General features: G+C 35.6%; 7 protein-coding genes across 7 annotated transcripts; 1 reads left to right on the top strand and 6 right to left on the bottom strand.

The window, feature by feature from the left end:
• Nucleotides 1-56,521: 56,521 nt before the first annotated feature.
• On the top strand, nucleotides 56,522-57,094 carry LOC123557376 (caprin-2-like). The gene has a single exon (XM_045348813.2). It carries the CDS (start codon nucleotides 56,522-56,524, stop codon nucleotides 57,092-57,094), a length of 573 nt encoding a protein of 190 aa, XP_045204748.2.
• Nucleotides 57,095-68,201: 11,107 nt separating this feature from the next.
• LOC123557375 (multimerin-1-like) lies at nucleotides 68,202-73,996 on the bottom strand. Its single transcript, XM_045348812.2, has 3 exons — nucleotides 73,844-73,996; nucleotides 70,576-70,722; nucleotides 68,202-69,495 (listed from the first exon to the last, which is right to left on the bottom strand). Exons 1-3 carry the CDS (start codon nucleotides 73,860-73,862, stop codon nucleotides 68,972-68,974), a joined length of 690 nt encoding a protein of 229 aa, XP_045204747.1. The 5' UTR covers nucleotides 73,863-73,996; the 3' UTR covers nucleotides 68,202-68,971.
• A 13,706-nt stretch (nucleotides 73,997-87,702) lies between these two features.
• LOC128557341 (uncharacterized) lies at nucleotides 87,703-97,873 on the bottom strand. Its single transcript, XM_053544635.1, has 3 exons — nucleotides 97,591-97,873; nucleotides 96,695-97,418; nucleotides 87,703-87,859 (listed from the first exon to the last, which is right to left on the bottom strand). The coding sequence occupies exons 1-3, from the start codon at nucleotides 97,871-97,873 to the stop codon at nucleotides 87,703-87,705; spliced, it is 1,164 nt and encodes a 387-aa protein (XP_053400610.1).
• Nucleotides 97,874-97,881: 8 nt separating this feature from the next.
• LOC128557340 (uncharacterized) lies at nucleotides 97,882-99,336 on the bottom strand. The gene has a single exon (XM_053544634.1). It carries the CDS (start codon nucleotides 99,334-99,336, stop codon nucleotides 97,882-97,884), a length of 1,455 nt encoding a protein of 484 aa, XP_053400609.1.
• A 12,141-nt stretch (nucleotides 99,337-111,477) lies between these two features.
• LOC123559069 (heavy metal-binding protein HIP-like) lies at nucleotides 111,478-112,540 on the bottom strand. Its single transcript, XM_045350892.2, has one exon. It carries the CDS (start codon nucleotides 112,449-112,451, stop codon nucleotides 111,774-111,776), a length of 678 nt encoding a protein of 225 aa, XP_045206827.1. The 5' UTR covers nucleotides 112,452-112,540; the 3' UTR covers nucleotides 111,478-111,773.
• A 4,541-nt stretch (nucleotides 112,541-117,081) lies between these two features.
• Nucleotides 117,082-118,236, bottom strand: LOC123559068 (heavy metal-binding protein HIP-like). Its single transcript, XM_045350891.2, has one exon. It carries the CDS (start codon nucleotides 118,032-118,034, stop codon nucleotides 117,336-117,338), a length of 699 nt encoding a protein of 232 aa, XP_045206826.1. The 5' UTR covers nucleotides 118,035-118,236; the 3' UTR covers nucleotides 117,082-117,335.
• A 3,923-nt stretch (nucleotides 118,237-122,159) lies between these two features.
• Nucleotides 122,160-123,819, bottom strand: LOC123559067 (complement C1q tumor necrosis factor-related protein 3-like). The gene has a single exon (XM_045350890.2). The coding sequence runs from the start codon at nucleotides 123,796-123,798 to the stop codon at nucleotides 123,205-123,207; it is 594 nt and encodes a 197-aa protein (XP_045206825.2). The 5' UTR covers nucleotides 123,799-123,819; the 3' UTR covers nucleotides 122,160-123,204.
• Between the last annotated feature and the right edge of the window lie 20,360 nt (nucleotides 123,820-144,179).

Below are 144,179 nucleotides of genomic sequence, written 5' to 3'. Positions count from 1 at the left end.
TCATATCACCCTCTCAGGAATGCAATATTTATATAATATAAACGTCTAGAATAAAAAAAAATAACACCAATCACGAGAAATCAGTGCAAGATCCTCCATTCTGGCAAGGCCGGATACTGAATGGTCTAAGGCACGAAGAAAGAAACTGTACTAGAATTGTCCATTTTTAAATAGGATCAGTAACGATCTCTGGTAGCTTTACAATGTAATTGTAGTTATCACATGGATATATCCCAAGGAAAACATTTCCATGTTAGTCGTGGTCTCTAGATTTAGCTAAAACGGCTCAATCTCTGTTCTAAGTGCCATAGACTAGCCACTAGACTGATAATTAAGATATTTCTATGATTTTTTTCTTTTTTATGTTAATAGAGACAAAAGCCAGTCTATTCTAGAGATTTTCTAAGACGACTGATGTTAAATTTATGATATGATATTGGACATAGGATATAGACTGGCTCAGTTCACTACATAAAATCATAAAAATGGGAAAAAAAATATATCATAGTCTAGGAGCTAGTCTATAAGTGCCACTAAATAAAGTTTCCATTCTCCTTTAGTTTGAATAAAAAAAAAAAGCTTTTACTTAATAAAATGTATTACAACAAATTCTGAAAGAAAGGAAGAAATTAATATAGAAAAAAGAAATGACAATTTTTTCTTACGTTTAGTTGGCTCTTATCACTGAGTTTTTTCAAGGCAAAAAAAAAACTACGTAATAAGAACCTCAATGTGCGTTGTATTTAACCTTTAGTTGAAAATACGTTTTATAATTGTCAACCCCATAGTGACAATAAAATTTCCAATTTACATATTTTTAACCAGACGCATTAACTTTCTTACAAAAACGTTAACAAAACGTTTGAAGTTTTAAAGTTTAAATGCTGTGAACGTTTTTTGGATTTTTATTTTTATATGGCATTTGTGATTTTTAAATTTAATAATATCATTTAATTCAAGCAACTTCCTAAAACAAAAGAGCAAATGAAATTACAGATTTTTTTCCTTTTTCGTCAGAAAGGATCGTTTTTTGCCTTTTTTCAACGTGAAGATAATTATGTGGAAGAAATTAAGCTTCGTGGAGAGAAACACATCAATTTTTAGCAATCTTAAGTTATTCTATTTGCATGAGCAATTCTAGGAAGAAGAAGAAGTTTCAAGTTTCAAGTTTTATTTACGGTGATATGTTTATGACATGTCATTATTTTTTTAGGATTAAATTATCTTGAGCTATCAACATCTGATCTCGTGCGCACGACATCTTATCTTGAGCGATCAACATCTTATCTCGAGCGATCAACATATTATCTTGAGCGATCAACATCTTATTTCGTGCGCACGACATCTTATCTTGAGCGATCAACATCTTATCTCGTGCGCACGACATCTTATCTTGAGCGATCAACATCTTATCTCGAGCGATCAACATATTATCTCGAGCGATCAACATATTATCTTGAGCGATCAACATCTTATTTCGTGCGCACGACATCTTACTCGAGCGATTAACATATTATCTTAAGCGATCAACATTTTATCTTGACGATCAACATCTTATCTTGAGCGACAACTTCTTACTCGTGCGCACACCTTGGCGACAACATTTATTTTGAGCGCACATCTTATTTCGTGGCACACTTTATCTTGAGCGATCAACATCTTATCTCGAGCGATCAAAAATTTTACTTGACGACAACATTTTATCTCGAGCGATCAACATCTTATCTTGACGATAAACATATTATCTTGAGCGATCAACATATATCTTAGCGTAAACATCTTATTTCGTGTGCAGCATCTTATCTTGGCGATCAACATCTTTCTCAGCGATAAACATATTATCTTAGCGTCCATCTTATCTCGAGCGATCAACTTTATCTTAGCGATCAAGATATTTCTTGAGCGATCAACATCTTATCTTGAGTGATCAAATACATCTTGAGGGGTCCAAAAATTTATCTTGACGATCAACATCATCTCGTGCGCACGACATTTTATTTTGAGCGTTCAACTCTTATCTTACGATCAAAAATTTTATCTTGAGCGAAAACATCTTTTTTTCGACGATAAACATTTTTTCCCCTGGCGTCACTTTATCCGAGCGATCAACATCTTTTCTCGGTCTTCTATCAATATCTAAAAAGGACCTTTTGGGGTTGAATTCAAACTTATAAAAAAAAAGGCTGCCACCGTTTTTTTTTTTATTAAGATTAATATTTATAACCGTTCACATTTTGCGGGGTTAAAACTTTTAAATAGGGAAAAACTGAAAAAAAAAAGGCAGCAAAGAAATAAATTTAAGTCCTTAAACAAAAAAAATAGTAGTCGGCTTCGCTAGGAAAAACCCTGGGGGGGACAATTGATTCCCCGACCCCATTCGACTTTTTAATTTTTTTGCACTTCTCACTTCCAATTTCTTGACTTCTTACTTCCTACTTCTAACTCCACCTTTGACTTCTAATTTCCGCACTTCTGACTTCCAATTTCCCCACTTTCGACATCTGATTCCAACTTCCACACTTTTACTTCTGACTTTTGATTCTTTTTCCTTCTTCAAACTTTCCATTTTTTGACTTCTAACTTCCGCATTCTGACTTCCAGTTTGACTTCATACTTCCTACTTCCATCTCTCCTTCCCGCTTCCAAAAAAAAAAATTTGGCTCAAAAGGGGGAAATTGGAAGTCGGAGCGGGAAGTTAGAAGTCAAAGTGTGGAAGTCAGAAGTGCGATATTAGAAGAGGAAAGAAAGAAGTCAAAAAGTCGGAAGTTAAAAGGGGGGAAGGGAATCAAAGTCAAAGCGGGAATTAGAAGTCAGAAGTGCAAGTTAGAAGAGGGAAGTAAGAAGTCAAAAAATCGGAAGAAGAAGGTGGAAGGGGAAATCAGAAGTCGAAATCTGGAAGTTAAAGTGCAAAGTTAGAAGTCAAATGCGGAATTTAGAAGAAGGGAGTAAGAATCAAAAATGGGAAGTAAGAAGTGGGGAAAGTTTAAAATAAAAGCCCAAAAGTCGGGAATTTGGGAAGTCAGAATGTGGAAGTTAGAAGTCAGAGTGGGGGAATTTAGAAGTAGATGTAGGAAGCAAAAATTGGGAAGTGGAATGCAAAAGTTAGAAGTCAAAAAGTGGGAAGTAGGGAAAATCAATTGTCCCTCCAGGGCTTTTTCCATACTTCGCCCCATATTTAACGTTTTCCCCTTGTTTTCCCCTTTAATTCATACATGAAACTTTCTGCGCGAATTTTATCAGTCGAACTAAATTTTTTGCTGGTTTTAAATGCTATGCATCTTGGTTTTGTTCATTTTATTTTGAAATAGGATGACCAATTTTTATGCATTGCTTTCCCAATTGATGTGTAAACTTTTACTGTACTTGTGGGAAATTTAAATAAAGCAAATAGCGGGACCCTAATAACAACTTTTCCGTTTTTTTACTGATACCTAAATGCAACCAAAGGGCCTTTAAATATAAATAAGATGTCGACGCTCAGATAAGATGTTGATCGCACAAGATAAGATTGACGCTCAAAAACAATATGTTGATCGTCGAGATAAATGTTATCGTAAGATAAAAATTGTTTATCGCTCGAGATAAATGTTGACGCTCAAAAAAATTGTTTCGCTCGAGATAAGATGTTGGTCGCTCGATGTATGTTATCGCTCGGATAAGGTTTATCGCTCAAAATCATGTCGTGCGCACCAAAAAAGATGTTGATGCTCGATATAAAAGTTGATCGCCAAGATAAGATGTTGATCGCTCGAGATAAGAGTTTACGCTCAAATAATATGTTTATCGTCGAGATAAGATGTTGATCGTCAAGATATTGTTGATCGTCGAGAAAAATTTGGCTTCAAGATGATATGTTGATCGCTCGAGATAAGAGTTGCGCTCAAGATCATGCGGCGCACGAAAAAGATGTTGATCGTGATATAAGTTTACGCTCGAGATAAGATGTTGATCGCTCGAGTGATGTTGACGTCAAGATAATATGTTGATCGCCGAATAAGATGTTGATCGCCAAGATAAATGTCGTGCGCACGAAATAAAAATTTTATCGCTCGAGATAAATGTTACGCTCAAATAATTGTTGATCGCTCGAGATAAGATGTGATCGTGAGAAATATGTTTATCGCTCAAAACAAGATGTTTGATCCTCAAGATAATATGTTGATCGCTCAAAATAAGTGTTGATCGCTCAAGAGAATGTTGATCGTGGAATAAGTGTCGTGCGCACAGATAAGATGTTGTCGCTGGTAATATGTTATCGCTCAAGTAAAAGTTTATCGCTCGAGTAAATGTTGTCGCTCAAGATAAATGTTGCGATCGAGATAAGTGTTGATCGCTCAAGAAAGATTGTGCGCACGAGAAAAATGTTGATCGCCGAATAAAATGTCCCCTGCGCAGAGTAAGAATTTTTATCGCTCAAGTAAGGTCGTTCGCCGAGATAATTTAATCTTAAAAAAAAAAACATATGTCTAACATAACCCGTATTTATTCAACAAAATTTTCAGTTTGTATACATACAAAACAAAAAAAGAAGAAGAAATTTTACTCAAACTTTAGCGAAAGCTCCTCTCAAACATAAAAAATCAAATATTTAAAAGGGCAACTTACAACAAATAAGATCTAAACCCTTCAAAAAATAAACATTCAAAACGAGAGTAACAATTCATAAATTACAAAGCTTCAAAGCATTAATAACTATTTTTATATTCTATCATTTAAGAATTGTCTCTAATTTTCAAGGCACAATGTATATAACATGCGAGTTTATTTAGCACTTTTGCGTTAGTTGATGAGATCAGATGTACAAATTTTTGCATACTATGGTGCTGAAAATAATATTTAGAAATATAACGCTTTCTGATTGTTTTACATTTCGGACACACAATTATAAAAGGATATTCGTCTTCTATGTCATTATTTCCACATACTTTACAAGTTCTTTCAAATCTATCAATTCTATACCGACCATATCTACCTGTCTCAATACGAAGTCTATGAGCACAAAGCCTAAACTTGGTAATAATTGTCTATATAGTCGATTCTGCACAACACTTAAGTATTCCTCATAACCAAAATTTTCTTTAACATACTTATACCCAAACAGAATACTATTTTCATTCACACCATGTTTCCAGATCTATATAAAACTATCAACAAGACGCTGTTTAAAGTCAGTAGTAAATACATTTACGGTAACATTATATGGATTATCCCATACATAACCAAAACCGTTTGTAGTAAGCATATCTTTAACATTAGATAACCAGTTTATCTTGCCAATAAGGAGATCATTTTTCAACAAAAAAATACACATTTTGTAAAACAATGTTGTCAGTATTGATAAGTTTAAACCAATATTTAACTATACGGACAAATCTATTTATATACAATGGAAAGCGACCTAGTTCCCCATAAATTCCAACATTACTTGTAGAGATTTTTACATTTAACAGCTTTTTGCAAAATTTCAAATGTATTCTTTCTATTTCTTTACATTTAGTATATCCCCACACTTCTGAGGAATAATTTAAAATAGATGTTACAAAAGAATCAAATAGACTACACATCGTCTTAGGTGTAAAATTAAATTCCCTAGTATTACAGAATAAAGTGTTCATAGCTTTCAACGATTTCCCAACAAGCATCTGCATATTTTGAGTTAAAATGACCACAAGAATCAAATACTACACCTAAATAATTAAAACTGTTAACTATTTCGAGTCTTTTACCATCATACGACCACACTTCATTATTACGAACTTTTCCACGACGTCTGAAAACCATCACTTTTGTTTTGTCCGTATTCACTTGTAAACCCCAACGGTTACAATGTATACACAAGTCATTAAGGCTTTGTTGTAAATCATCAACATCATTAGAGGACAGAACTATATCATCTGCGTAAAGAAACATTATAAGAGTAACATCATCAAAGTTTACACCACTTCCGGGTCTAGACCCAATATATATAGTTCCAAGTCTTCTATAAACATAGACCATAGTAATGGTGAACAAATCTCGCCCTGCTTTAAGCCTACAATTGTTTCCATAAAATCTGAGTATTTATTACAATGTTTTACTCTAACTATTTGTAACATCTTCCCACTAATTCCTAGTTTGTACATTTTAAACCATAATGCATTTCGGTAGACACTGTCAAAACACTTTTTCATATCTATAAAGGTTGCGTACAAACGTTTGCCATTACTTAAGGAATTCTGAATTAAACCGAACAGGCTAAAGTTGGCATCAGTTGTTGAATATCCCTTTTTAAAACCATATTGCGAATCAGATATTATGTTATATTTAGAGCACCATTTTGACATTCTAGTATTTAATATGGATGTGAACAGTTTTGCAATCACACTCACTAACATTATCCCTCTGTAGTTATTCTTACCAGATTCGTCACCTTTCTTAAACACTGGGACTATTATTCCCTCCATCCATGATTTTGGAAAGTGGCTGCTTGAAAATATATTGTTAAACAGATCGACAAGATGTGAAGCTAGAATATCTCCAGCCTCTAAAAAGTATTCATTTATAAGTTCATCCGCAGAGCCAGCCTTTCTACGCTTCAACGATTTAATTGCTTGTCGCACCTCATCCACAGTGATAACAACATCTAGTTCATCGAATATTGGATCATCAGACAACAACTGTTCCCGACAAAAATCTTCACTTTCATTGTCATATGTAATATTTATTTCTTCCGATAAGTTCTTGAAATAATCGTAAAAATCATTTAAAGACACAGCATTTCATTTCCGTTGTTTTCTCTTTGAAAAATATTTCCAAAAGTCACAAGGCTTTTTTGATTTTAAACTTTCTATCTCTTTCATTTTTCTAATTTTGTACTTTTTACGTTTGCTGTTTATTAGTTTCTTATAGTCTCGCCTTTTTTGTAAATAAATTTATCTTGTTTACGTCACTTTTATTTACATTGAAAAATCGTAAAGCTTTAATATATAAACGTTTAGCTTCATGGCATGACGCATCAAACCATTCGGGGCTCCTTGCAGTAAATTGTGGCATACGATTTCCTACATTCAGTTCTTTTCGGAAAATTGGCTTGGCAACATCATTAATTATTTGCACAACATTCGAAACTAATTCATTCACTGCCTTATTATCAAGAATAGCATGACTTACAAATAAATCATTGAAATCTAAGGTTGATAACTTCTGATGTCCACTAATCATTTTTTATGAACAATGATAAATAAAATTTAAGACCATTTCATTTTTTGCAATTGTTTCAGTTAGAGCATTATTTCCATTGGTTGAAAATCTACCTAGCAGTTGCATGCTTTCCATTGGCAAACAGTTAGAAAAATGCAGGTCATAGTTATACTGTAATGTCTTTAAATTCAAGAAAGATTACAGAATTTGACTTATAATTCGGAGACAGTTTTTCTGACGACCCGAAAAAGCATTATGCATATCAATAAAAAACAATAACATACATTCTTGTAAGTTGTATACAATTTTTAACATTCCGGCATTATATATGTATAACAACCATCTGCTGTACTTTCCAAGGTGATAACATTCCCTCCCCCTCACCGGTTTGTATCCTCTCTTGGCCAATATTCCATAATTATATTAATGGACAAAAACAGTATAGATCTACATGTAGTTTTACACTCATACCGTGAAATCATATTTTTGTATCATGATGTTCCGATGTTTACTAACTGGTCCCTATGGGCAGTATTGAATTTTTTTACGAGTACCTGTAGAAAAGCTCAGATTTGAGCCATACCTTACCTTTAAAGGTACTAACTAGTCTATATACTATATTTTGAAGTTCTTTTACAGATGTTGCTAATATTCCATTCTATTGTTTCAGTCTCAATCAGACTAGTTATATATTTAAGTTACCCATTAACTTTATAATACACTATATTTTAAGCAACACAGTGTATTTTATTAAACAAGTATTTACCTTGACTGAGGTTATTAACCTATAGACCACTTATATCGCCACATTTAGTATTGATCACAATGTCACTGACATTATGCTATTTTAACCTTGTGGTACATTGCTCTTTTACCTCTCTCCAGGCACTAAGATGTCACTTATAAGAAGATTTTCAAAATGTCAACATCCAAGGGCATTTCAAGAATACTGTCTTCAACGATTCCAAATCTCACAAAACAAATGTTAATATCAAGATAAAAAGGGAATTGTCCGATTACAATAATTTCTTCCAATGTTTTCAGGGCCAATTCTCTGTTTTAAGTAAAAATCTGTAAGTGGTGGTAAATACTTGCCAGACGTAAGCAATTACTGCAAGTTTCCTGATTAAGGAATCCTGTTGCATCAAAAAATCTGAATATCAAATAAATGGACAACCTTATTACAGTTAAACTCGGATAATTCGTGCGAAGTCTTTCAAAAACTCCTCGTCAGGTCCCGACGTCCCTGTACAATGTTTATTGTTTGATGGCTTGTACTACTAATAAGCTTTGATAATGTGACAGTTGAGTCCAGTAAGTCCAGGTGTTTTCAAAGATAATCCGTCATACATCCATTATAAAGTGAATACTGGATTGACCTGTATTGGAAAATAAACAGTGTCGATTGTATAATTAAGGTCAACTGCCACATTATCAAAGTTTATTAGTACTAATAACTCATGTATTTTAATGAATACATGTATATGAATATGTATGATTAAAGGGGAAGATGCACACCACATGCAATCCCTGTTCAACTTTTATAAACGGCAATTCGCTGGTTGTATCGCTTCAACAACAGATAAAGTGCATTAAAATCAAGATCAAGGCAGTCTCAACTAACATAACTAGTCTTGTAAAAGCTGAACACCGGGTATATACATTTATGTATACTTAAAAGTAGTGACTAGCTTGACTATTCGAAGACTGCTCATGGCTATTGTGCTGATCCTGATGTCGTCGGCGTCCGCGGGTTCGCTGCAAGATAAGTTTTTCGTTTTCGTTTTGTTGCGCATTGTTTTAAACATCAAAGAACTTATACTGACGACAATAGATACATCAAATGAAATAATACAATTATGTTCCATTTAAAACCCTGATTTGAACTTTATTGGATTATATTTACTAAGAGAGTTTTCTTGCCAGGCCTGGTGTCTGCATTCGTATGGAAACACTCTTATTCTATAGGAGCGGCACGAGTAACTCCATCGGTGAGGTTGGTGCAGTGGATAGTTTTGCAAATTACGAAACCGGCGGAGCGGGTTGAATTCCCAGCCAGGGCCGGAATTTTCAGAGATATTGTGTCTCTCATCCACCCAGTTAAGACCTTATGTGTATCGGTACGTTTTACCAGACTTGTAAACGAACGTATGAGAGTAAACTCGTATATGAGCCAGGGAATAATTTCAATTGAAATTAATGGAAAAAACTAACCATCGACTAGAGTGTCGAGGGACCCTTGCATGATCGTAAGAGGCGACTAATAGGGTCTTAACATTTGGTTTTGCTGTAACTCTGTGATTCCAGCAGGTATGCAAATTTTGATTCCATACCTCATGTTTTTGTTTCGATGTAAATGAGATATGAAACCAAAATGTGTAGTCCTTTTTGGCGCCATAGACCTATACTGTGTTGGTGCGCCGTAAAACCCAAATAAAATTAAAATAAATAAAGAGTGTCGAGGGACACACGTTCGAGATCGGGTGAAAACATCTCGTATCTGTTGCGATTTTCGCCACTCGATGCTGTTTCAAGCTGGGAAGTTGTCGGTTACTAACGTAAAGATACTGTTGTACTGATTTTAATATTATTGATATTTTTATCATCATTATCATCATCATAATGATAATCAGCATCATCATTTTGGACTGGTCCGTTCTAGGATCAGTGGTAAGATTAACTGCCCTAGACTGTATAATCTAAATACTGTTGAAAACAGGGGCTCTGAATCCAACAAGCAAACATAATATTCATCAAAACCATTCTACAGGATGCCAAAATTTGAGACGTTTGCAGTAATAGGTGTAATATGATCACTACAGATTGTCAATAAATGGTGGTAATTTGTACCAAAGTATTTGGAAATCTGACTAAAGCGAGTTATGATCCGGGCACAAACATATATTACAACAAAATAACAAAACAAATCTAAGCCGAAAGCTGAGACCTTGATCTTGGATATAGCAACAATGATCTTGATCGCAACACACCTTCTATTCATGCTGATCATTTGTACCAAATAATTTGAAAATCTGACTATGCATTGGCAAGTTATGCCAAGGACAAGACCCTATATATATAACTACGCGAACGCACAGACTCCGCTATTTCACGGCGAGATTATAATAAAAGAAGGCCTATTACCTCACAGGCGGGCTCAGTGGGGTGAGGGTAACTAGAAAACAAGGAAATTCATTGATGCAAGCATCAAAGACGCCGCCAAGTGTTGTGTCTGAAGTACATTTATTGCAATATGAGAAATCATCTAATTATTAGTCTGGTTAGTCTGACTAGCACATAATACAGTATATGTTATAAACTGTTAAAAGCATGAAAAATAAGCATGCTAGAAAAGTATTACCATGCAATACAAATCCTCTACCTGCATTGGCATTGACATTGCGAGTAGGTGGTCCCTTTACATACACAATTAAAGAATTTATTTCACCCACTAAGGTCAGCACCTGTGAAAAGTTCTTATATACAGGAGTATGTGTATGAAGTTTCACAGAAATGCAGTTAGTTAGGAAATGAAGAAATGTTGAAAGATAATTATTTCAAAGTTGTGGTTCACAGAAACCATTATTTTTATTATCATATAATGTAATGAGTGTTTTGTATTCACTGATGAAGATGCATGGTCCTTAGTCACCTACATTATATATTTCAGAATGCAGATTATACAGTTTCCGTTGCCAAAACAACCAAAAATTTTGTCCAAGAAAAGAATGATATAACATGAATGATCTCAATATTACCCCTATTCACAAAAAGCAAATGTCATGAATCTTTCTTATATACTTTTGGAATATCATAGAATTAATTTTTTTTGACCAACGGTAAACTTGATTCAAATCTAATATTACATGAAATTTAGCAAGCATAATAACCCACTGCCAAAGTGTAGAAAATGTTTTAATGAAAATCCTTTTTTTTAAGTTAGACAGGAATGGACAGATACAAAAACAAACTATCTATACAAGCTAAAAAGAAAAGAAAAAAAAAGAAAAGCAGAAACAAGTAACAAGATATAATACAAACGGAGCAACTGACTAGTCATATAAAATTAATGAAAATATAAATTCAGTAAGGAGATCTATTTGGAAATCACTGATGTTTTGATAAGTTATGGTCCCATGGCTTTTGATATTTCGATCTAACCACATTTTAAAGAAGTATTAACTTGTCACTGACAAATTCAGCCAAGTGATGGCCCTTTATTGCACACCTTAGTTGACAGTGAATATCTGTAAACAATAAGTCTATGACACATAAGCAAAAAAAAGTCAAAGGTTAGAATCAAGATGAGTTTAGCACTTCCTACGTTCATTTAAACATATATATGCTTATTGATTCCTTTATTTAATTTGTTAATACGTTTTTTAAAGGAATTTTATGCAGGCAAAGTGTAATTTTCCGTATTTTTATTTTTTAATATTCTCTTCGAAGTTTACTGAAAGGTTATTGTAAAATGCATGAACGCTCCCGTGTCCGCAAATCACGCGTTGCAGTATGGTTTATCTGCGGTGTGTTCTATTTATAGAAAATTAGATAGGTAAGTAGGTCATGCTAAGGTCAGAAATAGAAAACTTGACTTACAGAGTAACCTCCCTTATCAATAAATCGGATCAACATTTTGACGAAATTGTAAATTAAAAAAATAGTTTCTGCTCTACAAATAAGGAGAGGAAAGACAGATAACATTGTTTTATATCACATAATACGTTGTATTACATACATTTCTTATGTTTTCTTTTTGCCACTTTTTGTTTATTCACTAAAATCTATCGTGCAATATCGAGGGTCCTTTTACAAACTATTCACTGTGTTTAGTTTATAATTCCAAAACTATTCATTACCATCTTTACAGGGTCCAAAATAAAAGTGTATCCCATATACTCGACACCGCCTCCTGGCGGCGTCGAATAAGTTTGTTTTCTTAAAATCTCATAGACATTAAGACTAACGACTCCGCCCATGACAAGTTGTACATAATTTGTCCCATGACATAGAAACTTCCTATTTGTCAACCAACTTGAAACAGCTCTGAATGACGAAATATAGCTACAAATGTATGTCGCCATCGGGTTCGAACCAGCGACCTGGGCATGTGGGTCTACATTTCAGCAAGTCGAGGTAACAGTAGAAGTAGCTGAAGTTGTAATCATATTATAGTGGTATTGGCAGTGGATGTAGAAATGATTAAAACAAAATTGAGCCACGTCATGGGAAAATTGGCATTTGGACATTTTCGTGAATTTCCGGAAAGTCTATATTTAGGCTGACCTGTGCATATATGCATCTGAATTAGGGTCAGAAAATTTCATATTCAGGTAGAGTAAGCTTTCTTTGAAATAACAGCGAACGGTGTGGGCCATGATCAGACTTCGCGGATGCGCAGGCTGATCTGGGCCCACACTGGTTGCAAAGCCTCGAAGATTCCCGAAGGCACATTTTCTCATGATGCGGCTCAAATAATTTTATGACATTATTGACGTCGACGACGGCGACGCTAACTTGTGATGGTGCTTATGACAGTCATTTAATGGTGTTGCGATGACAACCAATTCATTGAACATTTGCAGTATAAAACTCAATATGATACATATGTGCTTCTCATGTCAACCCCCATGTTGGACAAACACATTCGTAACACATTTTATCTGTTACGAATGCGATCGCATATGTACGAAATCTGTTACAAATGCGATCTGTTACGAATGTGGCCCTACAGTGCATGCATGTGTGCAACTGTGAATTTTTTTTTGAAATCTGGCCAGCGTGGCCAGCAGTTTCAGAGAGGAAGGTTTTCAAAGTTTTCCATATACTAGCCATAGCTGACACTTAGTAAGCTCCGCACCCCCACCCCAATCAGGCCAGCAGTATGAAAGTTTTCTATAAAGCAATAAAGGCAAAACTAGCTCTGCCACTGGCAGCTGTGGTTTTCAACGAAAAAAAAAAGATAATTGAAAAAATTGAGTAGAGAGACACTTAAGATACGTTGCTGTGAAATTATTCTGAAATTGGACCAGCACTTTCAAAATTTTTTAAAAAGTTTTCTATGTAGCCATATTGGCCAAACTAGCCCAACTCAAGCCCATTGGTGACCATGTTCTTTAACAAAACAGAATGACTTGAAATAATTTTGTAGAGGGTTAGCAAAGGAACATTTTTATGAAATTATTTGAAAGTTTAGCCAACTATTTCATAGGAGATATTTTTTTAATTTCCTTTTCGGTTGCCGTGATGATGTTCTTTAAAGAAAATGTTGACGACACACATCAAACAATGCTAAAAACTCACAATGAGCACTTCACGCTCAGGTAAGCTAAAAAATTTCAATACAAATTCAGATGCATGTACCAATTTTAACAATGCAAATGTAAAGTCAGATTCCAGTAAGGTTCCAAACTTAAGTTACATGAACGCCTAGCTGAAACAAACTAGCATTTTTAAGAACAAACAGGGCTTTCCTAAATATTTACAAGAGGGGCTACAGTAGCCCTAAGTTGCTCACCTGACCTCAACTGTTTGACCTTGAATATATGCATGACACAGTGGAATCATGAATGGTAACAACCGTGTTGTACAATCTAGTATCAACATTTGAACAAGTTTGGGGTAGGACCTTATGATGATGATACAGACCAAGTTTCACTAAGATCCATCAAGCAGTTCATAAGAAAAAGTAATTTAAAAATGTTTCTAGTTTTAGCTCAAGCAACCACTGGGAGGGACTATCAAGAGTTGTAAGAGAATTTTGCAATGATCTTCAAACTAAATTAAATGAAGTTCCATCAAATGGTTCATTAAAAGAAGTTAGAGGTACTTCTGTTTTACCTCTAGAAGCCATGAAAAGGGGATTAGCGAACAAATTTGGGAGAGGACATTATTATGATGCTACACAACAGGTTTGATGAAGATTCGTAAAGCAGTTCATGAGAAGTCATTTAAAGGTATTTCTATCTTTAGCTCTATCAAGCCCCTTAAAGAAGTCAAATGCCCCCATTTGACCAAACATTTGGGAGGACCTAACAATGATGCTTGAGTTATATTTTGATAAAGATCCATTAGATTGGTCCATGAGAAGAAGTCATCAAAAACTATTTCTATTCCTATCTCTAGCAGCCCCTAAAACGGGCTGAGTGCCCACGTTTGAATAAAATTGTAGAGGTCCTTATAATGATGCTACAGACTAAGCCTGATGAATTTACATCAAGAAAAAAGAATAAGAGAGAGAGGACCTTGCCAGGATGCTTATTAAAGACTAAATTTAGTTAATTCTGACCAATAGTTTCAGAGATTATGTAAAACTGTGGACAAATAGTGTTGAACATTAGAGACCGGACAATCAACCTATGCTAATAGCTCACCATGAACCTTTGGTGATTATTTCATAAAAAGGCGTATTTTGAACAACCTTGGTAGAGGACCACTAAACAATGTTACAAGCTAAATATTTAAGTCTTGGGTTATATGGTTTTAAAGAAAAAAGTTATTCTTAAAATAAGTGAATCCTAATTTTGACCCAAGGGGCATAATTTGAGCAAACTTGTTAGAGGATCACTAGACAATGCTACAAGCTCTGGTCCTTGTGGTTTTGGAGAAGAAGATTGTTCAAGTACTGTGGCAACCATGTTTCTGCATGGAATGGATTTTTTTGCACAAATTTTGGTAGAGGATCACGCAAAGCACAACCAGGCAAAACTTCATTTACTTCACCCAAATGGTTTCACAGGTGCTGTAGTTTGGTTGGATGGAAGGATGATGGACTGAGAGACGACGGATGGTGAGTGATCACAACAGTTCACTCTAAAAATATGACATTACGACATGGCTGTATTACAGGGGAGTATTAAGCCATTTTATTATTTTGATTTGCTTTCTGAAAGAAAAACACTAGTGATACTGGTAGACAGCTTGAAAAGAGAAGCGTCACATTAGAGGACAGCCTGAAGAGTGATAAGCTTGTCTTATAAATGTGTAGGATTAGAATATATGTCATTGGATAGTTCTGTGTATGTGTTTTATGCTGGTCTAAAATGCTAGTCTTTGAATCTGATTTGAACTATTTCATTGCTATTATCACGATCATCATCTTTTGAATCATCATCATCATAATTTATATCATGATGATTAAACAAACTAGACAGAAATAATTAGGATATATAATGAATAACAATAGAATTTATTTATTCTCACAACATCCCATAACAAATCTATTTTGTTATAATGATCTTTTTCTTCTAATGAAAACATCAATCATATGTCACGATGCATACTTAAGATATCTACAACTACAACGTAGAACATGTGACAAGTGTAAATGATAAATGTAACAGCGCAAGTCATATTCTTCATACACTACTGGTACAGGTACCTGTTTATAATAAAGTTGGTCCTAAGGAGGACAGTATGTTTTTCACAGCAACAAATGACCTTGTAATAACAGTAACATATGAAATGACGTAGTAGAAGGGATAGTGGCATGGTATTAAACAGACAATTAATTTTGGAATAACTAATTGGTTGGATGTTAAAACCATAAAAGTGGTTGGCTTTAAATAATACGATTAAATCAACTTAATAATAAGCTCTCCCAGACAGTTACTGAATTTGATCTAGTTGATTTGTGTTCAGATGGATGTTACATCCATGTGGCTTGCCGGTGCCTCTGCACTGGCTTAACATGTGGATCCCTGAAATAATACCAGGTGTACATGAGGTCTTTTCAACCACAAGAGATTTTTCAGTTACAATCTGACATGAACAGTGTCGCAAGAAATACAACCAAACAAACACGAAACAGTAAACAAAGATATGATTTTTTTTTCATCTGCTGAATTTGTGGATTTATTGCACACCCAGTTTCCTGAAATAATTTCTACATTTAGGATTTATGCATAGAAGATCTAAGAACTAAAGCATAAAAAATGAAAATGCTAATCTATTTTTTAATCTGTTATTGGACCTACGTGAGCAATTGATTGTTCATGAAGTTAAGTTTTAATTTAAGTCGGCAAGATATAAAACAAGAGCTTTTCAAACTGACTATAAAACTTACTGACATCATTGTGTACACTCATCATTTTCACCCAATGTTTTACTTTTTTTCTAAAAAAATACTTGCTAATAACTGACAAAACGTTGAAGTAAGTTGAAAATTCTTTGATGCTGTTGCCCTAGGCTGTTGATATCTGCCTGTTGTTTTCATAGTAATATCTTTCGTTTTGAAGGTTTCTGTCTAGGGGCAATGGTAGATGCCAATGTAAAAACAATGTCTGAGCCACTGACCCCGGGTACCGCTTTACATTTCTGAATGGCTAGGGATCAGAGATAGGTTTCTGCTGACAGTATATGTTTTCCAATCAATATCCTTAGGTTGAAGTCGCTTGCAGTCCATATGGCAGACTGGATGCATGTGTAATATACAGATACATTCTCAGGTGACACTGCTCTTTCGTGTTGCTGCTGGGTGGATGGTATGCTGATCCTACTAGCAGTTGTTGCTTGTCAGTACAGGAGAAAGAAGCTGCACAGAATGAAGGTTGAACATATCTGGTTCGGTGATAACTGTTTAGGCGGTAACGAGGCTCTGTCGAGTTATCGCAAAACATTTACCCGAGAGTCAGATATTTCTATCCGCATCTTCAGCTACTGATACATTCTTTTTCTTGCATACCGTATTCTGCAGAGTTAATAGAAAAAATAAAATAAACAAATGCTTTATTTTTTGAACTCTTTTTGTGTTATTACAGCGCATGAATTACGCATTCATTGATAAATTACAGCACGCGAGTCATCTATCACCACGTGGTGTAACAAGATTTTTTCCAGTACCGGCAAAACACGAGAGATTCCTGCATAGCATGCAAGAAGCGCATGTTTTCTTCTTTTTGATGATACATAAAATGTGTATTGAATTGGTTAGAAACTGTAGAAGGAGAAAAGTGCACAAACTACATGTAGTTATCATATTAAAAAAAACCAAAAAGGCCCAAACCTTAAGAAACAAATTAGACATGAAAGTACCGAAAATATACGCATTTCTACTTCATGGTGATGATTTTTACAAGCTTTATTTAACAGAATGGAAACTGTGGAGTGAGTGGAGTGCACACACTACATATGTAAATGTAGTTATAATATTTCAAAGTGAAATAAAAGTCGGAAATGAAAGTCCCGACAATATGCTCATGTTGGTGATTTAAACAAAATTTGACTTGTATTGGCTGGAGACTGTAGGAAGAGTAAAGTACTCCATTTATGTACGTAACTGACACACATTTGTATATCAAAGTCCAAAAAGGGGCAAACACTCAAGAAAAACAATCGGTTATGAAAAGCCGATAATATGACTTGCGCATGTTTGTGATGCATACCAAGTTTTATTTGACGTTCAAACACTATAGCCCCCCCCCCCCCCCCCCCCCCCCACCCCGAGTCTTTGAAATAACACCGGGAACATAAAAATTGTTATTACATACGTGTTTTCGATCCCCGTTTACTTACAATATGTACTTAAATGTCAACAGCTCTTCCATATTCACATTCAAGTTCTAATATTGGGTGCGTGAGGTCATTTAAATGTGTGTCGTCGCGTTAGAAAGTTCATTAACGGCGATTTTTTTTCAAATTTACTGTGGTTATACCAGAAATTTATCGTTTGATATATAATATTTATGAGTAGATGCGTCTGTAATAAAACGATTATTGGCTTTGCACTGAAAAATGTGCAATCATTCTCTAGCGGATTGACATTGTGCTATTGAAGTCGAGCAATATTTCCACCACAGAACCCGAACATATTTCTTGATACAAAGTTATATAATCTATAATATAATCTATGCTGGTCAGTTAAGAATAACGGATGTAGACATTATTGACAAGGTTCATACTAAGAACTGCCAAAATTCATCTATTAGTACATTCGACTTTTCCATATTGTATTTTTCTGTACCAAAGAAGTTTTTGTTCATGCTGACGACCGTAACATGTATTACTTATTGGCACATTTTCTGTGTAATAGCAAATCTTATAACTTTTTATTGAGAAATAAAAGTTATGCTTTATCTATGAAAATTGATCTTAAAGTAATCAAAATGACTAGTAAAAGCTAAGATGGTAAATAAGGTAAAGCAATTTGATACAAAGAAAACAAGTCACACACAGCAGTTATAGTAAGAAACTAGAAAATGCTTTTGTAAAAAAGCGCATGTCTCCCCCAATGCAAAGTCCTATAGACAAGAAGTCAATAGGGGTCAGGAGGGAAAGTCAAAGAGACACTGATGGTTGACTGCAATAGGGATCATCTACTTGGCATGTCCAATCATCCCGCTAAATTTCAACACTCTTGGCCTAGTGGTTCTCAAGTCACTGTTCAGGCTTCTGTGACCTTGACCTTTGATCAAGTGACCTCAAAATAAATAGGGGTCATCTACCCTGCATGTCCAATCATCCTATTAAGTTTCAACATTGTAGGTCAAGTGTTTCTCAAGTTATTTCCAAAAAATGATTTTACATGAACAGGCCACTGTGACCTTGACCTTTAATAGACTGACCCCAAAATCAATAGGGGTCATCTACTCTGCATGTTCAATCATCCTATGAAGTTTCAACTTTCTGGGTCAAGTGGTTCTCAAGTTATTGATCGGAACTGGTTATCAATGTTCAGGCCCCTGTGACCTTGACCTTTAACGGAGTGACCCCAAAAATAAATGGGGTTATTTACTCTGCATGAACAATCATCCTATGAAGTTTCAACATTCTGGGTCTAGAGGTTCTCAAGTTATTGATTGGAAATGGTTTTCCATGTTCAGGCCCCTGTGGCCTTGACCTTTAACAGAGTGACCCTAAAATCGTTAGGGGTCATCTACTCTGCATGACCAATCATCCTATGAAGTTTCATCATTCTGGGTCAAGTGGTTCTCAAGTAACTGACCGGAAATGGTTTTCAATGTTCAAGCCCCTGTAACCTTGACCTTTCACAGAGTGAAACCAAAATCGTTAGAGGTCATCTACTCTGCATGACCAATCATCCTATTAAGTTTCAACATTCTGGGTCAAGTGGTTCTCAAGCTACTGACCGGAAATCGTTTTCCATGTTCAGGCCCCTGTGACCTTGACCTTCAATAGGGTGACCCCAAAATCAATAGGGGTCATCTACTTTGCATGTACAATCATCCTATGAAGTTTCAACATTCTGGGTCAAGTAGTTCTCTAGTTATTTATCGGAAATGGTTTTCCATGTTCAGGTCCCTGTGACCTTGACCTTTGATGGAGTGACCCCAAAATCAATAGGAATCATCTACTCTTTATGACCAATCATCCTATGAAGTTTCAACATTCTGGGTCAAGTGGTTCTCAAGTTACTGACCGGAAATCGTTTTCAATGTTCAGGCCCCTGTGACCTTGATCTTTAATGGAGTGACCCCAAAATCGATAGGGGTCATCTATTTTGCATGTACAATCATCCTATGAAGTTTCAACATTCTGGGTCAAGTGGTTCTCTAGTAATTGATCGGAAATGGTTTTCCATGTTCAGGCCCCTGTGACCTTGACCTTTAATAGAGTGACCCCAAAATCAATAGGGGTCATCTACTCTTCATGACCAATCATCCTATGAAGTTTCAACATTCTGGGTCAAGTGGTTCTCAAGTTACTGACCGGAAATGGTTTTCAATGTTCGGGCCCCTGTGACCTTGACCTTTAATGGAGTAACCCCAAAATCGATAGGGGTCATCAATTTGCATGTACAATCATTCTATGAAGTTTCAACATTCTGGGTCAAGTGGTTCTCTAGTTACTGATCGGAAAGTGTTTTCCATGTTCGGGCCCCTGTGACCTTGACCTTTGGTGGAGTAACCCCAAAATCAATAGGGATCATTAACTCTTTATGACCAATTATCCAATGAAGTTTCAACATTCTGGGGCAAGTGGTTCTCTAGTTATTGATCGGAATTGGTTTTCAATGTTCGGGCCCCTGTGACCTTGACCTTTGACGGAGTGACCCCAAAAACAATAGGAGTCGTCTACTCCAGCAGCCCTACAACCCTATGAAGTTTGAAGGTTCTAGGTCAAATGGTTCTCCAGTTATTGCTCGGAAATGAAGTGTGACGTACGGACGGACGGACGGACGTTCTAACGAAACGGTCTTTATGTGACTCCCCCATTGTTCTCTCTATTGTTCTAACAGTCACATAAAAAGAAAAATAGTCACATAAACAGAACGGAATGAATGACATCAAAGAGAAAGTACCGATATGCAGTCACTTAACCATCATTTCGCGGGCACGGAAGGACGGACGGACGGACGGACAGGGCAAAAACAATATGTCTCCTGGGGGAGACATAATAATGTACTATCCATTTTGAATATGCTTAACGCACGCTGCGGAAATCATCCTTTGATCATGATACACATGGTAACACACAATTAAACGAAAACTCTGCTGATATATAACAAACCAGTTTATTTGTATACTTTTGGATGATGGACGATTTCAAAGTATTGTACAAATGTAGTTCTAAATAACTTTTGGATGAAGGATGATTTTGAAGACTGAGGCAATGTAACTGGTGCACGACGGAAGATAAATTACCACTTGTTAAACATGCATTATAGTACCCATTTACCGAATTGCGCGTTTTAGATGTGAAATGCGCGATTGAAATGGGTTAGTACATTTTCCCGTTCATGACCATGGTTATTATTGTATACCTGGGGGTAGGATATAACATTGGCAGTGTTTTTCCTTTCTGGTCTTGTGCCAGTACGTGGTTCGCACAGCACAAGGGAGAGAAGTAAGTAAATAATAAGCAAATTAACTTAATATTCTGACGACAAAGACCACGTTGACCTTAAACAGTGTTCCATTAATGCATGTCAATGTTTGTAAACACGATAAATATATTGTAAATAGAAGTGACATTTATTAATTTGTAGTGGACAACAAACAGCTTATCGGAGTTCAAGAATGTCAAAGCTCATTTAATTATATGACGGCGGTCAATTATTATCGTCTGAACAGTGTTCCTCTAAGCTAACTTGTTCTCTCCATGTGTCTGACCAGAGGCGGAGGACACTATCATGCTATCTCAAATAGCCACGGAGAATATGCTCCTATCATGGACACCAAGCTCATAATTTTTCGATTTATAGTCAATATTACTGAACACAATAGCCGGGCGCGTTTAACAAAAGAAATAGCATGTATTTTATAAAATATTTAGAATGTACACAATTAGGATAAAGTTTGATGTTCTTGTCTGGAAACTCCTTTATTTATTGATGTTATAAAGACAGTTAATGTCTTTCCAGCCTTTTATATTTCCAACATTTTGAATTTAAAGAGACACTTATGTAGGCAGTTATGACGACTAGGTGTTGCCGGCTAAACTGGCACTAAAGGCGAGGTAAAGACGTAAATTCTGGGCGAGTTAAGGGGAATCATGGTGTGCCCAGACAAAAAAGAGACTTTAATACTTATAATAAAGCAAACGCTGAATCTTACTGCACTTTGTTAATTCTGTATACAAACCAATCATGATTACGTAAATAATAAACGTGCTATAAATTCCAGTCAAATCCTAGCCTAGTGTTTGTTGAGCGGGTATTTCTTCTCTAAAACAACACGATAGATATGTCGGCGTTTTTTTCCCTGCAGAGGCCTCGGTTCGCTTATTATTTGGCATTAAGAAAAGCTGATTGAATATAGCTCTATAACAGTCTAGACTGAATGTTGAACCAAACACTCTCACAATATACTTATACTTGTTGACCTCTCCGACATTATTTTCATACATCTGTTCAAAACAAGGTGATCAATGAGATAAAAACGTCACGGGAAGGAAAGAGAAAACACGGATGTACCGCGTGAATCTAGTTACTACCAATCTATACTCAATTACAGGTAATTGATGATTAACTGATAAAGAGAGCATATTAGTCACTGTTTACATTCAGCTTTTCCACAAACAAACTCGAATGTAATATAATGGTACAATATAATAGTTTTATTGTTTATTAAAGTCTCATCAAAGTATACAAATCAATATTAAAGACATGATAAAATTCTATATATACATGTACTTTGCCACTCTTTAGTAGTTATAAAAGGCTACTAAAACATAATATAATACTATCACAGTTTTCAATAATTACAACACATTTAAAATAATAATTATTCAAATTAAAAGCCACTTTACATATATATACATATATGTATACATGCATGCATACATACTTATACATTTAAACCCGGAATTAGAATAAAAAGGGATTTTGTATGTAATAAATATTACACAAAATGTATTACATGTTACAGATAGTGAGGCCAAAGCTATATTATTTAAAAGGATTAAATATTATGCGTTTACAAAAGCAGAAAAAGTCACAACATGTAGCTGTGTTATATTTTATGTTTTTTTTGTCATTAATTATAAAGAAAATAAAGTAATAATGTTTCTTGAATAAACGATACGTATCTATGTTGATTTTAATGTCTTACAGAGAAAAGGACACCACAGAAGTTCATACATGTGTAAATAATTGATCGATTACATACATTTAGATATATCCGCGTAGTTATTGAGATAGATGTGTATTTAAATATCCAATAAATCTTTAAAATATTGTTGGAGCTTTTATTTAGAAAGCTAGAGGAATATAAAAAGAATGATTTTATATCCTTTCCGCAGCCTTAAAATACTAAAACGTATTAGCGTCTGATGGCCCTTTCACGCTTCCGTAGAAACAACATTTATTACACGAAACTTATTTTGAAAATATTTCTGGAATGTCTCGGTCTGCAGCTCTCAAATACGGTAATATCTTACATCTGAGGCATAAACTGACACTTTCAGACAACATCAAAAATGACATTTTGAGCGATTTGATGAGGTTCCAAAATTATCAATGTACCCTTGGTCCGTTATGGACCCCTGTGGGATTTGTGTTTATCCAGAGCTCAAATATTTTTCCATAGATTAAAAGCTGACATGCTGTACTAAAGCCCAGGTAATTTCAATTCGTAATAAAGTGCTGAAAATTGGCTCCCCAATAGCAAAAAAAAAAGAAAAAAGAAGTCCACGCGCATACATTTAGACGGGGTGACCCCTGTGCGTGACCCCTGACTATCTACGAATCAAAATGCGGCTTTCGTTTTCAAGTTTTGCATTTCTACTTTCATTTTATTTACTTCCGGAAATAGCTGAAGGTCGATTGACGTCATTTTCTGTGTTGTCAAAAACATATATATGCCTGGCGAGATTGCATAAATATGTGCTGGCCGTCCTAAGCCTTAGGTTATTCAATCAACAATATATATCGTGCTACAAACACAATACTGTTTTCATAGGTCAAATATGCAGAAATGCATAATTTCTATTATCTAAAAATAAATGCACCGAATAAAAACACGTTTTCAAGACGTCAGTCACGGTCTAATGTAACATAGCACATAAATAATCATCTGATTGAAGATTACCTCAGCAAATGGTGTCTGAAATAAAATGCAGAACCTAGTACTTCGTGCAGAATACAAACTCGCAATATATCCTATCAACCTAACCAGTCTTTTCTCCAATCTAGAACCTAAGATCTCTGTTCCAAAATTTGAAGAAGAAAAACGGTGTATCAAAGTTCCATGCATTTGTCCAAACAATATTACCACAAAATGACGGTGAATGCTAAAAGTAGCGGTGTCAATGTGTGGGTGGCCTGCTTCTCAGGGTAATGCTCTGATTACATTTGCAGTGTTTAATGGTTTCTGGGATCCTATTCCTGATTTTCTGCGCTTAAAATTCTTCTTAAATGCGCAACAAACCGTTTTCCTCAAAATAGATAGCTACATGTATCAAATACCACAATGTATAAAACAATAGTATTCAAGCGGAATATATTGAGAATGGTATAAGTTAAGGTTTATTTCCTTTTTTCCGTCTACTATTATCGCGGATTCAGAGGGCGGGGTGGTGGAAGCGCAATTTAGCATGAAACATTTTCTGCTCACCACATTCGCCCCCCCCCCACCTTCGCACATGACTAATCAAGATCATTGTTTACTACGGGCTTGTGATTGTTCTATATCCACCACTGAAACATGTCTGCTCATTCGCTTAGCCATGTTGGCTTTTTTAAGTGAAATTCAATAGCAAAAACAATCTCTCGTTTCCAATCGCACGTTATCATTCACTATTACAAATACCACAGTGGCGATATCCCTATGAAATTGAAAACTGAAAAGAAACATATTTTCTGTTTACTCGCTCCGCTCGAAAATCGTAATTGCATTACAACCACCTTTTGTAATAATCAAGGAAACAAAACAAAACAAAAACTTTCTGCTCACGTAACATAATCAATATTCAGGGGAATGGATATTCTTGTACGAGCAAGTCATTATTTAGTATATACCTCATGGAGCGAACAGAGCAAAATCGTCACTTTTAACGTATCCCTATTAGACCTTTATAACGGACACGGACAATGTAATCGTACTATGTACTATGGTCAATATCTGGGGGTTTTCTCAAAAACCAAAAAAAATGTTAACCACAGGAGTTCGTTTTTTTTAAGATATTGAATAAAATAAAGCTTTTTCTCGTAATTATAATAATCAAGGCACAACATATCTTTATAATTCTTGGCAGTGCTTTCCTCTGCTGCGAATAAATCATATCCCACCAGAGAACTCAGACGAACACATTATATCGACATATACATCATATGAAAAATACCATGATTCAGTTAAATCAAACGTCACATAACCTGTACTTTTATTTATTGTCTGCCATTTGAATAAAATAACATTTTTTTACTTTTGAAATTTTTGAGGAATTATTTTGACAGCCTATCAGCAAGCAACGCGTTCATCGTAGTGGCAGTAAATACATTTTGAAACTCAAATCAATTGGTAGTGTTTGGGTTTTTTTTTTGTATAGGTAAAACAAATTCAGAACCCAACTTTCAAACAGACCATTACTAGGTCCTTTTCACTCAAACAAGTATAGTTTTAAGGCAAAACAACTCCAATTAATTTTTAGATACACAAACTTTGAACTTGAATCCACACAGCCTCTAATGTAATGCAAACTGGTGTTATTATTAACTAGGTAATTCTCATGTTTGGTGATAATAGTCATTCCTAAACTCTTGACCGAAAACACATTTTCTATTATCAGTAACAAACATGCAGCTATCCCATTTATATCCAAGCCTTTCTATATTAGAAAGCTGCGTATAAACAAAAAGTTTTTTTTTCATAACATCTCGTTTGTCATTTACTGTAATTAAGCTCAATCCTATTTAAGCGAAATAAGGATTTCTATAATATGAATTCCACACCGACGTCTGTAGTCGGTTTTGTTCTTTGCTCCTCGGGTCAAAGTTGTCCATCTTCTAAATTTTTCTAGTGACTTGCCCCTATAATCTTAAACCTTATATTTTGTAAAAGTGTTGGTTCAATGTTTAAGTCAACTTCTCATGCCTTCTTACTACATCCCTATAAATAAAAAAGCATCATATTCGTACGGACTGGTCTGTTAAAGGATAAAATTCTGAATTATGCTTCCAACTCTTTACGCCTGTACAACTGCAATGGCTTCATCTCGTATCTCAAAAGGCAAATATCAAGTAATGAACAAACATTAAACCACATTATTTATTTTTTATAAAGTAAGCTTCTGAAACTAAATAGGTACTGTTTCTGTGAAATACCAATACTTTAACCAACCGGAGTGAATATATTGCAAACTTAACTTGCCGTTTTACAGGCCATGTTATAGCTGATATTGTTTCTAAATATCTATCTTATCCATCCCTCTGACTCTTACACCCGACTACAAAACATGAGACAACAAACAAATAAGTTTTTTATGTTGTTCTATTTTTTAAGTTCGTCCACAAAACCCATTATTCGTTAAACCACCTAACTACACTCCTACACCGTCCGTCAGTTATCTTTTGTTATTTCTATTCATATCCTTTCCTTTTTAATTCCTTGTGTATCTTTTAGTTGTTTTAGAGCACCCCCAATCTGACTAAATACATCTCCTATTACGCTACCGCATAGGATCTGAACAATGAGCTATTGATGGCCTCGTACTGACAACCCTTTCGCTAGACAATAACAGTTAACTTACAACATCTGCAAGCTTAAAAAGCTTTGGTATTTGATATTAACCTATTTTTATATAGAAAAATGTCATATAGCCGGTTAGCTCTGACGGTAGCCTCTGCTCTGTAAGCGAGAGGTCCCCAGGTTCGAGCCCTGTTTAACTGCAATTTTTTCTTACTCTTGAACTTTCGAACAATTTGTCTGATTGGTTCAAACAAAAATAGATTTGCGAAAATCAAAATAGCAATCTGACATCCGAAATATACATGTTTTTGTAAGTATGTACAGCAAATGCAACTTTCCAGGAGTAAACTTTACCTCTACACAATTTAAATGAAGACATGCCTGTAATTATAAATATAACATATTCTCGATACACACTAAGACCAATAGGTTACCATGATTCCAATAATATGTATGAGAAACCCCTCAGAATATGACCGCTGTAACAGAGTAAGTTTTACATTACATTTTCCATGTCCGTGTCCCATGATAAAGGTCTATTAATCACGTAAAACAATCTTTAAAAGAACTTCACGCTAAAACCGCACATAGTCTGGGTGACTCAGTGAAGGGTGTGCTTACTCCAGCAAACTTGGTTAGTTAGTAAATATTATTTATTATCAATCCATTTGAATAATTTTGAATTTAAATACGCATTAATAATTATACGTTTTATAAATAAACACCATTATAAAATTGCAGTAAAAGTTTTTTATATATTATTTATTTCATCCTAAGCATTTAAATCTCGTATATATGCAAGAGTTTCAACTTGATTGATCCTAAAATATCAAAATTGCACTCTGCAATCTTTACATTAAAATAGCACATGTTTTACATTTAGTTGTTATTGTTTGATTGATAATGGTAGATAGATGGTATTTAATTTGAATGCCAATCTGAGCCATTGGCATGCATAAGTAATTGATCATGTGAGGCTGTTTCTGGAACCTGCCTTGAGTTGTACTGTGGCCTATTTTAAAATTAATCCAAACAATAGCGATGTAGCAAAGTCCAAATAGATGTTCAATAAGAATAATGTCACAAAAATAATTCAATTGCAGATAATTTCTGGTGCATTTTGGTTTATATTTAAGGGATAAATTTACCCTAATTCCCCCCTACTGGGTCCATGACTGAATACATATTAATCATTGTCATATTGCTAGCGCTCTTACTTCAGTAGAATTCAGAGAAGTTATATGCTAGAACTGGCTTTACTTTATGCACAAAATTCTGTCATTTTATCTCCTTTTCGAGAAAATCGTATTTAATAACATACAACATTCAGCCCAATCCAAGTTCATTTTGAATTTGACCATTAATCATTTAAAAGTTCACTAAATGATCATTTATACAGTATTATTTAAAGACAGTCTTATTTAGTAATAACAACATTTTCTCATTTGTCTTGAAGACGAATGCAATATTACATTTGTCCTCACCATTGTATTAAGGACGATATATTACGAGGCAGTATCACGTTTGTCCTCACCATTGTCTTGAAGACGACATATCAGAATGCAATATCACTTTTGTCCACACCATTGTCTTGATGACGACATGTCCGAATGCAATTTTACTTTTGTCCTCACCATTGTCTTGAAGACGACATATCACAAACACGACTGTCTTGAAGACGACATATCAGAATGCAATATTACTTTTGTCCTCACCATTGTCTTGATGACGACATGTCCGAATGCAATAATACTTTTGTCCTCACCATTGTCTTGAAGACGACATATCACAAACACGACTGTCTTGAAGACGACATATCAGAATGCAATATTACTTTTGTCCTCACCATTGTCTTGATGACGACATGTCCGAATGCAATATTACTTTTGTCCTCACCATTGTCTTGAAGATGACATATCACAAACACGACTGTCTTGAAGACGACATATCAGAATGCAATATTACTTTTGTCCTCACCATTGTCTTGATGACGACATGTCCGAATGCAATATTACTTTTGTCCTCACCATTGTCTTGAAGACGACATATCACAAACACGACTGTCTTGAAGACGACATATCAGAATGCAATATTACTTTTGTCCTCACCATTGTCTTGATGACGGACATGTCCGAAAGCAAAATAACTTTTGTCCTCATCGAAGGCGACCCCGCCGCGTGTCTTGAAGGAGCGGGGGGGGCAGTATCACGGGAAGGAACCGACACAGGTGTGTGGGTGGAGTGGGGGGAGGGGGGGTGGGGGGGGGGGGAGAGGGAGGGGGTATGATTAGACGGGGTATAGATAGTTATTGGGGGACGACTGTATTATTAGTATATCTATCAAACGTCATATGCTAGATTGATGGCTACGGTCAATGCACGAGCATCATTGGAGGGGGGGGGGGGGGGGGGGGGGGGGGGGGGCAGATCACGCGGATAGGTTACAAGGAAGGACACGCACTTAGGGGTTCATGTGCTGCAGAAGTTGTCTTATATAAGCGGTCTTACGTCTTAAGTACAGCGAGTGTTTCTGGGATAGACTCACATTGTCGTGTGAGTGCGCTGATATTTTCCGCATGCAATGAATATAGTTTGCCACCGGCAGTTTGTCGATAAGACGGTCAGAGTCAAAGGGCAATCTTAGGCTGTTGTTTCTCACCATTGTGTCCTTGAAACGACAATATCAGAATTGCAATATAACTTTTGTCCACACCATAGTCTTGAAGACGAAATATCACAAACCACCACTGTCTTGAAGACACATGTCACCAAGGTACAGTATTACAGTTTGTTCAGGCTGCGCTCTTAGATGGTACTATGGAATGACTGACGGCAGCTTGTGACCGCGAGACTTGGTCAGGTGATACGGTGTTGTATATGGTCGCGACGGGTCCGCGAGTGATATATAGATGTAGCGTTACACGATACTACATACTTCTACTGGCGCAGGGCGGGTGCGATTTGACTAGGACAGCGTGCACTCAAGGCACTTTTGCTTGGATTGGGGTTATGAGTTGAGAACATCATCGGTCTTAAACACATAATGGGCTCGAATCTTCAAGACATGGGAGTATTTAGATAGGAGAGTGTCTCAATCCATATAGATTAGTGGCAGGCTGATGAAGGTTTGAAGCTGTATTAAACAAACATTGTTTGAAGACGAAAATGTCCGATATACAATTTAACATTTGTCCTCAACATTGTCTTGAAGACGAAATGTCCGAATGCAATATTACATTTGTCCTCATCATTGTCTTGAAGACGACATATCAGAATGCAATATCACTTTTGTCCACACCATTGTCTTGAAGACAACATATCAGAATGCAATATCACTTTTGTCCTCACCGTCTTGAAGACGAAATGTCCGAACGCAATATTACATTTGTCCTCATCATTGTATTGAAGACGACATATCAGAATGCAATATCACTTTTGTCCACACCATTGTCTTGAAGACGACATATCAGAATGCAATATCACTTTTGTCCACACCATTGTCTTCAAGACGAAATGTCCGAATGCAATATCACTTTTGTCCTCACCATTGTCTTCAAGACGAAATGTTTGACTGCAATATTACATTTGTCCTCATCATTGTCTTGAAGACAACATATCAGAATGCAATATCACTTTTGTCTACACCACTGTCTTGAAGACGACATAATTATCAGAATGCAATGTCGCTTTTGTCCTCACCATTGTCTTGAAGACGAAATGTCCGCATGCAATAGTACATTTGTCCTCAACATTGTCTTGAAGAAGACATATCACAAGGCAGTATTACATTCGTCCTCACCATTGTCTTGAAGATGACATATAAGAATGCAATATTACATTTGTCCTCACCATTGTCTTGAAGACGACATATCACAAGGCAGTATTACATTTGTCCTCACCATTGTCTTGAAGACGACATATCACAAAGAAGTATTACATTTGTCCTCACCATTGTCTTGAAGACAACATATCAGAATGCAATATCACTTTTGTCCTCACCGTTGTCTTGAAGACGACATATCACAAGGCAGTATTACATTTGTCCACACCATTGTCTTGAAAACGAAACGTCTGAATGCAATATTACATTTGTCCTCAACATTGTCTTGAAGACGAAATGTCCGAATGCAATATTACATTTGTCCTCATCATTGTCTTGAAGACGACATATCAGAATGCAATATCACTTTTGTTCACACCATTGTCTTGAAGACGACATATCAGAATGCGATATCACTTTTGTCCTCACCATTGTCTTGAAGACGAAATGTCCGCATGCAATATTACATTTGTCCTCAACATTGTCTTGAAGAAGACATATCACAAGGCAGTATTACATTCGTCCTCACCATTGGCTTGAAGATGTCATATAAGAATGCAATATTACATTTGTCCTCACCATTGTCTTGAAGACGAAATGTCCTAATGCAATATTACATTTGTCCTCATCATTGTCTTGGAAAGACACATATCATAATGCATATCACTTTTGTCCCACACCATTGTCCTGAAGACGACATATCAGAATAGCAATATCACTTTTTCCCTCACCATTGTCTAAAACTAATTCCGCATGCAATATTACATTATGTCCTCAAAATTGTCTTGAAGAAGACTATCACAAGGCGGTGTTACATTCCTCCACACCATTGTCTTGAAGACGACATATCAGAATGCAATATACATTTGTCCTCACCATTGTCTTGAAGACGAAATGTCCGAATGCAATATTACATTTGTCCTCACCATTGTCTTGAAGACGAAATGTCCGAATGCAATATTACATTTGTCCTCATCATTGTCTTGAAGACGACATATCAGAATGCTGTAGAATGCAATACTACATTTAAGAGGATCACGATTTTCCATCAATAATTGCATTTCATATTACTTTAAAAAAATACTGTTAGAAATCTACATACAAGATTGATAAGAGAAATATCGGTGCATAAAAATGCATGTAATTTCTGTAAGCTATCATAAGCAAGCATAATTGTTGCCATATCACTTGAAATGACAGGTAATTAGTGTTTGATTTTTCATGATCTCTGAGAATCCTTCAATCTTAACATTTTAACTGTACGAATATTGTAAACTAGAGTATTATGACTGTTTTTTTTTTGGTTTAAAGCAAACACGTTACAAACTATTAAACTTAGAAAAGAAAATACCTTAGAAGAAAAGACGAAACTTCCTTAAAGGTCCATAATGCTTTAAATTTTTATCTTAAAAACAAATAAAACAGCTTTCTAAATAGATGTTATGCGTACCTACATGGTTAGAAAAGCACTACTTTTAATATTGCACATGAACAATAGATTTAATGTTCATAACGGAAAATGTGGCAGCCACAGTTTAAACAAAGGCACTATAAGCCTTCAAATTCATTATTTACTTGAAAGATGTAAACCTGTGTATTGGAATGTATACAATTGTTTTACACGTCTGACGAGTGCATTCGTTGAAACATAATCTTATGCGTTTGTCAGTGAAAAGGCAGCAAATATAGGTTGATGGTCCGACTTTATTGCTCAGCGAGACGAGAACAGTCACCTACTCTTAAAGTGAAAGCTACCCAAACATAAAAAGGTTTGTTTTTTAGAATCCTAACTGTGTCACTTTGTTCAGGTTAACTTCGTCCTAAATTTCTCGCATATTGTGAACTGGTGTATGGTAAATAACATTTTGAGTAAGACATTCATGTTACAAAATACTGAAATGAAAACAAATCAATTGAAAGAAAGGCAAAATGTCCACTTTTATAAGACTTTAATTTGTAATTTTCATCATCTTTGTTAACATTTGTAATGGATAATATACAGTTTTAAAACTAAAACACAAAAGTGTCCAATTTCTATTCTTAAGACTTTTCTGACACAAAGAGTTTTTGAGCTTGTTGTTTTATCTGGTTTTAACGATAAAAGAATCTTCTTATTATTAATACATTGTCATGTCCACTGAAAAAACAACAATTACCAATATACCCTGTTGCCTATACAGCAGTGTGTAAAACTGAACAAACATAGATATTTGTCAGTAAGTTGGAAGACAATGCAAAAAGAGAGGACGTTTTTTTTACTTTCACTTTATAACGTACTTTGTGTAGTCTAGTTGTGTAATGTTTCACTTGAATGTCCTCGTCACTTTACTATGATATGACATGGGATGAATACGAGTACAATATTATACTTCGCAAAAGTATCATCGATTAACTTATGTTTGCATCTGCACAATAATTATACCAGCCAGTATCTGCTGGAATTAATTTTACTGTCTGACTGCTATGACATATCATTTTGAAATCTACATACGAGATTGATGGATCGGGATATCTCTGCATGAAAATGCATAAAGAGTCTGCACGATTTATACTGATATACGATTTTAATAAAATAAATAGCACACGGTTTGCCATGCAACTGACGCAGACATTTAATTGGTAGGTAAGAAAATCTCCAGCAATTTCACCTCTTTTTCTTATCTTTTCTGCATTCCCGTCAACTGTTTGTCTTAAAACATATTGGCCCCCCATCCCATGGGGAATTTGTTTTTACAGATTTTTCTCTTAAAACGTGATTCACTAGTCTTTAATTTTAAAAGTTCATATGTTGGTTCACTTAAGTTTTCTGATACCTTTAGTTTAACTGAGCCTAACTGTACACTTTTTATTTTATACAGCCCGTGCTTTTGCTTACTTCAGTGAGAAAGTATTTTTACAATGTCTCGATGCAATTCGACGGTTTTGGCAGGGTTTATGGATTGAGGCTGGACTTATCCTCATATACCACGTCAAGAAATTCAGCTCCAAGCATAAACATAATAACCAAGTACTATACAACGATCTTTTGCTCAAGTGTCATTTACACAATAATTATTCAACATTAAATACGTTGTGTTTTAGCCTCCATGTGGCGCATCGCACATAGTGATATAATTTCAATAAAGCATAGGTTTTTGTACGCACATGACTTTGTTCAATTAACATCAAAATATATTAATTCGACTAGAGAAAATAGCGAAAGATGAAAACAATCAAACACGTGAATTACTGAACGGTAAATAATTTTGGCATCAGTAGAATTTCTCTGTCTTTTATATTTTTTTTTAAATCAACACAGTTATAAAGAACATAAACAAAGAAGGCAAAACCGAACTACAATACCGCCAGGTGAAATTAACAGATAAACAGTTTTTTCTTGCGTAATTTCTAAAAGAACGAAATTATCTGATTACATTAATTCGAAAAACAATATCCGTGTCTTAAGTTCTTCAAACACGTCGAAAAGCACTGTTTAAATGACAGATGCGCTGAAACTCCGTTAAATATTTTTTTCTACCTGTTTGGCATGTACCTGATCGCTTGCAAGTTGTGTATGAAAAAGATGTCCAAAGTTTGTGAATTTATATCTGATGTGAAAATGACTTAAGGTGTTGGTAATTGACGATTTTGCATTTCATTTGCCTTTTACTTTACCGACAAAACACAAGCTGCTTGAAAAACACATATAACACTTTTAACATATATGTTCCTATGTTTTTCAGGTTTTCTAAGTTCTTCGGAAAAATACAAGTGTATAATTATATACAGTTTCCAAGCAAATTATTTCAGTAAAATTGGAACGCCATTTCAAGTTGGCTTATAAATTTATGACACCTTAAATTCTATTTGTTAGAAAAGAGTTTATTGTAAGTTATCGTGCTTAACGGCTTACGCTGTCACAAATACAATTGGAACCTCTGACTTGTCCTTGAATACGACAGTTTTAGTTAATCTAACCCGGCGTTTTCTCGTCAAGGAAATTTAATATGAAATTCACGACACGAATATCGTCAAATCAAACACTCACCCTGGCATTCTTCCAGTGATATCGTTCCCTTAGAGTTTCCCTCACCTTTAAAAATGAAGGTGTTGATTTGGCAACTCTTTTCAATTAATAATGTTACCACGGTAACAGAAATAGAGATGAATTGTCTGCGATCTCTGAATTTTACTTTCTCTCGAAAATCATTTCTGCAATAGGTATCATTCTTCCCGGTAATTGTGATATATGATCTGCTGCCATTTGTGTTTAGTATCTTGAGAGCTCTTACGATTGAGGGGCGGCACATCTAAGTGGTTTAATGCTATACGTGAATAGTTTCGAGTTCGTTCTACAGTAGACTGGTCACAGTCCCTACATTTGCCAGTCATAGTCTCTTCTCATATTTTATGTAAAATTACTACCCTATAGTTATAACATGATTACCTTTTCCTGCTGCCGAATGTGATAATCTGTAAATGAAAGATCTCTTACTAGGAAATACGAGTGTATAAAAAATTAATTTATTATCAGACTAGTAGCTAGTCTAGTTCTTCGGCTGTGCTGTTAATTATTGTCTTATTAGAAACGCAGGCTTGCAAGAATGGTACATGTAGATGATAAAAGATGGCGGCTGATGATTGTCATATACAAAGTTTATTACAACGGAGCCTGAAAATGTGTCGACACGAAACAAATTGTCGTCAGTCGACACTATCCAGTCATGTCATATCTTCAGCATGGGCGTATTATGTACTCAGGTAAAATTTGTCATCGCAGAAGAAACGTAGTAATGAGACCTCTCAACACAACGGATTTGCTGCATTTTGGTTGTCAGTGACAAGGCACGAGCTCAATAATCAGTCTCCTGTCAAACGAAAGTAATAGTAGATCTACACATATAGTATATAAATTGCAATCCAACATATTACTTTTTAAAGAATACGTACCAATTTTCCATAAAGTGTCAAAGATTTTCCGAAATCTTAAAAGTTCCTTAACGAGAAAACTAAAACGGAGTAATTACAGTTATTTGAAATCATTCGGTGCATTAGAAGAAAAGGGATATCATTTTTCACTTGAACGATTTTTTTTTTTTTTGGGGGGGGGGGGGGGGGTGGGGGGTGGGGGCACTTAGAGTTTCCCTTGTCCGTCCATCCATCCGTCTTTCTGAGCAAGCAAGAGAACATTTGTGTTGTGTACTGAGGACAGGCAACGGTAAATTCTATTTAATCCGTACTGCTTATTGGGTACTTTCTGTCGCTTGTTGAGTACTTTTAAACAAAAGAAATGCACAATAAATGTCCATTCTTACATTTGTAAGAACGTCCGTCCGTCCCACCGAATTTGTGTCGTTCATATCTCAAAAAGTATTTGACTCAGAATTATCAAACCTTACAGGATTGTTATTCAGTACAAAATGTTGTGCACCAGGGGTTTTAATTTTGGATCTCACAAAGCCAGTCCAGAAATATGGCCCTCAATTTACTAAAAATATGCATACAAAGGCTTAAGTTTGTTTTTGCATGGATCCCAAAAGTATTTGACAAGTAATAAACATTACAGGAATAGATTCAGCATGTTAAGTTGTGTATCTGAGGTTTTGTTAGAGATACCACTCAGCCAGATTAGAGTTATGGCCCTCGACGTAGTCAAAATATGCATAAAATGCAAAACATGACGTCATTCTGGGAAGTTCTATTATGGTGACGTACACATGAGCTGCAAAAGAAAATTCGTAAATTGATTAAATAATGATTGTAACTAAAATTTACAATGTACTTTAAAGAATCAAGAGTTTAGGAAAAAACTAGATAACTTAATATATATGTAACGATGCAATAGGAAACAGTGGCATTCAAAATCGGTAGCTGACGATATTTATGTGATTTGTTGAAGTAATAACACCGGGCTGCTGACGAAATTCTTCAGTCTGCAAATAAGACCATGCTTTAGTGTCAGGTTAAACTTTGAATAGGTTAGTAAACTCCTTTCAGTATAAAAATATTCAGTATCCTGGCATTATCTGTAACCGACAGTCTAACAAAAACAGGTAAATTTTAAACGACAATAAGTTACACATCTTTCAAATCACTATTTTCTTATACTGATATCCCTTCCTAATCTTCACACAATTTACGGAAGCGTCCAGGGGCCACATTATAATGTACTTTAAAGAATCAAGAGTTTTTAAAGCCTAAATAGGAATTAGTAACTCATAATTTGGACTTTATATCTCTACTTTATTAGGCTTTTCAAATTTCTAATTAAGAGATAGCTTTTTATAGAACATTTCTTGATCTGTAGCACCATTTTAAGGTCTTCTGTCGAATTTGTACAAATGGGGGTGCTTGGCCCCTTTTAAAAGCTCGAGCTAAAGATAGAAATAATATTTGAACAACTCTTTCTTGCCTGATCTTCACCAAACTTGGTCTGTGGTATCATTGTAATGTCCTCGCCCAATTGATTTCAAATGGGGTTACACGGTTCCCTATAACTAAAATATCTTTAAGTGGCATCTTTCCACGCACCGCTTCATGGATTTTCATTAAATATGGTCTGTAGCCTCTCCCAAGTTTGTTGAAATAGAAGCACTTGCAATTGACCCCAGTTACGGCTGCTAGATATAAACATAGAAAAACCTTTACCATCATAGAAGGTACCCTCTCAAATTTGCTCATTATAGGGCTATTGATCTGTTTTATGCGTTTTTATACTAACGAAAGTTGTTGTAATTCATGATTCAGTGTGCCATACATATATTCAAAGCCAAAAGGTTAAGGTCAGGTAAGCACCTTAGGGTCACTATGGCCTACTAGTAAACGGCTAATTAGGAAAATTATCAAATCCTAAATTAAGCTTTTCGAACTTCTATATAAATATTAAGTCCTAATTAGGGGTTACAAAGTCCGAATTAGGGGATATGAAGTCCTGATTAGGAATAAAGCAAATCTATTTAAGAACGATAATGTATTAATTAGGAGTTACAAAGTCCTAATTAGGAGCTACTTACTCCTAGGAGTTACTAAATCCTAATTTAAAACAATCCTCACTACGAGTTATTTAGTCATTATTCAGCATTTCAAACTCTTTAATATGAGATAGTTGTATTTATAGAACATTATAATTTGGCACCACGATGCTTTCGTAACAACTTCATCTCCGTTTTGTTTGCAATAACAGATTTTTCAGTGTACTAGCTTCCAGTTCTTGGAAATATCAGTCATTTATTTCCGAGCTTCTTTAAGAAACTGATATTTTACTATTTCTGTTAAAATCATTGCAAATCAGCGATTCCAATTTCTGCCACATGACTGTCAAATGTGTTGGATAGTGTGAACGTTCAATATATTATTTTCGTATTGGACGGTTCATAAAATGAAAAAGACATATGTTAAATCGATGATAACAGTTGACCGATAAAGTATCATGTCTCATTCTTTCTAGCCTACTTGTCTAATATGACTTTTCAGTAGAGTACGAAATATATTACACCGTGCTGTAATGAACCATAACTTCACAGCAAACTGTTAGTTATCATTTTGGTGGGGTTGAGGAGGGGGTGGGGGGGGCAATTTGGTTAGTGGGGGGTGGCCCCCCCCCCCCCCCGTACAACTTAAGTGATTCTTTCTAAACAACAGTAATAACAACAACTGACATATGTACATCAGTCAGTAGCCGGTCTCACACTTTGTTTTCCTCATAGCGTGTCTTTGCTACTCTAATAGCAGATGGGTAAAAATAGGAAAGATCTAATTACATACATCTTTTGTTAATTGTAGAGTTGTGCGTCATATTCCAGAATTTTGAATGTCAAGTAGGTGTGTTTCATAATATTAAGTGACATTGTTAAGTAATTCTCGGACACGTGCTTCGTACACACGAGATTTATCCGTACGGTTAAGGTCTTTTTTTTTATAAAAACGATGAACACGTATGCAGAAAATGACATGTATTGGAATAACTTAAGCAAGTTAATATATTAAGAAAAAAGAACAGATCAAGTGGCTTTTCTGGCAACGTGATATTTTGACAGTACCACTCGACTGTTTATTTTCATAGTTGAACATAATGTGTAGAGCACAAAACAGCTTATTAGTATAGCTGAACATAATAACTGTAACACCCAGCAACATATCATTTTACCTGAACATAATTTTGTTACCACATGCCTGTTTCTTTTACTGAATATAACGACCTTTACACCGAACAACACATTGACTTAACTGAAGAAAATATAATCAGCACACAACATAATGATAGTACCATTTAACAGTTCTTTTTCACAACTGAACATAATTAATATAACACCCAAGAGCATAATATTGCAGCTGAAGCTGAAAATAATGTGAGTAATTCTCAATAATACACTGTCTCAGCTAAACAAATGATAGTACCACTCAACGGTTTATTCTCTTAGTTGAACATAATGAGTTTAGCACCAAACAGCATATTATTATAACTGTACATAATAATGTAACACCCACAGTGCATCTTTTTAACTGTGGCCTAAAAACTAATATGTCTCAACGCATACACGATTGCTTCAAATATGAATAATTTTAGATATGATATACAATATAGCTTACACGCTTAGTAGTTGTTTTTTTAAACCAAGTCGGTTTTCAATATATTATTAAGGCTTGATTCTCCAAGGTACACACTTATTGACCTCTCTTCTATTTTGCTCAAACTTAACTGACCATTGAGATAATCACATCACGTTAATGAATGAAACAAGGATGTATCACGTGAATCTAGTTCCTAGTGATTAAGTGATAAATAGGGCATGTTGCATGTTAGTTATTGTTTATCCCCTGTGTTTTGTTCACAGAAGCCGGTAATTGGGTAATTAGCTATAATTTTGTCATTCGATATTATGCAGAAAGACGCAAAACAAGTAATCATGTTGTTTATGATGAATGCTAAATTTCCAACTTGATTCAAATTTTATTCTGTAGAGCTTACATCTAAAGTTCATACATACGTATATAACTTGCAGTACTGACGTCTCAAGATTTGCCTATTATCCTGTCACTTCAGTATTAACGACCCGATATCAGGGTGACCGTATATCATTTCTTGATATACCTCAGATGATCATGTGACCAGTGAGATACGTCAGTATGAGATCGTGTGACCATAAAGATCCGATATTGTTGTCATAAAAATTTTGCAACGAAACCATCAATCAATGTGTTGGAAATGTCCGAACAAGAAAATGAGTGGTCCTAAAAATTGTTTTTTATTCAAAAACGAAGAAGTTATTGCGATTTTGCGTAATCACGTCCATTATATCAGTGACGTCATTAAAGCGGTTGCACACACATATTTTAGTAAAATAAATTGCCAAATATCGGAAATGAAGTAATGACCAGAATAAATAGAATAAAGGTTGTGCCTAAGATGGAGAAAGTTTATCTGGCTCGGCTTCCGGACGTTACAGGTTCGCCTTCGCTCACCCATAACCCTCCTCCACCTCGCCAGGAATAATATGATATAACGTGAATTCGAATAATTTTGTGTCTGTCAATAGTAATGAATCGTTGAAGCTTACAAGATTATGTACACAATGGGTTCTAACCGACTTAAAATCTGCATTTTGAATATCAGTCAGATCTGACATACTTATTATTATTATTACCGTTTTTAAAAACCAGCATTTAACTCTTCCACCACATCATCATTACGGGCCAAACAGCAAAAGATATTTTGTAAATAAATAAGAGAATCAACACATTCACTGAAAATTGTGTAGTGTGGAAAAGCTCTAGTTCATATTGACGAATACTCACCAAAAATAAATTAAATCATTCTGAAATCACCAAACATGCTTATGAGAAATTTGAGCGTATCAGGCGTTCGGTTCTAATATGTAACTACTCACAGTAATCATTGTCGTGTTGTAAGCGCATTAACTTTGTTTGAATTTATCCAAGATATACGAAAGTTTTGTGTCCCTTTGACCTGTTTTACGTTATGCATGTAAATTCATTTTTTTTACCCATTTGAATAGAAATGGTGTAACAAATATGTTATAAGACCGAGTTAAACCACCAGTAATTTAGAGTTTATTTCTTTTTAGAATGGAATGTTTGGGCATTGTAAAAAATGTATCATTTTTGAATACTATTTGGAAAACAGCTGAATAAAAAGTATACTACATTGTGGGAAAGCCTATGACAGCAATGAATAGTTTTACGCGTACCTGTATTGCACACTTCAAACAAAACTTCAAAACACAAACTCTAAAAAAATCAAGGTCGATTAAATCTCCGCACTGTTGCGTAATAAGCTAGAACAGAATACTACGGAAAAAGCGCGACACACGACACGACGCAACACATCACAACGTGACGGACGACAATGACACACGGCATTTTAACATTTGAATGTCCCATTGTCGCTATAGGTTTTGACAAAAAATGTTGCAGCAAAATTGTTATTCTCATTTATAAGTTGGTAAAAAGTTCTTAATTTGATATAGTTTAGGATAAAACTTCACTCAATGATTAATGCCATAATAAAATTGTAGCCATTGCATTTTAAGGTGTGACTAATCATTAATAAGAATGATAAATGGTATTTAATATGAGTAGAACTGAATTCGAATTATTTGTGTCTGTCAATAGTAATGAATCGTTGATGCTTACTTGTTATGTACACAATGTCTAACCGACTTAAAATCTGCATTTTGAATATCAGTCAGATCTGACATACTTATTATTATTATTACCGTTTTTAAAAACCAGCATTTAACTCTTCCACCACATCATCATTACGGGCCAAACAGCAAAAGATATTTTGTAAATAAATAAGAGAATCAACACATTCACTGAAAATTGTGTAGTGTGGAAAAGCTCTAGTTCATATTGACGAATACTCACCAAAAATAAATTAAATCATTCTGAAATCACCAAACATGCTTATGAGAAATTTGAGCGTATCAGGCGTTCGGTTCTAATAATTGTTAACTACTTCTCAGTAATCATGTCCGGGTGTGTAAGGCTTAACTTTGTTTGAATTTATTCCAAGATATACGAAGCTGTTGTGTCCCTTTGACCTGTTTTACGTTATGCATGTAAATTCATTTTTTTCCAATTTGATAAAATGGTGTACAAATATGTTATAAAAGACCGAGTTAAACACCAAGTAATTTAGAGTTTTATTTCTTTTAGAATGGAATGTTTGGGCATTGTAAAAAATGTATCATTTTTGAATACTATTTGGAAAACAGCCGAATAAAAAGTATACTACATTGTGGGAAAGCCTATGACAGCAATGAATAGTTTTACGCGTACCTGTATTGCACACTTCAAACAGAACTTCAAAACACAAACTCTAAAAAAAATCAAGGTCGATTAAATCTCCGCACTGTTGCGTAATAAGCTAGAACAGAATACTACGGAAAAAGCGCGACACACGACACGACGCAACACATCGCAACGTGACGGACGACAATGACATACGGCATTTTAACATTTGAATGTCCCATTGTCGCTATAGGTTTTGACAAAAAATGTTGCAGTAAAAATTTTTATTCTCATTATAAGTTGGTAAAAAGTTCTTAATATTGAGATATAGTTAGGATAAAACTTCACTCAATGATTAATGCCCTCTTCCCTCTACAAAATATTTAGGTCTTTATAACAGACTCCCGACCAACCTGACAATTTAACTTTCTCGTTTTTCTAGCGAAACAATCAAAACGATATTGGCAATAATACATAAAACCTGATTTCAAACCTACTATACCTGAATATAGGTAAACTCATTTCTCTATGTCCTATCTGCTCTACTCAAACTAAGAAGTAGAAGTCATAATCGTTGGAAGCATTGAGAATAGCAAACGCAGTCAGTGCCACCTTACAAAAAATTATGTAGTTGAAAGATAATGTAAGTAATCAGGGTACCGACGCCAATATACATTCTAATAGTATGAAAACGATAAAGAATTTAGAGAAGAGTTAGACGAATATTTTATTCCTAATTTGAAAATTTAAAATATTTTTTGTTTTTGATGTGAACTGTGGCCACAATACAAATGAGAGCTAATGACACAGCGTACTCGACTTTTTGAGCCCAATTCCTCATACAATCTTACATCACACAAGATTCAACAAAATTTTCTAAATTTTCAAAAGAAGCACAGTTTGCAAACTGAATGTCGGAGATATTAATAAATAGATTCCTGATGAATCTGCTTAGAAGCAAATGTATCACAAACAATGCTAAGTCATGAAGAGGGGCATAATTATTTCAAAATGTCAGCAAATGTAATTCAACTCCTTTGTCAAAAAAGATGCAATCTTAACAAATTAATTGCTAAGAGTTTATGTTACTTGCCCTGCGTGGAGGTTGACAGAACCTATCCCCAGTAGGATTCAAGAAACCTACTTAGAAAGGAAGCGTTAACGAAAAGGGGCATAAATTAAAACAAAATCAAAGTTACGTAAATCACTTCTCCATGCCAATGACATACACGATACCTAAAAGCATATGGCCAAATAGTTTAAGGACAAAACTGCTTACAAGTAAAATTACTATATTAAAAGAAACGATTCTGACAAAATAAAACCTATAGTTAGTGACTTCCTAAGGAGGTCCACCTTATAATGCCGAAGATATGTGATAAGGATTGAAAGCATATTGTGTTGATTTTTTTAGAAACCTGACTACATGCAAACTTTTTAACAGAAATTTCTATAATAAAAACGAGCATCAATTTCCACACAATATATTACAGCATTCTTGTCATGCGAGTTAAGATATCTGCCGAAGACATGGTTTGACCACGTTTTGGAAAGCATTGAGTAGTAGTTTTAAAACACCTGTTTACACGCAAACGTTTTGTAACACTGAACGCCAACGCGGACGTCCGAAAAAGCTCTCGGTATTTGAAAAAAAAAAGATCAAATAAACTACTCATAACAAACACCTATCTAAGAGTTCAAAACGAAAACACAACGTCGTATAAAGCGGTGAAGTAAAAACGTATTAATAATGTCGTTTGTCGGTCGTTTCTTGTACTTAGTAAATATCATCATCACATCTCTTCAAGTATGGCTAAATTAATCGAGGTTGATCGTGAGAAACTATTTGTACTGCAACTTTGTAAAAAATTTCAGGAGGAAGGAAAACCATTTAATTTGAAGATTAAATGTTGTAGGAATAAACTCATCACTAAATACCATGAAATACTTTTATAAAAATATCCCTTATGACAAAATGTTAATATTACAAGTATTTTACAGAACATTGGGAAAATGTCAGATACATATATATACTCACTTTAATTTCAGTCCTCATCAGTGTACAACATATTTATACATAATATACATAATATAATAACAATAAAAATGCACACTGCCACTCTATAAAAGAGTTTATAAAGACTTATCACTAAACAGATCAGTATTACTTTTTGACAATTTATATAAAACACAATGTAAAGCAAGATGTAGTTGCTAATAAGCTCAAATAAAATGTTGAGGCAATGCCATAAAACCATATATAAAAAAGCAGCCAAACTTAAAATTTAGCAGTACTGAAAAAAAAAAGTGAAATGAATTTATCTCATCAAATTGTTGATGAGCTAATTAGCACCCACGTCTTATCAAAAATTATACATGAAAATTAAAACAATCATTTACATATCAAGAGCAGTCCCTACAAGACAGCTTGCTCCACTATTCGCATTTGAAGGTAAATAAATTTATTTTCCCAATACAGACCTCTACTTACATACTAACACTATGTCAATAAAGAAAACTTCCGGAACATGACCTTGACTTATGTAAAATTGTGCCTAGCCCCCTCATATACCCCTTTGCATGCTGGACAATATTTAATGTCAATTTTATCATAGCATCAAGCAATAGTAACAAATATATATATATATATATATATATATATATATATATATTATATAATATATATATATATATATATACAATTTCCATGAAAGTCATCTTAGTATAACACCTTGGGACCTGGACCTTAAGTACGGCTCCAGCCCCTGCATGATTTAATTTGCAATGTGGAGCAATGTTAACATGAAGTAACATTAAGGCTTTAACCACAAAGAACAAAGAAAAGCAAAGGTTGGCCGAAAAAACATATCCAAAAAGAAAAGCACACGCCGACACAGGCACTAAGGATAGTAGCACCATATCTTCGAACATGGGAGGCTAAACATTTTTTTTACAGAGTAAAACAATTGTAAAAAGTGTACCTTACGCATTATTTACAAAGATAAAATTGTCTTCTACTTAAAACATCACTACAGTTTTGGCACATCTTCAGACAAATGATGGATATTGTAAACAACACACTAAACTGTTCAGTTTTCTGAATAAGCAAGGAAATTATGTACGGCATTGCCATTGCATGGTGGACTAAGTCTCCCTCAAATCACCATACAATCTACAACTTAAGATTTACCATGTTTTTCTGTTTTTCTACAACATCACAAAATGACATTTTCTATCTTCTAGACTTAAATTTTCGTACCGGCCTGTTCCAACCTTATAGTGCAACACCACAGCGAAATTTACAAAATGCTGACCTATGTTGCAAATGGCATTATCATTTTACATAACCTTTCTACACAAAACCGGATTTTCAAAAATACAGTAAGTTCTAAGTTTGTTCCGTTCTCTACCCAGACGTGCTGTCAATTCTGTTAATAGAGTAAGCCCAACTTGTGTAACACTTTTTTCCATTGATAACTTCACAACATTTTCTACGACAACTCGTTTAGACACATGGTTAATTATTGCCCCCCCACAGTAGTTTTTTTAAACTACATCATTAGTATATTTCTAACATAGAAAAAACCAATTCTTACATGACACACGTGATTTAGAATAGCCCATTGTGCAATTCGCTTGTTAATTACGCAGAGGTATTACAAAGACGCACCCAAAATTTTGAAACAGTTTTATATTGACGTACTAATTGGCTGCCAAGCCATCTCTTACAGCAAGTCTGCACTATGTTATAGTTCCACACATAAGAAAAAACCGCATGGCTCGAATAGCACTGTGATAATACAAAGTATGACCGATAACCCCATATAGCTGCCGCCATAGTTTGATTGCCGGCCAAACAAGTGTACCTCCAGTTTTAGAGAGTAGAAAATCATAAGGCTCCCCACCAAGTGGCTTTACATATAGCAATAACATCCAAGCTCCACGTCTTGTACTTTGAGCAACCGCTTTTGCAGTTACATTATAGTCAAGAAATTCATTTAAAACTAACCAAGAGTAAATAAACTTATCTACAGTATCGACAATCAACATTACCATCACATAAAAATACAGTTTTGATCTTGAACAGACACAGGCGAAAAAGTATAATTTACTTTGCCATATTAATATTCATATAATTGGTATTACACCAGTCATTTAAATCCTTTAATAAAGTTTGCAAGTCGTTGCATTTTTCAGCTAGTAAAAACTATGTCACTCATACATCAGAATACAAATATTATCCATTTCAAACGAGACACAATTGCCGCCAAGACTTTACATACAATTGCCAAAGCATTGATATACAACTAACAATAAGTGACACCATACATCCTTGTCTCAAACCAGTTTGTCCACTGAACCAGCCTGCCTTAAAGGAAAAACCCTAACACAAAGCATAAACAGATGAGTAGAGTGATATCACTGGCTTGTCCCAAAATTTTTTCCAGAAATACCGATTTCTCGCAGCTTACCACAGCTTCTCTCTGTATACAATCAAAGCTTTTTCTGAGATCGATGAATGCGAAAAAGTAGATTTATGCAATTTCTTCCTGGATTCAATCAAATTTAGTAAGTGACGAAATTTGGTCAATTGTATACGTATTTTTTCTAAAACCATTCTGCTCATCCACAAGCTTGTCGTACCTTCAACCCAATCATTTAAACGATCCATTTAGAATGTACAATAATTTTATACATGGAAGAGCAAGTGCAATTCCTCTGTAAGATAAAGGAATCTCTGGTCCTGCGGAACCTGATTTGGGAATAGGGTTGATAATAGACTTTCCCCATATTGTCGGTACAATAGTTTCACGCTGAAAATGTTCAAAATTCACCTTTGAAGTTCAGAATGAAACAATTTTACCTGCCGTTTAGTTGATGTTTTCTCAAGAAAATGACTCTAATTTCAGTAAACTCATTCATTCATAAGTCATTCTCATAGTTTTTTTTGTGTTTTGTTGTATTTTTATACAACTTTTTGGTTCATTCGAAACTATTTGTATCTGCCATGTTAATGTAAACAGATCAATTTAGTTATGTCTTAATCCGAGATGGATTTTTTCACTTTTAGACTCTAGTTATTAGAATTATAATTGAAAGAGAAACTAATACAAATAGAAACAGTCTTGCCCAAACAAGGTCCTATGGAACGGAATGGGAGGACCCTTAGTATAATTAATTATTATGCGTAATCTCTGATTTTTTTCTTACTGTATAACTTACGAAGAGCTACAATTCTTAAATCATGTCGTATATCGTGACTGTTTTAGTAAGTTTTAAATGTTAACGTTTCCTTTGATTAACTTCGTGATATAAAACAAAATTGCAGAACTTGGATATAAGAAATGGATAAAATTAAAATGTTTTTCCTGTATTTTCTCATTGAATAAAAATAGTGAGGAGTTTTACTGAGCATGATTTATAATTGAAACCAAAATTGCTAGAATTTTCAAATTCAAATGAAGGACTTATCTTATTCAAATATAAGAAAGGTAATATTGATTATTTTTGATTCTAACATTTTCTTTAAAAATACCCTGAGCTATGCTGCATGCATAGCAGCATTTAATTGTAACTTAAAAGCATCAAATGTGATTGGACATTCCATCCATAGGACCAAGTTTGCAAGCAGATTTCCTATCTGAAATTAGTTTCTCTTTCAATTATATCCAATAACAGAGTCTAAAAGTATTGAAAATAAATCCATCACGACTTAAGACATAACTAAATGATCTGTTTTACAATAACATACAGATACAATAGTTTCGCAATGAACAAAAAAAAGTTGTATAAAATACAACAAAATACAAAACCAGAAGCTGCGTTCAATAAACGCTTGATGCCCCCGGCGGCATCCTTGTCGATACAAAGCAACCTAAGTCCAAAACGAGGTCAAGTTCAACGTCAAAGGTCAAACTGAGGTCAGGGTGATGTCTGAAGATGAGGAATGGTCACAGGTTACATCTGCATTAGTATCAAGTCATTCTAGTAAGGGGTATTGATTCTAGACGAAACGGTCCCATTTGGTTAACCTTGTACGGACGGGCAAACGGAAGGACGGACAGGACAATCACTATATGCCTCCCACATCAGTAGATCCCGGGGGCATAGAAACCATGATAATGACTTATAAATTAATGATTCTACTGAAATCAGAGTCATTTTATAGGAAAACATCAACTAAACTGCAATATCAAAAGTTACATTCGGAACTTCACAAGGTCCATTTTTGAAACATTTCCAGCGTGAAACTACATTGTAACGACATTCGTATCCATTTCTTGAAAAATACTTTTAAGATTAACATTTTGTCAAAAGGTATATATTTATAAAAGTATTTCATGTTATAATGATGAGTTTTATTCCATACAACATTTACATCTTCAAATTAAATAGGTTTTCCTTCCTCCTGAAAATTTTACAAATCTGCACAACTGTTTTTTATATTGCAGTATTTTTTTAAAAATTCTGAAGGGAAGGTTTCTATTTCAAACATTTTTAACTAATATAAAGTAAATTTAAGTGATTTAATGAAAAAAAATGCAGTTACAATATTTTCTTTTTCTACAGAGCAAAAAACTTTTATTGTGAAAATTATTGTATCTGCAGTGTGTCAGATACAATAGTTTCATGATGGACAAAATGTAATAATGCAGATACAATATATTTCACTTTTTCTTGATTTACAATGAAAAGAGAGAAGATGAATTCTAATATTTTGTCATATTGTTGGTATTAATAAGACAGTTAAGAAAATGACATAAAACCAATTTTGGTCAAAATGTCAGATACAATAGTTTCACGATCAACCCTCAATATAACAAATCTAACTGTAATAACAGCCTTATTTTTTAAACTTCCTCCATGCAGTTTTAAACCGGTAGAACGAATTCACACTTTGGGTAGTTATACATTAATTTTCATCTTTTTATACTAACACGCAATACTGTTTATACATGCAAACATGCTTTGACGTTTTACATACTATTAGACGCTGTGCATTACATGCTGATTGGTTTCAAACACGAGTTCCCTTTAAGAGGAAGTTTATTATCCATACACATGGAAAGGAATTTAATCGGGAATTTGTAAATACATACTTACATTCTAGTATACATTGTGCGACCCAAAACCCTAATTAAAGGGAATTCCTATAGTTTTTATGCTCATCTTTCTGCGCAGCCGACACTTCCTATGGAAAACTGGAATGAAGTAAATATTTGTTGAAACATGTGACAGACAACCTTAAATATGAGGAATCTTGAATGAAATAACATTTTTGATAAGTTTTATCGGTAATCAAATGTTGATACTGGTTTATGTTTTATTGATAAGTATCATGCCTACCATATATCTTGCCATTTTTGTGGTTGTGTTTTCACATCGCATTTTAGTACAAAGACAGTGTTGTTCATATAATGTAAGACAATTGACTTAGTACTGATAAGAAAATTTCACTTTTCAAATTATTTAGTATTCATTTATAGAAAGAATTAAGATTTTTAAAAACTTTTTTTTTAACTTCTAGCAGATATACATGTAATCAGTTTGGTCAGGTTCGCGCCATTTTTCGTCCGAACAGGTGTTGTATTGAAGCGGTCTTAACATAAAATATAGCCTGGTGACCCATACATTTATAGCTAATTTCATGCTCACAATACAATTATTCATACACAAGAAAAATAGGAAAAAATTCTATGAAACAGTTTTTTTTTTTCCAAAATTTAAAAAATATTCTTCACTATAGGTATTTTTTATTGAAAAAAGTTAAAAAAAGTGAATAGGAAACGAGATTTATTTTTCATTTGTACCCATTATTGTAAGGATATAGTATAATATGACTATGATATCTAATAATTATATAATAAAATCTGTAAAAAGAATCAACCTTATTGTGCTGTTCTGATGTATATTTTGGTTGGTATTTATAAAAAAAAGCAGAAAATTATGAAAATGTTGAAAAATCGCTGGCAGTTTCAGCAACAGTGGGTGTGTTCAAAACAATCTTTCACAAAAACAAGCCTGGTGACCCATTGTTTTTATTTCTTTATTGCTTTTAGCACAAGATTTCCTATCATATATGTGAATTTGAAAAAATTCTATGAAAGGAGAAAAAACTATAGGAATTCTTTTTAAGAGTGACACCAAACCATTTTACAGGGAAAGACATAAAATGGATTGTTTTCGAGGAGTTGAGAATGTCGTGACGTTCGTTATGAAATGCAGCCTTTTTATTATTTTCCTGTTTGTTAAGATTTGCAAGCTGATGACAAACGAACATCTACAAATGTAATTGTCTGAGAGATGCGAAATTGCGTGAAAAAATATGTTTAAGAGGCGACTGTTTGTGATGAAAAATAATGATAAAATCCTTTTCTTGTTATCTGATTTTCAAACAAAACTTAGGAAAATATTTTTTACCTTCAGCAAACTTCAGCAATTTTATCTTCAATTTAAAACAAAGCAACACATTCCTTTCTACATTTAACGTCATCTAGTTTAGTTTAATGTTTTGTTTGCCTGTCATTAAAGTTTATTTGTGATGATCATATGATGGATTGTCAAAACTTAACATACCTTTACCCAACGATATCTTTTGAAATTGTCTTCTCTTTTATTTCAACAAGTTAAACAGTTTTTGGGTAATGCAGATGTACAGAGAAATGATATTTTGCCTTCCGAATTGCAAAACATAGACCGTGCGGGGACGATAAATGTTAAGATTATTTTGTGCCCACTGTAACTTAATTTAATTAATTTTGTACTTTGTTGTTTTTGCAGTTTGATTACCCTTTTCCGTAAGAAAAGTTTTGCATGATTTCTCTTTGAATATAAGACAATACCTTTCACAACATACAGCAATAATTTCATAACCTTAAGGTCTGTAACATGAACCTTTTAGTTGAAAAAAAAGTCCTAACTTGCAAACAAATTATAATAGCATATTTTCCATTGTAAATTTAATCAATAGGACACGCGAAGTTTTGAAATTTTGAGTTTGGTTTTATTTGCTGATGGAGAAATTAGGAAATGATATCCAGTGTATATAGCTCTTTTCTGAGTCTTCCAAAATTAAGTCAAAATTAACGCAAATCGTATTACGTAATTGCTGGATCAAACAGTATATCACAATAAGATCAAGTAAACTTTAAATACTTATGCTGTACCCACTTCAGCTTAACAGTCCGCTTTATATCACAGACTCAATCAAACCGAGTCTGCTATTACTCTGCTAGGTTGCATTCTAAGTTTCCAAGGTATCTTCTGACAGATTTTATTAACTAACACAACAACAATTTTTAAGTGCCGTGTGGCGGCTATAAAAAGTCACCCCTTACTTGGAATAGTGTTGATATATTTTCTGATCCTTTTGGATCTCGGTGTCCATTCAATACCTTTATAACAGAGCTCCACTTAAGAAATTATTTGGTCACTCTACACAAAAGTTCTACTGTTCTGGGTCAGTGTGACCTTGACTTTGACCTATTGACCTCAAAATCAACAGGGGTTATTTGCTGGTCATGATCAACCTCACTATCAACTTTCATGATCCTAGGCCCAAGCGTCAGGAAACCGTTTAACTGTTCCGGGTCACTGTGACCTTGAACTTTAACCTACTGATCTCAAAATCAATAGGGGTCATCTGCTTGCTACGACAAACCTAACTATCAACTTTCATGATCCTAGACCTAAGCGTACTTGAGTTATCATCCAGAAACAGACTGGTCCACATAGAAACTTTTCTTTGTTAAGTAATGAACAAAAATTTGTATGTTCTCTGAAGATCCTGGCATTTTGATATTTTCTAGATATTTACATGATATATATAATAAAAGAACTCTCTTGCTAGCTAACTAGTCAGATCATATAGCACCAACAATGAATGAAAGTCATAGTTATCTGTGGAATTTACTTCAATCTCAGCAATTGTTTCTTGTCTTTTTTTCATTTTCATAAGCGTATGTTAATTATGTCTTAAGAATACGAAAGAAGCTTTATTTGCCTTTAATGTCCTTATTTATATTTTTGTCAATTATGTTCTCCCTGTATGTTTGTGATTATACATGTCGTTACATATGACCCTTGATTGGCTTAATAAAATATTCTATTCTATTCTATTCTATTCTATTCTAATTCTAATTCTAATTCTAATTTTAATTCTCTAATTCTAATTCTAATTCTATTCTATTGTATTCTATTCCATTCCATTCTATTCTATTCTATCTATTCTATTCTATTCTATTCTATTCTGATCAGCTGATTTACCTACTGCCCATCATTCGCTTATCCACCAAAATTAGAGCCGACTGATGAATATATACGTAAACCAATTTACTCTGTTTTAAATATCATCGAGAGCATTATTCTGTTCCATTCTATTCTATTCTGTTCTGATCAGCTGATTTACCTACTGCCCATCACTCGCTTATCCACCAAAATTAGAGCCGACTGATGAATATATACGTAAACCAATTTACTCTGTTTTAAATATCACCGAGAGCATTATTTATAACAGTAATAACAACATTTAAAATACTGCTAAATTGTCTAATTTACCCATAATTTCAGAAGAAATTCATCTTGACAACAAACGCTAATTTTTCCGCATGAAGTCATGGTCACACCTGTTTTTTCTAACCTTTACGCCAAGCTCTTCACAGTATACAAGAGTTTCATCCCTTCAAATGGCTATTTTTAGAGTAAAATTTTCCGATAAAAATACCGTATTTGTTCGAAATTTACTTTGAGCGCACATTAGAACAATTTTCTCTCATGTATCATTCTCCGTGTTTTTGTAATCCAAAAACTGAAATAGTTCTCCCCTGCGCTCGTATCGTATTTTTTGTGATAAAGTGCATGAAAATGTCTAAAAATGTACAAAATCTGTGTTGATGACATGAAACTAGACCACGGACCATGACTTTTAACGCAAAACTGTTGCATTTTTTCTTCAAAAAATGCAAGATTATCGATAATCCTTATAATCCTTTATCTTTCAAATAATTCATAACGTCGAGATGTATTTTTATTTTCATTTTCTTCAAAATTTGAAGGCTAAAACTGTGCCTTATCATACATGGTCCTTTTTGAAGATTTTCCTATATAAAATCAAGTGACCACTGGGGCGGGGTCAATTTTGACCCTTAGGGTCATAATTTGAACAAATTTTGTAGAGGTCCACTAGGCAATGCTACATGTGACATATCTAAGCTCTAGACCTTCTGGTTTATTTTTAGAAATTTTTTGAAGATTTTCCTATGTAAAATCAAGTGACCCCTGGGGTGGGGTCAATTTGAACAAATTTTGTAGAGGTCTACTAGGCAATGCTACATGTGAAATATCTAAGCTGTAGGCCTTCTGGTTTATTTTTTTTAAAAAATGAAGATTTTCCTATAGAAATCTATGTAAAATCAATTTTGACCCCGGGTCGTGATTTGAACAACTTTAGTAGATGCTTCATGTCAAATATCTAAAGCTCTAGAGCTTCTGGTTTTTGAGAAGAAGATTTTTTAAGATTTTCCTATGTAAAATCAAGTGATCCCTTGGGCAGGGTCAATTTTGACCCCGGGGTCATGATTTGAACAAACTTGGTAGAGGTCTACTAGGCAATGCTTCACACCAAATATCTAAGCTCTTCTTAGGACTTCAGGTTTTTAAAAAGAAGATTTTTAAAGTTTTTCCTTTTGGTTGCCATGGCAACCAGAGTTCTGCATGGAGTTCAATTCTTTGAACACTTTTTGTAGAGCTTCACCAAAGCAACATTCCTGTGAAGTTTGGATGAAATTGGCCTAGCGGTTTATGAGGAGATGTCGTTTAAAGTAAAAATTTACGGGATGGACAACGGACGATGGACGCCGGGCGCCGGACGGTGAATGATCACAATAGCTCACCCTGAGCCTTTGGCTCTGGTGAGCTAAAAAATGTTATAGCAGTTTTATTTTTTTTCTTTATTTTAAACACAGACTGACCATATTGTCTACATTAAAGAAATAATTCACCTTTGTTGTCTTATACAATTAAAATATTTAATCAAAATACTGGAGGGTTTTAATTACGTTAAATTGATTAAAATGTTAGCGGAGAAAATTCCCTCCTCCGACACCAAGATGGCGGCTTTGTATAGAACATATAGGGACAATTATGACGTCATTATAATAAGGCACATGACTACAGTGTAATGTGCACTTCCCCATGCAGACAGTAGATTAAAACATTCTTTTTTATAAATTATTGAAAACTGACCACAAACATTAGGGGGTTACAATACATTGGAAAGTAATAGGTCAGGGTACATTTAATGGTTGAAAAATATCAGTCAGCTTAAAATAATATGTGCACAGCACTACAAGACCAAAGAAATCTGACTGTAAATAATTTTTTGTATCAAGGCCATGGCCGTTTCTGACTGCAGAAGACTCTGACTACAGAAGACTATAGTATTATGGGACTTCACTTGTGCTGTATTTTCTGTCATAAATATTAATTAAAGTTAAAACTTGTATTTAATTGTAATGTCATGATGTTAAAATATTCACTAACAATTCAATGTAATAATTCAGTTCTACATGCAATTCTTTGTCACACTGATTTTACCTGTTGAGTTTCGGGTTTCATTTTGCATTTGTATACAGTTAAATACTGCTACCTTAGGCATACAAGATAAGATAAATAATATAAATGGTTAACTGTTCATAAACAAATTGATTTATTACACCAAATGCCTAGGAAAACACTAGGAAAACCTTACAGGTTAGACTATGCATCCGCTTACTGTAAGGCTAGGGTGCAGGCAAACATTCACTTACCAGACAGCTAGAAACTGTGACCCAGCAAATCTTTACATTCATAAATCAAGGCCCAGCAGTCATAGTGCTAAGTACTCTTTAATCAGAATATGTATATGTCTAATGATGAGAAAATGATTCTGATTTTCAGTGATAAAAACTTTGTATATATATATCTGCCAAATCCTGCTTTCATAATTTAATTGAAAGGAGAAAGAAACTGTACAACAGAACGTGAATTTAGTATTTTTAGCATAAATGTAAATAAGGGTCAGTAGTACATTTTAGCTAACATATTGGCTTACTTTGATCTAGGGAATAGTAGCTAATCAGTTCATTTACAGAGAATTTTCAACTTTTTACAGACAGAGAATTTCAGAATAAAGAATAGCATTCTTATTAATGCACAAGTTATATCTTATGTGTTCACTTTTGTCTTGATTTAGATGCATCCTCTTAATCTAATTTTATGCTAGTATGATTGGCAGCTGCTCCTTAGTCTTACTAGTCTCACTATGTGATTAGACAGATTACCAATACTTCATTATCAAGAACAATATTTTGTTTCTGCCATGTTTCTGCCATTTGTCAGGTAAGCATTAAAGCAGATTCATATTGCTTAATTCAGTCACACACCTATATAAATATATCTACTAAAAAGTCTTTCACTAATCCACCCACTCATACAACAACTTGTCATTCAGTAATGATATTTACATGTATCATCATATTCCTATGGTTAAAAAAATGTTTTAAAGACTTATTTTTATCCAAGTGTTGTATTTGTACAGCATCTTTGATATATTAAATTTGAAGGCATTTTTGCCCTAAAAGACCCATTGGACAAACTGTTTCAAGAATTCACTTAGGGCAGACCCTGCTCCCTGGACAACAAATATGCTCACCCTTTTTCTCGAAATGGACAAAAAATTATGTAGTGATAGTAGATTTATATCGGCCACTTCCAACAGCCTTGCTGTTGGGTTAACGCTTTAGTGAGGTTGTTAGAGTGTCCATTTTCAGATCATGAGGTCCGGGGTTCAAGCCCGAAAAGGGACCTTGGTATTTTCTCTCCAAGGGATTACTTTAATGGTGTCGGAAGTGTTTAAAGGACTCATGGGGTGTGCATGGAGCTGGTAAGCTCTGAAAAGTAAAGGTGGAGATGTGTAGTGATAGTAGATTTATAGGCCACTTCCAACAGCCTTGCTGTTGGGTTAACAATTTAGCGACGTGGTTAGAGTGCCCGCCTATGGATCATGTGGTCCGGGGTTCCAGTCCGAGTAGGGACATTGGTCTTTTCTCTCGCAGATTTTTTTTCCGTTTCGTGGGGGTCTGATTTAATAAAAATCTAACCAGAAATAGCCCATTGTCAAACCTTTGACATTTTATTATGCCTTCTGCATGTCAATATCTGAACAATTACCCTTTATTAAGACTCGTTTGGTGATACAGTTAACGTATCTTTAAAAATCAAAGTTTACTTCCGTGTTTGAGAAAACTGTCATCCTCCATTTTTGTTGTTTGTATACATGTATTTTGACAATATAAACTTTGGCTAGTCAGAGCGGATATTTTAAAATCCCTACAAAAATTGATTGATGTTAAGTGTATAAATAAAAAAAAAAAACGATTAAAAAACGTTATATATTCAACTTAATTCATCTTAGTAACGGATACATAATTTGTTACTTTCACGCGAATGAACACAGACATTTAACACTGGCGAATAGCGTTGGTGTATTCTGGAGCTATACACGAGGCGTATTTACCGGAGAATACGGAAATGCGCGATGTTGCACGATCGTATTTACCGGAGAATACGGAAATGGCCGATGTTGCACGATCGTATTTACCGAAGAATACGGAAATGCCCGATGTTGCACGATTGGCCTTAATCCAGCGAAGACACTTGTCCAGACTTTTCTTAGGTTTTGGAAAAGAATAAACTTTACACCGCCCTCTAGGCGTTCTGGGAACTGACTGTCGGACTTGCAAAGTCCGCACTGACACCTTTTTACCGTTTCTAATAAGTTTTAGACGTATATAATAATTTTCAAAAGGAATTATTTGGCTGTTGTTATCGGTGTCGAGATCACCATGTCGGAAGGTAATATTTACATTAACACCGCCTGTAGGTGTGCGTCGGTTCTAGCGCATTGATTGGTTGACCACTTACCAATTTATTGATTTGATTGACAGGAGGCGTTCACAGCAGATGACATGCTCAACCAAAGAAGTATAAAATACATATAGCTCTTTGGCTCAACTTATTGTTTATTTTGAAATAGAATTAATCTAGTGAACTAACTTAGGCATTTGTATTCCTGAGGAGACAGTAGATCGCTTGCGAAGAAAATTAAAGTTTTAAAAATGGATTTGAAAATACCTTTTTTATCTAGATTCTCTGCTGAAGGGATTTGCATAATGATACATATATTCGTAACATTAACTACACCCGCTTCATCCTTAAACAGCGAATCATCATCTGGCGAACTTACCCTACAATCCCTTCAAAATGAGATAGATGATCTCCGAGCTGATCTGGAGGAAGAAAGAAATAGACTCGATGTTCTAGATTTACGTTTTACTGAACCCAAAGCGGCATTTCATGCAAGAGTCTCTCCAATCATTGCCAATGCCACACCAGATGAACCAATCATATTTTCTCAAGAGGTAACAGATATAGGAGGAAACTACAACACTAGCTCTGGAGAATTCGTGGCACCGGTTGATGGCGTATACGTGTTCTTCTGTACCATTCTTCCAGCTTGGGGCAAAATTATTGAAACAAATCTCCAAGTTAACGGTGGCAAACAAATGTGGCTATATTCAGGCGGAAAGTTCCGAGGTTCTGGTAGCAATCTTGCAGTGCTGAACTTGAGTGCTGGTGATGTTGTGAACATTGCTAAAAACGGAATCTTTGGCACTCAACCCTTCACAGTGCACCACATCTGGAGCACATTCTCCGGTTTCTTACTCCAACCTTTCTACAATTAAAAGTGACACCGTGTGTAGTTTGACAACATAAAGTATATGTGTTGATTTTGTCTTTTAGACCATGAAATACTTATCAATGATGACAACGTGAGCATTTAATGATTCACATTTTGCCTGAAATTGTGAAACAAACTAATAAGGATACTGTCAGTATTAACAATTTAGATATGCATTTCATTGATCGTGAAGCCGCAGAAAACATGTCCAATTAATTTTCAAAACAAAAGAAACTGAAAAGCAAATAATAGAACATTATGTTTATTATTTTATTTCACTACTGTTTATACTGACTTTTTGTTTATATTGTAGATGACCTTCATGTCAAGTAAACAGTCTTTAAGTTTGAAATCAATAACAATAAGAATACAGACAATGATACTGGTAATACTTTGCCATTGATACATATACATAAGAATAACTGAAATATTACAATTTCACCATGGTTTCTTCATACAAGTAACACTTGTAGTGTTTTTTATTTGCGTACTATTTCGTATATAAATATTTAGTTTTCTTAGCTTTCATGTTAATATTATTTTTCAAATGTAATTTCATTCCAAATTATCTACACATGCTAAACTGTAATCTTTACCTGAATAAAATTGGCATATACATATATATACTTAGATGTGGTTTAGTTGTTTTTGAACTGTCTCCAGCAAATTATCATTACTGGGGAACAATACAGACCCATCTATGTACTCAGTGGCAAATATTTTGCTGATGGCTTGATGTTGATTTCGAAATAAATATGTTTCAACGAAATATCTTGCTTTAAAAAAAAGAAAAGAGAATGAAATACATTTAGAGGCTAGTATATTGACGGTGAATTTTACAGTGTAGTAAAAAATATGAATGCCCTGAACCCATTTTTCCATTTTCAACAAACTTTTATAGTAGATATGATTTATTTTTATAATCTTTATTTTTAAAGTTTCCCAAATGTGTTGAATACTAGGCTTTAGAAAGTTCTTCATTCTTTCTTCGCCGGACTCTCTGAAAATACGTGAAATATGCCGGTGTAGGAAAACACTCTTGAAGTAACTAAAAGACTGCAGAATGTCTGGCTGTTGCGATCTTGGTTCCCGTTATTATTCTCTGAATCTGATTCATCTATTTGCCTGGCTTTCTCGAACGTTTTTTTTTTTCAGTTCAATAAAATCTTATCGATGTTTCCATCAAAATCGCTACAAATAATACTTACAACTCCTTTTAGATATAATCTTCAAATAATGTCTTTAAAAATCAAAACAGTGAGCAACATCAAGGAAAACACACAAAAAATTGATAAACTGAATATATAAAACTGTTACACACCATCACAATCAGACAAAGACTCGGTTCCCGATATTTTTTCTCTGAATATGATTCAACAATTTCCTTGGCTTTCTCGAACGGGTTTGTTTTCAGTGCAATAAAATCTTATGAATGTTTCCGTCAAAATCGCTACAAAAAAAAACTTACAACTCTTTCTGGGCTATCTGTAATCTTCAAAGTAATCTATTCCAACTATTTATTATAAGAAGATATTAATAGTTACTATTTTTATGCTTTATGATTTTTTAGCTGTCTAATGTTATTTTACACCTTGTCATACATGCTAGTATATATAAGATTATTAAAATATGTCTTTCAATTTTTACAGCAGCTATTTAATAGATTACATTACTTTTTAGATTAACCGATTGCTCTTCATTTTGATGACAGATGCGGGTGTGGAACTGTGTATGACCCTTTCTGGCCATTTTCCCCTATTTTACACCTTTCTTTCGGTAGTTTTGGACACAAGTACTTTACTTAGAGGACTAGGTTTTGTCATACACTTGTCGCAATACCCGACTGTCTACGTTTTACTCCGCAAGTTCATTCCCTTCTTATTTGCTAAGAGGGGAAGTAACAATGTCAGCAATATATATCTACTGTAACTGGGTTACTTCCCTTACCTTACCTGGTGACCTAGCTTTGAAAAAATCGAAGCCATGAGACGTCTGGTGGCTGCGGGTTTTGGTAGATTTATTTTCTGTTTAAATGCCAATCTAAAAATATACATGTATGAGAAACAAATAAAATGTGCCTCATGTCTAAGATTAATTCTGCCTGACCTTACATGAACTCATCTAAATTGCCAGCTGGAAATCAGTGATGTAACCATAGGCTAGAATAGGCCTACCTTATCATTAATAGATCTTATATAATCAAAATGGTCAGTGTGAATGGATACAGGTTGAATCAGAACTGTTCGATCATTGATAATTCACCCGCCTTGTTCATGAATGGGACTATTTTGTGTAGCACATGAACATCCTTTGAATGTGATTAGGAATATATATGAGTGTCAGAAATACACTTGTAACTTTAGTAGCGGGGTAAACCCGACATCTGTAACTTTGTAGCGGGGTAAACCCGCAACCAAAAACAACAGAAATGTAAATCATACTGATTGCAAAATACGTTAAAACTGTGTATTTTTGACGTTAGACAACTGGAAATATGATACCGTCATGCCAAAATAATTATATTTTGTTCGGTCCGCAAGTAACCATTGGATCGATCCAAAAAATCTAAAAGCGGTGCAAAATTTCTAAAGTCATCATTGTGGAATGTTTGACGTAACGTCGTAAATTAAAAAAGAAACAAACAAGAAATAAATAAAAAAAAATACCAATCTTCACAGCTACTGCAAAACTTCTTTAAGGTTTCAGTTTCAGATATTGCTTTTTGACTGACCTGTAATTTAGGTACACCAGACTTAAATCATGTAAATTTAGGTCAGTCACTATAGATAATACGTATTTAAAGGTATAATATGAAATAAGGCAATGTCTCAATCGGGAATCGGTACAGTCCATCAGCTTGCCCAGAATATAAGATTCTTTCACTGGTTGTAGGTGCAGGTGGTAATTTCCGGCCTCGAGGGTAACTGTTTAGGCGGTAACGAGGTTCCTACCGAGTTACCTCCTAAACAGTTACCCGAGAGCCGGATATTCCCATCTGCACCTATAACCAGTGACAGAATCTTTTTCTTGCATACCGATATCAAGGAATAATAATAGAAATAAAATCAATCGAACGGCTTTCTTTTTAGAACTATTTCTTATAGCTGCGTATTTAAACAAAGCGCGGGAAAGCAACGTCCGTAAACAGGAAAGACGTCATGACGTTTCAAAGACAAATAACAATGTTTAGTTCCGGTTTTGTTTTATCAGTTGCAGCGTAACGTTATGTATTTTTGATAAAATAACGTGTTTTGAATCGAGAAATATACTATCAGGAACAAAGAGGAACTGTCAAGGTACTAGTATTGGATTTTTATTCCGTTCCTTGAAATAAAATATAAATAACTACATATATGTAGTTCGTAATACGTCATTTAAAGCTCGAGAGTCATCTTACACCCCGGGGTGTAAGATGGATTTTTCCAGCACCGATAAAATACCGGAAATCCCCGTCTGGTATGCAAGAAACATGCGTTTGTATCATCTGGAATAAAAAAAACAATACTGTACATACATGTATCTGTACTGATGTCCGAAGTCAGACGCTCTGTGTACGTACCGGAAGACCGATAGTATATCTCATTCGGTATATATCGTGTGTTACCGTAGACGGATCGACTGAAATACTGTTGATAATTGGTGTTAAACCCAAATCAAACAAACAAATACTATTATATGAATGCATGTTTACCACATAAAATTGAAATGTGGTCTGTCAACGTGAATTACCCTTTTATTATTCAAAATTTCAATGAGAATTCACGGGCTTCTTAATTCACGGGCTTCTTTTACTTTCTTTTTAAAGATCTTTTTTTTTTTTTTTTTGTAAAATACACCCTAAGTCGCTAACTTAAAGAGGAAATTCAGCATACAATAAAACAACTAGCCTAGGGAACTTTCTGTTAGATTAACATTATTAAGTATTTGTAGCGAAATATCTTAGCCTAATACAACATTAAACCATTCACAAATAAATGGAGTTTGCCTTGCGGTGACATGTAGACATGACTTTAAATGAATTTTTGAATGAAAAAATGAATTAATTCATTTATCAATTAATCAGTTGTGAATAAAGTAACTTATGTTTCGTTAAATTCTTTAGAGATTTGTACTTTCTTTATTTTATTTAGAAAGTATTTATGCCTATGATTTTGGGAAGCTCTTTTTAATCTTTAAACTAAACAAAAAAAAAAAAAAAAAAAAAAAAAATAAAGAAAAAAAGATAAAACTTAATAAAGGGAATAAATGTCTAACCTATCATGCTTTTTTCTACATAATGCCCTAGCCATAACGCATCTTAGAGTTTCATCTTAAATCAACTTTATTTTGATACTTTTCTGTAAAATAATGAAATATATCGGTGAATTAAAAGATATAGTTTCACTTTTCACTTATTATAATGTTAATATAACAAAAAGTTGTTTTGATAACACCTGGATTGAGCAATACTATTTTGAGCCCTGAAGAAGGCTAATGTAGCCGAAATGTTGGTAAAAAATAAAGTGACCTGTTTTTAAAATGTTTTTGTAGTTTTGACTGCTTTTAATACCTTATTCCGATACTATTTTAGTAACAGGTAGCAAACGGATCCAAATAAAAAGTCTATTTTAAAACTAAAGTCAGTGGATGTCCTACTGTAAAGGCATTAAATAGTGACTTTGCTTTGTATGATGTAGCTACCGAGCGGCCTAACAGCGTGAATTTAGCAGCCTAGCAGCCTAGCAGCCTAGCAGCATATAGTAAGCACTCTAGCAACCTAACAGCGTTGAGGTAACAGCTTAGCGGTCTGGCAGCCTACATGATATTATGTCAAGTTATTGAACTCCCTGGCGCGTCAGCAGTGTCAAAGCAAACGTATGGGTTCGGATCAAATTGCATGGATGGTTTTCGCATTGGGTGTGTGTGTTGGGGGTGCTCGTATCAAGTTATATCAATTTGAAAATGAGTCTCAATATCCGATAACATTCAAAGGAGAATTGAATTAACAGTTATAAAATCTAGCAGCCCAGTGGTCGATAGGCCTAGCAGCAGCCTAACAGTCTAACAGCTTACCTTTACCTTGTCCAGTTTTTAGGTCACTGACGCGTCAGCGATATATGAATCAGATCAGACTGCATGGTTGCTTTTCACACTGCGGGACTCGTATCAAGTCTCATCGAAATTAGTCTCAATATCCGATATAGTATTTAGCATGAACATGCTAGTCAGAGAAATTTATGAAATATTTTTAGCTCACCTGAGCCTCAATGTGAGCTTTTATGACCACTTGATGTTCGTCGTGCGTCAGTCAACAATTTCTTGTCTGCACGATAGTGGTTTCATTTATGATTTGATTTTAACGAAACCAGCATACAACTTGTATTATTCTAAGATCTCGGTTCTTTTCTTGAACCAGCCATATTCCATGCGTTACGGCCCCTGAAAGGGCCAGACACTGGCATTTTTGGTCTTGTCTGCACAATAGCAGTTTCATTTATGATTGGATTTAACCAAACTTGCACACAACTGGTATCACCATAAAATATTGGTTCCTTTCTTGAACCAGTAATATCCCACCATGAGTTCAAGAGTTACGGTCCCTGAAAGAGCAAAAAATGGCTATTCAGGTCTTGTCTGCACGATAGTGGTTTTATTTGTGATTTGATTTTAACCAAACTTGCATACAACTTGTATAACCAAAAGATCTCGGTTTCTGTGTTTTAGAACAGCAATATACCTTTATAGGTTCTAGAGTTACGGCCCCTGAAAGGGCCAGAAATTGGCTATTTTGGTCTTGTCTGCACAACAGCAGTTTCATTTGTGACTGGATTTTAACCAAACTTGTACACAAGTTGTATCACCATACCATCTAGGTTCCTTTTTTTAATCCAGCCATATTCCACTATGGGTTCCAGAGTGAGCACCCATGAAAGTGCCAGAATTGGGCTATTTTGGTATTGTCTGCACAAAAGCGGTTTCATTTATGATTGGATTTTAACCAAACTTACATACAACTTGTATCACCATAGGATCTAGGTCCTTTACCAAGATTGTTCAAATTATCCCCCTATAGGTCAAATATAGCCCCACCCTGGGAGTCACATGATTTATATAGACTTATACAGGGAAAACTTCGAAAATCTTCTTGTACAAAACCACATGGCATAGGCTCTGATATTTGGTATGTAGCATCGTGTAGTACTCCTTTACCAAGATTGTTCACATTATCCCCCAGGGGTTAAAACTGTCCCTGCCCCGTGTGGCACATGGTTTAAATACTATACATTGGACTCTATTGGGAAATAAAATAATTCTTGTTTGAACCCTAAGGCCCAGAGCTTAGATATTTAGTATGTGACATGCTCTAGTTGTTCTGTACCAAGAGTAGTCAAATCATGACCCTGGGGACAATATATATGATACTCCCAGGTGGTCCCTTGTTTTACATTGACTTATACATGAAAAGTCTTTGAAAATCTTCTTGTCGAGAACCATAAGGCCCGGACCTTAGATATTTTGTATTTAGAATTGTTTAGTGGTCAACTATCAAGTTTGTTAAATTAATGATCCTGTGGTCATATTTGACTGCGCCCCGGGGTCAACAGTTTTACATTGGCTTATATAGGGAAACCTTTAAAAATCTTTCCTGAAACTATAATGCCCAGAACTTAGATATTTGCTATATTTGGTACTTGCTAGTAGTTCTCTACCAAGATTGTTCATATGACCCTTGGGTCAATATAGGCAACGGCCGGGTGGTCCATTGTTTTACATACTAGACTTATTTGTTTTTGAAGCAATTACGAAGAAATTTGGACCACAAGTATAATGTTTATTACAGATTTCAATATTCATCTTGAATAATCTTAGTCGTGACCTACTGACCTGCTTTTTTGCATCTGAAGTTACATCATAGAAATTTGGACAACATTTATAATATTTTATACAGATTTCAATACTCATTTTGAACAGGCTTAATTATGACCTGCTGACCTACTTTCTTGTTTTTGAAGGTACAGCATAGAAATTTGGACCACTTTTACAACTTTTGATACAGATTTCAATACTCTTCCTGAATGTTCTTATCCCTGACCTACTGACCTACTTTCTTGTTTTTTAAGCTATAGAAAAAAGAGATTTGGGCCATCTGTATAATTATTTAACAGACTGAATAATCTTTACCCTGACATACTCACCTAGTGTTTTGTTTTCGAAGCCTTAGCAAAGAAATTTGTTCAAGCAAGCAATTAGATTCAGGTGAGCGAAATAGGGCCATCATGACCCTCTTATTAAAAGTATAGCTGCCTAGCAGTCTAGCGGCCTGGCAGTCTAGCGGCCTAGCAGCCTTGCAGTCTTTCATTATCTTTTCCAGTTAAAGTCACTGACAAATATGTGGATTTTCAAACAATTAAAGGGCAGTGACTCAAGAGATCCTGACGATATTGTGTATGCACTGCCACATTGTGGTGATCTAAATTCAGTTCAAGTTTCATAGTTCTATGTCAAATATGTCAGAAGTTATGAAGCAGAAATTGCAATATTTATAGCATTTTTAACACTAGAAACTACTAAGGGCTATAACTCTGGTATTACTTTGGCAATCTGACTGAAACTTGATGTGCCGCATTTCCCTATAGTGGTTAATATGTATATGAAGTTTTATTTAAATATTTCAAACCACATCCGAGATATGGCTACGGACTGATGGACAATACCAAAACTTCGCCTTCGGCGGGGGATTAAAATACACAGAAAAGGACAACATGTGTTGCATATTCTTAAAAGACCTCTGAGGTCATTTTATCCTACTTTGAACATTTTTATTCGACAGTTTTTCACACGGAAAACTTGAATACAAGTGGATTTATTCAATAAATGAATTTTAAAAATCATTATTGTCGTCACTTTTGGCGGGTCGGTGCACATGCGCGCATGCATGCGTGCGTGCATCCGTCCGATTTAGTCCGGACCATAACTTTAACATGCATGGACCAATCTTGTTTATATTTGGCATGAATGTTTACCTCAATGAGAAGGAGTGTCATGCGCAAACCCCACGTTCCTATCTCAAAGGTCAAGGTCACACTTAGAGGCCAAAGTGCTGGCGGGATCGGCATTCTGCCCGTGGGCATGCAGAATGTAGTTCTAGTGTTTTATTAGATAAGTGTAGCAATTTTCCTGCCTTTTCAGTTTGCAGACAAAATTTGAAGAAAAGAAATCAAGACATAGTCCTACGTAGTGTTTAAACCTACGACCCCAAGATTGGTAGCTAAACGTTTTGTCCGCACAGCTACCTGCAAGTCCGGTATAATGCAATATTTTATCGCTATCTAGGTTCGGACAACGAAAAATTAAGGTATCCGGTCCACAGATAAGCAAGTTCTAAATAACAGTGCTATTAAAATATATTAATTTTGGTATCATTTGAAAATGTTTGAGTATTGTCTACTGAAAATAAAATATATATTACATGTCAAAATATGTTATAGAATTTTTATTTTCTTACTTTATAGTTTTCAATGATACTTCAACAGAAATCCAGTTATCATTAGAAAGCTTTACAGTAAAATCAGAACATCACACTTAGTGTTTCCTAATATTTTGAATCAAAATTTAACCGGCGGTTAGTTTAACAGCCAGTTAAAGTTTCGAGCAACTGGACCCAGGTGATGTGCATGATACATGTACGATTACAAGGCTTGTTGATTGCAGATTGACATTCGCAAGCGTCTGACTGAAGTTGGCAACAATAACAGTTTATCCTAAAAAGAGTGCGAGAATTAGCCTGGGAATCCAGTCTGACAATTTCTAACTTTTTTCTACCTGCAAATTGACATCAGAAACTCGATGAATACATACTAATGCTAAAGACATGACTTTACATATTTTACTTCAGGCAACCTTTATCATTAAAATATTTATTGGGGAACCGGTACGCATTACATTTTACGAAATAATGGCCGCTTTTCTCACTGCTGAGTTTGTTTCATATTCAAACCAAAACAGGCAAGTCTTTACCTGTTCGGTAAAGATTACAATAATTATGAAAACATACGAGACAACACAGCTTATACTTGTATGAACTGCTATATATCTGTAGCAGTTATAGCTCCAATAGAGCACAGCAGCAGCAGCAACAACAACAGCAGCAGCATAGGTCTTCCTTCGAACTTCCTTCAAACTTATATATATATATATATATATATATATATATATATATATATATAATATATATATATATATATATATATATATATATATATATATATATATTAGTTCAATATTGAGGGGTGCAATGTTGCTGCTGATGACTATGTCGGAGATACTGCTGTATATATTTGAATTAACTATAGCTCTGACAAAACAATGAAGCAGCAACAACATTGCCCCTCCTCAACACTAAATTCGTATATATTATGTAGCAGCTATAAAAAGCAACAACAGGTGCATTACACCCCCTCAACATTGAACTGTTATATATGCAGCAGCTATAAAAGGCAACAACAGGTGCATTACACCCCCTCAACATTGAACTGTTATATATGTAGCAGCTATAGCTTAGACAAAACAGCATCAGCACTTGCAACAGCACAAGCTGCAGCAACAGTAACAACCACAACAACAAAACTGCACTCGTTATGTATTCAATATTATATTAATATGCCTCACGAGTGCTTTAATATACACACGTTTTGGTCGCAATGGTAATGCAATGACAATTAATTCTACAGGTAATTTATGACCACTGATTTATAGTTCTTTTACCGCTATGCCCAGTTTCATGTTTTGTCGCACATTAAAACCGTTACTGTAGTTAATGCAATACATTTGTTTACCTTTAGAGCTCATTGAACAATTCTATGTGAACATAGAAGTAACAAATCTTCGCTCCAGCAGCCAAGTCTCATGCGTGACATGCACTTACCGAACGAATATAACTTGAATCTGAAGCATTTACTATATATCGAGGGCTTGGTGCAAAACTATTGTAAGTGTATATAAATAAAGAACAAGATACAATAGTTTTGCGCCAAGCCCTCGATATCATATACAACTTCATCCGTGGTTTAGATAATATCAGGATGTGATCACGAACACTATGGGACAGGACTCCTCCCCCTACCTCGTCCTTTCCATCATTCAAAAACCGACTGAATACAGGTCACGATCATATAAAATGTATAATCATACTTCGTTACAATTTCAACTTCTTTTAATACCAAGCTTCTATACATTCAAAGGGGGTATGGGAACTCGCTGACCAAGTGGTTAAAGTCGCTGACTTCAAATCACGTGCCCCTCACCGGTGTGTGTTCATTGAATTCTTCATGTCAGGGAGCCATCCAGCTGGCTTACGGAAAGTCGGTGGTTCTACCCAGATGCCCGCCGCCCATGATGAGATAATGCACGGAGGAGCACCCGGGGTCTTTCTCTACCATCAAAGCTAGAAAATATATTAATTAAAAGCTTTAAAAAGCTGCATTTGTATGGAAACTGAGAAACGATTCACTCCGTTTGTTATATGAAACGTTTGTTTAATTATCTGGTGATCACAGTATCAATCGCAGTGTCATGGCAGCACTTTCGGGACTGAGTAGTTGATAATCTGTACGAAATAAAAGACATAATGTAATAAAAATTGATACACCGTGTCGTCAATTTTACAGCCTACTTTATTGTTTACGATTTTGATTTAAAGCTGTCCGCCTGTTTAGCTCAATAGAGAGAGGGCGCAGATCTACGAAACGTTGGGTCGTAAGTCCGAGTACCGGATGAGGCGTATTTGGATCGTGGGATCGTAGCAATTAATAAAAAAAACGCTGTATCTTTATCATTTGTCCTCCACCTCTGACTCATGTGGGTAAGTTGTCATTTTCTTGAGGAGAACAAGTTGGTGCTGGTTCAAGAATCCAGATACAGTCTGGTTAGGTTAATTGCCCGCCGTAACATAACTAAAATACTGTTGAGAATTGCCTTCCCCGTCACACACACAAAAGAATGATTCATAGAAGATGATAACAATATACTATACATTACATTCTAATTACCAATGCTAAACAAAATAAAAAGGTAAAGAAATAGAAACAGCAGTAGATCTTGTGTCAGTAATGTAAGTGAAAACAATTACAGAATTTGTTTTTAATGATGTTTACTTGGTGGCACAATTTCAAGATTTACATCCAACGAGCCTTGCAAAATAGTATGCAGATACAGTTTGGGATGTTGTAAAGCGGCAAAATTCAAGGATGCTTTTGGCATATCTTGTTTCTCTTTATTATACTAAATGATTTAATGTGAAAACATATTTTACAACAGTGAAAATAAAGATTATATATCACAGCTTGTAATCAAAATTTAATATGCTTTTTATTTCATCAATACTTTTCGATAAATCATTATAAAGTATATAATAAACAAGCCTTTTTTAGTATTTGATATGCATTCGAATATGAGTTGCATAGGTTCCGAAGAAGTTTATGAACAATTACAATACGAGTTCTGCGTGCACATTTATCGGGTATCACAAGACCAGGATGTTGCATTTCACTCTTCTTGAGTGTTTACAAATAAAATTAAATTCATGTACTTCAAGTTTTGCAGGCAGTTTGTGCTTCTAACGATTGCAATTTCATTTTTGTATGAAAAAATCTGCATGAATTTGATCACAATGTAATACATTATCGTATGTAATTATCTCTCGCCCAATTTGATAATTATATATTGTAAACTATTCATGAGCGTGTGTACATCTCAATACCAAAAAAAAAATGTTAATTTGCATTTTGTGAAGACTTACAGTGTTGCATACAGCAGGATCAATGATACTTACAGTAAACAATTTTCATTATTTCAAGGCAAATTTCGTATAACACGCCGTGAAAGTTAGTTTACTCTTGTTAGTTTACAGTAAGTAACCGGAGAATGTGCTCCAGCAATTGTGAACTGTGAAGGGCTTAGAACCCCAGGGCCCGTGTTTAGCCATCCTTACAACATCCCCAGTATTCAGCTGTAATAGTGCCCTATTGCTCCCAGAACCTTGGAAATTCGAGCCTGAATAAATATGCATCTTGTTTGTTCCATTGACCTGAAGAACTGATTCAATTATAAGATTCCAGCCAGAAAGAATGGTACAAAAGAACACGTATAGGCCTGCAGTTGGTGCCACAAATTCTCCAGTCTTACTGTTGTAGGCTCCTCCTATATTTGTCTCCACGTCAGAAAATACGATGGTTGCCCAGGGTGCTATACCGACAATGGGCGTTGAGACTCTGGCATAAAATGCCACTTTTGGTCTAGTAACTATTGTTTCTAAAGAAATTCTTCTTTTCCTTTCTTCAGTCAGCTCAGCCCTTAGATTTTCTATTTCCTTTTGGAGTGATTGAAGGGTGATAATCTTGTCTCCAGATGATATGCCGCCGGATGTGCCTGAAGCATACTTATTTGGTATAAGAAACATATTTACAAAAAGCTTAAATACATATTTACAGATAGTTTTAGCGCAACTGTAGTGCACTTTTATCAACTTTCGCAAAAGAACCTTTTGGAAAGACCAGTGTTTATACAACATGGAAATATCAGACAATTTAAATAATTGAACCGAATCATATAAGCTGCATCTTTTAGATCTATCTCTGCTTTGAAAACTGTAGTTATCACACAAGTGTACTTGGGCTCAAAACATCTGTTTGCTCTATGTAATGCATTACATATTGGGATTGTGTACTTTTGTTCTTTTTACTACACAATACTGCTGACTGTAAATAAGAAAACCACCGCTTCTGACAATTCATAGGCTTCAACACTTCAGTTTCTATTATTGCATTTTGGATTGTGCTACCTGGCAGAAGTAAGAATAGCAAAAAGCAAACAAAAAACCAAACCAAATGGAGCTCGACACAAACAACGATAGCGATAACAATAAAATCTGTAAAAAAATCCTTTGGAAGCATAGAATGCAACCAAGAAGAAAAATATAATGAACACAGTGATTCCAAAGGACTAGAAAATAGATCAACACAGAATCCAAGTGCGGGGAGACGTTTTACGGTCGCCACACGGCACTTAAAGATTGCTGTAGTGATAGATAATATAATCTGTAAAAAGATCCTTTGGAAGCATAGAACGCAACCAAAAAGAAACCATCGGTACATTGTAGTCATGTAATATCACAGACTTAGTAAGGCGCTGCACGCTTAAATGTAATTCAAACTAAAAACAATCCACTCAAGTGCAAAACAATGTTTATTTTGATACATATCTGATCTGATACCAAATTCAGATGTTTTTCTTTTACTGTTGGATATTTATCCCATTTTTGGATGAAGCATATAAAATTACACTTGCAGTTGTAAAATACTTGAGTCCTGGTTTCCAAACATTGTACTGCAGCAAAATAAATCAAGAATAGTCGCAAAGAGAATTTAATTAAGCCCATGGGCCATTTCTTTTGATTCTTGTGTTTTACTTTTCAATATTTTAATTTATCTTTGCTTGTTTGATATTTACATTCATTTTGTGCAGAAGTCTGTTGCCCGGGTTGACCATCATCAGGTTGTCCGGGTTGACCACCATCGGGTTGTCCGGACTGACCTTCATCAGGTTGTCCGTGTTGACCATTAGGAGGTTGTACGGATTGTCCTCGTTTACCACCCACTGAAAATAACAAGCAAAATTAACTTGTTAAACTTATGAATTTACTGACCATATACCCAGGTACTATGCCCCAACGATAACTTGATATTTACAAACATGACTATAAACAGATTAAAATGGAACATAGGGAATTCAACATTTTTCTAACATGTTACAATCTAATTATGTCTAGATTTTGTACCAGTTGCAAATTAGCTCAGTGGTAAAGCATACAGTCCGTGTTAAATAGATCTTTTGCCGTGTGGGTTCGAAACTCAACATCGGCATTAATCTTTTTTCTCTTAAAGATTTAGATTCCGTCATGAACTTTGTGACAACACAGCTGAGAAGTATCTTAAGCCGATATGGCAGATCAGAAAAGTTTACCATTATATCAAAGATGATATTGACTAAATGCATGCATTTAAGCCATGCAAATAATAATAATACTATTGTTTTATATTAGGGCATACATACAAATACAAACTATCAAAGAAAGAAACAAAAATACGGGAATAAAAATGAAAACGAAAAGAAAAAAAAAACAGAAAAAGACAAAAAATGAAAAAACCCTCACGCAGGTTCGAACCCACAAAATGATTTACTTATAATATTGAATTGTTATCTGCAGTTTACCCGACTGAACTATGTTTCCATATAATAATAGTATATTTAAGATGAAAGAAATACTAATATTTACTTAGAAGGTAATGTGTAAGCATTATGATTATGGATTGGTATTTCATCGGTTATCATGAAATAGAATCGTCCTCGCGTTTCGGCGGGAATCTTGTTATCATTGGGGATTAGTAAACACATTAAAATACCTGCGATATTCAAGCTCAGGTAAAAAGTGTGTTTAAATGTTAAATGGTAGTAACACCGTATTAATTACTTTATTTTTGTGAACATTTGCTTTCGTGAATTTGACCAATCAAAGATATGTAATATTGCATTAGACCAAAACGTAGTGAGTAAAATAATCTAATAGTTGCACCATTATCAAATTCATCAAGGTAAATTAACTGGTAATGTGACTTTACACATGTCGCTGTTACCTTTGTATACACCTTATTCAACATTAAATACCTTAACAGGTATAAACTACATGTAAATAAGAAACTTTGAATAAACGTCAGTTGCTGAAAGGCTGTCGAGAGGCTGTCAGCTGACCATACGGATGTTGTCCGGGTTGATCATAAAGAGATGCCACGCTTGACCATACGGAGGCCGTCCTGGTTGACTGTAAAGAGTTTGTCAAAACTAACCAGATGGAGGCTGTCCTGGTGAACAATAATGAGGCTGTCAAGGTTGACCATCCGGAGGCTGCCCTGGATGACTGTAAAGAGGTTGTAAAGACCTACCATACGGAGGCTCCTCACTCTTGGTCCTCTTCATGTGAATACAAACTCCGCAATCTTAGTCCCACCATGTCAATCCTGCCTCCACACTCTTAGTCCCCACCATGTGAATCCAGCCTCCACACTCTTGGTACCCACCATGTGAATCCAGCCTCCACACACTTAGTCCCCACCATGTGAATTCAGCCTCCACACTCTTGGTATCCACCATGTGAATCCAGCCTCCACACTCTTGGTCCCCACCATGTGAATCCAGCCTCCACACTCTTAGTCCCCACCATGTGAATCCAGCCTCCACACTCTTGGTCCCCACCATGTGAATCCTGCCTCCACATTCTTAGTCCCCACCATGTAAATCCAGCCTCCACACTCTTGGTACCCACCATGTGAATCCAGCCTCCACACACTTAGTCCCCACCATGTGAATATAGCCTCCACACTCTTTGTACCCACCATGTAAATCCAACCTCCACACTCTTGGTCCCCACCATGTCAATACAGCATCCACTCTCTTGGTCCCCTTCATCCATCCCTCAGGTCCCCTTCATGAGAATCCAATCTCCGCAATCTTTGTCCCCACCATGTGAATCCAGCCTCCACACTCTTGGTCCTCACCATGTGAATCCTGCCTCCGCACTCTTAGTCCCCACCATGTGAATCCAGCCTCCACACTCTTGGTACCCACCATGTGAATCCAGCCTCCACACACTTAGTCTCCACAATGTGAATCTAGCCTCCACACTCTTGGTACCCACCATGTGAATCCAGCCTCCACACTCTTGGTCCCCACCGTGTCAATACGGCCTCCACTCTCTTGGTCCCCTTCATCCATCCCCCACACACTTAGTCCCCACTATATAAATCCCGCCTCCACATTCTTGGTCCCCTTCATGAGAATCCAGTCTTCGCAATCTTGGTCCCCACCATGTGAATCTAGCCTCCACACTCTTGGTCCTCACCATGTCAATACAGCCTCCACACACTTAGTCCCCATCATATGAATCCATCCCGCCTTCGCACTCTTGGTCCCTACCATGTGAATCCAGCCTCCACACTTCTTGGTCCCCACTAACGCAATACAGCCTAAACTCTATTGGTCCCCTTCATGTGAATCCACCCCCACACACTTAGTCCCCACCATATGAGACCCGCCTCCACACTCTTGGTCCCCTTCATGTGAATCCAGTCTCCGCAATCTTAGTCCCCACTATGTGAATCCCGCCACCACACTCTAGTCCCACCATGTGAATCCTGCCTACGCAATCTTGGTCCCCACCATGTGAATCCAGTCTCCACACTCTTTGTCCCCACCATGTGAATCCAGCCTCTGCCCTCTTGGTCCCCACAATGTTAATAGTCTCCACACTCTTGGTCCCAACTATGTGAATCTATCCTGCGCATTCTTTGTCCCCATCATATGAATAAGCTGCATATTATTATCACGAAATTTTAATCAAGTTACAGAAACCCGGGGCTTATTTTGCAAGTCCACTAATATATATTCCAAACGCCCTTCTGTTGGTGATTGACAGTTTTCACCCGCGCTAAGGACAAGGGAAGGGAAGATCCGCACCAGCAATAGCAATAAATGTTAAATCAAATGTACTCAGTATGCAGGTTAGCGGCCGTAAAATCAACAATGCGTATAGATGCTTGTATTTCAATATAAATTGCCAAATATTGTAAACCACATATTAATATGCATATATCACAGATAGTGTGACTCTAAAACTGTGTGAAAACCAGAAATATAGAAAATAAGACAATTAAACTGTACTTACCCTGGTTTTCGGAACTCATATTCTGTTTATCGGCGATATAATATTTTACAGTTTATATCATAATATATAAAAACGTATACACGCCATGTGTAATGTGCACAAGGTCGGGTGTTTGCTGGTTTACTGGAGCGAAGTAATAAACAGGTATAGTTCGTCGCTCACATTTGACTTTAATTTGTCGGCGAGTTTATTTTTAACGCAGTCAGATTTCGTCAGTCTAAACAAAATGGGTTCGAATCCCGCGCTGAGATCTGTCAGTTTAAAATGAATCTTTTTTACATAGTAATATTTTAAGCTATGAGAAGTGTTTTGCATTTTTATTTTGATAAGAGGCTAAGCTAAAACAACCTTATGTGCAAATGCATAGACATAAATTATTGTATCATAGCTCAGTGTTTTTTCTTAACAAATTTGGTGCAGGTAATTCGTATACTCTTAGCACAGAGTGCGGTAACTAAAAGTGTGCAGGTATTTAATACCCGCACGCTAGTTACCGCACTGTTGGATAGGAAAGTATGCCAGCGTGTCTGGAACAGTAGACAGCGAGGTGTATTTTATTGATTTTCTGCTCTAGCATTGGTTTATTTTACCTGGGCTTTACACATTTGTAAAGCAAGGATTTTAAGTACTCACTGAACTGCTGTATATGGCAGTGTGGAACGCCTACAACTACCATATATGGATGGCTATGATACAAAACAGAAAGAACATTAAAACTCTCGGGTAAACGATTTATACTCGGGGGCTACGCCCCCTCGTACAAATCGTTTACCCTCGAGATTCAATGCTCTTTCTATTACTTATTCCCCTTGTTTTGAATGCACACGTTATGCATTTGTGAAAGAAATATAACTGTTGGACAGTTGTTAATATTTTCTGTAGAAGAGATGCACTTTGTTCGAGGTTGATATGCACGAAAAAAATGATACATGGAGCTGAAAAATATAGTTATGTAGAGGGATTCGAAACATATTATGGTGGGTGATTTGTGTCATTTTGTCTTTTCGCAGATTCACTGATTACATAAATTTTTATAAATCTTCATTTTCAGTTTCAAGCTGTAAATTCTCTTTAGGCTTTCGTAAATCTTACGCTGTTTTACATAAAAACTAAATAATTATGAAGTTACTTACGCCCTGATCAATTGATTACATAGATTTGCATAAAATCTTTATATCCAATTTCAGTTTGTAAATTGGATTTAGGCTTTCCTAATGTGAGAAACGGTGAAATAGTGTTTATCTGTATACTGCATCTAAATGTTATTCATTCTGTTTATAGAGAAAAAAAAATACATACGTGAGACAACATGGATTTAATTTGATATTTATGCTATAGGTCAGCATTGCTCATGACTTTGGTAAATGGTATTGGTCATTGATTAGCACATATTTCATAAAATGCATTATTACCAGCGTTAGAGGTCCCCTCGCCTGTACATTGTGTAACCAAGTTCAGAACCACCAGCGTTAGGTCTGGCTGTCAAACTTTCCTACAAACCGACCCTGAGTATAATTTTGCCCCGTCTGATGTGGACAACAGGCTCTTACAATGTCGATAAATGCTGTTGTCCAGCATTGAAAACCTAGATATAGTGGACACCAGTGTATAGTGTTTATTTTGGTGACCGCTATAAACATAAAACTTAAGACCTTTACATGTGAAGCTCTGTTCCGATTTGATCAAATATTTAATCTGTCCCCCAAATATATATTTGAGATAAAATAATGTAAACGATGTGTTTATATTGTTTTTGCACTGCAATTTATAAGGCAAACATTGACCGTCATAATGTACTGCATATTGTAAGTCACGTGATCAGAAAATGAGGCTTCATTGTTTGAAGATACCCAACCCAAACCACCCTCACCAGCTGTCTTGTATTTTAATTCTTGCAAATTTTGTTTCAAACCTTTTTTACGTAAAATTTGTCTGGCTTTATCCAGGATGATGTTTACCGAGTTTATTTTGTTAGTGCTTCATATATATGTTTTTGTTTTAAACAACAATCTAGTGAAATTTTTAACACTTCGCCGGAACTTCTTGCAACATCACCAATATTCCGTGATGCTCAATTTTTTAACATATGACACTAATTACTCGTGCGCACTTATTGTAAAAGGTCTTTGTAAGATCACAAGTTATCTTAGTTTAATGACCATCAATACGGAATAGCCACTTGAAAATATTTATTAACTTAAAATTTAGATTTAAAACATGGTACTTAGATATAAATGACAAATAAAGTTTCATGATCAAACTCAGCTGAGCTTTAAATGTTTTGTAAACACGGGGCCAGGTTCCCATCCGGACAATATTTCAGAAACGAGGTTGCACCTGGGCGGAACCACCGACATTCCGTAAGCCAGCTGGATGGCTTTTTAACACGAAAGACTTCCCACAGCGGCTGAAGGTCCAAGTGATTCGTAGTCAGCGATTCAACCACCCGGATATGGAATCCTTCTAATCAAAACAGTTAACTTAAAAAAAACTTCACAAGAAGGTCCAAACACTACTAAAGTATTATATACCTAAAACTTATGCACACCCTGTGAACTTTACTGTTACGCTTGGTAGATACTAATTAGATATAACAGTTTCAACTTTCCGTAAATTCAAATGAGTGATGTTGAATACTTCGTTATATTTTTAAATCAGTGAAAGTAAGTTTATAGAGGTGAAATGCCGTTCTGTTTTGATGTCTAGCGCGTAGTCATTCATAAAGTTTTTCATCCGCACTGTAGTACAGCCAGTTTACTGAATTACATTTAAAGGCCTACCTTCCGTATCTGGGGGAAATGGTTAGCAATAACAGTATTCTGCACGAAACCTATCTCTTTTGATTTATGTTATAATATTGTACATGCACACGTAGTACACTCCATTCATTAAGAAATTGATTACATCTGCTAGGCTGCCAAGTTCACGCTGCTAGGCCGCTAGGCTGTTAGGCTGCCAACTTCACGCACATAAAAATAGAGAGCAGTGGCGTCGCACAGAAAGGCAGAGAATGGAGGAGAGATATATAGGTCGACGTTACGTCACAGTTTTACAAGCTCACCCCTACGCCCAAAGTGCCCATGCTGATAGCTGCACTGATTAGGTACCATACAAACACAACGGCCCGTTTCAGGACCACTCCACTTTTTTACCATAGAAAGTATCCTAGAAAAAAATTTGTAACGTCCTGCAGGGCTGGTATTCATAAAATCCCTAAGGGAAAATTTTCCCTAAGGGACCTATTAAGGGAAAAGTGCCAAAGCATTTTGTGGACAATCGTCGAGATAGTTGGAATGTCTAACAATATTGTCTCATACAGTCTGGCATAGTAATGAAAATTATCAAAAAATCTTATAAAGTCTACACTTTTCTTTTGCGCTATGTAGTTCAGGAAATTTTACAAAGTTAAGGATTTTCCCAAGTTTTCTCCATAGGAGCTTTATGAATACGGACCAAGGATAGCGATATGGTACCCTGTATTAAAAATCCTATGGAGTAACAGGACTGCTGGATATTAATATGGTACCCAATAGAAAAATCCTATAAGGTACCATTATCTCAAGATAATCTAGCTACTTATATGTATTGAATGTACAAAATATGATAAAAATATAATTCTATCGATAAAATATTGAATTTAAAGTGCTTCGAGATATGCAACGCTTATAAAAAAGCAAGCAAACAAACAAATTTATGTTAAATACGACAGTTTATAGTTTTGTAAATGCTGTGAGAGCCAAGTGTGCGTTGCACATACATAGAACATACAAGACCGTTTGCGTGTGATGCCACTTGTAATGATTAAATAAGTAAATACAAAAGGAAATTTTATTACACGTCCATTTTAAATGAGGAATTTTAATTGCTTTGGAAATGTTTTGTAGTTATCGCATACTAGTTAAAAAGTATCGCATAGTATAAACTTGAACACATAAATCTGACAAGTCTTGCTTAATGTAAAATGTATGATAAAAAGCGAATAATTTAATTAATATATCATTGATCTTCCTATATCATATTATACAAGAATATACTTCTATCAAAACCAAATAAAATCATAAAAAACCTCAGCATTATCACATTTTGACAAAATCTGACTTTGAGGTAACTGTTTTAAAATTTACTCCGTATAAACGGCTGAAGTATAGTAAACTGTTAGTAATAATAAAGCTTTTTTTTCCGTTTTTGCATATTTTGTCACTAAATGGTTTTGCTAAATTACAACCACTTTTTTTTCTTTTACTTTTCTTTTATATTTTGCCATTATATCTATGAGATAGAATATACATTATGGAAAACTTATGATTATCAGCAAGATAAACGTGTACATCATGGGCTGTCTTATGTTTTGTGAAACCGAATAATTATTGTTAACAAAATAATTTGACAATTTTCAGAAACACACATTAATACAGAAAAAAAACAACATTTTTTTTTTATTTATCATAGATCGTCGGATTTTTTTATATAAGAAAGTATTCCTTCTGAAACACATTTTTTTCGGCTAAAGATGATCAGTAAAATATCAGATACTTAAAGGTTTATTATCTTCAAACCAGACGCTCTATTAATCGTCAAAGTATATGTCTTAGTTCGATTATGAAATGGATTTAAAGATATATAAGGTGCATCTTTTACTAAAATAGTTTCACATAAGATAGTAACATTAATTTGGAGAATCCTCATTTAAATGCATTTAACCAAAGTTGACTAATCGTGTATCTATAGGAGCTTTGTAACAACCACATTTGTAATAAAAACCAGATTTGTAATAATTATAACATTTCTTGTTTTTATTACAAAAGTGGTTGCAAAGGTTCAACCACATTTGTAATAACCAGATTTGTAATAAAAATCGCAAACACTTTTTTCGAGAGATGTGTTTTCCCACGTGATATTCAAGCTTATGCAAGCGTTATTAAACACGTGCAGGTCGAATTGAACTGTCCTGGGTCATTTAAGACTCCAAATGTTTTACCTGAAATCCTTGTTCATGGACATATTTTACTTTAAAAAATTATTACATTTCTCGTTGTTATTACAAAAGTGGTTGCAAAGGTTCAACCACATTTGTAATAACCAGATTTGTAATAAAAATCGCAAACTTTTTTTTTCGGGAGGTGTGTTTTCCCACGTGACATTCAAGCTTATGCATGCGTTATTAAGCACGTGCAGGTCGAATTAAACTCTCCTGGGTCATTTAAGACTCCAAATGTTTTACCTGAAATCCTTGTTCAGGGACATATTTTACTTTAAAAAATTATTACATTTCTCGTTGTTATTACAAAAGTGGTTGCAAAGGTTCAACCACATTTGTAATAACCAGATTTGTAATGATAAACGCAAACTTTTTCTTTTCGAAAGATTTTTTTTCCACGTGATATTCAAGCTTATGCATACGTTATTAAGAACGTGCAGGTCGAACTAAACTGTCATAGGTTATTTAAGACTCCAAATGTTTTACCCGAAATCCTTGTTCATGGACATATTTCATTTCAGAAAATTATTACATTTCTCGTTTTTATTACAAAAGTGGTTGCAAAGGTTCAACCATATTTGTAATAACCAGATTTGTAATAAAATCGCAAACTTTTCTTTTCGGGAGATGTGTTTTCCCACGTGATATTCAAGCTTATGCATGCGTTATTAAGCACGTGCAGGTTGAATTGAACTCTCTTGGGTCATTTAAGTACTCCAAATGTTTTACCTGAAATCTCTGTATAAATATTTGTCCTAAGACACTGAACTGGCATTTTTAAAGGTTCTAGCTTGATGGAAGATGTCGGAAAATAGTTATGAATCTGGTCCAGAAATTTTGATGTATATCTATCTTTTCAAACAAATTTTACCTGCCAAAAGGCCTGTAAACAAAAGCCATTTCATATCAGCAGGTTTTAGGGGATTCTTTATGTAAGCTAATTCGTACCTATATATCACACATGCGCAAAATAATTTCTGTAGGTACTAATTCCTCAAAATTTCATAAATACCATCTACTGTTAATTCTTAATGACCCTAATCCCGTTGTAAACAGTTGTCGTCTTGGGGTATTCAAGATCATCTTTAGTGAAAGGTCGTTTTTGCATTAAGCCTATACTCTTACAGCTTACCTGACACATGGACATAGACACTAACACCAATGGCAAATATTGGACTTCAGCAGAATCATTTGATATAGGAAATAATCAAATAACAAGCTTATTAAGATTTAGCTAAATTTATTAGGTCTATATCCTTTAGACCCTTTAAAGACACATGCTCACAAATAAATCAAAATTACACAACAAGTATCGTAGTATCGTAAGCAGGCATGAAGTAAGGGACAATGCTACAAAATCAGGGTTACAACATAGCTTTTAGTATCAGTCAAGTCAGTGTCTTTGACTCTAATGACCCCATCACCTAACGTCTTCCACGATTCACGTGCTGAGTCAAAGCAGGCGACAGATGCAAATAGTTACAGACACACATACACACGAACATTTACACACACGCACACGAACGCACACACGCACACGCACAACCTGGCAGAAATAAATATATAAAAAGAAAAAAAATCTCATAACAGGGTTGTGGGGGAAATCATTACTAGTGTAAAGTGTTATACTTAGAATTTTTAGATTAAAGTTATTGTTTATGGCATCTCTGTTACTTTGAAAGCTATTGATTTGAAACTTAAAAATATTCTTTAATATCAAAGATTACACTAGTAGAAACAATCTCCATAACCCCTAATAGAAGAGAGAGTTATGCTTCGTTTGCATCGACAACCTTTATGGTACAGTTTTATATAAAATTCAATTTATCAGTAACTTTCAAAGGTATTGACTGGAAACTGAAATTGGATCTCTACTATAACACTTTACACTAGTAATGATTTCCCCCACAACTCTGTTATGAGTTTTTTTTCTTTTTACATATTTATGCCACATTTAAAGTTAGATTTTATTACATATTAAAGTATTGTTAAACTCTTATGTATATTTCTACCAGCCATGTTGTGCGTGTGCGTGTGCGCATTCGTATGCGTGTGTGTAAATGTTCGTGTGTGTGTGTCTGTAACTATTTGCATCTGTCGCCTGCTTTGACTCAGCATGTGAATCGTGGAAGACGTTTGGTGTTGGGGTCATTAAAGTCAAAGACACTGACATGATTAATACTACAGGGTATGTTGGAACCCTGATTTTGTAGCATTGTGCCTTATTTCATGCCTGCTTACGATACTACGATACTTGTTGTGTAATTTTGATTTATTTGTGAGCATGTGTCTTTAAAGGGTCTAAAGGATATAGACCTAATAAATTTAGTTAAATCTTAATAAGCTTGTTATTTGATTATTTCCTATATCAAATGATTCTGCTGAAGTCCAATATTTGCCATTGGTGTTAGTGTCTATGTCCATGTGTCAGGTAAGCTGTAAGAGTATAGGCTTAATGCAAAAACGACCTACCTTTCACTAAAGATGATCTTGAATACCCCAAGACGACAACTGTTTACAACGGGATTAGGGTCATTAAGAATTAAAAGTAGATGGTATTTATGAAATTTTGAGGAATTAGTACCTACAGAAATTATTTTGCGCATGTGTGATATATAGGTACGAATTAGCTTACATAAAGAATCCCCTAAAACCTGCTGATATGAAATGGCTTTTGTTTACAGGCCTTTTGGCAGGTAAAATTTTTTTGAAAAGATAAATATACATCAGAATTTCTGGACCAGATTCATAACTATTTTCCGACATCTTCCATCAAGCTAGAACCTTTAAAAATGCCAGTTCAGTGTCTTAGGACAAATATTTATACAGAGATTTCAGGTAATATATTTGGAGTACTTAAATGACCCAAGAGAGTTCAATTCAACCTGCACGTGCTTAATAACGCATGCATAAGCTTGAATATCACGTGGGAAAACACATCTCCCGAAAAGAAAAGTTTGCGATTTTTATTACAAATCTGGTTATTACAAATATGGTTGAACCTTTGCAACCACTTTTGTTATAAAAACGAGAAATGTAATAATTTTCTGAAATAAAATATGTCCATGAACAAGGATTTCGGGTAAAACATTTGGAGTTCTAAAATGACCCAGGACAGTTTAATTCGACCTGCACGTTCTTAATAACGCACGTATAAGCTTGAATATCAGGTGGGAAAACACATCTCTCAAAAAAAAGTGTCTGCGATTTTTATTACAAATCTGGTTATTACAAATGTGGTTGAACCTTTGCAACCACTTTTGTAATAAAAACGAGAAATGTAATAATTTTCTTAAGTAAAATATGTCCATGAACAAGGATTTCAGGTAAAACATTTGGAGTCTTAAATGACCCAGGACAGTTCAATTCGACCTGCACGTGCTTAATAACGCATGCATTAGCTTGAAAATCACGTGGAAAAACACATCTCTCGAAAAAAAAAGTTTGCGATTTTTATTACAAATCTGGTTATTACAAATGTGGTTGAACCTTTGCAACCACTTTTGTAATAAAAACGAGAAATGTAATAATTTTCTAAAGTAAAATATGTCCAGGAACAGGGATTTCAGGTAAAACATTTGGAGTCTTAAATGACTCAGGACAGTTTAATTCGACCTGCTCGTGCTTAATAACGCATGCATAAGCTTGAATATCACGTTGGAAAACACATCTCCGGAAAAGGAAAGTTTGCGATTTTTATTACAAATCTGGTTATTACAAATGTGGTTGAACCTTTGCAACCACTTTTGTAATAAAAACGAGAAATGTAATAATTTTCTTAAGTAAAATATGTCCATGAACAAGGATTTCAGGTAAAACATTTGGAGTCTTAAATGACCCAGGACAGTTCAATTCGACCTGCACGTGCTTAAACACGCATACATTAGCTTGAATATCACGTGGAAAAACACATCTCTCGAAAAAAAAAAGTTTGCGATTTTTATTACAAATCTGGTTATTACAAATGTGGTTGAACCTTTGCAACCACTTTTGTAATAAAAACGAGAAATGTTATAATTATTACAAATCTGGTTTTTATTACAAATGTGGTTGTAACAGAGCTTTAACAGTAAAATGTTATGTATGTTGTAACATCCACATAATTATAACTGCCATTCTCAGTGAAGTAAAATTTATACCGTGGCTAATAAAACATTTACTATTAATTAAGTGTATACTTCTTTTAATCATGTTTCGTAAACGTGTTTATTTCGTGTGTACATAGATGCTGTGTTGTAATTGTTCGTGTCTTCAAATATGAAATTGTGCACAAGATCCCTTTAAGTCTGTTCTGTTTTTATTAATATTATAATTATTAAAATATATTAATTATTATCATCATCATCGTCATCATAATAGTCTTCAGTATCAACTTAATTGTTATTATTTTTTATTTATTACTATTACTATTATTATGATTATTTAAGAAATAATTTATAGCAAAAAAGTGATAAATAACAAGATGGTGGTTTTAAGATATATACACCTACGATTGAATCACTTAGTTCGAAGCTTGAGTTACCTGGAGGGATTATGTCATACATTAGCATCACTTATCGTCAGAAATATGTATCGTTAGCATATCATCTAAAATTATCTCTAATTTGTCACATTAATCTTTTTGTCTTGCCAATAGCCATGACATAGCAGAATAATTCCAAATACTTATGCTTATCTATGCTAATGTTTAGAACAAACGAACCCGTAAAAGCTTTAGGGCTCAATTAATGAAATACATGTAATAGTATTACATTAACTTGCAAAAATGGTCTTCTTGACTTATCATTTCTTTTTTCAGTCAATCCTTAAATTGAATTTTGCTAATTTGACAGTATTTGTACATAATACATATATAAAATGTTTTACTATATATCCCTGACTTTACAACATTTTACAAATAATAATCATAAATACATATTAAACAAGGGGACAACATTATGTTTCTTAATATTATACATTCAATTAAAGAGAAGGTTACATTTCAAAATTTATGTGTAAAAACCCTACTATTCATCAAAAGAACTTGGTGTAACTATATAAAACTGACTTTGGAGACAAATCTCAAAATTCAGCCTTGCCATTGGTCAATTGAAAACGTTTGCTCAGTAAAAAGGTCAAAAGCTGGTCCATTGCTGGAATAAAGTGTCTTGTCTCCAATACAGTTTTATAATCTTAGGTCCTGGTTAGACCTTTTAAAATATCTCAGACCATAGGCTGCCTAGCCTTCTTCAAATAATTTATATAACAGGTTCAACAATTTCATGGCGCAGACAAATCACTCAGTAGTTACTTTAGATTTACAGTATACATCCAATGACTCGTCTCTGTGAAGTTAGCAGAATAGCAGAATATATGTAACTCCAGCATAATAGCAGAATAACTCCAGTAGAATAGCAGAATAGCAGAACAGCAGAATAGCAGAATACAAAATGTAACTCCAGCAGAATAGCAGAGTAAGTCCAGCAGAGTAGCTCAAGCAGAATAGCTGAACAACTCCAGCAGAATAGCAGAATAACTCCAGCAGAATAGCTCCAGCAGAATAACTCCAGCAGAATAGCAGAATAATTCCAGCAGAATAGCAGAATAATTCCAGCAGAATAGCAGAATAATTACAGCAGAATAGCAGAATAATTCCAACAGAATAGCTCCAGCAGAAAAGCAGAATAATTCCAGCAGAATAGCAGAATAGCCGAACAACACAAGCAGAATAGCAGAATAGTAGCGTTGTTATTCATTTATAGATTTCAATCGTGCATATAAACAATGAACATTAGGCAACTCCTTCTTTAAAACAAGTACCAAAGTCACCTTAATCTTTGTCAAGTTTTTATAGATTATCAAAATAGTCATTACTTTCATAAATATTGAAAAAATTCTTTCATACTTACACTGTGTATCGGGATAAAACTTGTTTTGACATCAATTTTGAATGAATTTTAGGAAAACAATCAGATGAAATTGACAAAAAGGTTACTAGAAACAAGTATCAAGCTAAAATTCTTGCATTGTCTTTAATCGACCGTAATAGTGTTTTGTTAGAATTTATTTATATATATTCCGTGCAAGTTACGTACATAGACAATCCCTAAATCAGACCCAAGTTGCTCACGCCCAGGGTATAAAGGTAAAGGTAAAGGTCATGTTTATAATAGTGTCACTCCTATTGAAAGGGCCAGCCAATTTGGCTTATGAGACACCTTTATTGTGCGTACCAATTACCTCCCAACTCCTAACGCTATGCCAGGCGCCAGGTGGATAGAAGTCGGTAACCATTCATTTAACTAGCTCGCGGCTCACGAACCGGCCTTTTCGGAACGAGTCCCATGACAAACATCACCCGGACGAACGCTGCCCATGGGGCTCGAACCTTATTGGTATATTCTTAGGCACGAAACGGGTTTCCGGTGGATAGTATACAGAACAGATCACAACATGCGTGATTCTGTTATTGTTTATCCTATCAAATATCTCCCGGGGACGGGTGACGTCTTTTCTTTCTTTTTTAAGCATGTTCCTGATATTCAAAGATTTTCATGAGTATTTACTTTATGGAGGAAATGTGTGCTTCAAATTATCTTGTTATACCTTTGTGGTCCCCTGAAGCATAGAGTCTGATAAATCAACCCTTCTTAAAATGACTTCAACACGTTTTCTTATTTTTGACACTTACCTTACTCAAATTTTGTAAGTAGATACAAGTTATACATTTGATTTCTTGTACATCAACGTTTATGGCGCAGAACCCTGCAAAGTAAGGTGTCTGTCACACGAGATGTTTAGGAGAGAAACCGACTCAAAGACAATGTCACTTTCTTACATATCAAACATTATCCTTGGGTTTAAACAGAAGAGAACAGCAATCTGCCATCAAAATAATGTCTCACAAAATTTATGATGTTTTACAGCTAAATATCCACATCTGCTCTTAAGTTATCTGTACATAAATAAATGATTTTTTTTTTTTTAGAATTTGCTTTCAATAGTTTAAGTGATAACTGACTGTCCTTTGAATATTGGTACGCTAGATATTACGAAAATTGACTGGGACCAAAATTCGAAACTGGTATGATCGTTTTGCTTATACTGGTTATAATGTAAAGAGTGGCTGAAAGGACAAAAATAAAATTTGTTTCGAACAACTTTTATAAACAGACCGAACGTTGTCATGTCATTATTTGCTTATAAGTAACATACATATCGCCATGTCTGCGCTAATGTTTCTAAAACGATTGAAAACCATACGTAATGATTAAGAAACCACCTGTTTCTCTAGACTATAGGCTTGATATAACGTTCTACATCACTGCCTGGAATGATTGGCAGATAGATATATTTTGGGTAATTTGCATGTGTTTCGTGGGAAAGGAAAATAGTTTTACATTTTTGAAGTTGAGCGGAACTTCCACACCTTCAGTTTATTAAGGGCGGAGGTAATAGAAAAGAAAGAAAACACATAACACTGATTACCTGGAAAACATCTGAGCTGACAAGAACTTGAACAAGAACCAGTAAGGTTTTCTTTATAAAAAGCAAATGTTTTAATTTTTTTCATTAAGACAAACGATTAACAAAAAATAAACGTAAAGTTCCTCAAAAACGTTTCCTATGTATCATAATCATGGTCAACATTTGGTCACACTGATTTTCACTTTTTAATCAACTTTTTCGAGATTTTGTCCGAACATGATAAAACGTGGTTTTGTGTGATACATGTATTTCCGTTCGGGATAGCCCAAGAAAAACTTACATTTACCAGTCGACCAAAGTATGTCTTAAGGTACAAGAGCTATAAAAGCTTCATACAGCGCATACTATTTTCATAGGCCAAATTAATTCATTTTATCATCAGCATCTAACACGTTATGCATTGTCACACCCTTACATATGGCTCCTTTCGGATATAGCTCCTCTGGGAGCTGTATACGGAGCACGTTTTCGTATATAGCTCCCTTGCAAAAATTGGAGCTATAAACGGTAAAGGGCCATCATGGCCCTCTTGTTGTAAAGTTTGGTGATTATTAATCAATTGGTACTCATTCTCGTGACGTACATTCGCTTGCTCGCCCTCTTTAAATACTCATTGTTTAATCATATTGTATTGCTTATTCGTACGCACGGACTGAAAACAGCAAAAAATTATGCCCCCTGTCTTCCCAAAGGAAATGAAATCATATGACCAAAGAACATTCAGCCACATACTTATGTTTGTATTACTCTTACATTGCTGTTACAGAATTTTAATCAATGTTAGGGCGTTCGTATACAGCTCCTCTATAACAAGGAGCTATATACGAATATAACCGAAGGGAGCCATATAGGGTATGACAATGTATAATGCTGGCTGTTCGTTCGTGAAGGTCTGCAACTCTATACATTTAGTGATATACAGAATAATACTGGCATTTTCTGCTTGTATCTTTTAGTGCAGCAAACTGTTTTCTCAAAATGGCGAAATATATTTATTGTCAATAAAGCTCATTCCCCGATTGGAAAATTGGAGTTGTGAAAAGAGAAAGTGTTTTTTTTTTTAAAAAAAAATTCTTGATACCTGGCAGTTTTCGCTAAACTTTATGTTTTCTTTCACAAGAGACAATGCATGGTTTCAGATGAACAGAGTCTGCTATTATTCTTTTCGATTGCATTCTTTGCTTCCCAATGATCTTTTTACAGATTTTATTAAACACAGTTTAGTAACCATTATACATAGTTTAACAAAATCAAAGGGAGGAGTTGTCCTGGGGTAAAATACTATTTGTAAAATACTTTCGTTAATGATATGTAAAATACATTTCTCACACAAGAGAGAGCGAGAACGCCAAATCTAAAATAATTTATATTCAAACCTTGCCATTTAGGTGAAAATATCCGAAGGCAATTAACATCAGCATCTCAATATCAATACCGATATATCACTGTTGTCTCGCCTGATAGTTATTGTCTCGCCTGATAGCTGTTGTCTCGCCTGATAGTAGCTGTCTCGCCTGATACCAGTTTTCTGTAATATCAGTTTAGAGTTCATTTCTTCTTCCTGCGTTTCCCTGGAAATATTCTGTGATACTGAGAAAAAAATATACCCACTTAAACATAAATAGCATTTGCTGCAAAAATCAGCTAGGTGTTTAAAAGGATATAGGCTGCTGACTATAATGTCAATGATCTTCGCTTGTGACTATTATAGTGTAAATTGTAAAAAAAAAATAAACAACGACTGAGTCTCCAAAACACTTAGTGAACACGAATACTGATTGCACTTTACTTTGTTTGCCAGCATAACGTGTATGACCAAAACAGTGTCCAAGCGGGAACGGTTGTTGAGAATCATTAACCAATGCATACAGTTGCAACAGAAAAGAATGAGGAGCCGGATATCTTACATTTACTGTTAGTAATTATATAATGATTAGAACAAAATAGACAGGAGTAATGCTAATATAGTATGAGACATGCCTTAAAATGATAGGTAGTATATATTAATACAAAGTCCAGAAAGGGTCTTAACTCAGAACCAATAATCGAACAAGAAACCTCAGACAATATGTCAATATGTGCTTGTCCACTTGATCTTAATGTATACAGCGTTTCGTTTGAATTAGATGAAAGCTGCCAGTGACGATAATGGTTGGCAACAGAGTTTTGAAGATTAATAACTTTCAATACTAGTTGTTGTGGCAACGTTAAAAGTCGCAACGCCGCTAAATGTCGCAACCACCGTTAAATGTCGCAAGGTTGACGTTAAATGTCGCAACCACCGCTAAATGTCGCAAAATCGTCTGCCGCTAAATGTCGCACCTTTAACGTTAAATGTCGCAAAAATTTGCCCACCGTTATATGTCGCAACACCAACGCTAAATGTCGCACTTCCTATTTGACACTATGATTATCAATTCCTTGTGTATATTTACTTTTTTGAGGGAAGAAAAATTAACAGGTTTATGTAATACAAATAATTATCTTAATGATAAGTGCTGTTACGTATAGCAACAAGAGGGCCTTGTTGGCCCTAGATCGCTCACCTGAGTTCCACACCTTGATTGAACAGATACGCCAGAAAAGTATTTGTGAAATTATTTTGTAATAGGGCCAGTGTTTTAGGACAGAAATATTCTGAGGTTTCTTCTAACTAAATACGATTAAGTAATAGTGTTGTATGTTTGTGGGGGTTGGGTATGGGGGGGGACTGGATGAATAACGACACAGAAATCTAAGACACAAACACACATCACCAAGACAATTAATAGAAAATATAAGTATTTACATTTTTGAAGGGGGGGGGGGGGGGGGGGGGGGGGGGGGGAGAGGGGGGTTATGTGTGGGTAGGCGGAAAAGTAGGATAATGAGGGGAATGAGACTAAACCAAACAATTTTAAGAGACTAAAAGTAAAATAATATCAAAATTCCCGCTTTACCTGAAAGAATGTACAGAGGGTCACATAGGATTTTTCTCCGCCATTGAAGCTTGATAGTTACCTTATGACTTTAAGTGTAAACCTCCAAACAAAGATAATTATAGAACCCATGGCTGATTAATAGAAAACCTTCGTTTTCTACAGCTGGTACAACACACAGTCTTCGTGTCGCGTAGTTGAACATACAGTAGTATAACAGGCCTGGATTGTTGCCCGAGCCAATATCCCCCCCCACCTCCCCCACCCAAAACCCCACCCTTGTTGGCTTACTAGTAACTTATACTCATCAAAGTTGCACCCAACTTTTTTGGAAATAATATTTTCTCAAAATGTAGACCCAAAACGCCCCAGAGACGAACATTTTATACAAATATTTCAAAATTCCCCAGGGGGAAGAACCATTGACTCCTTAAAACGGGCGGAGTACCCCTCCAGTACTGGCCGTTGAATAGGGGGTCGTCCCCCACCCGGCACGGGTGGCCGCCATTCGGGGAAAACTCTTGTTTGGGAGGAACCCGGGGTGGAGTGTGAGGCGGGGGTGGCCTAAAATGCTTACAGCAGTTAATAGGAGGACCCTACGGGACCTTGATTTTGGGACGGGACTGGGTGGCCGTTGTAGAGGGTGAAGGCGTATGGGGGCCAGCATAGCGGCTACCCCGGGAAAACTTTTGTTTACTCGTGAGCGGGTCTCAAACTTGGTCCGAGGCCGTTTTGGGAAATTTTCACATTTTTCAGTTTGGGCACCCCCAAATCCACCCCAGACCTTGACGTTTGGATCGGACCGAGTGGCCGTTGTAGAGGGGGTCGTCCCCCACCCGGCACGGGTGGCCGCCATTCGGGAAAAATTCTTGTTTGGTAGGAACCCGGGGTGAGTTGTGAGGCGGAGATGGCCTGCCTACAATGCTTACAGCAGTTAATAGGAGGACCCTACGGGACCTTGACTTTGGGACGGGGCCGGATGGCCGTTGTAGAGGTACCTTAAAAATGCACCAGAGGCAACCATTTTAACCTGTTTTTCAAACTTTCCCGGGGAGAGACCCTGAGCCCTCGAAAATGACAGGGATAACCCCTCCAATACACCGAAATTTTGAACAAAAATGCAATTAAAGTCCAGCATTCCATACTTGTATTTCAAAATTGTCAATGGGAAAAGACCCTAACCGCCCAAAATAAGGGGAGAGGCCCTATAGTACGTACCTAAAAATAGACAAACATGCACCACAGGTCAACATTTCATACCTGTATATAAAAAACTTTCCCACAATTACGGACAGAGGAACCCCGTATCTACCGCACGTCGCCGGGGACGATTGTGTTTTAAACTGGTGCCCCCCCACCCTCACTCCTCCATCAACAATTTTTGACCCCCGGTCTGTTGTGTAACGAAATTTAGGTCGACTAAAGACATGCGATACAACGCGCAACAATACGGAGCGCGAGCTTAATGTCTCATGAGCTAAACAGACAACCATAGAATTACATAGTTCAGACCTGAAATAAATCTAGTATACTGTGGCGAGTACCACGTTAGTGCTCAAACCTTTAGATAAGAAATATATAACGTATGTATGATGCGGAACCACTGAAAAGCAAACGTGCAGATTAGAGTGAAAGGTCAATTCAGCCCTTCCAAAATCAAGCATGCATTACCCAGTCTTATCTCTAAGTTGTAAAGACTGTTTAACTCACCTTATTTTGCTGTGCGACATTTAGCGTTGGTGTTGCGACAGATAACGGTGGGCAAATTTTTGCGACATTTAACGTTAAAGGTGCGACATTTAGCGGCAGAAGATTTTGCGACATTTAGCGGTGGTTGCGATATTTAACGTCAACCTTGCGACATTTAACGTTGGCTGCGACATTTAGCGGCGTTGCGACATTTAACGTTGCCACACTAGTCACCTTTTGCAAAACCATGCTGCCTTCTAAATTTCTTTCCCCGAAATTTCATTTAAAGCTCCATACAGCTTGTATTTTTATGTCAGAAACAGGTAAAATTTCAACTAGCAAGTACAATTGAATGCGTAAATAAAACATTAATTTTAATGTTACACAATTATTACAATTTTCTGTATCAATTTTTCAAAAAAAAATTAAGGTAATAGTGTTGAAGAAAAAAATGCAGGTGTCTGATATACTTTCTTCCAATGCCAGTTATATTTCACTCCGTTTCATTATATTTTCATATATCAGTTAGACTAAGTCATAACTGTTTGACAAGTTGATATTTTTGTTCGTGTTTTAATTGCTGAATGCGCATTCCTTTATGAAACAAGCTTGAAAACTTTGAAATACTATTGGACGGTGCATTTTTCCTTACCACTAAAGACAATACTTCATGTACATAGCATATTGGTAATATTTGTCCTCGGCGATATATGACCGTTTTGTATCGATTCGCCGTAAAACCCAACGCACTCACTGATAATATTTGGAAATATAAAGCGTGTTATACGAGTGGTACAAATAAGCTTTGATAATGTGGCAGTTGAGTCCAAAAAGTCTGGTGGTGTTCAATGATAATCCGTCATAGATCCATTGTAAAGCAAATACATCGGATTTACCTGTATTGGAAAATAAACAGTGTCGTTTGTCAACTGGTCAACTGCCACATTATCAAAGTTTATTAGTATTTATAGGTTGTTAGCTGAACGAATGCATATTTCCCGATGCAAAGATAATAACCTTTTTATTACATACGCATCTACATGTATAGATATTATATAAATATCATAAATATGCTCAATAGCCTGAATAGGATTGACAATACTGAACTAAATAGAAAAAATAATGCAACAACACACACTGAATTACGTCACACACCCGATATGAAATTCAGGCGTCAGTGTATGGGAAAATATTGACGTTTCCGGTACCAGTGTAACTTAACTGGGAATAGAAACGAGTATGTAATAAGAATATTTATTTCTGACGTCATGTAATAAACCACTTATTGAATGGCTTGCCAGTCATACGTTAAAACTATTGACTCCAAATCTTTACTATTGACCGGCAAGCCATTAGATAAATGCATTCTGAAAGTTAATATACATGTACGTTAGGCCAACTTGTGTCTTTTATATAACGTATGAAAAAATAATAACAGTGCAACAGTGGACAGGTTGGTATATGAAGGTAGCAAAAATGATATTAAAGTGCATGTTACATTCATTTCTGATTATTAAGTCTGTTACCTTTAGTTTTATAACATTTTTTGTCAGATTCAATATTTTAAAGAATATGTATGTAGACCTGCTCAATACAGAATTTCTTCAAGTCTATTATTTTCTGATTTGATAACGTATTCCATTTATCTATTGTTAAATGAAATTTTTGTTTTCTGGTACATCGCAATTTAAAACGTTTCAGAAGTCATGATCTGGTGCTAAATCATACAATAAACCATAAAAATGAAACATAGTTAAGTCTTTAATCAATGCCACAGTGCCTGGCTTTATATAATTAACATTAATCACTGGCATTCTTTTTTACATCTATTTGGTTTGAAATTACTTTCCAGCGCGATTATGATGCCCTTTTCTTTTTCTCGTAGATAAAAGATTGAATAAGAAATTAAGGGTCTGTAAACGCCCTTCCAAAATGTTGGAAAATTCTCGATAATCATTTTATGGCCTACAATACATACCCTATCTAGCGATTTTCTCCGTATTGCAGGTACTTTGGTCATCATGCTGCCTTCGTATGGTACTGTGTCCGATCCTCATGAAAAAAAAGTAGTTTCATGCCGACATTCAGGGGACAAAATGTAGAACGTCTCGATGTTTTCGGAAGCAATCAGAAAAATAAGCGTCATAGGTAGCTAACAACCAAAGTGTGATAACAGATTGTTACCATGAATATGCACTTTACTGACGGAGATGGTACTAACAAATTTTGTAAGAAAGAATATCAACATAAAGTTTACATTTTGTAGGTCGTCATTTTGCGGTGTCCATCCATTCTTCAATATGATGTCCAGTTGTTATGATCGTGTACGCTTAATGGGAACGGAGATGTGAAAGATTATCTGATTATGATATCGCTGAAAAATTAAAAAGTAGATCTAGTCCTAAAACAGAAATCTTGACGTTATCTTTAATTTTAAATCGGCACCAACTGTTGCAAAACTCGATTTATACTTAATTCATTTTAGGTCGATCTACAACTTATAATAATCACTTTTGACACCTCATTCCTGATGGAATCCATCGCCACAACGGTATAAGAGAAGAAAAGCCAGTTTCCCTTTTAATGCTGAGCGTGGTACCATTTTTCACGTCTTTGGTATTACGCGGCCGGGAATCGAACCCACGACTTCCCGCCACTCTACCATTAGGCATCGAGGCGGTTAATTCGATAAATAAAGAACATTTATTAGCGATGCGCCAATTCAAATGTTTAGTTTTATATGTCCTTCTGTCGCATTGTTGTGTTAGACAGTAATGCATAGACTATCCTTAAATAATATCAGAAACATATTTTTACATGAATTTCAATCATTTCACTGTCATTCATGAATTATGTAAAAAACGAATCCACTGACGCTAGATGTTCGACAACTATTACAGTCCGGCAAAATGCTTATATAGTAACACTGGTATTGTTCCCCTTTTGAGTATCAAATGAACATGATGCAAACATGCACCTAACTTGTAAAATAATAGGAACTAGATCTATCTACATCATATACATGATGAGCACGACATTTTTTAGATCTGACAGTGCATATGCTATCCTTAAATAATACCAGAAACATATTTTGCATGAATTTCACCCATTTTGGTATCATAATCCTCTGAACGGTAGATGTTCGACAACTCTTACACTCCGGCGAAAAGCTAATGTAGTAACGCTATTTTTGTTCCCCTTTCAAGTACGATGAACCAGATAGGTCACACACCACTAAATAGTATCACTGACTTTTTTAAACAGCTACCAAACCTAGCTAGACCCATTTCAGAGAACAAATCCTTACCTCATTTTAAAGAGTTATTATAAAACTGATATAAAATGAAGAGAAAAGTAGGGGTCATGTGTCTTCTAAGAGAGATTTCTCTTGTCACATTTGCTTACTGTAAAATCACATCAAAATCACACTGCTGTGACCTGGAAGTACTACTCATACTAGAATTGAGTTTCACTTCACCAAATACAACTTCCTCTCCCATTTTTCCTACCAACATGTCAAAAATACATCCACAATGGCATTTAAACAGAAACCAGCTTTAATTGGTTTATTTTAAGGTTTAGCTTTAAAATATTTAATTAGCGAGTGATAACTCTTGCTACCCATGTTTACTTACTCTTGTCTGTAATTACCTTTCTTGAGAATAGTTAGAATAAACCAGTCCATAATTTTTGAGTTATTAAATTTCATTGGTCATAGTTCCGAATTACATTTTGTTAAGTACTTTTTGATTGGTTTATTCTTGGCGCATTAGACTGTATTTCCCCGCGGTTTCTGACGTAGTTTGAGGCCAGTCCTTTGTTTAGCGTTAACCCTTTTCTTCACTGTTGTTTTTGTCTTCGAACTGATCACACGTTCTTTTTCATTTTATCATGTTTTGAGACTTTTCAGATTGTATACCCATTTGTGTTATGTTTTTTTGTCTAAGTATAAATTAGATTATGAAAGTGTATATATAGTTTTAAATTATTTCCTCTGATAGTCTGAATAGTTATTTAGGCATCTTCTGTGTATACTTGACAGTAAACTGAGATTCAAACTCAGTTCGAAAGTATTGCCAGTACTATTTACTTGTTTTAATCATATTGTCTTTATAATTATTTATTTTTATGTTATGATTACTTTTGCGTGTTTCTAATACTTGTTTTTTCTTTGCAGACTGTCACAAAATCCGTAAAGTTCTCATTGTTGGGGATTCCATAGTGAAGCATTTACCACATATTGAAGGTGTTACTAATTTGTCTTTTAGGGGGGGGGGGGGGGGGGGGGGGGGCAACTATAGGTAAATTGCAACATCTTTTTGATCAAAAAGTCACTTCTTTAACTAATGTTGATTATTTGATACTGCATGTAGGTATAAATAATATTAGCAACAATTGGTCAGTAAGAGATATGCAATCAGCCCTAACTAATTTATTGGCCATTGTTCGTAAAAAATCTAAAAAGGTATATATTATTGTGTCCTCCATTTTGCCCCGTCCAGTAGCTATGGAAATAACTTCTGAGAGGATTAAAGAATATAATAAATCGCTTGCCGATGTATATGCCAAGGAACTAAATTTCAAATTTATTAAGTCATACAGACCTTTTTTTACTACAGGTGTGGTTAAAAGGAATCTCTTTGCAACGCTGGACGGGGGACTTCATTTGAATTTTGAAGGTTCAGCTCGTTTAGGTCATTATTTGAAAAACGTAATTGCGCACTTGCCTTAACACACTTAAATGATTGATGAACAAAAAAGGTAAAAATCAGATTACCTACATTTTCATTAGTTACTAAGGTAGACAATCGCGAAAGAGAAAGTCATTGTTATTATATCATTGTTAGCTCCCTTAGTTTAGTGTCACTAGTTGTTGTCAAATTTTATCAATACAATAGCCTTGTTTATCTAGCAATAAAATAATTTTCTTATGACATGGATTCCTTTTGTTCTGATACGATTGTTTGCCTTGACTTTGTTTGCTTTGTCTTGCTTGCTTGCCTTATTATTTTTTCCTTTATTGCCTTGTTTATATGTGTCGTTTGCCTTATGTTTATTTGCCGATGTTTTGCTTGTTTTGGCTGTAATTTGGCGGTTTTCAGTATATATTTATATATTTGATAATTAAATTGATACACGTGTGATTATATTTGGCATTAAAATTCATATATATTATTTGTCGTTTTCATTTCCCTTATTGAAGGAGCTAATTGGTTTATTTTAAGGTTTAGCTTTAAAATATTTAATTAGCGAGTGATAACTCTTGCTACCCATGTTTACTTACTCTTGTCTGTAATTACCTTTCTTGAGAATAGTTAGAGAATAAACCAGTCCATAATTTTTGAGTTATTAAATTTCATTGGTCATAGTTCCGAATTACATTTTGTTAAGTACTTTTTGATTGGTTTATTCTTGGCGCATTAGACTGTATTTCTCCGCGGTTTCTGACGTAGTTTGAGGCCAGTCCTTTGTTTAGAGTTAACCCTTTTCTTCACTGTTGTTTTTTTCTTCGAACTGATCACACGTTCTTTTTCGAAAAACCCTCCCGCCCTCCGCTAACTTACAGCCAAATAATTATGTCATGTTTTTTCCTTCGTTTACAGTTATTAATTACCTTATGTTTACATAAATATTTATACAATTTTGTTTTTAATTAAATTCATTCTTGGATTACATGTGCAGGTGTGTGTGTTCATACAAACTTGAACTCTGTTTTAGAGATGAACTGTGTTTATTCATGTGCTAATGATGGTGTTAAGGTTTATTAATACATGAACTTGTGATATCACCTCACCTCACCTATCCTCTTCACACTCATTGGTGTATAAGGCCTTAATGCGCTGTTTCCATTGAGTCCGGTCTTTTGCAGCTGTTCTAGCTGTTGCCCAACTGTTCCATCCGAGCCGTTTTCGTTCTTGTTCGGTTGTCCTTCTCCATGTTGTCTTTGGTCTGCCCACTTTTCTTTTTCCCTCTGGCTGCCATGTTAGTGCTGTGTTGCAGATGGTGTTTTCTTGTCTTAAGATGTGGCCAATCCACTTCCATTTTCTGATTGTGACTGTTTCACTGGCTTTGGTCGTTTTAGCTCTCTTGTGTAGGTCTTCGTTTCTGATTTTGTTTGGCCATCTTATCCTAAAAATCTGCCTCAGGCATCTGTTCTGAAATGTATCAAGTTTCTTTTTGTCTTGTTCTGTTGCTTTCCATGTTTCACTCCCATAGAGTAGTACTGACATGACTAAGCTGTTGAAGAGTTTGACTTTAGTCTGGATGGAGAAGATAGAGGATGTCCAGATTTTTCTCAGTCTGCGAAATTGATTTCTGCCTTTGCCTATTCTGCTATCGATGTCTTCGTCACTGCCTCCTTTTGATGTAATTATTCCACCCAGATATGTGAATGTTTCTACATCTTCTATGTTTGTTTGGTCTATTTTGACTGGTGTTTGGATCCTAGCATTCAGTCTCATCACTTTTGTTTTTCTTGAACTTATTTTCAGTCCAATACTGCTTGCGTTTTCTTTCAGTTTCTCTGAATGATTCGTACAATAGTTTTACTAGTCTTATCATCTTATCAGGGATGCCATATACATTCATGATGGACCATTAGCTTTCTCTGTGGATGGAATCGAATGCTTTTTCGAAGTCTACAAAGTTGATGAACAGTGGAGCATTCCATTCATTACATTGTTCGATGATGTTACGTAGAGTGAATAATTGTTCTGTTGTGCTCCTTCCACTTCTAAATCCAGCTTGTTCTTCACGTAGTTTATTTTCGACTTCACTTTGAATCCTTGATATTAAGATTCTTGAGAAGACTTTGCTGGGCACAGATAGTAAAGTGATGCCTCTATAGTTGTCGCATATGGAGTGGTCTCCTTTCTTAGGTATTTTAACAATCAGCCCTTTGTTCCGTTTGGTAGGAATGACTTCTTGGTCCCATATAGCTTTAAATAATTTCATTAAGTAGACTGATGTTGTTTCCATGTCTGCTTTTAGAATCTCGCTGTTATGTCATCCATTCCTCCAGATTTACCATTCTTTAATTTCATTAAGGCTTTGGTTATCTCATCTTTCCGTATGGGATCAGTGTCTATATTTTCAAGTGTCTCGTTTTCATTTCTGATATCAAGTGGATTTTCAGGCTGTGGGCGGTTAAGGACTTCTTCGAAGTGTTCTTTCCATCTCGTCAAACGATCATTCTGGTTACTTAATACTTTGCCTGTCTTATCCTTTATTATGGGTGTTGTGTTCTTTCTCTCATTGCTTATGACCCTTGTAATTTCGTAGACTGTTTTCATGTGTCCGTAGTTGGCTGCTCTTTCTGCTTCAGATATAAGGTCTTCAGTCCACTTCCTTTTGTCATTTCTCATGCTATTCTTGACTTCTTTGTCTTTTTCTGCATATTGAGATCTTAAGTTGTTCTTCAGCCTTTCAGATTTGCAGTTTGTAATTTGCTGCTTTAAATGCTTTCTTTCATTAACTTGTTTCCATGAGTCTTTGCTAATCCAAGGTTTTTGACCTTTTTCCTTTATTCCTAGGATGTTGTTTGCTGTTTCAATATATCCTTTTTCCATGGATTCCCATATGATTTCAATGCTGTCTAATTCCTCTAAAACTTGAAATCTGTTTTTGAGTTCTAATGAGAAAGCTCTTCTTTTCTCTGGCTGCTGTAATTTGGTGGTATCATATTTCTTTCTGCATGTGCTTGCATTTTGTTTTGGTTTCCTCAGCTTGAATCTAATTTTACTTCGGATAAGTTCATGATCACTGCTGACATCAGCCCCTCTCATTGCTCTTGTATCCATAATTGATGTTCTGTGTTGTTTCGAAATCAATAGATGGTCTATCTGGTTTTCAGTTCTACCATCTGGTGAAATCCAAGATATCTTGTGTCGTAATTTGTGAGGAAATATGGTTCCTGTGATCACTAAGTTGTTTATTCCGCAGAATTCAAGTAACCTTTCACCATTGTCATTTCTATTGCCCACGCCATGTTTTCCCATTACATTTTCATGTGTCTTGTTGTTACTTCCGACCTTTGCATTAAAGTCACCCATAATTATTTTGATGTAATGTTTTGGAGCAGTTGAAAGAACATCTTGTAGTTGTTCTAAGAATCGTTCTTTTACTTCTTCGGTGTTATCGTTCGTTGGTCCATATACTACAATCAAACTGATTTTTAGGGTGGTGGTGTATAGTCTAGCATACATACATCTCTCGCTGATTGGTTTCCACTCCATTAGGGACTTCTTTGCTTTCGCCGATAACATCACTCCTACTCCCTCTTGATGTGACCCATCGTCTCTGTCCGAGTACAGAATTAATTTCCCATTTTGCAGTGCTGTTTTACCGCTATGGGGCCATCTAACTTCACTTAGTCCAAGTATATCTATGTTGTATCTGCTCATCTCTTGATCGACTTGAGCTGTTTTTCCAGTGCTGTACATGGTTCTTACGTTCCAGCATCCAATGTTAAGAATATCTTTCGGCGTACATAGGGACGTCGGCCTGTGGACTTCCGTAAGGCTTTCATCCACTTACGTCATGCTGTCCTTTGTACTGGAATTATCCACAGCTGTTGAGGGAACAACCCGCTGTGCGATTTGCGCATTTAAGGTTTCCGTAATCGCAAGTCTTTTACACTGCCTGGTGATTGGCCATGCAGGAAACCCCCTAACCTGGAGGGCCGGTAGTTTTTCTGTCGGGGTGTCCTTCCCTTAGTCACGGGTTCCAGTTATATAAAGGCGCCGGAGACTCGCCTTTCGCCACTGCCACTCAGCTGCTAAAGCATTTACAGGGTCACCAAACTTGAAGGTGTGACATGTGACTTACTGGTAGAGCCTATTTTGAGACGGTGGGCGTTACTCAAGGTTTTCATTGGTGCAGCCTAGTGACGTTGGCTACCCCCTCGAGACCCATGCCAGCATTTGACCCCGAACTTGTGATATACAGTGATAAAATGATGTGTTCATGAATTCTGTTAGGCGCAGAGATGACGAGTTGTGTAGTGTCATGAACTCTGTTTCAGAGATGAACCGTGTTGAATTGTCGTGATGTTGATATAATGTATTGCTAATGTTATTAAAAGTTAACCTGCCGTATGGCGGGTTTCAGTATATATTTATATATTTGATAATTAAATTGATACACGTGTGATTATTTAAACAGAAACCAGCATTAATTTACACCTCTGTGACCATGCCAAGTGAAAAATTAGGGTTCAAAAACCTAAGTTGTAAACAATAGGAACTAGATCTAACTGTGTCATATACATGGTGCAGCACGATATTCTTTTCCTCCCTTTGTGGGAGTGTGTGGGGTGGGGATACTGGGGCGGGGGTACTGGGGCGGAAGTCAAAGCTCGAAAGTTGAATATCGTGCAGCTCGGTATTCAATTTTGGCCATTGTCGTGACAACTTCATGCAGCTATTATTTCAGATTCAACAGAACCGTTTATCATTAACACTGTTTGTTTATTCATCATCATAAGCAAATTATCAAAAGGAAACAAAAACAGTTTTGTGCATGTATATGTTTTTAGTACCAAGTAATGAGCTAGATAAATGATCAAACGAATTGTATTTAAAAGTGAAGCATATTTAGCACAGAGCAGTTGATTAGGTCGACCAGCGATGAGTCCATTGTCGGTATGTCCTTTTTTACATAACAGGCCCAGTGACTGGCACACGATGGCTTTAGAAACGTCATGCATTCTACGAAGGTAATTTTGTATGAATAAAAAATCAACAGTAATCACATAGTGAAATCACGTCATGTAGTGACATGGTAGGGTGACTTTCTGGCTTTAAAAAATATGAACCTGGACCCCCCCCCCCCCCCCTTGTACAACAATATAAGTTATATACAAAAATGTTTGTAGAAGTCTGCAGTTTATGAAACTACCGGCATAAATCGGCATAAATGGTGGCGTTCTGAGAAATCCAAGATGGCGTCCAAGATGGCCGCCAAAAATAAAAAATATCACTTTTTTCAGCTTTGTGGACCCCAGTGTTGCACTTAATGATTTTAATTATGTTTTATGTCTTTATATGCACGGATACACATTGGAATTACATTATTTAGTTGTTTTTTATATATATTTCTGTAAATTTTGCAAAAAAGTAGAAAATCGTTCCCTCGGAATTGATTATTTTAGGGTATTGGGTGTTATTTTTAACAGCAGGTAAAAGGATATGACAAAATGTACAAGCATTTATGCTCAGATATGAAATGTAACATTCAGATATTGAAAAAATATACAAAGAGTTAGAAAAAAATAGATTTTTTAAATTCGTAAGCTTTTATAAGTGGGTGGGGTAATTTGACATGAATTTTAGAAATAAATATAAATGATTAATATGACTAGAAACTGACATCCCCTACCAACTCCAAGCACTGTTTGTATATATAATGTTGAAAACATGTTATATTTGAGCAAGAAGAATGTGTAAACTGATATGTAGAATCCAAGGTGGCTTTCAAAATGGTCACATCTTTCACTGAAAATAGCCAGACTTAAGAGTATTGAGTATATTTTGTATCTTTTTTTCTGACTTAAGTCACCTTTTCTTAACCTACACCTGTTTTTTATTGTAATAAACACATTAAGCGTTTAATAAGAGCTTACATCAGTTTTACTTTAAATATTTACCTACCAGTATTTACGGAACAAACTAGGCTGTGCCTTGTTTGATCAAGAGTAACTCATTTGGTTGTCGTCCTATAAAATAACACGAAGAATAGCTGATCATTGGGAATGGAAGAAACTGGTAAGTAGGATTAATCTTATATGTCCATATCTGTTTCATTTACTATCACTTTAACACTTATTTTGTTGCTGCAAAAATTTTGTTGGTTACCAATAGTATTTTGGGGTAGGACCAAATTGTTAAGGTACAAATAGCCATATCACTGGTTAATGTTTTGAAGCGGGAACATTCAAATGAATAAATGTAAACAATGTAGAAATACATAAAATTGCATACTAATAAAACCTAAAAAGGGTAAATCTAGAAGAAAATATTTTACAATTATTGTTCCTGATAGATTTTACAATGATACACAATGTCAATGTAATAAAATATTGAAACCCAAAATGTAAACAGTGCATGACCTTGTCAAATTTCTAAATAAACAAGAATCAATCAAATCATGGGGTTAAAACGAGTAGACAAGTCCAAAATACTTCCATGAATTATTTCTACAACGGAATAATTTGTTCAGGACAATGATTTTGTTAATTCAAAGGCTGTCAGTATAAATGGAGAGGAAATGTATTTAAGACTGTTGGCCATCAATGCTCCCAAGAAAGTGCCACTTGAACGAGTCCTTTCATTTGAAAATGCTCCTGTACCACTTAGTTTGTTTTCTGATGACGGAGACATGATGTCAACGAAGAAGTCTGATTTTTGATGCTATGGCTATTGTTCAAATGCTACAACCTTCTAAAGACATATACATTCAGATGGCCTCTGGGTTTTGGAGCTATATCCTTAAAAGCAGTTTGCATTGTAAACAGGTTCATGTTGTCTTTGACCGATATTTGACAGATAGCTTGAAGTCCAAGACACGCAGGAAACGTGGTAACACTAGTATCACTGCGCCAGTTGCTATGTTGATTCCTGACTGGGAAAAAGTCTTGACTAGGAGCAAAAACAAGAATGAGTTAATAAAGCTGTATACAAGATATTTGACAGAAAATTGTCATAATCTGCTAGAGACAGATAAAGTTATTTTTGTTTCAGGTGGTATGGATGAAAAACTCCTACGAGTCCGTTGTAGTGCTGTTTCTTTTGTTTATCAAATGGAATCAAGTCATGAAGAAGCTGATGGTAGGATGATATTAGACTTGGCATATACATCCAGTCTTGGCACCAGGAAGACCGTTAACTTTAGAGGTGTTGCACATTTCATTATCTCTCATGAACAGACTCAATCAAACCGAGTCTTCTATTATTATTCTTGGGTGCATTCTTTGCTTCCAAAGGATCTTTTTACAGATTTTATTTGTCCAAAAACAGACATTTTTCAAGTCTAAGTCTGCTGCCACTGCTTTTGTGGGGTATCTTTATGGGTCTTCAAATTGTCTTTTTAAATTCCTTGCGTTCAAGTATCGTTCTCGTAAAAAAACCACATATAACGTCTCAGCCTGCTGCAGCACCCGAACTCCTAAGTGACCTAGTGTGTCTCTGTAAAGATATTTGCTCTGGTAACTGCATTTGCACAAGAAATGAGCAGCCATGTACACATGCCTGTGAATGTAAAGGCTGCATTGACAACACAGATACATGCCAAAACGTGTTTACAATATTAGCTTTTGGTGCAACTTATGACTTATAAGACTTATAAACTAAAGCTGTCCCATACAGTCTTACCCTACTGTTTACAGTTAAAGCAAACTTTAAGTTTGCCATTTATCTAACTTTGTGTTATTCAGTTACACTACATTACATGTAGTCAGTAATACATTTCTACAGAACTGAAGTATATCCAAAATTCGATGAATTCATTTTGTTTTAAGCAAATATAGATTTGTTGCGACTGTTTTGGATTAAAGAAAAGTTACATTAATTTTATAACCTTAGAAATACCACAAGGGGCGTGTATCAATAAATCGATACATCAGTACGGTACTGTAAAGTAACAAGAGGGCCATGATGGCCCTTTATCGCTTACCAGAGTTGATCTGGCCTACTGATCTAGTTTTTGACCCCAAATGACCCAGTTTCGGATTTAATCTAAAGATCATCAAGACAAACATTCTGACTAAGTTTCATATAGATTGAGTCAAAACCATTGCCTTTAGAGTGTTCACAAACTTTTCCTTTGATTTGACCATGTGACCTAGTTTTTGACCCCAAATGACCCAAATTGAAATCATCAAGACAAACATTCTGACCAAGTTTCATAAAGATTGAGTTACAACTGTGGTCTATAGAGTGTTCACAAATTTTTTCCTTTGATCTGGCCTACTGACCTGGTTTTTGACCCCACATGACCCAGATTCGAACTTGACCTAGAAATTATCAAGACAAACATTCTGATCAAGTTTCACAAGCTGGGTCGGACTCAATATGACCCAGATTCGAACGTGACCTAGAAATCATCAAGACCAAGTTTCATAAAGATTGGGCCACAACTTTGGCCTGTAGAGTGTTCACAAGCTTTTCCTTTGATCTGGCCTAGTGACCTAGTTTTTAACCCCACATTACCCATTGACCTAAAAATCACCAAGACAAACATTCTGACCAAGTTTCATAAAGATTGAATCAAAATTGTGGCCTCTAAAGTGTTCACAAGCTTTTCCTTTGATTTGACCAGAAGACTTAGTTTTGACCCCACATAACCCTGATTCGAATTTGACCTAGAAATCATCAAGACAAACATTCTGACTAAGTTTCATAAAGATTGAATCACAACTGTGGCCTCCAGAGTGTTCCCAAGCTTTACCTTTGATCTTGCCTACTGACCTAGTTTTTGACCCCACATGACCAGTTTCAAACTTGACCTAGAAATCATCAAGATTAACATTCTGACCAAGTTTCATAATGATTGGGTCACAAATGTGGCCTCTAGAGTGTTCACAAGGCAAATGTTGACGGACGACGCAAGACGGATGCCGACGGACACCGGACAATGACCGCTCACAATAGCTGACCTTTAGCACTTTGTGTTCTGGTGAGCTAAAAACGCATGTCAGAGTACCCCATCTGTTTATTAAAGCTTTTAAAAGTATATTAAATATTTGTTTTCTATCCAAAATGAATAAATATGAATAAATTCTGTTTGATACAATATGTTTTGTTAATTTTATGTCATTAAGTCCAATTGCCACTCATATGAATGAAATTTAGCCTTATATTGGACCATTTTCAGTGTAAATGGCAGCCATTTTTGAAGCCATTTTTGATTTTCGCTTTCAGATAGTACATTCTTTTAGCCTAAATTTAGCATGATTGTAACACTATGCACACAGAGCAATCAAAGCTAACAGGTAAAGTTTAATAAGTAGTTTTAAAATATAAAATGTAACGGTGTGCGCATTTATATCTAAAACGCGTGCAAAATTACCCCACCCACTTATGAAAGCTTATGGATTCAAGTATTAAACTCTTTTCTTATGTCATGTAACTATTTTTATTACCTGAAGGTTACAGTTGATTTCCATGCACAAATCTATTCAAATTTCGTAAACATACCTTTGTTCTGCTGTTAAAAACGCCACCCCATACCCTAAATTTAACCATTTTATGGAAACATTTTGTCTATTTTTTGGCAATATTAATGGATTATTCACGAAATTTACCAATAAATGGTCATATCAATGTGTATTCTTGCATATTTAAGACATAAAAATTAATCAAAATCATTATGTGCAATATAGGGGTCCACAAAATTGCAAAAAAATTATGTTTTTAATTTTTGGCGGCCATCTTGGACGCCATCTTGGATTTCTCAGAATGCCACCACTTATGCCAATTTATGCCGGTAGTTTCTGAAACTTCAGTCTATTACAAACATTTTGGTACATAACTTATCTTGTTGTACAGGGGGATCCGGGTAACTTTAAAAATAGAGCCCTTTTGACTCGATTGTCACCCTACTAACATCAGTGCCACAATATGGTGATCACAGGTCTTTAAAGCGGCTATTGTGAAATGATTGTCATAACTGCGAAATGGGAAACTGTTGATGCTAAGGGCTATATTCATAGTCGTTACTCAAACTCACACTTGAATCAAACTTGGGTAAGTATTACTCAAGTGGACCTCGAGTACACCTTGCGGGAGTGTGAGTGGAGTTCGAAAGTCATATTCATAAATTCCACTCAATCTTAACTTTCGGAAGGACAACTCGAGTAATGGTTTCATTTTACACAATGGATTTAGGGGATTATAACGGTTTATATGACAATAACATCAAAGATATGCAAAAGTGCTGATCATTATTTTTGTAGTTGGAAGTTGTCATCTTATTGCTCGTCTGTATGATTATCCGTCCGTCCGTTCGTCTATTTGTTTTATAATACATCCTTCCGTCCGTTCGTCCGTCCACCAGCCAGTCTACTTATCTGCATTAGTAGAATTTAATTTATACTTAGAAATATAGTTTAATTTTCGATGAAATTGAAATTTATTTAAACAACTGAATTTTTTACTCTGCCATTAATTATTGATGTTTCCCGAATACCAGCCCCGTATTTTTTTATATTTCAATTACTAAAAACATAACTGAGCCGCACCATAAGAAAAACAACATAGTGCGTTTGCGACCAGTATGGATCCAGACCAACCTGCGTATCGGCGCAGTCTAGTCATGATCCATACTGTTCGCTAACAGTTTCTCTAATTGCAATAGGCTTTGAAAGCGAACAGCATGGATCTTGACCAGACTGCAAACGCACTGTTGGTTTTCTCATGGCGCGGCACATATCTTTTTATAAAATAAATGTTTCCGTTGTCATTTAAACAATGAGATTCGTTCTTCGTGACATTTAATTTGACGGATTGTTTATATTTTTCAGTATGACTTAACCGATATCTAGGTTTGTGAAATGTAAATATTTATCACTAGTAGTCGACGCGTGTATCTGGGAGTGACTGATGATCCCCGTTTGGCTAGGTTTCGTAGACGCATATTTGATTTTCTATATCTATTTTAACCGTTTTTATTAATTAAACAGTCTTTTAATTTGTTGGGTCTTTTTGCGTTTTCGTCGTCCTCAACAACGTATTAAAAAAGAACATGATATACTTTTCCAAAATACCTTGCACAAATATGAACTTCCGCTTTAACATGACACTATTATTTTACCTTCAAATTAATTAGATATTGTAAATTTATCATCTAAACTTGCATTATGAGACCTTGAGAAACACTCAAGGGTCCCCAGGACCTCCATCAACAATCACTCACTCTTGGGTATGGTGGCTGATTTCTGCCAGTGTCGTTCTGTCGTTCTGGCGCCCCTGCCATAACGAAAGAACGACGTTTTCCTCTTTTGGCGTTGTCCCGTTCTGTCGTTCTGGCGCCCCGCCATAACGAAAGAACGACGTTTCCCTCTTTTGGCGTTGTTTCGTTCCCTCGTTATGGCGCCCCCGCAAAAACGATATAACGAAGAATGCAACGCGACAGAACGAAAGAACGACACTTATAAACGGCGCCCTAAAAAACGTCGTCTTGGCGTTCTGTCGTTCTGGCGCCCCCGCCATTTTTAGACATATTTAAGAGGCTGTTGTTGTGGTCTTAGCTGATTTCATCATTTTTATGATATGTTTATAATTTAATGTCATTTTGAAAATTGTATCATAAGGTTCCTTATGACCCAGTTTTTCGTCATATTTAAACATGTAGTTCACAAAGGGAGTGGATGTAACCACATGTTTTCTGATACAGTCAAACTTGTGCTAGCGACCACCCATGAATAGCGACCACCTGTCGACAACGACCGGTCTCTGGTCCCCCCATAGAAAAATGCTCATAAAAAGGCCGTGAATAGCGACCACCTGGCGACCGCGACCAGCGACCGGCCAAATTGATTCCCAAGGGTCATATTTGCCCCCCAATAACGACCAAGCTGGACCGTTCCGGCTTGAAAATATTTGTAATCCGCCGAACTTTTACGACTTTCGCCTTATAGCAAACATAATAATTACTGCCTGATTGAAAATTTGCAAGTTTGCACCGGCCGAATTGATACATAGAGCATAAAGAATGCAAGAAGCTGTAAAAATACTTTTTATCAGCATGATAATGGCTAACTAAGAAGTGACCCTTCCCCCCGAATAAAGACCACCTGTGAACAAAGACCACTTTTGCTTGTTCCGAAGAGTGGTCTTTGTTCACAGGTTCGACTGTATTATTCTCTTCTATCAAAGCTAGAGTGAATGCATTAAATAAAAAAAATATTTACTTGTGTTTAGATTAAAAATATGGCTAAGATGTTTTAAGTATTTACCCGTATACATATTTAACCGTTTTTATCAGTATGTTTAGTTTTTCCAAATTTGAATAACATGAGTATTATAGCTGGATATATATGCTAAGTCGCTGTTATTTTCAGTTTAAGCTTGAAACAAAACCGGGTGATAAGAATGAAATGAAGTGTGAAATATGAAAGATAGGTGCCGTTTCCAAACTTGTATGGGTTCCGTGAAAAAGTGTATCTATCTATTTATGAAACAGTAAAAATGGGCTTAAGCAAAATACGAAAATAATGACAACACTGCGCATGCTCTACCGGAACGCGCCATGACGCCAGAACGACATTTTCACATTTGGCGTTGTTTCGTTCCGTCGTTGTGGCGGGGGCGCCAGAATGACAGAACGCCAAGACGACGTTTTTTTAGGGCGCCGTTTATAAGTGTCGTTCTTTCGTTCTGTCGCGTTGCATTCTTCGTTATATCGTTTTGGCGGGGGCGCCATAACGAGGGAACGAAACAACGCCAAAAGAGGGAAACGTCGTTCTTTCGTTATGGCGGGGGCGCCAGAACGACAGAACGAGACAACGCCAAAAAAGGAAAACGTCGTTCTTTCGTTATGGCGGGGGCGCCAGAACGACAGAACGACACTGGCAGAAATCAGCCACCATATGTTGGAGTATTGTCTATGAATATAGCCCTTAGGGTTTATTCAAATAAAGAGCCGATTATATCAACGGATGAATTTATCGATTAAATAGCCATTGACCTTCGTTACATAACTTTGTCTGTATGTTAAAAGCTTTTTTCTAAACATTTATAGTAAACAATTTCGGTCACGTATTCCTATGACCGGTAGAACATTTTACTGCTTTAAATCAGGATAATATTATATTAAGTTACATTCATTAATTTAAGATATAAGTTTATCATTTGGCAAAAGGCGTTAGCTATCTTAAATATTAAGCATCTAGAATCTATCATTAAGTATATAACATAAAGCATTTGGTATGTTGCATTTAACATTAATTAATTGACATTTAGCATTAAATAGTTGTCATTTACTCCTGCGCACCCGTCTTTCGCATATATGCCAATTCATTTTTTAGTCAGTGACAGTCTTTAATGCGTCCGACAGTTTATTTGAGATCTGACAATGCAATACATAGTCAATAATCAGAATTATATCTTCCATGAATAACCTCCGGCACAAGATCACAGTTAAGGAAGTGGTTACGCGGAAAATAGTTCCTCTGTTTGATGGTGAATGTTAGTGAATTTTTGAGTGAAAGACCTGCAATAAATGGCATAATTTAATAGAGGAGATATGAAATAGTAGGTACATGTACAATTTGACAGAATGAGAATGTCAGAATACGCATAACATGACTTTTTGATAGGGTCTGTTTTGCCTGTTTGCGGCCATCTAGAGAGTATTTTTCATACGCATGTGATTTGGTTCAAAATGGTGGTAAAAAGTGCCGGTCAATCCCATGTCTATTGTTGCTGTTTTTTTTCTTGAATAGTTCTGTTGAGTTCAGGTATATTTAGAGGGTTGGAATACATGCAAAGTTGCAATAGTATCCAGTGCCTATATAGAACATTATAGTAAAAACAAGTGAATGAAGTATTGCCATGCAATACAAAGTACCCTACTGGAAGGCACCTAATTTTCTACTGCAGTATAACATAATGAACTGATATCTGTCAATGATGTATAAACAATATTGTACTATATATACAATATGTTATAACAAAAAACACTTTGATTAAAATTTATATATATAAAAACCTACAGCTGTTTTCATATGGCATTTTTTGGCTGATTATCGAAAAATGTGTCATAAGTTATTTATAGTAACAACAAAGGGAAATTAATCCTTAAAAAAAAGAAGAAAAAAAAACATCAATATAATATAAGTCCACAAGAAACTCTTTACCAGGCAGAGATAGGTCAAACTGCTCCTAAAAATTGGATGTTACATGCATGTTGTACCACAGAAAACAGGTCTCGATATTTCCCTACGGCCAGTAATAAATAAGTTACAATATAATTTATTTATAGTAATAACAAAGGGACGTAATTCTAAAAACAAGGCTGCCTCATGGTGGTGAACATTTGTGCCAAGTTACATCAAAATCCATCCATGCATGAAGAAGAAATGCTCCGAACAAAGTCATTCTTGTATCTGACCTTTGGCCTCTATGTGTGACCTTGACCTACGACCTAGGGACCAGGTTCTTACGCACGACACTCCGTCTTATAGTGGTGAACATTTGTGCCAAGTAATATTGAAATCCCTTTAAAAATTGTTTAGTGTCAGATTGGACAAGAAGAAAAACCCTTTTGGCCTTTGACTTCCAAGTGTGACCTTGACCTTGCAGCTAAGGACTCGGGTTTGTGCACGACACATTGTCTCAAACAGGTAATTTGTGCAAACTGATATTTAAATCCTGTTTTGCATGACAAAGTTATAGACCGGACAGGAAAAAATCCCATTGACCTTTGATCTCAAAGTTTGACCTTGACCTTTAAGCTAGGGTGATGTGTGTTGCGCAAGACACGTCGTCTCATCATGAAGAACATTTGTGCCAAGTAATATTAAATTCCCTTGATGGATGACAGAGTTCTGGACCGGACAGAAAAAAGACCTATTAACCTTTGACCACCAATTGTGACCTTGACCTTTGAGCTAGGGGTCCGGGTTTTGCGCATGACACGTTGTCTCATCATGGGGAACATTTGTGCCAAGTAATATTAAAACCCCTTCATGGATGGCAGAGTGTTGGACCGGACAGGAAAAAAGCCCTGTTGACTTTTGAACTCCATTTGTGACCTTGACCTTTGAACCAGGGGTCCGGGATTTGCGCATGACACGTCGTCTCATCATGGGGAACATTCGTAAAATTCCCTTAATGAATGTCAGAGTTATGGACCGGACACGAAACAGACCCTGTTTATGCTATGTAAACATTTGACTGTGTGACCGAGCTAGGGGTCTGAAAGTTGTGCATGACACATCGTCTTATTATGAGGTACATTTGTGCCAAGTAATATTAAAATCCCTTTATGGATGGCATAGTTATGGACCGGACAGGAAAAAGCCCTGTTGACCTGTGACCTTGACCTTTAAACTAGGAGTCCGGGTTTTGCGCATGACACGTCGTCTCATTATGGGGAACATTTGTGCCAGTTAATATTAAAATCACTTCATCGATGACAGAGTTATGGACCGGACACGAAATTGCGGACGGACGGACGGACGAAATGACGGACGGACGGAAAAGCGTATTCCTATAGTCCCCGAAACTGGTTTTCAACCAGTAGGGGACTAATAATTGTGGTCTTATACCATCCATAAAACTTTCACTGACTGAAGATAAAGGTAATAAATCCGCTAAACGGTCGAAGTTTGACAACTCTTACACTCAGCGAAAAACTTAGTAATGCTGGTATTGTTCCCCTTACAAGTATCGCTCGAATGTGATTAAACAGAGAATGCAGCGCGACATTCGAATATAGCGAAGGTCAAATATCGAATGTGGTGACAATTTCACGCATTTTATTTCAAAATGAATAGAATCTTTGTTTCTTGTTATGATTTTATCGGGGCATACCATTTGTAATAACATTAAATGATTACTTATTTTTATAAGAAAACTACGTGATATTGTATCAATTAATACAGTTGTATATGTGTTTAATACAAAAGAAGTAGATAATTGATGAAACGTATTTTACAAAGAAGCACATTCACTTTATCGTACAGTACAGTGCTGAAACCCTTGTTGACTTGTCCTTTTTGAATTCACAGGCGAAGTGACTTGCACAAGACTGCTAAACGTCATGTATTCTCTGATGATAATTTTACTTGAATAAAAAACATCAACAGTAATCAAATAGTGATATCACACTTGTCATCACGTAGTTACAAGAACTCTGTCGTTACCTAGTAATTATACGTCTATATAGAAGCTGTTGGTACAAAGGCAGCCGCATCAGCCCGGAGAAGAAACCCGGAAAATGAACTCCAACTCTGATGTATATAGAAAGGCTTCCGTCCCCAAGGTCCATGTTTAACCATTTTTACTTTATCTCCAGTATTTAGATGAACCACAGCCATGTTACTTCCGGAACCTCTGTACTTTCCGCCTGAATATAAATACATTTTGTTGGCACCGTTAACTTGGATTGACGTCTCAATAGTCTTGTCTGGATTTGAAAGAATATTAGAATAAAAAACGTAGGTTCCTGCAATGGGTGCTGTAAATTCACCGTTGACACTGTTGTAAGCGCCTGCTGTATTTGTTTCAACATCAGAAAACACGATTGTAGCCCATGGTTTAATATCTTCATAACTTTTAGACAGTCGTGCATAAAAAGCCACGTTCTGTCCATTCACAAGTTTGCCGATTTGTCCATTTATCATCTCAAAACGTTTCATCATGTCGCTCTGTATAAGGTATATTATGTTCTGTAAGTTGTTGACGTTGGTCTCTAATGCCGCCCTTCTATCTCTTTCTTCGTTCAGTAGAAGCTTTAGTTCTGCTATATCTTTTGTATTACTGGTAGGAACTGATTCCGAAACTTTCAGTAGCAACATAATCGTTGCGATACATAACAAACCTCTCTTGCTATTCATGATATAATTACAAATTTATTAAAAGGTTATAACAGTCAATATATCTGTCTTTTTCATACAGTTTAATGTTGAACATGTGCGCTACCACCTTTATATAGTTTTCTTTTCTATGTTCAGTGGGGACCAATGACTTGACTTTTTATTTCGAAATTGCATTGGCTTTCTAAGAAATATAACAACAACATCAGTGTAAATAGTTTTTGTATCCGCTACATATAGTAAACATCCGGGATCCAATATAAAAGTAAACATTTTTTTTTTGTAAACAACTGGTATATACTTGTCGCAAGTTATTGTTTACAAATGAAACGCTGCTATCAATCAAAAGATGATACAATGTACTAGTCAGTTAGGAAGAATGGGATAGAATATATTCAAGTTTATTATTTATAATTGATATAGATGAACACATTTATCGTTCCTACACTTATCTGACATTAAATAGATTATTTTATTTTGTTGGGTTTAACGTCGCACCGACGCAATTATAGGTCATATGGCGACGTTCAAGCTTTGATAGTGGTGCCCCTCCGTGTATGATTTCATCAAGAGCGAGCACCTAGGTAGAACTACCGACCTTCCGTAAGCCAGCTGGATGACCTCCTCACATGTAGAATTCAACGCTCCGAGTGAGTCTCGAACCCACATCGATGAGGGGCAAGTGATTTGAAGCCAGCGACCTTAACCACTTGGCCACGGAAGCCCCTGTCAGTAAATAGAATGTTAATATACTCTTGATAAGTAATTGATTCACTGAAATAAACAAAGCACAGACTTATACGCGCGTATGAGCTTTTGGTATTTCAGACAAGAAATTAGAGTCTGTACAAAAAAGCGCAATTCATCACATGATTTTCTGAGTGTTCAGTGATGGGTGATTTACTTTGACTAGTACTGTTTCCAGCAGTATCAGTCTAAACTGGATGCTGGGGAGGTAAATATGACGCCTGCCGTGGGCTCGGCTGGACTTAAGTTGTTTCATCCAATCCAGGTGGGACTTTCGCCGACTACCCACGTTGAATAAGAAACTTTACTTTTATTTTTAAGCGAACCTAGGGATGTTACATTTTGCACTATGGGTGCGTTTATTTCTGCACCAAAATACAAAAAAGTAAAATTTTGAAAAAGAACTATGATGTTTTCTACTGCATAAAAATGCCAAGTATTTACGCTAACATAAATTGTTAAATCCAACAACAAAGTAAATCCGTTATCACTTTTAGTTGAGTAAATACGGCAATTTAGAATACACTGACTACACACATTGACCTGGTCAATCCATGTCCACATGTAGTGTACCATTCGAAGCGTGAATTTGTTGCGCATAATTAGAGGGTCGCAATGGGGTTTGTTTTCACATATTGGCTATGCATCCGAAGGTAACGACGTATGTTAACCTTTGTGACAAATAAGATGTTTGGCATGTTTCAACAAAGCCACTTTTCCATCCTCGGGTTTAATAATATGTAATCCGCGGAGCCCGTTCAGTCAGAGAGTCGCCTCAACTAGGAAAGAATAATTTTAACGTCAGAGGTTATTTCTAAGGTCACGGAGTTTGATTGTAATGACAACAGCTTTTGAGGTAAGTTGCTCAGTCAAATGTGACTTACTAACCCTAAGTGTTCCTTCTCAAGAGAAGGAACAACAATAAAGTAATTTGATAGATAAATTACCACTTGTTAGTCTGCATACGTAATACTCATTTATCGAACTGCGCGTTGTATGTGAGAAATGCGCAATTGAAATTGGTTAGTATATTTTTGCGTTAATGACGTGGTTCTTATAGTTTACCTAGAGGTAGTGTGTAACATGTACAGTGTTTTCTCTTTCTGGTCTGTTGCTAGTAGTTCGCATAAGTCTATAGCTACCTTAAGTACAAAAGTGTTTGCAAGTTCGTTTACTTCTTTTTGTGTTTGCGCCAGTGTAAAGTAATAAATGATTTACAGTGCGCCGCTTACTTAAAGACAGTCGCATTGACTTAGGATATATGTTGTTCGTCACACCGAAACAATTATAGGTCATATTGCGACCTTTCAGCTTTTGATGCTGGAGGAAGACCCTAGCTGCCTTATTTCATAACGGTCGGACACCTTGGTAGAACCAGCAACCCAGCTGGCTTCCTCATATAAAGATTTCATCGCCCGCCCCGAGCGTAGGGGAGGAGCAAGTGATTAGAAGTCAGCGACCATAATCACTCGCCACGGAGGCACATACGTTTATAACACTTACTAATCTGTCTGTCATTTCTTGTATCTTGTCTGAATAATGTCAGCACTGTCAGATTGAATTTTGTATTGCCACTTACTTCACTAACTTGTAAGGTACATTTGCTACTATCAAGCCATAGCTTTTCTAAGGCAGTGTCCTGATGCAAGCAGAGAGACTTGACTTTGTTTTACGTACGATTTCGTTTCTCCTACGTATGGCTTAGTATCTCTTAAATACTAAGTCTTACGCAGGAGATACTAAATCCTACGAAGGAGATACCAAGTCCTACGTCTTACGCAGGAGATACTAAATCCTACGAAGGAGATACCAAGTCCTACGTCTTACGCAGGAGATACTAAATCCTACGAAGGAGATACCAAGTCTTACGTCTTACGTAGGAGACTGATACTAACTCCTACGTAGGAGATACTTAGTCTTACGTAAGGCAAATTTAAACCTTCTTTCTACTTACACCAGGACGCTGTCATAGGAATGCATAACTTAAACGAAAGAATAAGTTATAATACTTCCGAATATTCTATTATTTATTTTTTTGAGTCTTTTTAGTTTGACATCAGTTAGGGTATATCCCGTTAAAATATGTTATATTTATTGCTTGTAGAGGAAAAAATGCTACATGATGCTATACTCTACTGTACATTGCCACTTTTCTACCCACAATATAAAATGCAAATATAGATAATACAAAATACAATAATATAATAAATCAAGATATAGAAAAAAACAAGTAAAGCAGACTCACTCTTGCTGTCCAGACATTCGTATGACTGTATCCATTCCACAATGTCCTTCTTTTGGGCCTCAAACAGCACTACGGGGATGCTCGTGAACCCTTCCTAGACTGGTCTTTTTCACCGCAGCTCCTCTCATGGCTCCATGGTTACTGCCCGGCCTCTACCTCTTGTGGGGCTGCTGCAACTGTGTCCCCATCTTAGTCCTCCTGGGGTTGAGGACTCCTTGACAATTTGCCAGGTATCTGTTTTCTTCTTTGCATACTAGTATTTATAATCTAGATGTACCTTGCTCTGAAGTCAAGTAAGTAATGAATATGTTTTTAATTCAGGCCAGTCAGCCAGCCAATGCGTGACGAGTTGTAGCTGCACATGAATGCAGCGTGACGGCAGCGAGGTATAACGAAGTACAGCATAGAACAACGCGGCGACAACGAGGCGACAGCTGAAGGCACCTAGGCATAATGAAGCACAGCATAGAACAACGTGGCAACAACGAGGTGACAGCGTGATGGCAGCAAGGTATAACGAAGAACAGCATAGAACAACGTGGCGACAGCGTGACGGCACCTAGACATAACGAAGCACAGCATAGAACAACGTGGCGACAGCGTGATGGCAGCAAGGTATAACGAAGCACAGCATAGAACAACGTGGCGACAACGAGGTGACAGCGTGACAGGGCCGAAGCATAACGAAGCACAGCATAGAACAACGCGGCGACAACGAGGCAAAAGCATGGCGGCAGCGAGGCATCACGAGGCACAGCATAGAACAACGTGGCGACAACGAGGCGACAGTATGACGGCAGCGAGGAATAACGAAGTACAGCATAGAACAGCGTGGCGACAACGAGGCGACAACGTGACGGCAGTGAGGCATAACGAAGCACAGCATAGAACAACGTGGCGACAACGTGACGGCAGCGAGGCATAACGAAACACCGCATAGAACAACATGGCGACAACGAGGCGATAGCGTGGCGGCAGCGAGGTATAACGAAGCGCAGCATAGAACAGCGTGGCGACAACGAGGCGACAGCTTGACGACAGTGAGGAATAACAAAGCACAGCATAGAACAACGTGGCGAGAACGTGACGGCAGTGAGGCATAACGAAGCACAGCATAGCACAATGTGGCGACAACGAGGCGGCAACGTGACGGCAGTGAGGCATAACGAAGCACAGCATAGAACAACATGGCGGCAACGAAGCGATAGCGTGGAGGCAGCGAGGCATAATGAAACACAGCATAGAACAACATGGCGACAACGAGGCGATAGCGTGCGTGGCGGCAGCGAGGTATAACAAAGTACAGCATAGAACAGCGTGGCGGCAACTGCAACGAGGCGACAGTGTGACGGCAGCGAGGCGTAACCCGACTTTGATATTCGTTGTAACTTGCCAATCGTTTCACAGCGGGACTACAGCGAGGCAACAGCGTGGCTAATAGCCTATTACGTGGCTAGCGCCTGGCGACAACTTGGCACATTATGACACCTGGTTATTAATGATGCTATAGAACGAAGGATATTCACGGACGAGTAATTGTTGTGTAGAATAAATGAATGCTCGAATCTGTTCTCTTGGCTCCATGTAAATGGTCGGGTCTAAATTCTTAACCAAGGTGTCGGAAGGGGCTATATCAATAACTTAGAACTTTAATTACTTGTTTATTCTAATGTACAAAACATAAAACAATTAAAAAGAAGCTTGACATTCCTTTCATGTACATTCATACAGTATAAATCAAAACATTATTATTATGATGAGGACAAGATAAATTACGGAACACATTCACTAAACATTTGTCATACATATGCTGAGTTCATTGTCGTCATGCCTGTCAGATGGAAGATAAACGTCATTATTGTATACATAAAGTAATATATGAATATATCACAACTAACAGAATGACTGCATGTCTATACAGATGGAGTATGTCTAGGATCAAAGAAGGACGAATCTGCGCGTAAGAGAAACCCAGAAAATGAGCTCCAGCTATGGTGTATGTAGAAAGGCTTTGGTCCCCAAGATCCATGTTTAACCATTTTGACATTGTCTCCAGCGTTAAGATGAAGCACAGCCATATTACTTCCGGATCCATGATACTTTCCGCCTGAATATAGGAACATTTTGTCGTTACCGTTAACTCGGAGTGAAGTTTCGATAATTTTATCTTGTTTTGAGAGAATATTAGAATGAAAAACGTAATGGCCTGTTATGGGTGCTGTAAATTCACCATTTGTACTGTTGTAAGCGCTTCCAGTATTTGTTTCAACATCAGAAAACACGATTGTAGCCCAGGGCTCAATACTGTCATAGCTTTTAGATAACCGTGCATAAAAAGCCACGTTCTGTCCGTTCACAAGTTGGCCCATTTGTCCGTCTATTATTTCAACACTTTTCATCATTTCGCTCTGTACCTGGCGATATATGTTAATTTCACCCTCCAGTTTAGTCCTGCGGTCTCTCTCTTCGTTTAGTTGAATCTGCAGATCTGTTATATTTTTGATAACTGCTGACAGTTGATTTGAATCACCGACAGGAACTGACTCCGAGACTGGTACTAGCAAAGTGATCGTTGCAATATATAAGAACACACTCTCGACATTTACGTTCATGATGTAACGAAATTTATATTCCAATAATGAATCTTAATGTAACTTATTTACAGATAATTGCCGTTTTATAGGTTTCTTTGTTAAGTCGTGTCCAATTGTATTTTAAGAGGGCTTGTGATTTCTCAGAAATGTTATTAAAACATCAGTCAAATAGATGTGTATCCGCTAAATTTTACATCCGAGATCCTAGTTTCAAAACAATTGATGTACGTTATTATGTTTGTCGCACGTTTATCTAACGCATGAGTAACCCCTACTTAATTAACTAGCAACAAAGACTATTATTTTCGGGCCGCCTCGGCGGGACGATATTGCGACAGGAATTTCATAGAAGTCCGAAAATCTCGATTGTGGATTAAAGGTTGAACACCACTAAATCCGGCTGTTATTTATTATATATAAAATCCACTTACTTTATAACGGTTTTTCGACATTTTCTAGCATATCAGATTTTCAGAGACTAATATATACCCATAAAGAACTATATCGCTACTTAAGCAAAACAAGAAGAAAAGGGGGTGTTAACTTTTATATAAGAAAACTACAGTTCGTTAAATACAACCCGCTGAATATACTCCTTTTCGCTTCTTTCAATTTCTCTTTTCGAGACATTAAATACTTACGCCGCCTTTTTTACCTAGCATGCGATAGGAACATGCCGATTTCGATAGAATGCTAAGTGATACATACTGATGATGATGATGATAATAATAATAATAATAATAATAATAATAATAATAATAATAATGATAATAATAATAATATTTGAAGATAAAGATCAGTACAAAGTACAAATAGTACATCTTCATTTTAAATGTGGACTTCTGAACAACAACAACAACCAAATACAATTTACACTCACGTTCACATAAACTAATTAATATCACATCATTCTTGGACAAATACCCCTAAAAAGAGATATTGCCTTAAAGTATCCATTTGTACAATTTCCATTTAGGCAATCAATTAGTGACATAATATAGAGGCCTCCGTGGCCGAGTGGTTAAGGTCGCTGACTTCAAATCACTTGTCCCTCACCCGGGGCGTTGAATTATTCAAGTGAGGAAGCCGGCTTACGGAAGGCATAATTATGTTTTATTGGCATAGTTATAATTCAGCTGATATAAACAGAGATTCTTTAAGCAGTTAACTGTATGATATACTTTTTATACTAAAGTCTTATTTTTAAAAGACGTTAGAGAACATGTGGAGTGAATTTCATTTAGTATTGAATTGCACATTTGGAACATTTGCACCATTGTAACAAAAATTTTTTTTTACCATAATTTGTACGATGTTTAGGTATAACTATGTCATGTTCTTTTAGTTCTGAAACGCGGTAGAGTAAAAGAAAACACGATGCTATTGAGAAAGGGCATGAGGAAAGGGAGAAAGATTAGCACTATTTATATTTGGACTACTTCTTGACCAGCGGAGGCTTACATTTGATTTGGTAGTGATCTGCCTTAAAGGTTCCCGCCAAGGAATAAATTCTTTGAATCGGACCACAGCTGTGCTTAATTGTAATATGAAGACACTCTCTCAAGAATTAATTATCTGCGTCGGATCAATTGCAATGCTTTATCGTCATCTGAAGATCTATCTTTAAGAAATATAGTCTTTTCGCTGGACAAGCTCTTTCTAAACGTTGACCTCTCTGTCTCTGTCTCTTTGTCTCTCTGACTCTCTGTCTCTCTCCGGTTGGGCTCAAACTTAAGAGCTCTGAATCCGGAGGCGAGTGCTCTACCACTGAGCTATCACGGCACACGATTCTACATTCAGTGAAGTAATTTTGTTTAATGGTAGAGCATATGCCTCCGGTGCAGAAGGTCGCGGATTCCATCCCCGGTCGCGTACCAAGGATGTGAAAATGGTACTAGTTGCTCCCTTAATATGCGGATAGAACAGGCTCTTCTCTCAAACTCGTAATCTCGCATAATTGAGAGGTGGAGACTGATGTCTAAATAGGTAGATTTTGTTTCATGATTCACCTTAAAATAATTAGTGTAAAATAGTAAATTTGTATCAGATATAGGATCCGATATACTATTTTCGTGCTGATTATACATGTAAAGGGGGGCAATCGTCTGACATGTTGTAATCGATCAGCGTCGATAAATATTTCTGGTAAAATCAAGCCGCAAATTCTCATATCATAAAACGTCATTTGAACGAACTTTCTATTTCACGAAATTTAATCGACAACGGGCCGCATACTACATTTTTTTACTTGTTTATAGTAATGTGTTTCTGTTCTGATGACCCCAACTAAAATTACTAAATTTCGGATGAGTCCCGTAAACGGCTGAAAAAGATACACCTGGCACGTAAGCTTAGAATCCAGGAAATGTCACCCGCTTAACTCAACAGGAAGAGCGCAGATTTATTCTATTTGAAAACGAAATTATTTATTGCAGAATAAAGCAGTAGACTTGATACTTGGTGAAGTTACGTGACAAGAAGTTGTGGATAATGTAATATAATTATAAATATCTGAAAGTAGTATGACAGTATTCTTTTCAGACTTTGATTAGGGTCACCAAATGAATTCAAAACAGCTATATACACTATCAAGAAAGAAATGTACGAGTTATGACCCGGACAAGGTTTTAAAAAAAAAGAAAGAAAGAGAGATAATTAAAAAATGGGACCACCTAAGAGGCATGGCACCTAAAAGAGTGTTATTTTACGAGGGGGAAGGGGGATTTTGGTGACGGGAAATCAATGGAAACTATTATGCTAAAAATACAGGTTATCCTTTTCCAAACAGGTTTTAACATTACATTATTATTTTTTAACTTCAACTACAAAATGTGAGGCCGTTCCGAATCATACAACCGCATACGCAAGTCTATAATTGCTGGTAAACCACATGACGCTTTGTCTAATCCGCATTGGAAGACCAGACAAATCAGTTTTACATTCTTTTTGGAAATTTAGGTTTTAATGTCTTAATTGTTGCCTCGGAATCTTTTTTCGTTTATGTTGAAAATATGTGCCCTGACAACCTTGATTTGCTTCGATTCTTGTAGGCTTTCGAACAATATGAATTAAACGAAGGATAAATTATAGAGAAACAAGCCACAGTGACATTTTTTAAAACGTTTTTAAAACGCTTCCTTTTATGAATAATTAATTGTTGATATAACTGATGTAAACTTAAAAACTCAATATCTCAGATTTCAAGAGCTTCGAGGCAACTGATCTTCGACTTCAAGGAAGCTGATGCAAACGGAACGTTTCAGTATAGTGTTCCGTTAAGGCCATTGTGTCTTCTACAATAATGGCTGAGCGCTAAAGCTTGAGATAACGAAGGCGAAGCGTGTGATAATTAAGCCAAAGAACTTCGCCATCTTGATCTTGCGCTTGGCTATCATGTGAAGGCGATACGCAGAGTGCGAGATCACGACGGTCAGGCACGAAATCGCGAAATTTTTATACTTTCGCGCTTCACCATTGTGATCTCGCGCTCCGTCACCGTGATCTCGCGCTTCATATATCGCAAGTGCAATATATGTATAAAGTGCGAAATCGCAATTAAGAAGTGCGAGCTCACAGTGGCAAAGCTCGAGATCACGATGGCGAAACTTCATGCTTTGCCGTCGTTATCACGTGCTTCGCGCACGGTCATTATCAGGGAGGAAGCCATGGCCCTAACGAACAACTGTATTTAAGTCTTTTACACGTAATACTGTCAGTGACTGCTAAAGTACTTTTAATTTTAGCAAGCTTAAATCATTTTTATAAAGAAACATATATCAAATATTTTCCACTTTTTGGAAGTTTCATTTTATGTCTTTTAAGGAAGGTATCCTAGAGCTTGCCATCTGCAACAAAGACAACTGCAGGGACCATGTACTGCAGGCATCCTAGAGCTTGCCATCTGACACAAAGACAACTGCAGGGACCATGTACCGTGCTATAGTGATTGTATTACCCGTCGGTTCTCGGGCTTACTAAAAGCAAAACTACAAAGAAATACAGAGAGTATACGGCTGGAGCAAAGTAAATTATCAAGGTCTCTCCAATTGTTGACGTTATAGTTACTATTGTTTGACTGTGTGCAAAATATTCGATTAAAAAGATCTTTTTTGATAATCCGACAATCAATTCAACAACGCTGCATTAAATCTGAGTAAATGTTTATTAACAGTTATGGCATGATGAGTTACACATTAAATGTTGAAATTAAACACTAGCAAATGGTGATTGCAAAGGCAAACATTAATCAATTATTAAAGTGAAATATGCAGCAGAACACAAAGTAAATCAGAGTAAATAAAGAGGAACATATGAAAACATATAAAGCACGTTTCAATTCTCCTTAACAAATTTACAGACTGCAAAACAATTTCATTTATCAGTATTGAATAAATAGTATAGATTTCTATTACATTTTCCTCAACTAAATTAGAAAAAAATCCAAAGAATTCTCGTACATTCTTCTTCGCTACTCTTTAAGCCATTTAAACAAATAACTTTCGCTGTAGTATAAATGAATTCTGGTGAAGAATTAAGGGAGAGAGTTTCTAAAAAAGCTTATAGCTTCCTACTCAATACTCTATGTTTATTTACTGTAACAATTGTAATTATATCAATAAAAAACTGTTTTAACCAATTCTGGTGAAATGCAAATAACAATCGCTGTAGTATAATATTCCGGTTAAATACAAATGACTATGGCTGTAGTATAGATGAATTCCGGTAAAAACAAATGACTGTCGCTAAAGTACAAATGAATATCGATAAAATTAAAGTGAATACCGCTCATATAATAGTACATATGAATTTTAGTAAAATACAACGGAATATAGAAGAACAATTGACATACGTCGTGAGAAATAGAGACTGCGAGTATGTATCCACCTTCATGTAGAAAATCCCTTTCATATAGTGCAATGTATAATGATTATCTTATGAATATTGTCCCAGCTGCTTGCTAAGTACTAGTCTTGCTGATATTTCAGATTCATGTTTTCAGTACTTCTTGAAATACAACGACTTAATGAATAAACACTGGAATAAAGAATAAAATCTTACGATTACTTGTTCATGCAAAAGAACATATTTCAAGATCTGTAATGTCACATCTATTAAGGTCTCAAAATGTTATGAAAACTCACTGTGAACCTTGTTTTAACACCCAGTATAGCTATTTTCTGATGAACAGTTAATCAGCCTGGAGTAAGAAACCAGAGAACGTGCTAAACCCACGATGTATTGTGAATGGCGTTTTCCCCCACGGCCCGTTTCTCACCATCTTCACAAGATCTCCGACTTTTAATTGAAGCACTGCCATATTGCTACCCGGTGAATATAACGAGTTATCGCCAGAATATAGCAGCATCTTGACTTCTCCGTTGACATGAAGTGCTGTTTCAACTACCGATCTTGGGGGCGTTAAAATCGTCGAATGGAATACATATGTGCCCGCAACTGGTGTTGTAAATATTCCACTTTTGGCATCGAAAGCTCCTCCAATATTTGTTTCGATCTCTTCGAATAAAATTGTTTCATCAGCTTTTATATCCTTTATTGTCGGACTGACACTTGCTTGAAATGCAACGTTTCTACAACTTCTTCGACAACGGCGTCCCCTTTTTTCTTCATCTAATTGGATTTGATAGTCTATGTCTGTTTTCGTTGACGGAAGGATGACGTCTCTAAAAGATGTTGAAGTTCTAGATGTTTGTACTGTCAGGCAAAGGACAGCTAAAGCAAAATGTAATCTCAAATCCATGTTAATCGCTCCCAATATTTCCATACAATGACACAGAAACAGTTGCTTCACTGAATTTATTAATTACCTTGCCGGTATCTACTATATTATTTACAAGGGAAGGTCACAAAATTTGTTAATGTGCTCTCATTCCCTTACATTTATGTTAGATGTAACTAATTCACAGGACTTCTGATTGTTTAAAATGTATAGGGATTTTCGGGATGTATATTTATCATGCATATGTACAGTGATTTTCCGTTAGTGTAATGTGTGATTGGTGCATTTTGAGTGATAAATATGCGCCAGTCAAGCACTTCCAAGAGAAAAGATCTCTGCCGGATTGTGGGTAGGTTAGTTCAATGTTTTCTTTTCATGTTGTTTTTAAAAGGTCTTGGATAGTTCGTTCATCCTAGGTAGGTGGCATCAAAAGTTTAGATGTAAGGAAAGACAGATAACATAAAACATTACAATGATGAAAAATGGAATTTGAGTAAGTTCTCTTCGACTTAAAATAGGGTTTAACAACCAGACAGAACTAGAAGGAAACAGTTGCGAAGAGTTTTAATATTCTTTCGAGGTAAGTGCGGACATCTGTAACTAACGAGAAGTCATAGAGTAATGTCATATATCCGGTTGATATACAATAAAGCATGAACACGTCATATGGATGGCTTTATGCTGGTGGCGGCGTCAGACGCACTAGGTATGTGTGATCCAGTGCCAGGAGTGTTGTGATTTTATTTACTTGTTTTATGTTTATTTCGTAATGAACGCTTAATACATAAAGAAATAGAAGTACTGAAAACTTTTGTATAGTCCCCTACAGTAGCATCCTTGCAGCTGAAATTCTTCACGTCATTTCAATTTAACCCTTTCCTTTTATTACCTTGAGAATCAGGGTTTGGTTACTGCAAACAGGATGTTGATGAAAGTTAATATTCCTGTCTTTTGTGTGTTGCATGATGCACTGTTTGAAATTAATTATGGTGAGGTTACTTCTATTGTACCTATGCGTATAAACTGGCTGCAGCTGTCTCTGATATGACAAAATAAAATCAGATTAAATGCACATCTCAAACATGGTACGTGAGAAGAATTATATAAACCGTTTATTACAGCTATGCCCGGCAGTCAAAATATCTCACAATATGTTTCTGATGCCAATGTTGGTAAGATTTTAAATCTGCTTGCACATAGTTTATATTAACAATGTACTGATTATCTAGATTTTCAGACACTTGATGGAACTGGATGTATATGGCACTGATAAGGGTTGTAAAACACCCTTAGAGATTAGAGATCAATGGTTTTGATCTTTTTTTTTTCTCATGCTAAAAGCGTCAGTTAACTCCTTTGTGGTCGTACGTGTTTCACTTTTTTTATTGGTAGCAAAGTTACCGTTCACAAAAATATAGTTAGGCAAAGCAGTAACTGTTGCTTAATACTTCTTATAACCTGAACAGTATAGGCTATATACAGAATAAAACATGTTTCGGACGTCTCTATCTGATCTAGGCATTTTGTACTAAGCAACGTTAAAATGTTCCTCCCCATACTTCGGACATTTTGTACATAGGCATTGTAAGAATGTTTCTCCGCCTACTACAGACACTTTGTACTTAAAATGTTCCTCCTCCAAGTCCAGGGATTTTGTAAGTTCAAAAGGTTGAATAAGTACATAAGATTCATTCTGAAGAAATTCCTACAGGTCCCAACTTGAATTAGGGGTCTTTCCCACTTAGCTATGCGTACCCAAGAAGCCAAACCCAACTTATATGTAGTACAGATACTCCAAGGTAGGGTATAGATATAAAAGCGAAATACTAATAATAAAAGACGTAATAGCAATTCAGTATCACTTTCATTAATCTATGAAATAAAACTGACTACATATTTCTTATCAACTGATCACTTTACATTTTCATCGATTTGAAACTTTATCTATGAATACAAATATGTTTTTGAACATTTGATAAGGCATTCTTCGATTATTTAAGAATTGAAATAAACTTAAAACTTTTCCCATTTGGTCGCTGTTAACCAGTTGAAATGACATTGGTATCAACTATAACCTTATATGTAGGAGGTTTGCATCACAGTGGAATAGCTGTTGTATACAATACACTTATTGAATGGCTTTCCGGTCAAAAGTCAAAACCCTAGGTCCGATATCAGAAATAACTTTTCAATTTATTTCTTCAAGTCCAGCAAAAAGTTAATGTTGAACTATAGACCATAGAGGATGCGGATGTGTTTGTTTTTCGAAATGGTTACATGAATAAATGCTGTGCATACGAAGAGACAACATTTTAAGAGAAAGGCAGTAGTTAAACGTTGTTAAAGACCTACGATATTAACTCAAATGCGATAATTTAAATACGGCCTAAGATGTCGTGTCAAAATGTAAAAACATATGGCATTTAATATTTCTATAGGGCTCCTAATATGAAATATTACCCCTTTATATTCACTTTATGTTAAAAGCTGTTGAAACGTCTATTTTCCCATTAAGAGTACGGTTTCAATCAATTAATTTACGCAATGCTTTACATTTTATCCTCCGCGAAATCTTTCTAAAATAAATATTTCGTATAAGTTTCACATTGCATAAGTAGATTATGTTCTTTTATGAAATAAATATTATTTAAAGGCTCATAATGCATTGGTATAAAATTTGGCTGCCGCATTTCCATTATGAACTTTATTCATTTCTTGTTAAATCCTATTTCCGACAAATGCTGTCTTTAACACTTGTCGAAGGTTTGAATATTGATGAAAATACTAGAATGATTTACTGATTCTATTGTTTTTATTACCTCCCTTTATGGCTCTAACTATAACAATTCATGTGCAATATTAAAAGTAGTGCTTTTCTAACCATAGAAGAGACATTGTAACTAAAAAATTAAAACCGGAATTTTTAACATTTTGACTCCAAATATATATTGCTAAGTGCATCAGATAATATATATATATACAATATTAAAATGCTGTGTGTTATTTTTTAAAAGAGATATTTACTCCAAAAAATTTAGTCCCCATGGCATTTTTGGAAATAGTATAGACAACTCCTGAATGACTATCTCATCAAATTGCTGATATAAAAATAAACTTAGGTATTTTCCCGAGATACCCTCATTAAAGTCTGTTTCTTCATTTCATTCAGACATGGAATGTAAACAAATACAGGAACAACTTAACAGTACAAGGGCATCAAAAAACCTACTTTATTTTCCTTCAGGACAGGTACACATGTTAGGTCATACTTCTAGTTAATAAACCAAAATGTAAAACAATTAATTAGCTCATCAAAGAAATGAAGACTAATAACTTCACAATATTTTATTACCTCCCTTCATTACATTTACCATCTACATTCTGCATATTTTTTTATGAAATTACCTCCCTTTATCTCAAATAAGCTTTCTTATATTGCAATTTAATCAGTCAGTATTTTTACCTTAATTTTCAGACAAATAAATATATATTTTTTAATCCATGGTTAGATGAAAAGCATAAATCATATTGAAGAATACCATAAAAGCATTTATCACACATGAATGCAAGGTATACACAACAAATAATTTTGAGCCTTGTTGCCAATGACAATGTTGAAAAATATTAAAGCTCAGATGGCATAACAGTGAGATAAAATCTTTTTAAGTTGAGTTAATAATTCCCATATTAACTTATGACTACAAAAATTTAAAGTATGTTGTTATTCCCATTTCAGTCCGACATATCTAAAGAAGTAAATACTACAAAGACTGTATATCAAATTTTTAAAAATAAAATTCCACCAACATATTTTGTTCTTATTTCTTTTATCTTGATTATGTAGTGTACTTATCTGGAATGATGAGATATTTTGAAATGTATATTTCTTCATTCTCCTGGATGGAAAAAAATAAAATATATAAACAAAACAACCATTTATACCAACCAAATTGTAAAATACTTAAGTTTCTTTGATGTTAGTAATTGTATGTTGAAACATGAAAACAACATAAAATATCAACATAAAATATAGCTAAAAATTGTGGAACATCATATGTAGATTAGATTAGACTGTATTATACAAATATTTATATGAAAATATGTGACAACTCTGGTTAAATAGAATATTAGTTAACTTATGGTAAAATGTTGAACTGCTTTAACATTAATCTACAAGTGATGAATGATTTCATGTTACCATAACTTTGACATTTAAAGATGTACGAGCGGTTTTTTTCAGGATATCCGCCATTTTGAAAAATGTTTCTCCGAATAGTGCTTTCTAACAAAAGTTTTGCCAAAAATTAATGATACATAATTAAAATATGGCTAATAATGTACCGTTTAAGCAAAAAGATTGTACTTTTTGCGAAAATTTTTTTTTCACCTTATTTTTGGCTGGTATTTGCCTAAAATTGACGTAAAATTTACAATGGGGTAGGGGTAGGTAATGTCAAATATCTATTAAAGTAGATTAGGTTTGGTTTTGAAATTTTCCTGACTGATACATATAATGATGAGCTATAATTGAAATAAAAGTTGTCAAGATAGCACATAATGTTAGCTTGAAAACATATATTAAAACAAAAAGAACAAAAAATATCAAAATTCACCAATTTTTAACAGTTTTTTTCTTAATAAATCTCTTAGATGCACGGTGACCCCAACTTTTTTTCTTTCAATTTTGAAGCATTTTTGTGGGTCATTAAAGCTGCAAAATATTTTGAAAATCTTAACGTCAGAATTTTTTTTGTAGATCTAAATACGTTTTTTTTGCATTGAAAATAAAGTGGGTGGGGTAATTACGTCAATATGTGAAAATGAAAGAGAATAATTAGTGACGTTTATGCTTATATAATACTGGCATCACCTTGTAATCATATTAACCTGTAACACCCGAAATCCCTATAATATTTAGTAGGATATTATATGTTTTATAAAGTACCACCATTTTTCTAATTTTACAAAATTTCAAAAATGCTTATTAAGCAGTGGGTGAAGAAAATGACCTATAAAATTAAGACGAGTTCGGTGACCTATGTTTTTTTCTTCTCTTGTTTGTCTTGGAAACAAATGTTCTTCAAGCTCACAGAGTATGTGAAAAAATTCTTTACGTTAGAAAAATTCGCTCCTACATCCTTAATGTATTATTAAGAAAACTATAACATACAAGAAATGACACACAGACAGTAGAAGTTGCTGAATGATTGGGTCAGTCTCCATCACAAATACTATGAAACTTAAAAATTCCTATTAAATGTGTTTCTTTAAATTAGATTGATCACATTTTAACACTTCTATGAATGTAATTGTTAAATGCTTGCTTCTTCCATGCATGCAATAATGGAAATAAAAAATGATTTAACAATATATGTATGCAGTCTTGTCATGAACACATTCTGTACAGATGATAATACATAGAAAAGTCAACATATTCATTATATGGGTCCATCTCAGTTTCAGCTGGTGCATGGCTGTCTTGCACTTGAATAGTAGATAAAATATAGTTGCACTCTTTCTTGGTCGCAGCAAAAACACTGACGTCACCGCACGTTAACGTCATTTTAACAGAGAAAAGCATATCAGAATTTATCATCTGGTATGAGAGGAAAGACAACAGCGTTATATTATTTTCGTTATGATTTTGATATCTTGCATTGAAATTAGGTCGTTTATTATTGACATTTTGTTCCAATTTCTGCCGATCTTTTAAATGAAAATAATATGTTTTTCAAACAACTGCAATCTTTCTTGCATTATTGATGAGTGATGAATAATTTTTAGCAATTGAATGAAGTTCTATATTCACTCCGGAGAGAAGTATTTCATGTGAGCACCTGTCCGCTAGGGTGCGCTTTTTAAGAACTTCCGAAGAAACTTTTCAAAAATCATCACCAAGTGTGAAAGTATACTTGCGTTACCGTAAAGCTCGATTCTCGAGCTCGCTAATATGAACTAAGGCAAAGCCTCAAAGCGAGCTCAAAGAAATCGGATTTATCTAAAAAATATTATGCATCATTTATTCGTCACAAAGAAACTATTCACTAGTCACAAGAATTCAGGAGAACCTATTCACTTGAAAAAGTCTACATTTAGTGTCACCATGCCTATAACAGTGAATATCATACGTTACAAAATTTATGGGAAGCCGGTGTCACGGTGACGTCATTACCGCGTTCCCGTTTCTTTCTGCTTATTAATGATATTTTTTCCATTTTCTGGCCGATGCTTTATCTTTTAAATGCAAATACTATTTTTTTCAAACAACTGGAAATCATTCTTTCATTATTGTTGAGTGATGAATAATTTTTAGCAATTGAATGAAGTTCTGTATTCACTCCGGAAAGAAGTACTTCCCGTGAGCACCAGTCCGCTAGGGTGCGCTTTTTTAAAACTTTCGACGAAACTTTTCAAATCCATCACCAAGTGTGAAAGTATACTTGCGTTACCGTAAAGCTCGATTCTCGAGCAGGCCCTTCGGGCCAGCTCTTCGAGCTCGCTATTATGTCTACGATAGCATACCAGATACTGCCTTAAAGACCTGCTCCCGTCCTACCTTTTAACCTTAAATTGTCACTAAAAAAGTATGAAAATCCTGACTATGAACAGTGCCGCCTGTCAAAATAGAGTCTATTTTATATTAAATTCTATAATATGAAAAAGGCAAAGCCTCTGAGCGAGCGTAGCTTAAACGGCAAAGAAACTATTCACTGCTTACTGCCAATTTCAGAAAAGCTCGCCGAATGGGCGTTTACATCAAACGCATGTAGTAAATGACGTAGCTGTCACTCTAGTTATCAGTGAGAGGATCACGCGTGTAGTTTGCTCCGCCCAAAAGTGTATTTCTATCGATCGCAGTGGTTTAAAATGTACAAAAAACGATGTAAAGGGTTAGGTACATAAGTAAAATATTGCGGGAATTTATTTCAAGATAATCCTGCATAATGCGTACATACTTGTGCATGACACGTCCGCAGCATATACACATAAAATTATTTAGATTAAAGATTTGAACTGTCTGAGGATTGACACTGATGTACTCTAAACGAAATACAACAAAACTTATTATTTCTTAGTTCGATTCTTTCAAACCAAATCATTCGGAGAAGTAACAACAAACACTGTGATGTATTGAGTAGGTACAGTCTCGTATTGTGTATTATACTTTAACAATATTTCTTTACAATTATACCTGTAGCAGTGTCACTATATCGTTAAAAAACGAAGTTTTGTGTAAAAAGTTTTCAGTCTGTTAAAAACTAGATCTATGTGTCTTTCAATCTAATCATGTGTCAACATTTTCAATGTTCATTCCAAATGTATTACATAATGATAAGCACAGTTCAAGTATCGAAATTGTAGAATGACAACTCTCCTTATATAGTCCAACATAAACAATTCATCATTTGTTTTCCTAGTTCTTGTAAACGATCACTTCAATCATTTGTAAATTTAATGACTATTAATAAACTTGATAATGTAGCAGTTGACATCTTTACAATCGACACCATTTACTTTCAAATACAGGTTGCAATATAGCCCCAAGGTAATTTTATGACGGATATCTTTCAACACCCCTGGGCTTATCAAGGATACATACAATACTCCAACACCACTCATTGAGTACACTCAAATAAATTGCCTAACGGTCACGTCTTTACTCAGGAAAGATTCCATTTGTATTCATAAAGGTGAGTGACAGTCGAGCAAACTCTCAAGAGTGAGTGACTGTTGAGGGAGGTCCTGTGGACCCTTGAGTGTTTCTCAAGGTCTCATAATGTTAGTTTAGATGATAAATTTTCAATATCTAATTAATTTGAACGTAAGATAACAGTGTCATGTTAAAGCGGAAGTTCATATTTGTGCAAGGTATTTTGGAAAAATATGATATGTTCTTTTTTAATACATGCTGTTGAGAACGATAAAACACAAAAAGGCCCAGCAAATCAAAAGACTGTTTGAATATACAATTACGAAACCTAGCCTAACGGGGCTCATCAGTCACTCCCAGAAACACACGACGTAGTAATAAATATTTACATTTCACAAGCTTAGATATCCGTTAATTTATATTGAAATATATTCAATCCGTCAAATTAAATGTCATGAAGAACCAATCATTATTAAATCTCATTGTTTAAATGACAACGGAAACATTTACTTATACAAAAAATATGAGCCGCGACATGAGAAAACCAACATAGTGCGTCTGTAGTCTGGTCAGGATCTATGCTGTTCGCTTTCAACGCCAGTTGCAATTAGAGTAACTATTAGCGAACAGTAAGAATCATGAGCAGAGTGCACCGATGCGCAGGTTGATCTGGATTCATGCTGGTCGCAAACGCACTATTTTGGTTTTCTCATGGTGCGGCTCAATTATGTTTTAACTAATACGTATTTCCTTTCCTACATCATAGTACATAGTAAAAAGCTACACATGATGAGATGTAATCCGATTGTCGGTAAAATACAATGTGATGAGGTCACTACTAGTATAATTATGCGTCTATCTGGGTCTGGTGTCTAAATGCTACATGTATTTCGATTTTTCAAAGTTCGACGCCCAGAATTGTCGAAGTTGGACAAGATATGATAGGAAAACTATAGTTATGATTTTAAACTTTCAAAAGCACATGTGGCTATATTGTCAAATGGTACGGTCGTTAAATTCTAGTATTTGTGACAGGCAATTGAACGGTGAATAAAGTCTATGCAAGATCGCCTTTTACAATTCAAATTCTACTATCACAGTTTTAAATGAAATTAAAGATAAAATACTTTTACCGATATTTTCTCTCAAACGAGTCCACTTTTGAGACACGTAAGTTCTGTATATATACGCGTGATGTGTAAAATATTAAAACAAAGGATTGTCATCGATTGAAATTTCGTTGGAAAAGTCTTCCATATCAAAAATTATAAATTTTTCAGTTAGATGTAAAAATAAGCTGTTAGTCTAACTCGTCGCCCTAAGTCAATGCTGATTTCTGCTTTATTGCAATAATGTGCACGTGTGATTTCTAAACTAGGAATTGTAGTATCCATCCATCATGTGACTATCCCCGTAGTCAAGTGGTTAGTCGCTAACTTGAAATCACTGTAATCTCTGATTTGGTCAATTGGGTGGGTGGGGAGGGCACGGGTTCGAGCCTTGCTACCGATCACATCTCTTTATCTGAGAAATTTGGACGTTTCTTGCAGGGGTTCTTCCCATGTACCACGGCTATATTTCAGTTAATTCGAGCCAATATTTGGTAGAATCTCAAACTCACAGAACTGTTTATTACCTTTATAGCTTGAGTAACGTATTTAAACAGGGAGTTTATGTTTAAATTAAATATTTTACATTTTTGACATGAAAAGTGATGCCAATCGGGCTATGATTTACTATTGTAAACTTAGATCTCTGACCAAGTGGTAAAAACACATGTGTAATTTTACATGTATAAACTTTATGCTCTGACTTAATTTGCATTTTGTAGTGAGGCTATAATGGATTAATGATTTTTATCATCGCTGACAGAAAAATTAAGAACTTTTAGATAATAATGATAATGCGACACTAATCGGGACAGTTTTACGTAATTGTAATCAGTCACAGGTTGTAAAAAATGTTTGATTTGAAACTGATTCTGAGATACGATTTAAACTGTAATATTATGAAGTTTTAAAACCATAAATACATTGTATGACTGGCAATTTATGTGTAAGACAAATTAATGGGAAAAACCCACATAACTCGACTCGCGACCTGGGCGGAGTTAATGTAAATGACGGTTAAAAAATTAGCCACTCACGATAAGAAAATCGATATCAGTCAGTGACTACAAGTGTATGATGCAAACACTGAAACGGCGAGCTATTCCACGGGTGGTAAACGCGCAATCCAATTCCCACTGGGAATACGCTAAAAATGGGTTGCGCGGCTTCCGGTGCTGGTGTTGCGCATCAATATATACAAAATCCAGGTAGGTGGGTTTTTGTTTATTGTAAATGATGACACATTTACAAATGTTTTCGAAAAAAGCAAAATGCTATTCGACACAAAAATGAATAAAGATCATATGTGTGAAATACCAACTTATAAATTTAAGAATCAGCTCTTTTATCACGAAAACTCTGCTGGCTCGAACTGTCAAAAAAGCATGAAATCATGAAAAATGCCAATTTTCTAACTCTTGTGCCTTCTTTCTGGAAATGTGACGCTTCTAATGATCAAAAACGTGTAAAACAGTCATGAATATTACATACACTGAATGAAATGTTGCTTTTGGGGTAAAGATTGGCAAAAAATAATCGGGAATGGGGTTGCGCCCCGGGAATGGAGTTGCGCGTATACATTATATACATTATGATGTATACGAGCAACTCCATTCCCGGTGCGCAACCCCATTCCCGATTAATTTTTTGTCAATTATGTCCCCGTAAGCAGGATTTGAAGCAAATAATTTAGATATTCGTTACTTTATAACAGTTGAGTTATCATAAAAAGCATCAAATGTTCTCAGATTAGGCATATGAGGTCAGAAAAGTCCATTTTTGTTGATTTCATACTTTTTTCACGCTTCTTGTCGCCTGAGTTTTCGTGATAACAGAGCCGAATCATAACTTACAAACCAGATATTTTACACATATGATGTATTATCATATTTGTGTCGAATAGCGTTTTGCTTTTTCCGAGAAAATTCATTCTTGTCTCATACTAAGCAAAATCATAACTTCACATACCTCAATTTCGTCTTTTTATACGCGCAACACCAGCACCGGAAGTTGCGCAACCCATTTTAAGCGTATTCCCAGCGGGAATTGGATTGCGCGTTTACCACCCGTGTATTCTGAAATTGGCAGTAAAACAATTCCGAGAACCTATTCACTTGAAAAGAAACAAAACTTTAGTGTCATTATACCTGTAACAGCGAATATCATGCGTTGCAAAATTTATGGAAAGCCGGTGTCACGGTGACGTCATTACCTGTTTGTGGCGTTTTTATGGCTTTATGCTTATTTATGATATTTTATCCCATTTTCTGGCCAATGCTTGATCTTTTAAAAGAAAATCATATTTTTTTTCTACCAACTGGAAATCTTTCTTGCATTATTTTTGAGTGATGGATAATATTCAGCAATCAAATGAAGTTCTGTATTCTGTATTCATCACATTCTACCAGCTCTACATGCTCTTCTACATCGTCCATGTCTCATACATTATCCGAGTTCATGACAAGAGGTAACAGTCTGTCTGTGTTACATTACAATGTACAAAGTTTATTAAACAAAATCGATATCTTGGGGACTGAATTTAACTCTTTTGACATCTTAGCATTCTCTGAAACATGGCTAAACTCAAACACCTCTAATGACGATATAAAGATTCCAAACTTTCACTTTCCAGAAAGAAAAGACAGAACCGAAGACAGTCACGGGGGAGTAATCGTATATCTAAAAAATACTCTGTATCACAAGCGTCGGCCTGACCTCGAGCTCAGAGGTCTAGAGTGCATTTGGTTAGAAGAAATGCCTTCCCACTCCAAACGAATTCTCTTCGGAGTTTTCTATCGTGCTCCAAATGCAGGTATACATTACACTACCATGATTGAAGAATCTCTTAGATTGGCACTCGACACAAATATACCAGACATCATTGTAACTGGCGATTTTAATTTCAATCCCTCCAATCCGCACTTGTATCGCAAACTTCTTTCTATCTGCCAACAGTTCAATCTTGATCAACTCATTACTGAGCCAACCCACTTCACAGAGTTCTCTTCCTCTCTACTTGATCTTTTTCTCGTTTCGTGTGGTCACCGTGTTGTAACTTCCGGGGTCGGAGAGCCAATACTTGACCAGAATCAACGATTTCATTGCCCTATCTATGCCCTTTTTGCTTTCTCCAAACCTCCAGCCAATACCTTCAGACGGCATGTATGGTTATACGATCGAGGTGATTACAACTCTTTAAGACGTGAAATCAGAAACACTAATTGGGATCTTCTAAAGGATGATAACATTAATATCTACACAATGTCATTCACTAACAAACTTCTTCAACTCTCAAAAGAATGTATTCCCACAAGAACCATCACTGTGAAACCAAATGACAATCCATGGATAACAACACATATAAAGAAACTAATTCGTAAACGTAAGAAATTATATCACAGAGCAAAGCGAACACAAAATTCATCTCACTGGCAAAAATTTCGATAAATCCGAAATGAAGTTATAACACTTATTCGCACTGCAAAACATGATTACTTCCAAAAAATGGCAGAGTCGCTCAAATCAGAGTCTACTTCACAAAAGGACTGGTGGAAACTAATTAAACAGTTTTTATCCTCTAATGATAAACAAACAATACCTGCACTAAAACAACTTAACACCCAAGAACTCGTTTTGATAAGAAAATGAAATCTGAACTCTTAAATGATTTTTTAGTAGTCAGTCGTCACTTAACAACTCAGATAAAGACTTGCCAAATAACTACTACCAGGAACCCTTACATAAGCTTCTATCTATTTCCATTACACCCCAAGATGTTGAGGACGCTCTCAAATCATTAAAAATTAACAAAGCCTCAGGGCCTGATGAAATAAGCAACCGTATCCTGCGAGAAACAGCTTCAGAAATAAAATTTCCACTCTGTTCCTTGTTCAACTATTCCTTACAATATGCTAAGGTGCCTCAGATCTGCAAAGATGCTCATGTCTGTGCCATCTTCAAAAAAGGCGACCCATCTCTGCCTAATAACTACAGACCGATTTCTCTTCTTTGCTGTATTGAATAGGTTTTTGAGCGTATCATATTCAAATATCTTTTTAACTTTCTTCATGAAAACAATTTAATCTCTTCTGTTCAGTCTGGATTCAAACCTGGAGACTCAACAGTTAACCAACTCACATATCTATATAATAGCTTTTGTAAGGCATTAGATGATGGCCTTGAAGTTCGCACAGTCTTTTTTGATATAAGCAAAGCCTTCGATAAAGTTTGGCACCAAGGCTTAATTCTCTAGCTCCAAAAAGCTGGTGTGCAGGGACCTCTTCTTAATTGGTTTCATGGTTACCTTTCTGATAGACGTCAGGCTGTTGTTCTACCAGGTACCATGTCTGGTTGGTCTACAATAAAGGCAGGAGTTCCCCAAGGCTCTATCCTTGGTCCTCTCCTGTTTTTAGTGTATATCAACGACATAGTGGAAGACATGGGTTCTCATATTCATCTCTTTTCCGATGATACTAGTCTTCACATAATTGTTGATCACCCGGTATCTGCTGCAGGTATTCTTCAGTCCGATATCAACAAAATCTCAGATTGGGCTGACAAATGGCTAGTCACATTTAACCCATCTAAATCAGAAACAATGATAATTTCACGAAAAACATCAAAACCTTTCCATCCACCCTTTCTTATGCACAATCAACCAATAGCCTCTGTTACTTCCCATAAACACCTTGGCGTTCACTTGTCTGAAGATGGTTCTTGGCACACGCATATCACCTATATTACAGAAAAGGCATGGAAACGCATCCATATTATGCGCAAATTAAAATTTCAACTTGATAGGAAATCTCTGGAAATAATATATCTTTCTTTTATCAGACCACTTCTTGAATACGCTGATGTTATCTTTTCAAACTGCACTCAGTATGAGAAACAAGAACTCGACAAAACACAGAATGAAGCATCTCGAATTGTATCTGGAACTACACAGCTAGTTTCTTTTCGTGAACTTCATGGGAATCTCTTGAAACCCGGAGACGAAACCATTAACACATACTACTGTACAAAATGAAAAATGGCCTTTCTCCAGGCTACCTTTCAGCTCTAGTTCCTCCGTCTGTTGGTGAAGCAACCCGATACAACCTACGCAATGTTGATGATATACAGGGTATACGCACTCGAACTTCTCTTTACTACAACTCTTTTCTACCATCTGCTCTAAGAGAATGGAATAGTTGACCGTCAGAAATACAGAATTCACCAACCCTGACTTCCTTTAAATCACAGCTAAAGCGAAACACCTCCCCATGTCCAAAACACTTCTACATTGGTGCACGGAAATGGCAAATTTATCATGCCCGGCTGCGTACCGAGTGTAGCTCTCTGAACCAACATCTTTACATGAAAAACATTTCTCCTTCACCCCTTTGTCAGTGCGGAAGCACTGAGAGCAATCATCATTTCTTTTTTGAATGTCCAGATTACAATGATATCCGTAGAAGGCTCCTCCAAACAACCTCCAGCTTCTGCACTGTCACTCTGTACACACTCCTGTATGGTGACCAGAATCTTAGCGACGGCATCAATAACAGCATATTCCTAGCAGTTCAAAATTACATCTGGGAAAGTAAACGTTTTCCATGAGCTTAAAAGTACATTAACTAACATTCCAGTTGCTCCAAACCTTCATCAATCCAAATCAAATCAAATCTCATACATTTATTTCTTTTTCCTCTCATTTCTATAGGATACTTTATATTTGACTAATATTATCTGTCTATACAGTTCATACTAACGGACGGAATTTTCTTATACATAAAATTTCTCTATTTTTTTATTGTTATATATACTATAAACTTCGATTTCTAATCTCGATTCTTTTCAAAATTTGCTAATTCCTAACTTGATACTAATATTTTGTTTCATGTCATTTTTTCTATTCAATGCATATTAGCTAAATGTTTGTTCGATGATACATTTCAAACAAATTATGTAATACCGCCAAATTTACTGTAAGTTATCCCATATAGGAGAAGACCTTATAAACTTAGCTTTCGGATCTTATCCTTTTTCAACATGTATAATATTGATATTGTAAATTGTAAAATGTAATATGCACATATGTTTGAAATAAAATATGTTTAAATCAAGTTCTGGTATTCACTGCCAACAAAGCATTTCCTGTGAGCACCTGTCCTCTAGGGACACGCACTTTGTAAAATAAAAGCCAAATTGAAATTATTTCCATAACATAACTTTTTAAAAAAATAAAGACACCTAATGAACATAGAGATTGTAACTCAAATATAAAATTTAAAAAAAAAACAATTTTCCCGACTTTGACGGAAGTAGAACAAAATGGCGGCACTCAAAATGGTGGCGCCCAGACGAGAGGAAAATTTTTCAGCTACATCACTTTGCCCCATTCAGCACACCTTTGTTATATTCGCCTACACATTGCCGTAAGGCGAGCTACGCGCTCGCTATAAAATACCTTTGGTTTTGCGTGCAGAAGTGTGGCACGTGGCCGTTAACTGTTACCTATTGTAATCATGGGTTGCATACACACACTAGAATTTGAATAGCCGCGGAGCAGATCTTTAAAACATTGTCATGACGTCAATCCTTTGTACTCGCAGTACTGTATTTTTAATATTGGACTGCTTTCAATGGAACGCAGTACAATATTTTCCACGTGGAGTCCAATATTTTAATACTGGACTATTCCGTTTAATATTGGAAAGCACGAGAAAAACGATTAATTTACAGAATCAATGTACTCGTGTAGTCCAATATTTAGCAATTATCAAATCCATATAAAGATAGTGAAACCAAATGAAAGCAGTCTAATATTTTTACAAAGAATCGATAATAAAATGGAAATTAATATAAAAACTAAGTTGTATGTATATATGCCTAATAAATATGGAAAAACCGCAAAATTTTAAAAATAACTTTATACATTTTTTTGCATGCGTCGACGAAGTTTTACTTCCTAAGCAACAACTTGCTGGAGCAACAATTTCGTCAATATTGTTTACGTTTCCAGTTTTAAAAAATGTGCAATAATTTATTCCTTTCTGCTAAAAAGCTGTTTTATAAAACTAGTCATGATAGTTCTTTGAGGCTGTACTGTGGTAAATTCCTAGATTTCGAGACGAGGGAGGGCCTTCTAGTCATACAAACTCAAGTTCTCTACATGTAACAAAACGGTTGCATTAACTTAGAAACTTTAAAGACTAAATACAGTACAAATCAACCATAATAATTCGGTAGTGCTTTTTACGTTTAACTACCTTTTTAATAGTATTTCAGTCGCAACAAGGAATCGGTAAAACCGAATGATGCTCCCCAATGCATGTGCTTGAGGGAGATAATCCAAAAACCAGGTAAGGTAGAGTTAAGGTTCTTTGAAACTGCAATTCCCATCAATGGTCTCTATCATTTTTGTCAAGTGTCAATGAAATGCCGTTAATACTTTATGAAAGTAAAGCTCCGAACAAGCCTTATTTGTATAAAAATGAAGATGATTTAAAACCTAGGTAGAGTTATGGTTCTTTGACACTGATATCTCCGTCAGTGGTCTCCATCATTTCGTGAAGTCTCAATGAAATGTCATTAATAAGCCTTATTTTGTGTAGTAAAGGGAGATAATTCAAAAGCTAGGTAAGGTAGAGTTATGGTTCTTTGACAATGCTCTTTATCTTAATGACCTCTATAATTATGTGAAATTTCAATAAAATGCCATTAATAATTTTCAAGTTATATTCCAGATAGACGGACGGACCGACGAGCGGACTAAGTGACAACTGTGCTCGCCCTTCGAGGAGCATAAAAACAGTACTAATAATTTACAATTTACGAAAGTTAAGTTAATAATTGCATCCTCATACATAGCCTATCTTTTGTTACGTCACAATCCACATTTTCCGAATTTATCCGTGCATCTGTGCATAGAAAAAAAAAGAATGCTTACACGTTTCTAAATGTTCCTTTAAACGCCAGCAAATGCGTGTTCCTTTCAAAATACAGCACAACACGTATAAAATAATAGATTGCCTTCATTTCTTGTGTTCGGAGCCAGTGTGAAGCATTTGCTCACATTTGTTCAGTCTGTGAGACTGCCTATTAGAAAAAAAATGCAAATAAGGGACATATGTACTTACATGAACCTTAGTTTTGACTCGTTATTTTTAAATTTTGTTCTCGTGTATACAATTTCGTTTTATATTTTCGAATGAAATACTGAGATTTAAGTGATAAAATATCTAATAAATTCAAGGTGAATGATATCAAATGAGCCGTGCCATGAGAAAACCAACATAGTGGCTTTGCGACCAGGATGGATCCAGACCAGCCTGCGTATCCGCGCATTCGCATGCTGTTCTCTTACAATTTCTCTAATTCCAATAGGCTTTGAAAGCGACCAGCATGGATTCTGACCAGAATGCGCGGATGCGCAGGCTGGTCTGGATCCATGCTGGTCGCAAACAAACTATTTTGGTTTTTTTCTCATGGCGCGGCTCAAATATTTTTTTTTTTCAGTACTCCACAGCTCAGTTGGGACTTAATTAAATATATTTTCACTTTGGGTGCCTCAGGCACCGTCATCTATTGTGATAGTAACATAAACAGTGTTAAATAGGAGTAGTTTTGGGTGCACAAATAAAATTCATATTGAAAGCAAGTTTTCCTTCATTTTCAGCTTTGCGCCGTATATCAACCAATTAACAGGAACGAAAATAATATCACAAGTTTAAAAGGGTTTTGACTTACCATTAGTTGTATACGATAATATATCAAAAGTGTGTGTTCTGTAAGTCTTCTTGCACTATATTTGAAGATTTTGGGGCAAATTTATGTACAACCCAACAAAAAACTGTCATTGAACTAATAAATCACAACAACAGTATATTGCCAGGCATGTAAACAAATCACCCAATTTCTCATACAGTGCACAGTCATGTTCTCCAGCTGTCCGATTCCAACTACGCTTTCAGTGATTCAGAAATATTATCCTCATCCGCCATACCCTTGTAAATTTTAACACCTAAAAAGTTTCCTTGTACACGCTTACACAAAAAGAACAGAAGCATTTTACACTTGCCATAAATTAAAATAAAACCAGTTTTTGTTTTTCCAAAATGTCACAAAATTTCTTTTCACCACCGCCGCCATTCGTGAGAATACTACTGTTTATGCCGTGCATGTTAACACAATTAAGAATCCCGAGCTTACTAAAGTCCTGTATTACGAAAGCGAGAAACAAGAGAAACACGAGAAAAACGTGCAAAAATTTGTCATGAGGATCTACAGGGTATTCCATAATCACATATATTTAAAGCCTGTCTTGAAATGTATGTCATTGTCGAGAGGGGAAGACAACTATAACGACCTTGTTTAGTAAAGCTATCAGCAGCGATTATCCCCTGCTGACGTAATGCATCAAATACGTCACAGCGTTCTTTCGAAGATTCCAGCAAGGAATACAGGTCAGAAAATTTTTTGTCTCGGTTATTATTTTTAATTTTGTTAAACTATAAAGTTTTAAATGAGCTGCGATGTTATACTCTTGATTTATTTAGAAACTCTAAATATTTTAGATGTACAGAGGATCTAGATTCTCTATTTAAATTTTTTATTCTGAGTAGGCTAGCAGATTTAGCTCTAGATCGGCCGTTAAAGACCCGAGCCCGTGGCATACATCTACATATTTTCACATCTTTGCTTTATGTTTTAACATTGCATTCAATTTATTTACATATCTGGAAATGCCGAAGAGACAATCCAGGGGCGGACGCCGTAGGGCGGAGACTTCCACTGTGGCCTCACAAGTTCAAACCAGGAGGGCACGTAGGCGCACACCCAGAGCCATTAACAGCCAATTAACAGCACAGAGTCATCCGGTTACGACGGAATATAACCAAATCATGAACTCTCACTTAAGTAGCTCTAATCTGGGACAATTTCACGCTTCAGACACAATAAATGCTCAAGACTTCAGTGCTGGATCTACCAATTACCCCGCCACTGGTTCCTTTATAACAGGACAATACCAGAACACCGGCACTCGGGTTTCTCCCAGTATAAGTAGTTATACATGTACGGCTTTTGGTGTTTTTCCAGCTAATCCGGGACAACACTATGGTTCAGGACAACTTCAGAACACTAACATTTCTAGTGCTAATATTGGTTCATTTATTCCACAAGGACAATACACATTTCCTCCATTTTCTGGACATGCTCAAGGACAATGACAGACCAGCAACATTACAAACTCTCTTTCTTCTCCCAGTATAAGTAGTTCTACATGTACGGCTTTTAGTGTTTTTCCAGCTAATCCGGGACAACACTATGGTTCAGGACAACTTCAGAACACAAACATTTCTAGTGCTAATATTGGTTCATGTATTCCACAAGGACAATATACATTTCCTCCATTTTCTGGACATGCTCAAGGACAATTACAGACCAGCAGCATTACAAACCCTCTTTCTCCTAGTGTTCAGTATAATCCGATTAATCTGCAGGGAAATGAACAGTTTCGCAACAATTATGTTGGACACCCTGCTCTGATGAACACGGAGAGCATTCAGGCCAGTACTAGTAACATCCAACAAGATTCTCAACAATACGGTACAGCCTTTCAAGAAGTCGGTGCTTCAAATTCACATGCGCCACAACCGACTGGGCCATTCCACATGGATTCGACCCACCCTGTAGTGAACCAAGATGTTTGTCTGCCACAATCGCCAGCTGTCCTACCTCCTGACCCTGTTACAGAAGGTAATGTTTTTTGTTTACAATCTGTGTGTTCTAATATGGCCATACACGTGCCGCAAAACATTAAAGAACAAATATGGAATAACGAATTCATTCAATTAGAAACTTTACTTGATAGAGATAGCAAGAAATCTCAATCTTTAAAAATTATAGAAGGTATGCTTTCTGTAGCAGATGAACAGAATGTAAAAGAAATTACATTATATAACACAACCATTAATTTGTGGACAGATGCTTTCTTGATATTTGTTCAAATAATGATTATGAAAAATCACATCTTGCCGCTGATCTTATTCAGTATTTACATACAATTAGGTTAGCTGCTAAACGTAATATAACTGGTTGGCTTTCTTGTGACAAATTGTTCAGGCGGAAACTGTCTCAGTACCAGTCTTGCAAATGGTCCGTGCTAGATGGTGAACTTTTGCTGTTGACTGTGACTACTCAGCAGTCTCAACCGGTTTTTAAGCCTTGTTTTCATTTTAATAATAAAGGTTTTTGCAGCAAACTTAATTGCTCATATCAGCATTTGTGTAAAACATGCAAGGGGCCACATTCATTTATTTCGTGTCGGCAAATTATGTCTCAAAATTCAGTAAACAATTTCAGACCCAGAGCCGCTGTTCGTCAAGTCACAAGATTCCCAATTCCACGACCGTTTATTAGACATAGGCCGAACGCCAATTAAGCCAGATCGTCTGGAATACTGGTTAAGAGGTTATGAAAATGATAAAAAACAATTTTTACTGTCCGGATTCAAAAATGGCTTTTCGCTCCAGTACTCTGGCCTGCGGGAATTTATTTGTTCAAATAATCTGAAATCGGTCATTCTTCATCCCGATATATTAAGAGCAAAAATAGACAAAGAAGTAAGATTAAATCGTATGCTGGGTCCATTTAATGTTTTACCATTTTCAAACTTAAGA

This window comes from Mercenaria mercenaria, chromosome 5 (genome assembly GCF_021730395.1).
Source record: "Mercenaria mercenaria strain notata chromosome 5, MADL_Memer_1, whole genome shotgun sequence".
NCBI lineage: Eukaryota > Metazoa > Mollusca > Bivalvia > Venerida > Veneridae > Mercenaria > Mercenaria mercenaria.
Note: the sequence above shows the minus strand (reverse complement) of the source record. Positions and strands in the feature narration are given on the sequence as shown.

Bases quoted from the DNA above. Each gene is read 5' to 3' on its own strand.
- LOC123557376 (XM_045348813.2), top strand. From the start codon at position 56,522: ATGATACATATATTCGTAACATTAACTACACCCGCTTCATCCTTAAAC.
- LOC123557375 (XM_045348812.2), bottom strand. The intron at 69,496-70,575 runs GTAAATATCAAA...AGTATGCTTCAG, and splicing joins GACTTCTGCACAAAATGAAT to GCACATCCGGCGGCATATCA.
- LOC128557341 (XM_053544635.1), bottom strand. From the start codon at position 97,873: ATGGAAACAACATCAGTCTACTTAATGAAATTATTTAAAGCTATATGG. The intron at 97,419-97,590 runs GTAACATCATCG...CGAATCATTCAG, and splicing joins AGAACAATTATTCACTCTAC to AGAAACTGAAAGAAAACGCA. The intron at 87,860-96,694 runs GTGAGGTGAGGT...GAATATTTCCAG, and splicing joins AATGAGTGTGAAGAGGATAG to GGAAACGCAGGAAGAAGAAA.
- LOC128557340 (XM_053544634.1), bottom strand. From the start codon at position 99,336: ATGTACAGCACTGGAAAAACAGCTCAAGTCGATCAAGAGATGAGCAGA.
- LOC123559069 (XM_045350892.2), bottom strand. From the start codon at position 112,451: ATGAATAGCAAGAGAGGTTTGTTATGTATCGCAACGATTATGTTGCTA.
- LOC123559068 (XM_045350891.2), bottom strand. From the start codon at position 118,034: ATGAACGTAAATGTCGAGAGTGTGTTCTTATATATTGCAACGATCACT.
- LOC123559067 (XM_045350890.2), bottom strand. From the start codon at position 123,798: ATGGAAATATTGGGAGCGATTAACATGGATTTGAGATTACATTTTGCT.